Genomic DNA, 109267 nt, shown 5'->3' with positions numbered 1-109267 from the left:
AATCTTGTGCCGCTGATGCGAAAGGACACAGGCAACTTATGTAGCGGGTTTATGTTTATTGAAGGGAGATCCTTCTTGGAGGCTTGTTTTGCTGGGGTTGTGTTTGTTCCAGCAGTCACAAAGCATAAGCTGTCCAGCCCTGAACGTGCTGCGCATCCACACATGCCGATCACAAAAACTGGCAGGTCAGCTTGAGCCCCACCAGGCCAGCCCACAGCCTCGTCCTGCTCCTCACCATCTTCCCCTGGTTCCTCTATGGTTGTGGGAAGCGTGTGTGTTTGATCGAGGAACATCTCCCGTTCCATTCCCACGCCTTGCCCCAGAAAAGCAGTGGAAATGGCAACCCACCATTAGCAAACGAGTTCATGTGGCCTGTGGTCTGCGTGTGGTTGGGTTTGAGGAGGCCCCTGGGAATGAAGATGCATGATCTGTTGTGGTGAGTTGCCTTCAGTTACCATTTCTGTTGGAAGCTCTTTGGAAATGCATGTATGTGGTGGCCTGACCTTTCCAGTTGACTTAACCTACTGCACATGTGTGTACCTCGCTAGCCCTGACAGTGGCTAGGTGATCGCGTCCTTAAAGACAACACTGAGTTTAACGTGTGTCCTGCCCTGCTAGGGCTGGGCAGCCTCACCCCATGACAACCAACCCTAAAACCACAATATCTCCCAAAGAGACCTTGCTGCTGGCCAGAACACTGGGCAAAGACTGCAGGTAATTACTATACATCACGTTCACTCTAGGTAGAATAAATAACAATGCTCTATACAGTGCACGAGGTTTTCTGCTAAAGAGCCGTGTGTGTGAACTTGGCATTGTCTTTCATAATATGCACTGTTGTTTCAGTTTATATCAACTGAAATGATAGAAATGGTTTCAACACTGCTGTAGTGTGCTCGTTTTGGAAGCTGAAAGTACCAGCGTTGTACACCCTTTTCAACCAGGATGTAAACAATAGTTTTTTCTTATGTGGCTCCAACAGGGTAAGGCACATAAGAGCAGGGACACTGGAAATACATTTTTATTTGCCTCCCAACCCTGCAAGAAGGGGTTATGGAGCAGATAGACCACTTGGAAGTTCCCAGATTCAAGAAGCGGGGTCAGGCACGGTGATGGCTCAGGAAAGAGCACCATCTAGTGAAAACTGGCTTCTTACACAGGCTCATTCCCCTAGAAGCCTCCGACTAAACAATGACTAACCCAGCCCAGCCCAACCTGCCTCCACGGAGCTGAAGCAACCCTGAGCGAGGTAGCGTGGTAACAGTTTTCCATAACATGCACACACCGGGATCTTTAGCTCTGCCCTCTTGGTTGTCCATCACCTCTGCTTGTGAACTCCAACCTGACAAGTCAACTTCTGTCTTCTGCTCCCTGGAGCTGACATAGCCTGGTCTTGCTCTAGGAGCTCCCCAGTCACACCGTGGGGTTCATAAGGCCCCAAAAAGAGGGCTCAACCTGCCTGTGTATGTGTATGTGACCATGCATATGGGCTAATACGTGCCACTCTTAGTTTGGAAATAGCTCTGGGGAGTCTTCAGCACAAGTTCAGATCTGAGACCAGGTCTCCCTTGCATGTGGGGGCAAGGACCAGAAAGCATCTGCCACAAAAAGGCTGTATCAACCCCTTCAGCTGCCCAGCCCCTGCCCCCAGCAACACTTAATATATCGGTTTACATTTCCCTTCCCCAAGATGTACTGTATGCTCTATTTTTGTCTCTAAATTGTTATCCACCCCCAAATTCTTTGTCTGAGAATATGCCATCTGCACCCACATATCGCTACAAACCAAAACAGAGAGGCAGTAGATAAAGGGAAATTTGTGCAGCAGCTTTGTGGATGCCTCCTGACAAATCATTTGCCTTCAAATCATCTCTGGCAGTGGTTCTTCTGCGTTTCACCATTTGCCATAGGTCCAGGTCTGCTTTTCAAACACTATAAAAACACAATAAAATATATCAGTGTTATAACCAGAACAATCAGGTGTTCATTCATGGCCTCTTTCAGCTTTTAATTTGTCACAAGCTTTGCTGCAGAGCTCCTGACTTCTTACTAGTGAACTGGATTTAAGTGGGAGTTGCATTAGTGAGTGAGACTGGAATCTGGGTCTGCACAGCGTAATCTGAACATTGTGTGTAGTGGTATGAATTAGCAATATGAGCACATTGTTCCCACTTATGGAAATTAGCTGTCCTTGCAACTGAATAGAAAACACAGTGCGATCTAATGATGGAAGCACCAACTGCTAAAGATTTGTTTTCATCATGTTTAAGCAGCTACAGAATAGAGACACTGAGCATTAATGTGGCTGACAACAGTGTGTGGTGTTTTCTTTGTGTTCCTGCTTGTTTGAAGCCAGTGCCTGGTAGCTGAGGTAGCATCAGCTACATCTGAAGAGATTTTAATACCATTTTCCTTCTCTAAACTCTATCAATGTCATTTCTCAGTCCTGTGAGAGGTACAGTCTTTGCTGAAAAATCATGGACTGTGGCTGAGAGCAGCCTTCAGGAGAAGCTTCCCCATTCCCTTGGGCAATGTATCTCAGCTACAGTGTAAAAGTTCTTAGTGTGTCACAGTCACCAGATTAGAGTGTGGCCTTAGGACAGGAGATAGCCTGGAATGAGTGAACTGCAATAAAACCCACCCAAACCAAAACACGAACCATTATGGCCTGCAATATTAAATTAAAGAAAGTTCTGTGGGTTCCTCTTCCGATTCTCCATAGAAAGTCTGTGGAGCTTTGGTGGGAGCAGAAAGGGTGCAGCCTTGCACCTAGCTGTCACCCACCGCATATCTCACTGCTCATCACTGCTCTTCCTGATTATTTCTCAATGCTGGGAAGCAATGCTTATCAGTTGCTCATGCAGATGTCATTTTTGTTGGCTGTTCAATCGGTGGGGCACATCTAGCAGGTCCACCTCTGCAGTCAGTGGGGCCCCTCTGTGTGCTGATAAGCTGTGCTAACACCAAGCTCTCAGAACTTGCCCTTATCATTGGAAGCACTGATATAAATACTGCCTTTTTCTTCTGCTAAAAAAAAAAGCCAGTTATTAATGTTTAAAGGACCTGAAAACAGACAAGGGAACATCTCTGCTATAGCCCCAGCAGAACCCCATCCACATGCATCTGTGACAGGCACAAATAATGTCATTTTACATCATATTTGCTTTAAATATTTTCAAAACCAAAGAAATCATCTGGTGAGCTACACACTGTACTTGCACCTCCCTTTGTTAGGTCTGTATCTCCAACTTCCAAGCAGTGAGCCCAGAAACAAGAAGTAAAAGCCACCGAAGAACAAGAAGAGCTCCACAGTCGGTTTTGCTGTCCCGCAGGGGTAAGGCATGTACAGGTGTGTTACAAAGAAGGTGACATTTCATCCCTTTCACCCTCCTCCTGCCGAGGCTAAAAAATACTAGTACCTATAACAGTAAATAACTCACACAGACTCTTAGTGCCTTCCCCAGAGCTCTGGAGGTCTGGCAGTGTTTCCTTGTCCCAGCAGAGAGACTTGAGCCATGTCTGTGGCTTGCAATGTAGGATAGGTGCTAGGTAGAGCAGAAACGGTGGGATGAAAGATGAAAGGAGGCTTGCAGGCTGCAAACACTGTTATCATTAAGCCTCCTGGGATGGTTTTCTCTTGCAATTCAGCTTTATACTTCATGTTTTGTCAAAGGACACTGTTAACAGGCGTCTGCTCTGGCCATCCTGTTCTTTTCAACATATCTTTTAATTTAATCCTATTCTATTTCTAACCCAACAGCAAGGGTTGTTGTCCAGTTACGTGCAAAGCGAGGGATAGGCAAATCAATGCCAAAAGGCTTCATTGAAGTATCAGAAAACATTCATCAAATCAACTTACAAAACTGAATTATGTGGGACCCCAGGAGTAAAAAATGACAAACACAGAGAGTTAAATTGATAGCAGACCAGGATAAAAGCTTTTAGTCAATGCATGCTATAAAATTAATCAAATGCAGTATACTCCCTAAAAATTAGAGCAGTTTCCTCATCCCCTGCACTCTACTCAATTTCATATCTGAATAACATACAAAGTAGATTAAAATTAATCAATGCAACAGATCCCACAGCAAAGAAACTAATCAAGAAAGCAGCACATGCATTTGCAACCATTTATTTATTGCCATCACCACGTGTGGCCAGGATGTGAACACATATGACATCCCTGGCTTCTCTTAAACCGATGCCAGAGCTGATGGGTGCATTTGGGTTAATTGTGTGAGGCAGTAAGAGAAACTGTCAGCTTTTAGGTCACTTGGAAATATTTACTTGAATTTTGCAAATATTGTGAAGGGTGAAACAGGACAAAATTGTGTATATATTTATATATAGTGTGGATGTGCAACAGTAGCTTTTTCTCTGTGCAGGACATGATGGCTCCATCTCTGAGTTCAACTATTCAGCTTTTCTCTGTAGGTGTATATGGACTGGATGAGACCTTTCAAGCTATGGAATGTCAGAGAGGAGAGTTCTCCAGGTGTTGGGAACCAATAGCCCATAGGTGATGGCAAATCTTTCCAGCTTATCCAAACATGTAAAGACCATCTCCCATTCATATATTTGCATTAAAAACCTGCCCAAACTTTTCCTATTGATGTTTATGAACCTGCCAAATGAAGAAACAAAAGAGATGCTTCCTCACGGAGGCAAATGGGGGATGTTTCACAGAGACAAGTGCAGCCTGGGAACTCACATCTCAGACTTCAGGCATATTCATAAATCCTACAGGGTGAACATGAGCTGCTTGAAAAACTGCACTGAATTTCCACCATCAGCCACCCACCAGCTGTATTGCCAACACATGTGTGTTACAACATGTACCTGCAGCAGACTGTGGTAGCTGATTTCTTATTCTGAGAGCAAAGAGGACTCCCTTTATTGAGATTTCAGTGCTAGAAAACCATCAAGTTCCTCTTTCTGTGTCATGAAGCCCTGTTTTCTCGTACACAAGTTCTCCACCCCTTGCCAGTTAGCCCAGCTCTGCAAGATGACATATACCCACCAGATGGTCCTAGTACTTCTGCACCAGAATTGCTGATGTGCGCTGGGGTCAGCAAAAATGCACCATGCTTTTCCACGGCTTAACAGGCCTCCCAAACACAGAAAAGTACAAAAGGCCCTTGAACATCCCTGTTCGGCAGCATGAACAGTTGGCCTGTTAACAAGCGCAGATCTCTTGTGGCAGTGAGTTAAAATAACTTCAGTTCTCAAGAGGGGAAAAGAAAGCTGCTTCACCATGCACTGTAAATTAATGCCATGTCAGTCATAGGAAATCAAAGATTTGTTGTCACAAGTGCTAATGCCAGGAGGGATAGCAGGGTTTTGGGCATTCAGTGGGTGCTGTGCATGCATGCAGCCGTGAAATGTGGTTTAGCATGGTGAGCATAATGTTGTGACGCGAGGAACCATTGGACATCAACTTGTATTATCACACTTCTTCCCTCTGCCCTTCCTCTGAAGAGTTAATTCTGAATATATATGGACAGCACATGGCTTTGGTAGGGCAGTTCTTCCCACCGCCAAAGGAGGTTCTCAAGGAGAAACCAGGATGATGGATGCTCTGCTCTCCACATTTCCCATACCAGGAAAGCCACCATAACAGCATTGTTTTTCCATTCCCCTCTCTGCCTTCGGTTGCAATAGCTCTGGCTGCTAGGAGCAGCCTGGGCTTGGCTGGCTGTTTGCAGCAGCAAGCGTGTTAGACATGCTGTGAGGTGGACACATCATAGGGTTACCATTCTGGCTTGTCAGGGTGTCCCCTTCACTCCTGTAACACTAGACCGCTTCCCAATCATTTCTTAGTAGCTTCGGCTAAGAAGCCGATTACATTGGCTGCGGTAAGAATGGGATACGGCATCCGTGGCATCCCAGGCTTTGCAAGTTGTGTTTTGCAACACAGACTGACACGCTTTTGTGTGGAAGGGATCTATTTCACATTAAGCAGCCATCGGATGATATTTTTGATCACCACCTGTAAGCAAATCCAAGCAGAGCTCATTCCAAGGTCAGCTGGGTATTTTCTGCAGACTTATCTCCAGCCTTGCAGGCTGCAGAGCAGGCCACCATACTGGCCATTTGAACCTCCAACAGATCAAACACAGACAGAACTGATCCACATTGGCAAGAAAGAGATTAGGATCAAACAGCCTCCTCCCTCCCAGCAGCTCTGTATTGACAGGTGTCGAGGATGTCATTACAGTCAGCAGACAACTTAAACTAACGAGGTCTTTTTCCTCACACCTTCTTCTTAATTTTTGCCAACACAGAGCCATTAAACCATCCTTACACGTATTTTGAGCTTGCTCCTAGTGAAGCTGGTTCAGTGTATTATTGAATACCTGCTCCAGGTAGTGAAGTGTGCAGGCGCTGTGCTATCTTGGGTAACCTGCCAGCCTGGAGCATTTGTGACCTCTTAAATAGCTGTGTCATCTGAGAACTTCGCCAAAAGCTCTATTTCCCTTTTTATTAACTTCTCCCTCTGTCCACTGCCTGCCTCAGTTAGCCAGGAGCAGAAAGTAACTTATGTGCTTACAGTAACAGATCAAGAAGTTGAGAGGCACTTTATCAAGCAAGATCGCTTGACAGAAGACAAAATGCCTCACATAATACATGACTCAAATATAAAAAAAACCCTCGATGATACACAGATTGGCATAGGATTTGGTGGTGTTCCTCTTCCATAACTATGCCCTTCAAAATCCTTTGCTTTGATTTTGTTCTTTCACTTTTGCAATACATTCCCAAATGTTAGCATCTGTTTTCTCATGTTTGTTACAAGCCAAGAGCATTGGTGTATGTATAAATACAGCTCCAAATCACATCTGAGGGTTTAGTGTTACATGGGGAGAGAATCAAATTAACATCCCTGAAACTGTCCCCCATTTATTCCACCAAGATAGGAACAAAGATGCCCATAGAAAACTTTGTCCTGCAAAGCACTGGGGATCTTGGGGTGGTGTTAAAATCACTGTTTCTCATTGAAGATAGTGAAGTTACACTTTTTATAAATTGAGAAGAGTTTGTTGATTGCCTCATGAAGAAGCCTTGAAAGCTTGTATGTACATAGACAAACAGGTCTCTATATGTACAATTACTCTGATTTACACACTAATCCAAATATCAATAAAGCTATTTGTAACTCCTTTACATCTGTGTAATTATTAAAACCACAGACACTCCTGCCACACTAAGTATCTGATTCTGAAAGTGAAACCAGGAGGCTCATCTCTCTGTACCAATGTGTGGCCACATAAGGTCACTCCTGTGATCACATTCGGTTCCTTTTTCAAGCATCTTTAAAACGAAAAGAGGAACTGAGTTATTCTTTCAGCTGTTGTGGCAACCAGGAGAATAAAGCAGGCATCGCAGCTTGTGCTGAAATCTCTGGGCAAAGGAAATAGTTTTGAGTCCAGAATTTACAGCTGTGCACGGGGACATCTCGCTGTGCATATGTAAGGCTATTTTGAAATAATCTGTACTTTAAAAACAATTTTATAGCTAAGAATTCATGGGCAGAATTTGCCTGCTCATTTACTGTGGGCCTGTGCACCATCTGATCATTACTTCTGCAAATAACTGTTTAGATATTGAGCTGTTTATTTTCACACAGAATTTAATTGTGCAAGATGTGACTGTTAATGAAGGAAGAGCAAAATCCCTTCTAAATACCTGGACCTCTGCTGATACCTACCATCTCTGCATGGCAGCAAATCTTCCCATCTCTCTTTATTTTTAGATGAATCAGGGCAGTCCCCTCTTCTCAGCTACAACTGTAGCATGCTGCTTTCAACACCCATCTCTTCTACCACAAGCAGCAAGAACATGGAAAGTCAATGTCCTACAAGCCTCTGAGAGGTATTCCTATGAACAGCAAACACCTAACTAACCCACCCTGATATAATTTGTCAGAAGACTAAAAGAGAGGACAAGGACAGCTCCAGAAACTTAACACATTATGGAGGGTATAGGTGTTTGTGCAATACTGCTTTGCTGCCCATTGGAACAAAGCACTGTGATGATTATTGTAAACGTAAGAATGAAGACATAGACTAATCACCTTCCCTCATCTATAAAGGGTGTTGGTTGTTTTCAACGTTCTAGTGTTTGTATGGCTTGTGTAATTCAGCAGACTGTGCTGAAAGACTGAATGAAGAAGGGAGATGGTTGTGTTTGGCAGTAAGATGTGCCTGATGTGTCTTGTTGCTATGGCTTTGTAGGATCACAGAAGTTAACATATATTAGATCATGTATCAGGCTTCCCCACACCCTCTCACTACTTCTGCTAGTCCAGTTAGTTCCCTAAAGTCCCTTTTTAGTGTTTTCTCAGTTGAACTTTAAGTATTTCAAGCGATGATACAGCCACCCTTTATTTTCCCCTCAGAGATTTCTATGATCTAACACCTTGCAGAGCTGTGTCTGACTTTCCTGCCTGAAACCCTTTTCTTTGAAAGCCAGGTAGCCATTTGCATGTGATCCACACTCACTAGATGGAGAACAGCACTTCATTTTCTTTGCATCCTTTATTTGGCTCTTGCTTGCCTCAGAGCCCCCAGGGCCGGTCACGGTAAAGCCATTACCTCTGTGCACGTGCAGACCACATGCCTTTCTGTGGCAATTTCCACAGTAACTCAGCATCAGCTGCTTAACTCAGTGGTTGAAACAAGAACAATGAATTAAAAAATAGGGTAGCAGGAAGCATTATTAGTCCCCAGGGAATTTGCTGCCTCCTAAAGCATTATTTCTTGAAGCTTTTGGAGCAGTTCTTCCTGCTTTGGCTTTCTCCTGATCCTGCTGTCATAAGGAGCCCAATGTCTTTTGCACTTTTTCCATCAGTTACTCCTGTCCAGCCAGCCACTGTCTCTCCTTGCTGCTTGCTCTAGACAGACTCTTTAAACCAGGCTTACACCCTACACTTGTGTGCTGTGCTTTTAGCAGTGCTCTTCACAGGGTCCCCAGGGTAAAAACTGTTACAGAAGATAGACACCCTGTGTGAGTCTGCAGGGGCAGCAAGACTATCACCTCTGGTGCTCTGATGCAATAGGAGCAACAGACAGGCTCAGTTCAGTTTTATGGGTCAGAAGTACCGTTCTTCAATTCTGTAAGTTATTCCATAGCCAGAACTGATGGTGCAGCATCGGTTGATTAACATTAGTTCTTTACTCAATGCGCCCATGCCACTCCCTGGTTTGAATTGAAAAAGGAGTGACTGCAAATGTACAATATCCCCAAGGAATATAAATGTTGATAGTCCCCTGTGGGCCTAATTTTCTATGGAAGGGGACTGAGAGTTTGGACTTCTTGTTTGCAGCATAACATGCTGTGGATAAGTGAGCTACCGATCTCCAGAAATGAGATGCTTATGCAAAATAACTGAGATGATAATACCTGTGCTGCTGCACATGTCCTTTCTATTTAGGGGTGAAAAGGAAAGTGGTAACTGCAGATGATTAGCTTCTGTGCTTGGCACCACCTTGGCAGCAGGTTGTGAAGTCACGCTTTCAGTTGTTGAACTGGGAATGAGATTATGCAAGGACATAAATGGGAAATGAAGTGACCCACCTACATATCAATGATAGAAATCAGTTAACACTTACTTTCAAACATGTTGGAATAGCTAATCAAAGAAGCCAGAATTCCTGAACAGATGGGTAAACTGAGGCAGAAATGAACCTTCTCTTCATTTGGCTTCTAAGTGTTCTACAAAGTTGGTTTCAAAACTGAGAGTACTCCAGGCTGGACTGAATCTACATCCAGCAGCTTCTTTGTTAGGCAACACGCTAATTCAGTGTCTGGATCCCAGAAGGCCCTTTGGGAAGGCGTCTCCCCCACACATACACACCCTCTGACGACTGCATTTCCACTTGGAGCATGGAAGGAGGTGTAACATCAGCTGGAAGAAGCTGAATGTACTCAGCCACATTTCGTTATGACCAAGACAGGCTGGGGCACAACATCTCCATCCGAGTACGCTGTGAAAGCACTCTGTTCCTCCTGGTAGTGGAAGTAATGAGATGATAAAACACAGGCACAAGGAGCAAGTTTGCCTTCATAAATCTAAAAGGCAGACATTGAAAGAATGCCAGATTTCTGAAAAAATAACACCCTCTTTCATCATCTAATGAAAAAGACCCCTCTGTCTCTTGACAAAAAAGACCATTTTAAGCTATTCTAAAATATATTGAAAGCTATTTAAAGAAATTAAGTTGCTTTAAAAAGAACTGTTGACTTTACTGATGGTGCCCTACTTGTTTTTTCCACATTGGTGCCTTTTTCAAGTGTAGCAACTGGCATTTACAGTCACCTCTCTGTTTATTTTGCTGAAGTAAAGGCACAGCTCAGCTTCATATTCACAGATTCAAGCCATTTTGAACATCAGAGGCACCTCACATATTGCTCCATCACTGGGTACATACAAGCAGACTGGAGTTGTGAAACTGCAGCAGGGCAGCAATATTTTTATGAATTTCAATATTCAGTCCTCTTTATATATCTTTTTTATATCATCTTAGTAAATGCAAAGAAGGTTAAAAGCTCTGACAGGGATCAGCCCAATGCAACATCATCCCAGGTGGAAGCCATGGACTGCAAAGAGGGCAAAAGCAGAGTATTTGGGGCAGGAGAGCAGACCATACCCATGTGAAAGGTGGCCATGTATTTTAGGTTACCATGTCTGACATACTCCAGATTTCCTTTTGCTTGCTTGCTTTATATTACACAGTTTTAAACCTATCTGGGTTGGGGTGCAGTAGCCCCCTGGGAGCCTGCATTTACTAGCACTGGTTACTGACGGATCGTCTGGTGATGATGGTGAGTTCGGAGGCAAGGAAGGGAGGGACGCAGTCACTTACATCACCCCTTTGCAGTGAGCAGAAAGCGTGGCTCTGACCCAACACTTTGCAACACGCCTGAGGATCCTGGAGCCAAGACATGACACCACTGAGAAGAGAGGAAAACACACACCGGAGCGAGGAGCATGCTTGGAAGCAAAGACCATGCCAGGGACCTCAGCCCTGGAGTTGTTTTTAAAGCATACAGCAGTGGCCTCTGCTGGCTCTGATCAGGACATCAGTTTTGTTTCTTTTTGCTGCTCTGATGTGGCTGCCTGCAGCAATCACCAGGCTGTGCAGGGAGCAGGTTCCCATTTCCCAAAGGAAAAGCAAGAGCTGGAAAGGAAGAAGTGCGTTTGCAGGATATCGGCACCACTAAACTAACACGGCTATTTTGGCACATCCAAAACGTGACTGGGGAGGGATTTGACAAAATTTGGCCCATGTTGCTGAATGGTTACCTGAAGTGAACTTGGGATGTGTTGCCTTTTGGGGCTGAGCAGCCAGGACCTTTGCTCTGCAGCTTTCCTCGTGCTTGTGCACAACCTAAGCCCTACTCCAAGCCTTGCCACTCAGCGTGGGATCAGGCCCTACGCCACAAGTGTGGTGCCAGCCGAGTCCAGCTTCCTCCCAGCTTTCTGCCCATCCTTCCACCAGCACATCTGAGGGATGGGGCTTTCAGGAGCTGCCTTTTCCTCCGAAGGACCTCCCAGCCCCACACCATGTTTCTGCCCATGCTGCCTGCATTCACAGAGCAGTGGGATGTGTAGGCACCTACTTTCATGTGCACATCTTTAGTTGCAAGTCCCATTTCTAGAATCACTACTCTGAATCACAGGTCCTTTGGCCACTGACTTTCATATGGCTTTAAAAGCTGCTATTACTGACCTTCCTGGCCTCATTCTGCCGTCCCCATGGGGAGCATCCCACAGTGCTCTGTGTCTTGAGGCGAGGCATGGGCAGGTGAGTGCCATGTCCAGCATCACCCAATATGGAGGGGAACAGCAACCAGAGCCCCCAGCTCCTTATCAGTGCCTTGCCTGCTCCTCCCACTACCCGCCATCTCTGCTGTGACCCTCTCAAGAGCACACACCAGGCACCTTCCAACAGCACTAACTCCTTTAAGACCACGTTACTGCTGTATTTGTGTATTTATGACCAGCCCAGAGCAGCTGATAAACCCTAAACACTAGAGCTATAGGCAGACAGGCAGTCACATGTCAAAGGCTGCCTGCATCTGCTTCCCAGCTGCTCACTCCCGCAGCCATCGGAGAGGATATTGGGTAACGTGGCTAAAGGCTTGTGGGAGAGCTGTAGCAAGCTTCTCCCCATATTAAGCAGTCCTTAATTCGGCCCTGGCTGGGAGGAAGTGACAAGGACAATGCCGAGATCAGACACTCAGAATTTTTGTGCTCAGTGTGAATATTTTACATGCTTGTCAAGCTGCGCACTAAGCGATGAAGGGCTGTAGCCAGCTGTAATTTAACACAGTGGGATCAATCCAATATGAAGAGCAACAGACTGTATCTTTCCTCCATATGGACATCTAAACAAATGTTTTATTGATTGAAACATTTCTCATCGTTTATGGGAACAATTTATCACCATGGGCTTTTAAAGCATCTCATTTTGTACTTTAAAGCTGTAGATGGGTTCAAGGATCATACAAGCTTTTTCAACTTAAAATGATTTAAAAATTGCAGCAGAACAGGGGATGGCCCCATTCTGAGGACATGTGCATAATTATTGCTCTTAATTACTTGCTTTGCACTGAAGTTGCTTTTAGCACTCAATAGGACAAAAAATTGAAGCAGCTCCAGATACAAGTAAGTTGCAGTTGAAACAGGAAAGCTGGAGCAGATAATGTGTATGGGTCTGAGGGCTGCGAGCACTTGGGACATCTGTCCATCCCTCTGTCTGCTTTGTGGGACTCCAACACAAGGCTTCCTACAGCAAGCATGGCAAATGTTGCTGGTTTACATGCACATCCCGCATCTTCTAGAGCACTGATGTATCAATGCCATCCACGCGCTCTAACCTCAGGACAGAGGTAGGTTATCTACTGGGCTTAATTCTCTTTCTAGGGAGTCTCAGTCTTCACATTTTGAATTTCACTGCTCTTAACACAAAAAAGTGCTTTACCTTAGCTACTGAGCCTGAATGTTCTCCCTTTGCTGATATATCTGCCAGGACAAAGCAATGAAAACCCAGCTTATTTACATTCCTGTTTTCCTTCTGCAGCATCTTCTCAGCTGAGTCTATATTTTACCTCTTTAAGGGTCTCCTTCAGCTGCTGACAGGTTCTACTTCCCAAAATGTTCAAAACTCAAAACTCTTTCTCCAAATCATATTGGCTTAGAAATTGCCAGGTTTGAAGTGGTTTATTTTCTTCATAGGTTTGAACCTGTCCCACTCACAAGCTTTTCTTCTTAACAGTAAGGGATAGAAACCTCTATCAAAATCAGAAGGTGAGTTGCCCACTTAATCCCATGGCTCCAGAAGCTGGGGCTTTAAGCAAGGAAAGCAAACGCTGTGAGGCTTGTGATAACCTTGCAGGAGCTGGCAGCAGCGCTGGTGCTCAGCTGTGGGTGTTGCTGTGAATTCTGGCTGCCATTCGGCTTCACGTCTCGGCAGGGGATGGAAAATCCGGCAAGATTCTTTCAAGTGTTTTCTCTGCCTTTGTCTGTTGTTGCAGGAACAAAAGTGTAAATCACAAGTCCTTGGCACCGGGTGGGATTTTGCGCTCCGCTGGGTCCTGGTGCTAAATTACATTCCCTCAGATCATTTGCTCCCTTGTTCATCAGCCAGCAAGAAACATGAGGCTCTGAAGGGTGTCTACATGTAGGAGTGTGTGTCTGTGTGTGACTGCCTGTTTGTCTTTGGTCCCACACCCAACGTGGTCATGGCCAAAACGTGTTAGAGAAGTGTTTAAAACTTCCAACTATTGTAACTTGGATCACTTTACCTCCACTACAATAATAACAACACCGGGGGGTGTAGCAGTGGCCTGTTGGTCCAACCAAGAGTTAAAACGTGATGCTGTGCAGTGATGATAATTGGAAATAGGCAAGTCTGACCAGACCCAAGGCCCTCTGTGCTTTGTACCTGTGCCACTGCATCTGGCCATGGCATAGATGTCCAAAGAGTGACTGAGGTGTCTCTGGTCCAGTCTTAAAAGGTGACAAAATCTTTAAACATGACGCTCTGAAGGGCCTTTTTGCTACCACATCTTGCTGCCCATAGGCATGATGAGGTCTCCTTATCCATCCCTGGCAGCATCCCTGTGACATTTCAGTGGGCGAGCATTCCCCCTGGTAGGGGCAGGCAGCTCAGGAGATGCAGCTCAGCTCTGTCTGTGCAGTGTCCAGGCTACTGCTCTGACCCAGCCCCACTTTAATCCTGTTATTCACTTGAGCCCATTTTGCCACAGTTGTGTTTAAGCTGCACTTTGGTACCTGTTAACATCTGATCACTGGCCAGGAAAGATGAAATCTGAAAAGATGCTCTGAGTGCAAGTAGCTAACACCAAACTGGAGGTGGCAGAGGTCCCTGCACCTGAACTAGCGCCGTGCAAGGATGTGAAATAGCCACACTTCTCAGTTAAATGTCACTAAAGACCTGAAGGCTGAAGAAGGAGCCAAGCATATCATCCCACCTCACACTAGACACAGCAGCAGAAGCAATAGCGATGCTGGCCTAGAGAGAGCAGCCCCAGCTGCGGACACTGGCTGGGATGAGCTGGATAATGTTGTGATTATCCAGCCTTTGTTATTATTTTGCTGTTTCTTCAGCACTGAGCTCACAGCCCAGCTGTGCCAGGCACTGCACGCACTGAGAAGAGGCGTTGCCTGTTCAAAGCACAAGCAGTCACAGCAGAGAGCAGAGCAGTATTCCCATGGGCAGGAGAGGGATACCTGGGTGGGCAGTGAGCAGACCCCTGCATCCAGATCCCCTCTTCCCCAGGAAGAGGCAATTTGCAAGCAGGAAAGAATTGCTGAGTGCCATCTGAATATAGAGCTAGGGATGAATCCCATGTGTTCAGCATCTCTGGTTGCCTCTGTACCCCTTCAGACACCAGCAGTAGCAGGTTTTGGAGTTCAGGTAGCACAGGCACAGCCTGATGGGAGCTCATTCCAAAGTGACATCATTTACCAACAATTCCTAAGAAATAGGTCCCAACTAGCAGCAAGGAGTTGTGCCTCCAGGCAAACAGATGCTGGTTCAAGGCTGTTATCAGGTAAAGCATGTGGGTGAAAAACCTTCCCCGCAGCTTGTCTGTTGCCATGAGAAAAAGCAAACAAAGCAGGGACAAGGCTGAACTCCAGACAAATGAGGCTGATGAGTGGCTGGCCCCATATCCATGCTAGAGACGGTGATGAGATACTTCCTTCTGATGAAGGCTAGGGCTATGCAGCATTGAAGTGTCTCAGCTTTGGACAGGAAGCTACTCCAGCGAGGGCAAGCATCTCCAGATCCAGGGATCCAGCAGTTCTGGGAAGATAACTGGTGCTGAGATGCTTACAGAGTTGAATTTACATTTACTTCACTTTTCTATAACTCTATAGACACACAGCAGCAGCAGGGCTCCTGGGCACTGCAGTGATGGGAAGCATCAGCCATCTGTTGTTGTGTTCTCTGTTCCACCCTGTGGCATGGTTTCCACCTCTCCTATCATTCATGCACTGAATTGCTGCTGAATCATGCTGAAGACTGCAGGTCACCACAGAGGCGTGCAAGTCTCCAAGCAAGCAGATTGATCCAGTAAGCACAAGCTCCAGCTCTGTGCTTGTGTCTTGGCTGAGAGGTTGTTAAAAGGCACCAGAAACCTATTTGTGGCCTGATCTGTTGGTCCAACCAAATTCATGTTTTCACGAGGGCATTTTGGAGTCAGAAAACCTGTTTTTTTTTAACTTAAACAAAAAAGACAGCAATGAAAACTTGTTCAACATTTACTCAGGGTTGACTTTTCCAGCTCTTTACCTTCAGGCAGCCAAGACATGGAGAAAAAAAGCCCAGAAAGATGTTTTACATGTGGATACAACATACTGCAAGGATTGCCAGCAGACTACAGGGCAGTGATTTCAAGCAGCGGGAGAGGAGACACCCCTCCTCTTCCTCCCCTCTTCCCTTTGCCTAAGGAAGTGCTGTGCCTACAGAGGAACATCACAGCTGATTGTTTTCAGCTCTGGGAAACCGTGTGCGTTGGAAGTAAAACTTCTTGACAGCAAGTACACATCTGGGCAGATGCACACATATGGTGGAGGGAGATGATTAAGGGAGTGGGGATAAAGGGGGTGGGACTGGCGCATGATCTGCTTCCCAGCCTGTTAGAGAGATTGGCAGAGATGAGGCTGCAAGCGAGTGCTGGAGAGGCCGGGAATTGAATCGGCAGTGCTCTGGCAATCCCACTGAGCTCATTTTCCTCGTTGAGTCTCCAAAGCCTAGGAAAATCCATCTGCTTACATGGCTGGCAGGGGTTCAGCTACTTAGACCAGGGGACTCAGAGAAACCTGGGCTGATGAGGGCTGATGGGGTCTGTTTGTCAGAGAAGAAGAGCATTAAGGGCAGTTTTGGCTGCAGTGACCATGAAATGATGGAGCTTTTGATCCTTAGGATGGCAAGGAGGGTGCACAGCAAGCTGACTGCTCTGGATTTCAGGAGAGCAGACTCCGGCCTCTTCATGGATCTGCTTGGTGGAATACCATGGGATAAAGGCTTAGAGGGAAGAGAGCAATGCATCCAAAGAAAGAGGAAACTGGGCAAAAACATACAGAGAAACTGTCCTAGAAGTTAGGGATCAGGTTAGGAAAGCTGAAGCTTTGATGGAATTGAACATAAAGGAAGGACTGGATGGGCTTAGCTGCATGAGAAGATTGGAAACTGTTTCACCAGGAGATGGGGAATCCACAGAGTGGGCATCATAATCCCACCATCAGGGGGGTTGACAGGGACCCTGGTGCCTCTGGATGACATGTATTCACATCACATGTGCCAGGTCATGTCATGGGGAGCTTTAAGCTGACTATACTGGGTCTGTGCTATGTTGTAGCTTCAGGGAGAGTGTGCTCCATGGTCCATACACAGGAGGAAGGAGAGGAAAGATGTGAGCTGTGATCATGTCTGGGAAAGATGGAATCAAACAAAAGCTTATCAAAAGAAGCTCAAAGCATTTGATTCCTTGGGAAATCTTGTGTCTTACCTACTGACAGGGCTGAGTCCTTGTTCAATCGGTACTCAGGTATCTATCAGCTACTATGTCCAAGCTCTGTTTTCCATTAAGCACGAATACTCGGTTGTTCTACAGTGGTGCTGCACTGTTTAAAGAAGCCATCTACATGATGTGGAGCATCTGCCAGCTACCTTGTCTCCCTGAGTGCTCTCCCAGTGACACTCAACCGTGGACTGCACTCAGAGCTTGAGCCAGGAGCAGCAAGCCAATGGATGCTCCAGAAGCTTAGAGCAGGACTGGGACCTATCTCTAATGTCATTTCAGATTATGTGATATGAAAAACAAGGTCTGGAAACCACATCAGAGCTAGTTTCTCATGGGGTATCCGAGTCCTGCTTCCAGCTGGACAAAAGGACAAAAGCATCTCTATCACCATTGAGCAAGCCTGCGTACCCATCCCTACCTAGAAGATCAAGCCCTGTGTGTCTCGGCAGTGGTGTTTGTGGTCGCATGCTGACCTGTCACACTGTGTAATGAGAGCTTCTGGCATTGTGCTTTTACATGTAGCCAGAGAGGATATAACCATGAGGCATGTAACTCCCAAACTGCGTGTTTTCTTCATTAGCTTCAATGAAGAGCCATCACACACTTGGCAAAAAGCCACAGCCTAAAGCTTGTGGGTTTCCTTTTCGTCTTGCCTTGGGGGCTGGGTGAAAGGAGGAGTCTATCTAATTCCTGCTAATGAAATGCCTGTTATGCCTGTTGCAAAGCCCAGATGCATATGCAACTGGCATCCAGATGGATCCCAAGGATGGGGAGAACACATTTTGGGGAATGGTCAACTAATTGTGGGGCTTTGGAGAGCAGTGAATGGAGTGTTGCATCTGAATGGCTGGATGGCTCCTCATTACGTTTGTTTATATGTAATCTTAATATTATATAACATGAATATTGTATCAAAACCAGAGTGAAAGTAGGAAATCAAATCTCCTCCCTTTTCTTGAAAGTAGCTCATATGCTGGCTCAGGATTGCAGCCGAACGCTTGTATTCCCAATGCACCACATAGTCTGATACTAACAGAAGCATTGCATTCAAAAGATGAGCAAACCTGGGGCAGGGGCTGAATTCTCAGCACAGCCCCACTTGGTCTTCCCTTGCTCCCAGCAAGTGAGCCCCAGGGGACCGTGACTCCTGGGTGCTAGGACAGAGCTATTGAAATAACTATAAAAGATAACAGCTAGCGCCTATCTGCTGCCTTGGTAATGTAATGCTTTTGTCTGCTTTTTATACTGAGTGATCTGTAGATTTTGTGAATTTTTTTATTTATATAAGATGAATTCCCTGAGGCCTGTGTGGTGTCCCACATGCCCCCATCCATCCACCCATCCATCCATCCATCCATCCATCCATCCATCCATCCATCCATCCATCCATCCATCCATCCATCCATCCACCCACCCACCCACCCACCCATCCATCCATCCATCCATCCATCCATCCATCCATCCATCCATCCATCCATCCATCCATCCACCCATCCATCCATCCATCCATCCCCAGCTGACTTGCTGCCACCTGCTGAAGGCAGGTCCCCACTGCAGCAGACCCGGCCGTGCTTGCGGTTTCATCTCTGCTTTCTCTGCAGAGATGCCCAGGATGCCGATGAAGCCTGGTGCACGTTAAACGCAATAAAGTCCCTTCTGATGCAGCTTACAGCAGCCTTGTGTATAGGATGTGAGGCAAAGACATGAGTAAACAGCTAAGGTGTTTTTTGTTCGAAATCCCAAAGTCTCCTTTTTTCCTCTACTTTTCACTGAAGAAAGGAAAGGCCCCTCTGCTTCCCTTAAGGAAATTCCACAGAAAAGGCATTTCCACACAATTAAGAAAAAAACCCACAAACCCAAACCCTACCTTCCTCCATCTCTTTGCATCTCGAATAACAGGCTTGCTTTTAATTCCACTGTAATGTAATATAGCACATTTTCTTACACCCTTAGATGCCCACATCTAACAATGCTCCTGAAAACTACTCAGATGAAATGAATGCTGTACACCAGGCTTAGATGATTTGCTATAGTTACAGAGTAATCATGGAAATATGGAAAGGCTTTGCAAGTGTAGCATTTATGGGCAATTTAAATTGAAAAACAACCATAGCTCTGATACTTGGAAAGCCACTGACAATGCTGATATCTATTCTGTACAGGGGAGCAGGATGGACCTGGCTATAACCATTAGCTGCATTACAACGCATACAGAGGAAAAACAGGTTTAAGATCAATACTTATTCAATGTAACATGTAGAATAAATCTGTTTATCTGTATATATATACACAAAAGAGAAGAAATGCTAATGATGTAGGATTCACATTCTTAATGTACTTAGTTGTATCACTCATAGGAAACCTGGATAAAAGACATGAGATAGAAGTGTCTGTGCTAGGAATTACACAGTCTCCGCTCTTTCTCTGGGATTTCTATGTCCTACTGTTACATGAATAATCATGAATTTGCAGGGGATATATGCTTGGTTTAGGCTCTTAGATTTTCTCCTTAATTTCTCACAAAATTAATACCTATGTAGGCATATAGAGTGAGAGTCAGCAAGCAATAACATTAAAGAAATCATTTGGTGAAGAAAGCCACAGAGTTCCGTTAGGGTAGTTTCTTGTATATATTGTACACTATACATAAATGCACAGCTTCTTGAAAATTGGGCTGCCACACACAAAACCAATGGCTTTTCTATCTTCCAGCTTCCACTCAGAGAAATCCCACAAATAATGCTTATTCAATTCCAAGACCGCCTGACTCAGCCCTCTCTGAACAACAGTCAGGCATGTACATAACAAAGGATGTTAAATATTAATGCTGAGGGTTCTGTAGCTGATTGTGCTATTAATGCATAGGGAACCATTCATCCTTTCCACATAAATAAACTCCACCTAACGCATTAGAGCCCTGCAAAGTCAGAGTTAACCTGACAGTGTATTCCTTCATTTTGAAAGATGGAAATAGGGGAAGAAAGAGATGCCATTTAATGGTTCACTGTATGTGTACTTGGGATTTGAAACCTGAACTAACAGAACCATTAGAAAAAAGAGGAAAAAAAAGGAAGAAAATGAAAGGTAATGTTTAAGGTGATCCTGGAAGATGTGACTGTCAGGTGGGGCACTGCCTTCAGCAGCAACAGCGCTACACTTGAGTGGCTCCAACACTGTCAGTACAAGTCCTACCGTGCTCGGTAGCTTGGCCTTTGCACCAAGACCTGCCAATGTATCCTTGTTTTTCTGCTCAGGCCTGCCTCACAGAATGGTTTCTGCTGGATTAGAGAAATTTAAGCACCCTTATCCCTTTACATGCAATGATTTAAAGGCAGTGATGCTGCTGATGGCCATCATTGACATTGTATCTCCCTGGCCTGTCACAGCCCACATCAGTGGCACCTTTTAAGTTAGGTGGCTCTCTAGAGAACCAAAGCTTCTATGTTACAAATAGTTCTCAGCTAAGTGCTTACTCTTATGCTCATTCTCTATTTTTCTGGCTTAGTACAGCCTCCCCAGCTCATATTTTCCATCTCAGGTAAACTGATACTGCCTCAGTGGCTGCGCTTCTGCCCCGACATCTCAGTGTCAGTGGGGTTGTGTGGGTTTTAGATTCTTCAGGGGCCCTTTTGGTTTGGAGGGCACAAATGTGCATCACATTTTGAAGCCGGTACTGTCGTGAACTGCCTCTCTGAGGAGGCAACAGGGCTGACATTCAGGCGTGCAGGCTGTGCTGGGATTCCCTGGTCCTCCATAAGCTGCCGACTCTGCAGCAGTTTGAGTTGCTATGATAATCAGGAGCTGGTTTCAAGCAGAAAGTGGCAGGCTCATTTAAGGGAAAAACTAAGGAAAGTATTATTATGCTTTGTGAAAACAGAACCTTAGTCCAATAAGCTCAGAATTCTAGGGGAAAATATAAAATACACTGTGATTTTTCCCCATTTCTCCTAGTTTCTAGCAATTAGTCTCTCCTTTTAATATTTCTGTGCAGCATGTTAGTAATGTGGGTGGCAAGTCTCACGCTGCAGGCATTACAGCACCCAGTGAGGGTCTTTTTCTGCTTCTGACGAGCACTGAACATGCCCCATCCAATAGTTTTATTGTGTGATGTATATATCCACATTGACTGGGGGCATGGAAAGCTTTCACAGACCCAAACCCTGACTTCAGCATGATTTCACACTGCAGTGCATTCAGTGTAAAACCCCTTTCTGCCCACGGTTAACCTGTTCATTCCCCCAAAGCAGGCAGCAGCTCTGTCCTTTTCTGGCAGGAGGCAATGCAGCTCAGCTCTCACCCCTTGCTGGTTGCTGTGTTTGTGGGTCTTGGCAGTGTAATCCCTTTGCAGCGAGCCCTGCGGTGCGGAATGGCTGACAGCTATGTTCTTGATATCCAGATTTCTTCCATGTGTGTTCTGCCTATGTCTGCCAGCAAGCAGGCAGCAATACCCATAATGAGACTTAACACTTGCATAGCTTTTTACATTGTATTCCTTATCCCTATTACTAATGCAAATTATGAGGTATAATAGCAGCAGATGCAATCTAACACTGCCTGGGACTCTCCCTTTTGTTAAGGCTGGATTCTGGCTTTTGTAAGCCAAGTTTCATTAGCAGAAGTGGTGGAGGGAGGGGAAGGAAAGCCTGTTTCTGGATGACACGCTATCACCAGTGGAGAGCAGCAGCCACCAGCTTGCTGCCACTACATAGCTCAGAGAGGTGGCGATGTCCAGCTCCTGCTGCAAGCCCTGTCAGCGCAAGGATTTACAATATCATCCCTCAGACTTCCTTAACCCCTGCTAGGCATTAAAGCTGGCTTCTCCTGGATCCTCTTTGGATAAGGACATCTCCAGGGCCAGGGTGCAGGGGTATGCGCTGTCACAACTCAGCACTATTCTTGGGATCCTTGTCTCTTTGTTGGGGCTCCTTATGCAGACCATGTGGAGAGGGACATGTGAGTGTGCAGGTAAGTGTATTCACACACACATGCCTGTGTGTGGAAGGGACCCTGAAAACCAAGCCCCAAAGCCCTGCCCTGAATGCGTGCTGGGCTCTCAACACCCTGTGATGCTGAGTGCCTCTTGCAGCAAGCGCCTTGGTGTGTAAGTGATGGCACTGGCAGAGCCATGAAATATGCATTGTTTGTGTGGTTTTGGAGCCCACAAGCCATGGGAGAGGCTGCTCCTTCGCCCCTGTGTAACCATGTTGATATGTATACCTGCATGATCAACATTTACTGACACCTATTTCCCTGCAATAGAAGAGCCTATATCATTTTATCCATCTTCATGTCGGGTCCTTACACATTAGAGCTCAGCTTTGTTTTCCATTTACTTCTTGCAGCTCTGGATTGCTGTGGATTTCATCAGTGTGCTCTTCTAAACACAAATATGTTAGGCCTCCCTATCCTGCTGTCTTCAGTGTTGAGCAGCCTGTGAGGCTCAGGTTCCCCACCAGCACCATATGGCGCTATGGAAAATGGTTCTCTGTCTGAGATACCTGGATACAGCCAGTAGTGATTAAGAGAGATTCACTGTTGTGCCTGGGGTGCAGAGGTAATTAGAAACGTTGATAATCACAATGCAGTGGTAAAGAACGTCTCCCAGATTTATTGCCTCCCTCCCGCTGATCCTGCAATGAGATTTATACAAATTTACCCAAGCTAGAGCTATCCTGCGTAGGAAATAGTAAGCAAAGTGGATACAAGGACTGATCTGGGAATAGAGAAAAGCCTTGCAGGAACATTGGGGTGCTTGTGTGACCAGTCCACCCCATCTTCCTGCACTTGCAGAGGAGCAGAGTAGCCTTCTCCTAAGGGAAGCTGTGATGGAGCTTGGAAAGTATCTCCAGCCCTGTCCCAAAGCCCTCTCCAGGGAAATGCAGTTAGGAATGGTGCTGTGCTTCCTGAGCATGATTCATGTAAGGTTCAGTGGGTCTGATGCACACAAACAGAACTACTGTGATTTGAAGAAGCTGAAGTATTAATGACATGGAGAACACAGAGGAATGGTGATAGACAAGCAAAGTAGCACTCTGTGCACTGTGACAGGCTGGCTTGCTTTTTAGTTTTGCCAAGGCTTTGACACTTGGCCTTTAGCATACAGGAGTACTGATACTAATTTGACTTGGGAAATACTCCCACATGAAAGCAATCAGTGCACTGTACCAACACAAAATGCAGTTTAACTAATGTGTTGTGGGAGGGAGAATAAAGCTGAACTTCAGATTTAAGTTCCAATTTTTAAATGAGTGGGTGTGAAAACATATAAATTAATTGCTCACTGCATTCTCCATATAGAAGCAGTACCAGCAAGGAGTCAGATAAATAGAGAGTTTTCAGGCCCAATTTGTAACGCTGTCATCAATTACAAACACCTGAGCTAGAGAGTGAAAGCAGGTGAGCTGAGGGGAAGCAGACTATAAAATGGAGGTCAGAAGAACGAGACAGAGTTTAGGCCTGGAGGAGCCCTGGAAACAGCTGAAGAAGTGGTGTCTCGCACTGTCTTTCAGGTGGGTAAAGTGAGGCATAGAATGAGAAAATAAGTTTCTAGGTGTTTTCTGCTGATAGAGACAGTATGGCTGGATGGGCTTTCGGTTTCACTTTTTTGCTTTATGTTTCTGGTAAGTGCAAAGGATTCATGCTGTGTTATAAATCCACCCCATTCACTTTTCAAGGAGCCTGTGGTTCTCTGTGTATCTTTGGTTTAAAGTTACTAGAAGCAGCCATGGAGACCTTCCAATGGAAATCTATCACTTCCATGATTGGGTTAATTTGGGTATTGCTGCAGTGAGAGATGTTGCAGGGTGTGGATGTTTCTTGCCATGTACTCTGACAATGCTTCCTTAGTAGTTAGGAGCTGTGTGTTTTTTCCTCATTAAGACATTTCTTGTGTTACCTTTATATTGTGTCTAATAACACAAACTCATTGTGGATGGATTTGTGTAGCAGACCAAGTTTCATGCTGTTCTGTCCAATGTGTTCTTTTGAAAGAATGAAATTGAATGGACAGTAGGGTTTTTCCTCCTGCTGCTCTTCTGCCAGTGACTTCCGAATCATAAACAAAGGGAATTTTAACTGGCATAGGCTTATCCTGCAGCACCTTTCCCACCCTCGCTCTCTAGCCATCCTGGGGAAGTTATCTTGAGTGTAATACATGAAGGGAGAGGGATGAATTGATACACGGATTGACTCCACAACTCGTTAAAGTGGTAAAGTAGTATGCTTCATTCAGCTGAGGTGCATGGGGGATAGCTCCTCCAAAGGCATGCGCACCCCAGCGTCGTTTTCCCTCTACGCTTATTCTCTAAAGTGTTACATATGCAATAGGTTACACAACACGCCTATACATATTCATATCCTTTTCCTGCTTCATATTATAATGAGCTAAAGCTTCCTTCACGCCTGCGCAGTGCCTCCTGGTGGTCGTGGGCAAGGGTCTCGAGATGAAGTAAACGAGTCTTCCTCAGCCTTGGACTTTTCACCTCCGTCTTGCACATATGCTCACTAGTCTCCTGGCTTCGGCTCAAACCGCAGTTCCAGTCTCAGCTGGGTCTTAACCAGATGTATGGTGTTGCAAGTGGAAACTTTGACCACTAGTTCCCCTTATCTGATGTTCTTTCCTTTCTTATGCAAATTTACATTAAACACCAGCTGCACTTTTAGACAAATATTGTTAACTAAAGAGATTAAAGATAATCAGAAGAATAACATAGGTTTAGCATTCGATTAATTCAGGCTCCCTATCAGAATGATGCCAGCATACCACCCAGTCGTGCTGGGATTCCTTTCTACTTGCAGATAGAAACATTCCTGTATGACAGCAATTAAAGAAAGGAATCCCCCATCTAACAAAGAGAGCCGCAGCATTCAGGTGCTGGGTTGGATTTTATTAGTGTGATGAAATAGGAAAAGGAGAAGCTCGTGCTTTCTTTGCTGTGCAGCTGCTTGTTCTCTCCCCTTCTCTTTGGGTGCCTCCGCATGCTCCCTCCCTCTCGCTTTGCCGTTGGGGTGGGGAAACGGGGATGCAGGTAGGACAGGCAGCCCTAGGCTTCCTCCCTGCCCCAGGCTTCCTGGGCTGGGATCCCCTGGGCTGCACCATTGGCATGCGGCTCCCGGCAGGACTACATCACCGCTAGAGGAGATGCCAGCGCAGACCCGCGCTGCGCCGCATGCAGCCCGCAGCGCCGCCGGCAGCTCGGGGTCCCCAAAGGTAAGAGCGAGTCGTTCCTTCTGCTTCACTGGAGAGTGGGGAGAAGCTGCTGCTGGAGCAGCCTGTGGGGTCTCGGTGCTGAGAGATGGACAGCCGGGAGGCAGCTCTAGGGTCAGGAAAAAGCTCTATTAAACTAAAAGATGCTGCTGAAAATGAGGATGCTCAAGGGCTCGGAGTCGGTGTCTGAGTTGGGATAGATCGATGGGAGCTGTCAGGGACTCTGTTAGCTTAATGGGATTGGAGGGGTCAGAGCAGTCGTGAGCAAAGCTGCAATTTAAACCTGCCTGCTGCTCTGCCCAGCTGCCCTTGTCCTCTGTGGAGTGCGGAGGAGCTGCTGTGCTTCAGTTTCAACTCGGGCTGAAGCAAGCTTTAAAGTACTCCGGGTGTGTGTCCAGGTTGCAGTGGGCTGGGGGGGGGAGAAGGTTTTCGCATGGGGGATGTTGTGTCCACATGGGAGCTGTGTGTGATGGTGTGGTGGTGGCACCCAGGGGCATGGGGGTGTGCTGGTGCCACACACCCACTGGCCCCAGCATCCCGTTTTAATTGTCCTCCATTATCTTCCCCAGTCTCCAGGGGAGCGTAAATGCAGCTAAAGCTAAAAAGTACAGTTAGTCACCTCTGTTAGGAAGGAATAAATGAAGCTACAGAGAGAAAGGGGTGATTTGGGGAGCTTGTGGGGCTCACTTTCTGAAGGGCAGCTGTTATGGGACATGGATTCTCTGGCAAGAAGTTCCTGTGCGTGTGTGCCTATAGAACATCCTGTAACACATCCAGACGCACATCTCTGCAGGGACTGTTTTTCTTTTAGAGGACAAGTGTTGTTCCAGGGAAATTTTCGTTACGTGTGTCAAACTGCAGTAATAGCAATATGATCAATAACATCAAGATCCCATTAAAAATAATGGGCAGGAACTGGCTCCACAAGGATGTTACTTGTCTGGGATGACCTCTTCTCAGGAGGGAAAAAAAAGGGAGCAGCAATGTGGTCATTATAATGTGTAGGTGAGGAGCATCACAGGGCTCTGCGCTCAGGGGAGCCCTTGCTGTGTTTAGTCTGGTCACTTGTAAGCATGTTCTGGAGCTTAAAGGGGTGCTCTGCCATGGGGAGTCATGTCAGCGATTTCAGGTAGGATGAAAGTAAGTCATGTGTCTGACATGGCATAAAAAATGCTGTTTCATCACTCCTCTAGAGCCCCAGTATTGGGGGAAGAGAAAGGAAAAGGGTTAATTCTTTGGCTTATCCAGATACTGTATATTCCATAACGCTGTACTGAGCCAGATGACTGTGGGCACCAGCTTCTGAAAGCACAAAGTGAATGTGAAAGGTCCAATAAGGAGAATAAAGGCACATGATCTAGTGTTGGTATGGGGGGGTGTGTGCTTAGTTTCAAAACAGGAATTGATCCAACCTGCACCTGCAGGGAGAACTCGGGATGCTGAAGATGCATCCCTTTCTTGCCTGTGAGAACCTCTAGGCTGGGAGCATTGCATTTGAAGCAGGAGAGGTGGAAAAAGCAGGGAAATCCCCTGTGATCCACGTTGATGCTGTTGTGCCCAGCAGTGTGCTGTATGGGTGCAATGTGGTGAGACAGGTCTGCACCTGATGCAGCACAAGCCTGGTTCCCTTCCTTGCTTGTGCTGAGTGCCAGCCCCCAGGTCCTCCCTTCTCTGCCCAGGGTGGTCTTTTCCTGGCCTGGCCACAGAGTCCCAGGCTTGCTAATGGTTCTGCTGGGGAAGCCAAAACTGACCTTGAAAATCCTCTTCCTGCATCGTCAAGTCAGCAAATTGATTTTCCAGATCATGAGCTGAACCTCTGGAATTGTTCTCTTCTGAAAAGATTATGGAATTACTCCTGTGCTAATGAGTGCTTTAATGTTAATGTGACTGAAAGTCCCAGGAGGACTTTAACAGCCAAGAAAAAAAGGCACTGTAGGAAAGGGGAGCTTGTGGTGCCTGTGTCAGGCCTTTATCATTTGGGGTAGAGGGGAGGAGGAAGATGCCTGAAGTTGGCAAAAGAGGAGGGTGAAGGGTGATGCGTGGTCTGCTGGGAAGCTGATAAATCCATCAGGCATACCTTCCACATCTCCCATCTTCACCCCTCTTTCTGAGAGGGAAAGCAGGGAAGGTAACATGTTACCTATTGCTTTTCCTTTTCACGAGCTCTCTGGCAAATACCCATTCCCTCTGGCAGCAGGGATAACCCAGCTCTTGGTGACCTGCTGGGACAGCCCCAAGGGCAGACAGAGTCAGGTCACCATCCCCAGCTCTCAGGCAGGCTGTTGCAGCCTGCAGTGGGATTATCTGAGTTCAGCACTTACCCTTCTACCCTCCCAATGCTTTGCTGTCAGGCTCTGTAGTTCAGGGCCATGATACTGGTTTCCAAATACACAATAGGACTTTCAATGCCGTGACCCCACCAAGAGTGTGGCATTTATTAGGGAGAAAATGTGCTTTTGGGGAAGAGTCTGCCATGATCCTGCTGGCTTTTAGAGCTACAGTCTCTCCTCTGCTTTACTAATCCCAGTCTTACTGTGTTGTAACCCCATGGGTTAAAACCAGGTTGTCCCAAATTTGAGCCAGAGCAGAGTTAACCCCCTAGAGATGGGAGGGTGAAGTAGCACAGGCAAAACGTCTCCATGCCACACAAGCTGCAATGCAAGGGGAAGGCTGGCCTATATTTAGGTAAGGGCTCTGCACAGAATGGGTAATCCTCTTTCCCTGAATTATCCAGCCTGGGGATTAGACTGCTTTAAACTCCCCCAGGGCTCAATGGAAGTGGGGGTGATGGATAGAGGGAGGGAGGGAGTGCAGGCAGGCTGCTGGTGACTCATGTGGCTGCTGTAGCCAAGAGGTCACCATGGGCCCAGACGCAGAGTGACACACGAGTGACGTGCAAGGCGAAAGGGAACATTAGGGCATCCCGATTAGGAAAGAACATGGAGCTTTGTAAATGTGGAGATGAGGGAGTGTGGCAGCAGGTAGGAGGAGGGACAAGAGACCTCAAGCAGCAGATCTCCAAAGTGTAATATCCTTGCTAGACTTCAAGCTGTTTCACCAGAAAAAGGGATGCTTTTTGCACTGCAGCTGATCTAGCTGAGAAGATGTTCCAAACCCACCTGCTTGGGCTGGCTCTGCAAATACAATTATGGGGGTGCAAGTAGGATTAATCAAGTTGGAGTGCAAATGGATCACTGTCAGTATTCCATTAAAATGTTGAAGGGCGGCCAGTGACACAGCTCAGGGACAGTGGGGGAGAATGGGATGCGAGGAGGCAGGCAGGATGGATACTGCCCAATCCTGAATGTTTGACTCGCAGTTATGGAGCAAGTGCCCTGTGCATAGAAGAGACAGATTTCTGTCCCTTATGTAGAGCACAGTGGCTAGAATAAAGGAGTTCCTGTGACTAATCTCACCTTGGGGACTTCTGTGTGCTACAGACAGGATATTCTTGTCTCCCTTGCATGTGGGTTTTGGGTCTTTTGATAGGAAGAATGATGAAAGGCTGTGGCTGACACCCAGCTGCAAAGGGGCTTTTCCTTCCAGTCCTGAAGGTAGCAGAAAAGGTGTGTTTGTGTGATCCATTTGTGAAGCGGGAGCAGAGTCCTTGTCTGGGAGCCTGGGATAGCTGACACTGCTGACTTTGTGTCTGGGTTTGTGGTGGGACCACTCATTTATTTCTCCCTTATTCTCCAGAAGCTAGGAACTGTCTCAAAGATGTTCTGATTGAAGATTGATGCTGAGTGAAGGAAGATGCGATTTATCTGCTTTCACTCAATTTACCAGCCTTTAACTGTGAAATCAGTGCAGGGGTTTGATTTCCCCAACTCCCTTCATATTGCTGCCTGGGCATTTTGTCTCCTTGTTCTGGAGTTACATTCTCCTGTGGACCCTTATAATACAGCTGCCATCCTCAGGTTCACCCTGGCCACCCTTGTCAGAACTGCTGAAAAATCAGGTTTATTCATTGGGAGGTGAAGTGCACAAAGGCACTTTATTTTTCCTCCTCTTAAATCAGTTTATCCTGTCTACTCCTTATCCTACATAAACTAAATCGGGGTTTCTGTCCTGTTGTATTTTACCCTGCACAGAACTAGGACAAATTGAAAGCCTTGTCCTGCTGTTCAGCATTCCCTCTTTTACTTACATCTAGAGGATGTCATTTAAATAACTTCAGGGAAGTCTGCATTGAAGAGGGAATAAATGACTGGTGTCCCAACTCACTGCTAGGACAGGAAATGACTTGTCTGGCAATACAGCTCCTGCCTCGCCCTGCCACACAGAGTCAGTGCAAACCCTGGCTTGTTTCTGCGTGTGAGGTTAGAGCTAGAAATCACTGGAGGATGCCTGCATGGAGAAAGGGAATCAAAGAAGGGGAAACCCAGGGAAAGTCTTCGCCTTTAATATGTGCCAGTGTCTTTCCTCCCTGTGTCAAACATCCCCAATTTCCTGTTTAACTTAAAGTCAACACATCTGTCATGTAGCATCTCTCGATGCCTGGTTCCCCCAAGCCACCCCCTTCCCATCTGCTCTCCCTCTTGCCTCCAGCCTCCCTCCGCTCCTATTGCCTTGCGGCTGCGGGGGGGTGTCTGTGCGTGCGCCTGTGTTTGCTGCTGCCTGATGGACTTTTCCATTGCTTCCGCTTCAGTACGTGGATGCAGTCGCAGCGGGATGATTGGCTTGGCTTGGCTTGCAGAGCATTTACTTCTAATCTCCGGCTTGTGACATCCTAGCGGAAAGGGGAGACCCTTTCAGGAGCAGCTCCACGGGGTGGAAGGAGGGGAAATGGCTTGTGCATGGCTGTGGTGAAATATTTCCTAGTTCTGGTAAGTGATACTTTTCTCTTTGGTCCCTTTCTGGACAAGCAGTGTGGATGCGAAAGTAATAAGGCTTAATGGGGTAAAAAGCAAAGGGAGGGGAGCTGAAAGGAGACAGAAAGCCAATGAAACACATTTGGTTTATACTGAAGCTTTTCTAGAGGTCAGTGCTCATTAAAGCAATTTAATTACTATTAGCAAGAGGCTGGGAGCTGAGCAGATCAGACAATGTGTGTGCCTCAGCACTCGGAGCAGCTTTCACTCGCATGTGTTTTCATCACCCACTCTTCTTATTTCCTATGTGATTTCCAGCTTGGTTTGAGGTACGTTTGGAGCTCATGGCCGATCACCATGGGGTAGTCCTAGGTGAGCTGCTGCCTGAATACTTCTTTTCCTGCCCTGTGCTCTTTCCTGCAGGAGGTTTGGAAGGTCATGCATGAATTCTTGCCCTTAAGCTGATGCATGAAGCCCCTCAACTTTTCTAGCTGATAAACTGCCTCCATTGTGAAGTCCCAGTTTTCCTCTGGAATCAGTTTGCTGTGTTCTGAGAGTAGCTGATACATACAGAGGTGCAGGCAAATATGCTGGGTAGGAAGAGGGTCTAGCTGGGCTAACACACTGCTGGGACTGTGAGCTATCTGATGTCCTGGTTATTGCTTTACTCTCAATCAGGTTTGTGAGTTGGTTTATTTTGCATGACAAAATGGGTGTCCTGCTTCTAAGTTGAGTGACGGTAGAGCTCTTACAGTAGCGATGAATTTAGGGACCTTGTTTAAAGAGGATCAGGGAATAATAAACCTAAGAGCAGCCTCTGCAATCTGGCTGTATTGAATCTGCAAAGGTCTGTACATAACATGCCTCTTGACAGAAAAACAAAGGCAAAATACAGTGGTGAAGCTTTGGTAATTTTGGTGACAGGTACAAAGCTGTGACCCTCTTGACAGACCTGTGTTCTACCCAAAAACTGGTGCAAAATTTGATTTGGGGATCAAGACAAATTCTTTCTGTATTTATTTATAAGAGTTAAAAATTACCCCTGGAGAGCACTGCAGAGATTGTTTGTTTATAAAAATATTCCTTTCATGATGTATTCATCCAGAAACCTCCACTTGCTGAAACCTCACACATTTTCTACTCTTTGATGTTAGAATCTGTGACACTTAGGAGTGGGGCACTGTGATTATTGTGCTTATTCTAGAGCAGCCTTGAAGTTTTAAGCACCAATTACATCCAAAGAGAAAGATCTTCCTCTCCTAAGCAGCAAGTTTGGATTTGGTTCATATGTGTTTCAGGATGATGAGCTTTTGCGCCAAAGCTGTGCCTGGCGAACAGTGGGTGAAAGCACAGGGAAGTGGAAGGGGTTTTGCGTGACTCTAAATCCCAGTGCTGTGCAAGAAGCAGAATGCAGGAATTGCCAGACCGGTTGTCTTTGAGGGGTTGATGATTATATCTGCAAGGAAACCATAGATGGGGCAGCTTTTGCTTCTTCTAACAGGAAAGTCATGGTTTGTTTTGAAAGGTTAAAATACTTTATTCCATATTTCTTAGGGAAAACACTTCTAAGCACCAGTAATTTGTTTGTTCTGTTGAATTATCTTCCAAAACATGCAGAAATGTCATTGTCAGCATCTTTCCTATTAGTTTTGTGTTTATGTGCACTTGACTTTTCTCCCACATGGAGTCTGAGATGTGGGGTAGTGGTGACTGTGCTTTCCTGGTCCCTGCTGCAGTGCTGCCTGGAAGGGTTAATTTCCCCTGTTTAATTAATGGGTCTGTAATATTTATAAAGAGAAAATCCTCATACCCATCTGTGGTAATTCTGCTGTGTCTGCCAAGATGAAATTCTCGGGCCAAATGAATATTGCAATATGCTAGATGTACAGATTTTTATAGCATCCTGAAGATATTTCCTGGGAGATGCTGGCTTGATGTTGTGCAAGAGAAAGATTGATCCGAAAGTCTTTGTCTCTGGATGGAAACAGAATTGAACGTGCTACAGAATTAATGTTATGACTTCTAATTGAGTTTTAGTCTCTTTTCATGGATGTTTGGGTTAAAAAGGGTGGATTTCCCATGTGAATAATCACTTAGTAAGGACAGGGAGTCGTGTGAGATATTAAGTGAAGAATAGTCCAGATTGTTCCTGTGAAGACACTTGGCATCAGTGTATCCTCATCCCTTCAAGACCTTCAAGGTAATCAAGGAGATGGAAGATGAAGCTTTCCCTTGCCAGGGAAACTTCCACATGATTTAATCCAGTCACCTCATGCTTGGCTCTCCAGATCTTTACCGCATCTGCTAGATTACCACCAGCTATTTGCGTTTTAAATGAGGGCTTCCTCCCGCACAACCCATCTGCTCAGCCTGTTTGTTTTTCCCTTGCAGTCACGACTTTGAACACATTTATGTTGGTAGAAACACAGCGGGTTTTGGGGGAGAAGGACGAGGGGAACAAAGAGGCCTCACAGATTCCTTTGGCTGGGTTGAATGTGAAAGAGGAGTTGGGTTAAAAGAGGGGAAGAACTTCTTACAAAGGAGAATTAAGCCAGGGCAAGGGAACCACGCAGTTCAGGCCACTTTGAGGACAAATCTTCTCTTTTACTTTATGATTAATATTTATGATTAGATGTCATAGACCCTCCGACATCTAAGGTGAGGCGGCTCACCTGGGCGTGTTCCTCACTTAATGCCAGAGAGGAAGGAGAAAATAATATATAATCATAGAATAATTAGGGTTGGAAAGGACCAGATGCTCATCCTGATGGATGAAAGCTCTTTTGGATTTACAAGTTGTCCTGGGGGGGTAGATCCTGAGTTTAGTCAGGGTTGTAAAGCCAGTAAAAGAAGCGAAATTCCTCTGGGTTTTCACCAGAGTAAGAGATACATGGACTATTACAAGGGATATGGCACCTCATAATGCAATAAACACAAAAAGTGGTCATTCTGCTCTCTGTACATGGGCCCCAGGGTGCTTTTTGCCCTGAGACACATGAAGGAAGAGAAGAGGGGGGCGATTTGTACTCATGGCTGCTTGAGGCCACAGGAGGTGTGGAACCTCTTGCAACTGGGGCTGGTTCTCAAATACTTTCAGCCCGCTTTAAGGGAGGAAATCTGACCCAAGTTCCTCTTACCTATTCCTGCTGAAGCTCCGAGTGGGCACTATTGGGATTGGCCACTTCTTGGGGGGATGCATTTGTCCTGCTACATCCCCATGCCACATGCACTTGCAACCCAAATTCAAGCATGTTTTAGCAGGGCTGTCTTACTGCAGGGACCTAGTGTGCGTTAATTATGAGTGAGGTGTTAAATGATTTATACATGCACCTGGACTGAGAAAATCCCAGTGGTTTCTTCTCCTAATATGTAGCTGCTGTTGGCAATTAGTCAGGTTTTCCTGGCATTCAGGCATTTTTGTTTCTGATACAGACCCGAAGTTGCTGGGCTTCATGGAGGCTGAGCCTTCCTGGTAAGCCAAGGCTACCTGTGACCAGTGTGAAAGGAGTGTGGACCCATTTCCATGCATGACAAATCCTGCCATCACTGCTGCCATTCATTAGCGCTCTAGGGATGGTGGTGATGCTCTGACATTGGGCGCCCTTGGGAACATGGGGAATGCCTTTTGCATCCTCAGACCCAGAGGATGAGAATTCAGAGCACAGTAATTTTAATTAATCTTGTATTTATTATTTAGCACTAATTGAATATGCTTTTGGTGCTGCTTTTTTTCCCCTTCTTTAGATAAGGGTGTTTCTGGTTGGCAATTAGTACTTAATTTATAATGCTAGCAAGATAGGATCCTTTATTCTTAGGAGCTCACACGCTGCAAGTCATGAGAGATACTGCCTTTGTTGTAGCTGTGCTTGGTGTAGTCCCCATGGGTGCAGGGCAGCACAGGCATCTCCAGCCCTGGGTGTCCAGCAGCAGAGGAGAGAGAAGCCAGAGCTTTAATGGGTGCATGGGCTGGAGAGGGTACAGGACTCTGGTACAAAATGCTCATGGACCATTTCAGACCAGAAGGCATTTGGTATTTTGACCCTTACTGAAGCCAGGCATGACCCCTGACTAAAGCAGGTCACTTTGGGGTTCCTTCTTAAAGCTCTATTTTAAAGCAACTCTCCTTTAGCGTAGTGGCTAAAAGCAGAGACTGCACTGAATGCAGCAGAGCCAACCCACTAAGGGATGATGTCCTTTAACCCCTCTAATCCCCCTGATATACACAGGACAGGCACTGAGGGAATGAGGAAAGATTAGGAAAAGCCTGAATTTGCCCCCACACATGCTGCAAGTTCTGCAAAGCCTTGCCTGGAGCCAAGATTTACACCCTGCCTGCTTTAAAGCCAGGAAGAAGTGGGAGAGAGCTCGAGTCCTGCTGACTTACAATTGCAGGGCACTGAGCACAGCAATTTCCCAGCCATCAATAGGAAAGTAAGATTTACACCTGGGAGGCAGCTGAGGAGCTGGAATTGAGGAGTGAAAAATAGGGTGTTTCAAAGGCAAGCTTTTGAGAGCTGCCTGGTCTGAATCAGGGCTCCTGTTTGGATTTATACCTCCTTTGGAAAGGAGGTGATGCTCGGGATGGAGGGAGATGAGGATGGAAATGCTCAACCCCCTTGTCTGCTCTGTGCCAGGCAGCTGCTGGTCCCTGCTCTTTCAGGCCATGCAGCTGATTAAATATTGAAAGGGTTTGGTTGCTGTTGCTTGAAAGCTTCTGTCTGGATGAAAATGAAGTTATGTGAGGGCAAGTTTGTGCTGGTGCTATTAGACTGTTTAAATACAGCTGACTATGAACAGTCCAAAAATAGCTGGGTAGGTTTAAACATCAAGGCACCATCAGGATGTAGGTTTGGGTTACTCCTTTTCAGAGCCAAGGTGTGAGAGAGCTCAAAGAGGAGGGTATTGCAGATGGGGGTCAGAATAAGTTATCAGAGGGACCCTGTGGCATTCAAAGGCTGTTGTGGGTGCTCCAGGGCTGGCTGAGATGGAATCTAATGCCTGAGGCTTGCATGTTCACACAGCAGCCTTGCTCCAGGCTCACCTCCCACACACCCTGGGTGAGCTGGTGATGGATGGAGATGTGGAGAGGGCGAAGGGATTTGTGGTGCATTATAGGATTAGGCAGGGGTAGGAGGAGAGTTGGGATTATGAGGAGGGGCCCAAAGTGGATGGGAGGGTATGATGAAAATGCTGATGTTTTTGCGATGCTGCTTATAAAGAGCAGGAGAGCTCTATGGAGAATCAGGCACTGGAGACCTAAATTAACTAAGCAGTGGTAAAAGGAAACCAAGGGCAAAGGAAGGAGGTCCTTTGACTCGTGGCACAGCCAGATGTCAAGCACGCACAAGAAGAGTTCCTTTCTGGCAGAAGGAGAAAACCTGACCATTTTTCTGCTTTCCAGCCAGGCCCACTGTTGCACACTCATTTATGAGATGATGGGGAGTCAGGAGCCTCCTCAGCTTTATGGCTTGGTACCTTCCCAGGAGAGCAGCACCGAGTACTAGAAATTTCCATAGCTTTTGCATGACATGGGTAATGTAGTCGCCAAAATCACTACTAACACCCATTTGTGGTTTCATGGGATCATTCAAAATTGATTCTTTCATGCATCCAGCCCCAGTGAGGATGCAGTGATTTCTGTCTCTGTGGGCTGTGTACTGCAGGGAATGTCACAAGAGTCAGAGCAGCAGGGCTTGGCTAAAGGCATTTAGTCAGTGAGCAGCACCCAGCAGGCAGGCAGGGCATCTAGCCTGGGGGACAATAACAGGCTGGGTAAATAGGTGCTGGTGCCAATGGATCACACAGAGGAAGAAGGGAAAGTGTTTCCATAAATGCATTGGGCTGCATTTGTTTTGATGTGTAATTATCACTGAAAATTGCTTTCCAGTTTTAATCTGTAAATTCACTCAAAACTGCTCTAATTCAGTGGTAGCATCCTATGGTAGAGGAGCCCTGTAGAAACTCCTGGGAGTAAATGTGCAAACAAAGCTTTGCTTACTCACAACTTAAGTGAACTGGGCAGTATTTGCTAAACCCAACAAGGAATTTAGCAGCTGATGTTTTTCAATGGACAGAAAAAAAGGCTCGTATTTATCTTTCTTGTTCTGACCGAGGGGCTGTGTCTGCAGCAGACTTTGCTGTTCCCATCTTTGTTATTTAGAGCTAATTGAAACTTGATTTCAAAAATTACATTTATCAGTTCAGCTTATAGCAGCCATTAATCAGCTCCTAAGTGGTTCTTTTAATGGTGTTATGTGACAGTTGCTAATTGTACTTGATTAGAGGAGCATAATCACAGCAGAGCTGATGGATGGGCTCTCAGCTGAGCAATTCTGGATGAATTTACAGCCCTGAGGTTCTGATCTGTGACATATTTGGAATCAGATTAAAAATCCAGACTGGAGGTGTTAGACTGGGATGTGTGTTCATGGTGAAAGTAATTTGATAGAGTTTTGGCACCTTTTATTTGTTTTTTTTCAGAGCTTCTACTGTAGCTGTTCAGTTTCAATTATTTTCTTATGAATTTGTTACTTAAAAAGTTGCCTTTGCACTGGGAGATATTCCATCTGGAAGGTTTCCAAAACAAAATATTCCCTTTGACATTTAAAAATCAAATTCTACAGCAGATTTTTATTCCTACTAGATTTAGATAAACCATTTGAATAAAAACCATCCAGAATTCCCATCTCCAGTGTGCTGTGAAATGCAGGACCTGATAGTCATAATTTAATTAACCATTGTTGCTGGGTTTTTTTTCTTCCCCTCATACATGCTATGAAATAATGATTTTTGGCAGGTTTAAAGTGTCTGAGACCATGTGGCTCAGCAGAATAGCGTAACATGTAAGGAAGAAATATAGCCCAGTACATCTGTGCTACACAGGTTTTTCCTCGAATGGGAAATAACGTGGGGTCTGCCAGTGCCAAGGAGTTGTGATTAAAGCTGCCCAGGTAAACCATTCAGCTCAGGATAGATGTTTCCCAGGGATATTTATTTCCTCTGCATTTTCCTTGTGGACAGGACTCGCTGAATAAGAGGTTTTTTTCTTCCCCTTTTGATGCTTTGTGAAGGTTACTTTGGTTGTGGGATGCCCTGCTGTGCACAGCCCACTGCTCTTGCCAAAAGATGGTCTTTAACTCCCACAGAGGCTTTGGCACCTGAACTGTTAAAGGTAATCTTTGTCTTTCAGTTAGTAAGTCTAGCTGCTGCTCAGCTTCTTCCTTGCTTTCCAGTTTTCTTTCAGTTTAAGGTGCATAGGAAGGACTCGGTGCAGAAGGATGAGAGGCTATCGCAGAGGGATGGCTGCTGGACCAAGTGATGCAGGGCTTGGGGCCATCCACCTGCTGACATCCACACCCCTGCTAGGCAGCCAGCGGGTGCTTCAGTGACCTTTTCACAGTAGCAAACCCCAGCAGCTCCTTACAGCGGGCAGGGTGGTGGCAGCTGGCAGGTCCCTGCCCTGTGGGGGTACAGGGGATAATGGAGTTGCTTCCCTGATTAACTCTGGCAGCGGCTGCTGTGTTAATTAGTGGTTGAATATGGGATGCCAGCAAAAGGCATTATTAATTCATCCACCAATGCAGCTTGGAGCTGCATAGGTTTGGGGTGGATTTCATTCCTGCTGTTAGTGAAAATAGGTATCCAGCTCTTTCAAAAAGAGTGTCTGAGCAGGACATGCTATGGCTGTTTCCACTGTGAGGGTCTATCATGGGATGCTATGTATCTGTGATTTCAGTGCAGAGTCTTCCTATGTGACTTTGTTTCCCATCTGTGTGGCCCTGTTTGCCCCTGTCAGGATGGTCATTCAGGTTTCCTCTTCCCACTAGGAAGAGGAATCCTACTTCCTCCGAGTGAGGGAGACCTGGTCAGGCAAAAGGGGCTCCTGAGAAGTGTCTAGAAGTAATTTACTGTGGTTGCAGAAGCAGACGCTTGCTATGACCATCCATGTGTGTTAGAGCACAATAAGGCAGTGATCTCTCAGGACCCAGCTCGCGTGCAAAGGACAGATGGGATCCACAAAGCCTTTAGTAACTATACAAGGAGCAACCATTCAGGTTTGCACGTACTTGGAACATCCCAGTGAGCATGTCTTCCCTTGTAGCTGGAAAAGAGCCATTAGCAAATGTTCATTACAATAGTAACCATTTAGCCATTGGCTTGTCTCCATGGTAAGATCTGTGCATCAACAACTGTTTCCTGCCAGTTCCAGGTAGACAGATGTTTTTGTTGGGGGTGTTATGGAGACTGTAAATGATTTGGATCAGGATATTGTCTGTGCTGCATCTGCTTTCATCAGATGCTCTTTCCAAAGGACCTTGGAGATAATATCTCCTGAGTGGGTGATGGGGGGGGAAGGTGGAATGGCAAGGGAGAAAGGGTGAAAATGGATTTGCTTGTTCAGGTACTGAGCAAGGAGGAGGGTTTGACTTTTCTCAGTGACTGCTGAGTCAAGTTTGCGTAGCGAAGTTTACTGAACAAGCCCATTCTGCATCCTTATGCAAAACTTTGCTTGAAGGCAGCCAATTACAGCGCAGGTACATACTCTGCTCTAGGAGCCTGCCTAGCTCCTATCTATATTTCATGAGTTTCAACGCTCCCTGAGGCTTCCTGCTCTGTGCCTGCAGTGAAGGGCTCCTCAGCTGCGAACATGATGGTGACTCAAGAAAAACAGATGAAGTTCCCTGGATTTACCTCCCCTGGCAGCCTTGGCCTTATCCCCTTTATGCTGGGTGACATTTGGATGCTCTTTCAGGGCCTAACAGCAGTCAGGCACATGCAGTAGCCACCAGCTGATGCTCAATCTACCTGCCATTGTGTTGACATAGAAAACAAGCTGCTTCTTGCACCCTGTGCAGGTTGGTAGCCAATAACAGTACTAACCCCCTCCTGCCATGCTCTGGTGTCTTTCCCATCTTTAATTCATGGAAGGGTTAAGGCAAGGTCTCTTGCATCTTCTGGCTCAGTCATACAATCAGTGCTGGGCTCACTTACAGGATATTTCCCAGCAGGATGCCTTTGATTTTCAACGTCCCCAGTGATGAGATTTCTGTCTTTCCCCTTAAAGTCCTATCCTTCAGCTCCAGAAATATTGCTGTCGGGAAGCTTTGTCTCAACTGCAGCAGCAGCTTGAATTCCTGGCTTTCACATCTGCTGCGAATGTCCCAGCACCTGGCCAAGCTCATTTCTCATTGCATGTGACTGGGAATGAATCGGCAGCAGTGCAGTGCTCCAGCTCGCTCCCCTGGTGTATTCCCCATGCAAATGTGGCCAGCTCTGTCTGAAAAATAGACAGGGTGGAGTTTCACAACTTGTTGACTGCTTAGAAACCCTTCTTATTCCCAATTGAAATGTCTTTCCAGTCAGTGCTCGTTCTTGCATTCACGTTAGATCCTCATCCATGGCTCTCAGCATAGCTGGGTCCAGCTGGACAGTCCATTTGCACTGTCAATGAAGCCAGCTGGTTAAAAATCAAAGAGAAGCTCCCATCTCTCTTGGGAGAACACGCTCCTTCCCTCTGGTCAGAGACTGTTCATCCAAATGTTCTTAGGAGAAAAAAGGTATTTTATGGACAAGTTGGAAACATTTTCTTCTCAAACTTTTTTTTGTCCATTTCCACTGAAAATGACTAAACCCGCTGCAGAATTCTGAAACTTCCAGGAAAACCTGCCGAATTTTGAGGAAAAGTATTGACTGATAGGAAGAAAAAGCTTTTTAACACCTCCATTTTTCATAGAAAACTGCTTTATCTGCCTGAGTGAAACAGGCAAGCAAAGAGCAGAAAGCACTTCAGATCTTTAATATTCAGGGTTATTCCACTTGTTTCTCATAGATTCCCCATTTTCTGGGCTCTTAGTCGGAATCATAAGGAAGAAACAATGTCTGTTCCTATCAGCAGAGCTGTATTTTTGGAAGAGATACAGAGAATAGAGGTAAGGTTGTATTTCTTCAAGTAATGTGTGGGCTTCCAGTTGTGCTCCCCCTTCTTTTCTTACTTTGAATTTAGGGTTGAAATGCTGTGGGTTTTGAAGAGTGTTTGGACCCAACTGTGCCTATGTAACTTCTTTATGTGGCTTTTATTGTGGAAAGAACAAATGACTCATCAGAGTTAAATCTTCAGTTGTCGATAGCACAGCTTTGTATTCTTCCAGCTGGGATCAAGCCAGAGGAATAATCATGTTTATTTATGCAATGTGCATTGCTCAAATCTGCAGTTAGCATTGCTCTGGGGTCCAAACCCAGGTGATTTTATGACAGCTAATAACTGCTGTAATTAGGAATGTAATTAAGTATCTTCTGATCTTACCTCTCTTTGAGCTGATGAGCTCAGGGGGCTGACTTGGGTTCTCCATCTCCACACAGTCTCATATAGCAAGTAAAGCACAGATTTCTGGCATCCAGATACCAAATACTGCTCATGAGCATCCCAGAGCCCGGGGATGAATAGACCAGCAGCACCAATAGTGGCTACAAAGTTCCTATGAAGTATACTGAATGTGTTAAATCGCACAGAATGACTGAGTTAGAACAGGGCCAGGAAGGGCAGGAAAGCTTTGCCACCTTTCAGCAGAGGAAGTCAGCAGTGCCCCGACCATCTGTAGCAGCACAGCAGATTTGTCAAGTTAGTGTTAAAATGACTCTAAGAAGGATCTAATCCATGGCTTGGGGCAGGTGCTGAGGGTGCTGTACAGAAGGATCAGCAGTTTTGCCTTCACTTGGCAGCCAGGGTTACTCTACCAGAAGGAATCAGCTCTGTCCATGAGCCAAGGGAGCTCTCTGTGTGATGTCAGGCTGCAGGGGAACCCCTTGCTGCAGAGACCATGGGCAGTGCTCTGCTCCTGTGAAAAGATGAGAGAATAAGACAAGCTGGGCAAAATTCCCTGCTTGTGCTGGGGGGCTTTTCCACCTTAGACTAGGTGTCAGGGTAAGTGTGGACCCTGAATGTGCTGGGCAGAAGGGGCTGTTGATGTGTAAGAACAGAACTGAGGCACCTGGGGATTATAGTGGGCAAATATCGAGCATGAATTTGGTTCATAAAGCCCTGCTGTGTTTTGCAGTCACTGTAATGAGTAGAACACTTGTGCTGGCCACTGATGTCTGACCATGGGTTTGCTCCCCCAGGTTTGTTACAGAAGCAGACTGGGGACTCCCATAGAGAAATGATTCTCTGTTTCTAACCACTGAGGAGACTAATTTCTAAGAGATCAGGTGGAGCTATTTCCCAGAAAAATCCTACAGTAGAATTGCAGTAGAATGTCAAGGTTCACTGCTTGCCAACAGGAAATATGTTCTCAACTCTGCTACCCTAGATTTAGGCACTGTGCAGCTGCTGTTGAGCAGAGACCTTCAGAGCCTGGATCTCCACCAGCCTTGGAAGGCCAATCTAGATGAGGATAGCTGGGCAGGTGACACATAAGCAGGTAAAGCTGTTACCTGCCCTTTGTAGGGGGTGGACACTGCTTTTAGACACCAACTTTTGAGATACATGGATTTATTAAAAACCCCCTAGAAGCCACAATGGACCAAATGTCTCACCTAGACGATGCTGTATCTGGCCTGAGTTTGTCTGGAGGGTGTGTTGTGCCTGTTTATAGCTCTCTAGTTCTAGGGAAAATATATTGTATGTGGATGCTGTGTGGTGGGGAACAGACTTACACAGCAGCGTGTGGCAGTGGAAAGCAGTGAGCTGTAAGCATCCATGTGTCATGTCATGCTGGGGCAGCTGTGGCATGTGGCCTGTGAGTGCCTCCACTAAGGGCTATGGGCCAGTGCTGGGGGAAGGTCTGGGCACCAGCACTGCAAACAGTGGAGGTCTTGGCAGGACCTAGCCCTGGTCATGGTTTATTAATATCTATGGAAGCCTCTGTTATCCAAGGCATGTCTGACCCTCTGCTTCTCCATGAGGAACTAAGAAATGTGTTGTATTTGGAAATAAAAGCTCTTTCCACAGACCAGTTCTAAAACCCATCTCATCCCAATCACAGCAGCAAACCCATTTACTGTTGAATAGAGGCAAGCAGTGCCTGGCCCCCTTTCCAACACTGAGCTTAAAACACAACAATCTCATTAATGCCTTTTGCTCACAGCTCTGTGCCTATCACTGTGGGTCTTATACACACAAGAACAGTAGAGAGTCAGAGCTGTCCTTGTTCCATACTCATTACCTGGGCTCCTCCTATCTGTGCCTTGCAGGTGAAAGCTAATGAGTGAATTTAGTTTCAGGCAAAGCACCAACTTTACAGCCCTGAAAACCAGCCTCCCCTGCAGCACAAGCATGCCAGCTTTCCCAAGAACAGCTTTTGGGCTGCTGTTGTCCAGCTGAGATACAACATTGTCTGCCTCCCTTCCCATGCATCTCACAGCATATTTGAGAGGTAGGAAGGACTCAGTTCCATTCCCAAAATGGGCAATAGAGGCAGAGACAACGATCACAGAGCCTTACAAAAATTCTGTTGTGGAGAAAGAGTATTATATTTAAAACATCCAAAATTGATCTGTTAGTCATGGGGCCGTATTTCTCATCCCACCCTACTTCCTTCCAGGGGTCTCATGCCAGCAAGAGAACTGGCCAGCTCTTGCCCCTTCTGCTTTGCTTGCAGGGATGGGATCTATTACTGCACACTTGGCACTGTTGGCTACTGTGCTCTGCTTATTCCTGCGTAACCAGAATGATTCTGCAACCTAGCAGATTTTGCATTCATCACTAAAGTGCCATCAGAACAGTCTTTTTCCTTAGCCAGTCTGGGTTAGATGAAAAGCTTGATATCCACCCACTGTCTGCAGGCCGTTCCCTGGCTCCCTGTCAAGTAAGTCTGATGTTACACTTTGATAAATAACTTTTGATCATCATCTCCTTCTTGCCACTTTCTTCACCTGGGATATTCTATCCTCTTTCCCACCAAGAGGCACTGGCATGGTATGCCTTGAACTATTTGTTATCCCCTTGAAATCTGCCAGCTAATCCCCTCAGGCTCCTCATCTGGAGGACACCTGCTCTCACACTCCACTTCTTGCCTGCCTTCTCCCGTATATCATCCAGGTTTCCTGCTTCTAGCAAAAGCCTTGAACTTATTTTATCTTAGGTTTATTCAGGATGTGATAGACTGTATTTCTCTCTTCCCCCTCGGGAACAGAAGCCATTTGCTATGACAGCATTGTCTTCTGGTGTCATTTCTCTGTGAATAGTACTAATGAAGCTGGTCAAGGGAAAGTCATTTCAAGCCTTCCTGTTACTGCTACCCAGAGAGCCCGCTAGCCTGGGATCCCTTCTCTGAGAGTGGGCACCAGCAAGTACATCAAATAAACAGTTACAGAATAGCCTACAGCAGAGTGAATTTCTTCTGATGCTTGCCTGATGTCTTGAAGAACAACTTATTTCTCTGGTAGGAGAAAAAGTGGTAGAAACTCTAATGAAACTCATGTTCTCCTCTCCCTTGCATCCACCCAGCTCCCACTTTCAGTGCTGCCAAGGCCTTGCCCTTTATTCCCTAGAAGCCTCACAGGTTAGCGTGTAGGTAGGGATTTCCTTGTCCAGGATTCCCATCTCTTGCCTTCAAATTTCTTGAATATGCTGTTGTTTCTTATTATGAGACCAGAAGTAAGTGCATCTCATTTACATTTTTAGGACAAAGAGACTGATTTTTATTCCTTCCTTATTATAAGAAACAATTCTCGTGTACCAAAGCATCCTTTGAAACAGAGCCCAGACTAGGGATATGGAGGGCAGATACTGCTTGGAGACCCCTTACCAAGCCTGTCTTGTCGTGCCTTCCCTTCTACCCAGTATGGGGCTTGTGTCTGTGCACTTGCTTAGCCACCCATGCTGTCTGCCAGCGGGTATCTTCACCCAGCCCTGAGAAGGCATCTTGCAGAAGTGTTGCCAACTGACTTGGGGTTGAAGGGAGGAATGAAAATAGAGCTTTGTGCAGCGGTGCAGGACGTGATCCCTAAAGCTAGGTGGGGATGAATAGTATCAACAGTAGGAGTAAGTGTGAACAACACATCTCGGGCTGCACTGGGCTACAGACGCTGCCAAATTCAGGAGTTCCTCTATGAGTACTGGGGAAAGCAGGAGCTCGAGGAAAGCTTGCACCCTCTGATCCCACTCATTTGCTCATCAGAAGCCCGGTGCAGGGATACTGCTGTGGGGGCAGTTGGCAATAGGTGTTCTCAAAGCCCACATCATGGCAGGCAATCCTTAGAATGCTTTCCAAGAGTAGCTCTCCATGCTCTTTAAAGCCCATTGTGCCTGGCTCTGCAGCACACAGTGTGGCCAGCTCTCTTAAATATCAAGTCTACAAAATGATGGGCACACAGCTACAGCCTTGAGTCCTGTCTGTTGATGGCGTGCACCAGGGCACATTGTGACAGCAGCGGTGCAATACTCCATGCCCCTAATTCCCATCAGGGAGGAAGATATTAAGTTCCACATGGCTTATGTCTTGCTAAAAGCCATATTCCTCCATTAAACTCACTTTCAGGAAGACAGCAGCTGGAATTTCTGCTGTACAGCCCTCAGCAGGCTTGAGCTGAGTAAAAGAGGCTGGGCTTTGGGAGGGGATACAGGGATTCCCTTCTTTTCAATATCTGCAGAATGGAGCATGCTTACACCAGGTTCAATAAGGACTGGTCCCCAGGTCACAAGATACCTGCCCTCCCTCTGTGAATGCCAGGGCAGCTCCTTTGCATGGGCATGCCAGGGTTTCCATTGCCTTTCCATTTTTATGGAGTCTGATGACTATTGGTGTCTTTAGTATGTCATCATAAGGTAGAGCAGAAATAAGGGGAATGGAAGGACAACTATGAACCTATATCATTGATTCTGCTTAGAAACAGCACATTGGAGATCATTCACAGGAGACTGTGTTCTTGCAAGCATAATTTAAAGATCACTGTGGCTTTGGCGAGGACAATCTGAAGTCCGTAAAGCTGAACTGTTGAGCTCTGTCAGGGGTTACAAGATGCACTTTTCAGTTATGGCTGTATTTTCCCTACACTGTCTGTGACAGGTAAGGAAAGTAAGTTATTACAGCTATTTTGCAGACAAGGAACCAAACAGCAAAGTAACTGTCTTCTCTAAGGTTAATTGAGCCATTTCTGCCATAACGAAAACTGTATGGATTCTTGATGCTGCCCGAGACATTAAACCATCTTTCCTGTAACCAAACCTGAGCCTGACAAATGGCTGCATAGGCATGTATTTTTCAAGCTCTTTCCTTACCCTTTTTCATATTTTTCAGACAAATTACAGGTGAAACATAAAGAAGTAGCCTGAGTTCAACTCTCCTGGCATAAATTACACTGACAGCAATTTGACTTTCACTCCCACCCGTGCTGCAGTGCCCCTACCCACAAGCATGAGTCACACATAGCAATAAATAACAGCCAAATCCTCCTGCCTCGACAGGTGATTTTGAGGGTTTTCTTCCTGCGTACACTTGAGCTATGGTGCTATATCCTGGTGATGTATTGTAGCTATTAATTTGGGGAAATAAACCTTTTTCATCATTAGTGCCCAGCCTGAGCATGAGAATTTATTAGGCTGCTTGGGAGGCAAATGTGGAGCCTTCTCACTGCTACAAACTCATATGCCTAATTGCTCTTTTTAATTCTCTCTTACTGGCTCAAGGCAACATTAGTTTTCAAGACTGGGTACTCCAGCTACTGTTATGCCTTCTCCCTTCTTTTCTGACCTTAACCTTACCATCCTTGCCTTGTCCTATCCCCTTTGCTGTATCTTACGCTTTGCTGTTGCTTTCTCACTCTGGCATCTGCAGTATTTCCTCCTTATTTCAGTGGTTTCATCCTTTTCTTTTCCTCTCCTTACCGAAGAGGCAAAAACATCGTTTCAGAAGACTGAGAGACAGTAGATGACCATTGGCACAGCTGAGAACCGCACAGCTTAAGGCTTTCAACATACTGCCCAAACCCAAGGCTCTGTGTAAATGAGCTGCTCTTGCAAAGAACTATACTAAAGGCTTCTGCAGGAACAAGAAAAGAATATGGGATGTTTAGGAAAAACTACTGCCAAGCAATCCACCTTTTCATAATGTTAAGGGGCCCACTCCATGTGCTCAAATTAGCCATGCTCCTCTTCTGCTGCATGGTGCAAAAGAAACTGCCGTGGGCTCTTTTGAATTGAAAGTCTCCATATGGGTATAAAACACAAGTATAAATGTAGCATTGCTATATGTGAGGTCTTATGGTACTGTTAAGTCAGTGCCAACATATTCCAGGTCCCACAGTAATTTTAGCTTGTGCATCTATTCAACAAAAATACATGTATTTTTGGTGATTTTTCTGCAAGATGCCTGCTTCAAAAATAGGTTCGTCAAAGATCTGGGAATCTGACATATTCAAGATGCAGTCTCCCAGCTAAGACAGGTTTTGCAAATTGCTGTCTTAGAGAGGAAAGCATCACTTTGTGGTTTTGTTTTATCAGTGGTGTATGTGATGCACACGGTGAATTTGATAATAATGGAATCTGTTGAATTACCATGGATGCTACAAAGTTCAGGGTTTCTGTAGTATTTCATATGCAACCAAAGGGCCAAACTAATCAAAGCGCTCTGAGAATGGATGGAGCAAAAGCAACTGCTCCAGTGTTTTCCCTGCTACATAACCTTGAAAGGAGCGTCAGAGTGACCATCTCATTAAAGCTGTTGCTGCTTGCACTTGCATTTCTCCACAGACAAGGTGCATAACAAACGGTGCATTTGCAGTTTTGAAAGCTCTTGTGACCACAAAGCAATTGTATTGCAGGGCTTATGCAGAAAAAAGCAAGAGGCTGTATTTAGTTTGAGAACCACCTCTGTTGAGCAGCCATGAAAGGAAACCTAAGCATCAAACCTATTAAAGAGCATCCGGAAGCATAAGGCTGGCTGTGACAGGCTGTAACACAGGGGATTTCTTGGAATGAGATTGTATTCTGGCACGGTTAGTGCCTTGGTGTATGCTTCCCTGGAGCTAGCAAGCAACTGTCTCTAGAGATGGATGCTTGAACGTCCTGAGCTGGGAAAGAGCTCTTCCCAATAGCAGGAACAGTTCCCTGCAGGGAGATTTCTCAGCCTTTGGAAATGTCTCTGCTAAAGCTCTTTCTTAACATGCTCTGATACCATGGTGGAAAACGTGAGGCAACCTTGAAGGGCTGCTATGAGGTGCATGAAATGATTTGTCCTTCCCTCTCCAGTTTGTGGGGAGTTTCGCTGGTGCCCCAGCAATGGGAAGGTAATCATGGACAGTAACTGGGGATGCTTTTCAGTACCCGAGACACTGCAGCCATTTCCCATTGGAGACAGGAAATAAGATGATGCATCCTGGCCACAGCAGTGGGGTAACTCTGGGCAAAGAGTGATTTTGTGGCAGAACACATTGAGGGCACTTTGCATGGAGCCAAAGGAGAGGGGAAGCTTCAGCAAGGAGGGAAGGAGTGCTGGGGGGTCCGGAGGCAGGATGAGCAGAAGCAGCAGACCTTGCTCTATCAGAGGCTGGGGAAAGAATGAGGTATTTAATAAAGACATTTGCAGGAAAAAGATCCCTTCTGTAAGAAAGCAGCACTCAGAAATCACTCTGGGCTGGGTCTGCTTTCATGACACTGTCACTGGAGCAAATTTATTCATCAGAGCCATATATTAATTAGTTAATTAAGTGGCTCATTATTTAATAACACAGGTTGCAAGTGTGATGAAATTAAAGTCCCCTTTATAGCTAGAGGCACGTTTTGCCAATAAGCTAAGCAGTTCACAGCTAATCAGGCATGTTTGCTGTCTGGCACAGGCAGAAGCTGCTGAGTTGCAGACAGTTTATTTCCAAGGTTATTGCTTACACTCATCTCTGGGAGCTTGTCAGGGCCTCCAAGCCCAGTAAGGTTAGACCTAATAAGCTGTCCAAGGGCAAATGCATAGAAATGCTCATTAAAAGGCACCAGGGCATCTTTGTTTATGTATACATTAAATTACCTCTTGGTTTATGCTGCCAGGTGTAATGCTGATGGAGGGATTGGTTTATTAATAAGCAGTTAAGCCTCTTACTCTTGTACTCTGTGGTACTTAAAAAGACAAGGATGTAACCGAGGCATGTGCTGGATATTTGGCACTGATATGGCTTCTCCAGGTAATTTTGGGGAAGTTTCTTGGGGATATGCCAGAGTATTCCCTGGTATCCAGGTCAGGGTTTGTGCCTCAGCTCCACATCAGCAAAAGATTTATGGGGCAGCAATGCTCACTATTATCTTGGTTATCATATCAAAGGTAGCTGGGAGTGAAGGAGAATCAGATCTTAGCTTGCTGGTCTGCAGGTAAGCTGGGAGTATGGGACACAATGCACAGCATTTCCTGTTTCAGTGCTCAGGTGAAGGTTTAGTCTCTCTCTGTGTTAGGTCATGATGTGCAAAACAAGCATAAGGACTTTTCCCAGCCTTTCCCGGGAGGGGTGAGCACTGTAGCCTTCTTAGGTACTGTGACAGTGGGAGAGGAGAAGAGGGAATTGAGAGATCTAGGAAAGATTAGAGACCATGAGTATTTTCTCAGCTAAAAGACTGTTAATCTCCGAGGGTCAAATTCCAGTTCAGGCATACGCGTTTCTAAATTCTCTTTGGGTAAGTTATCATTTCCACAGGACTCTGGCACTTGAAACCAGACAATCCTCTCTCACACCCTCCATGGTTTTGTTCTTTTCCCCTTCACCACCTCCCTTCTGACTAAGCTCTCAGCTGTGATTTCTCCATGCTTTTGCTCCTTGAAGCAAGTCTGTTCATTATTTATTAGCTACCATACTCTTACACCATCTGTCTCAACTCATTATCCATATTCAGCTTGTCAAATTGACCTTTTAGGGCCTTTCTCTGGAATTCTAATGTGTAATCTGTCCCTCCTTATATAGCTTTGTGCTGCTAAGCCATTGCCTTCCAACTCCTACTGTTAAATGTTCCTGTCTATCTCACGAACACCCAACTTACTTGTCTGTGTCCTTATCTTCAGAAAAGCTGTTTATCCTGCTTGACTGATGCTTGTTCCTTTTTTCATCTGCTACACATTCACTGTGCCAGCTTGCTGCAGCACATACTGTCTTAGATATGACCTTTAAAGCATCTGCACCAAGAGAATATCAGGCTTTAAGATATAATCTCCCTTTAACAATCTGGAGGACTTTCTGTCCCTTTGTTCATAACAAAGCGTAGCGGATTACAAGTTAAGTTCAGCCCACAGCCTCTTTGCTGGGGATGTCACCACCACATAAGGCAATGGCATTTTAGTGCCCAGTGTGCTGGAAACCAGAAACATCCCCCAGTGCACTCAGGATGGATTAGTATGAAAAAGTATAATGGCTTTAGAGCAGTACAGACAGATTCTTACTTATCATAAATCAGGATAGTTCAATCAAACAACTGAACTGTGTGTTCATACCGCATCTGGCTCTGCCCCCCGATTCATGAGGTACTGTAGATGCCTCATCTTCAACCATTATAGCTCCTCTTCACAGAAAAATGTGTTGCTGTAGCAAAGTAATGCAGGACTCTAGGACCAAATTACACAGTAGGTATTTTATTGTGGTGGAACAAAACACACACACACTATGCACCTACACAGAAACACATAAAACCCACCACAGATCAATAGGGATTATCCAGAAGCCGTCAGACAGCTTAAATTCAATTGACTCTGTAGCAGAGAATTTGGAACTGAAACGCTTTTGTTGTTAAATTATTAATCTGATCTGCTGGCAACACACTAAATTGCTTCAGCTCTGTTTTCCTCACTTGTCTCAATATACCAGGGCTGCATCAGCACCTATCTTCTTTCAGCTGACAGCATGGGAAAAATGAACAAATGAGTCTCGTCCCAGAGCCCCCAGCAGCATCTTAGAGCAAATCAATGAGCTTTACACCAAAAATGGGACTTTTACCTTACATGTCCTACCTGTGCTGCAGAGGAGCAGTCATTAGGTGCCATCTGAACTGCTGAAAGTCAGCTCTTTGAAGCAAATGATTTTAAGCCAATAACTTTCAAATATCTTGCTTTTCTTTTCACTCACAGCTACTAATATGGAATCTGTGGCGCACATAGCTTGCTTAATAAGCTCCATGGAGAGTTTTTGAACCTGTGTTACACATCTATTTAACAATAAAAAATAGTCTCAGGAGAAACTTGTTGTTATCCTTAGTTCTCACTTAACACAGCGCTTTCCTCTGAAGCCATGACAAAAGACACCTCTTTATCCAGAGTTCAAAGCAAATTCTTTTTAAGGTTAACCTTGCTTACAGACTTTGATTTTTAAATCTCTTGTTGTCCAGACCCAGTCAGCTTCCTGTAAGTATCTGCAGCCATAGTTGATTGTCATAGCCATTAACACATAACTTTATGCCTGTAACCCATATATTGACATGCCTGCACGTGTAAGCACTGTGTCTTTGTTTTGGCAAAGTGGCTCCATTTTGCCTCTAGCTACCATGTCACTGAAAAAGGGAATCAGAAAAGTCACTCATCCACCTTGGTTTTCCTGAGCAAGAGCAGAAAAGGGACTTAAAATACATCCAGAGCTGACATTTCCAACCTGGGACTGTGATTTAGTCCTCCCTCAAGAATGCTTGCCTGTGGTTTCTTTTGGATGTTAACTGCAAAGACAAATTCTACTGCCAGTCTTGTGAGCCTGGAGAGGGAATGGGAGGAACCAGAAGGCATTTTTATTTGGGGCTGCATGTAGTGCTCCATACTAGGCTCTAATCATATATAAACTTGCTTCCCAAGGGCTGACCTGTATTTGCAAAATAGAGACCGTATCTCCAGCTGCTTAAATCACACTGATTCAGTGGCCAGTGTTCAGATCTGAGAACACCCTCCTGGAAATTCCCCAGGGGCTCATTTCTCATCACCACCATCTGATGAAGATATCTTACGGAAAGGCAAAGTAAGGAAAGTGACTGCTGAAGACCTGCAAAAAACATGACCTATTTTGGTACAACCGCCACCTTAAACAGCAGTCATTACTTTTATTTCCTCACAGCTATCTCCTTCCTAAAGTGTTTTGGAGTTCCATGCTCTGGGACTTTTTTCCCTGTTTATTATTTTGTCAGTGACATAGAGTTGCAAAAGGTGAAGCAAGAATTAGGGCTGAGCTCTAGTAGGGATGGCCTGAGTTGGGGTGATAATCCTTAGATATGGTGAGAACTGCTGTTACTCATAAGCAGTGAGTGTCTTTCCCCCCACAGTTTGTGGATCAATAATATATCATGGCTTTCATCCTTCCCTGCCCATTTCCCCCTTTATTCTGAGCATGATTTGGACCATTAATCCCTGTCCTTGCTCCTTGACTTTCAATTTCACTCGGTTTCTACCTCTCTGCATTGGAAGCCTCCTCATTTCCTTTTTCTGACTTCCCTCACATATATATTCTCTCCCTATGTGGCAGCTTTTCACTCTGCAGGATCCTTGCCAAGAACCCAACCTTGCCGTCTGCCCAGGAAAGTGATGCTACTGCTCAGCTCCCTTCTGGATGTTGTGTGGCTGCAGCAGCAATGTTAATGTTAGCAAAAAAAAAGGGGGGTTATCAGAGCCCTGTGGAAGAAAAGCCCCTTTTCTGCCCCACAGCACAGGTACTTTCAGCCATATGTGTATAACTGGCAGGGTTACTTTCCCTATATTCCTTCTCTGTGTTGCACCTGAGATAATGTTGTATCCGTGACAGTAAAATGGAGAGCTTCCGATGCAACTTTTCTTAGTAAGAAAATGCCAGTTTTTAAAACACTGTGTTTTTCTTAGGGGAAAAAAAAATCAGTTTCAACAGCTGTTTCCAATAAAAAGTGGATTAAGCAGCAGCCACACTGGCATTTCTTAAAGCAAATGTTTGGGTTTTGGTTTGAAACAACTCCCCATGAACCCGCTTTTTTTTTGTGCCAATGAAAAGGGCAACCTTTTCTAGTATAAGATGAAATATTTTTAATGGATGGTGATCTGAAAGTGTTGTTTTTGTGAATTATAGGCTTGCAGGCTAATATTTTAGAATTTTTTTTTATTATTATTTATACTGGTTGGAAAGAGGAAAAGTTTCAGCATTCTCCTAAGGGAAAGCAGCACTTTTGTTGCTTAATAAAAGGCCAGAATTCAGTGAAAACCTGACAAAAACTCTGGGCAAAACATTTACTTTTCCTGGGCCTCAGCTGTGAAGGAGGGAGCACAGGGACCTGTTTTCTCCAGTTTCTGGTTTATTTAGGCTTTCGGGGGTACACGTTGCCATCTATTCAGCTGTAAAGGGTTTGAGTAACTGATCTGCAATTCACACCAGAGGAAGGCTGTGCTGTTCCCATTGTGCAGCCTGGAGGGACACAGAAATGCCGAGAAGCCAAGGGACAGACCCAAGGATGCTCAGCCTGCAGCACAGAGCAGTGTCCCAGACACGGCAACACTTCACCTCCATATAGCAACATGACCATCAGACATTGCTACAGTACTCAGTCTGTCTAATAATGTTTGTGTGATTGCTGGCTGGCTGCCTGAAATCCAGGATACTGCTCCCCTGGGAGCTGTGAGTTGTTAAGCATCTCAAAAATCTGGCCCTTCGTGTGTGCAAATGGATCCCCTAATTGCATCCTCATTAGGAGGCTGAGATTGGAATTTCACAAAACCTTATCTGCACCATTTCCTTTCTCTGTTCGCGAGGAAAATTTTCTCTTAGGAATTTTTTTTACAGTCAGCTTTGTGACTGCAGAGTGTCCTTATGGTCACTGTAAGATGTGAGCATCTTCTCATCGGTGCCAGCAGAAAGCAGCTCTGGGGGTGAGGGTGTTTTGCTAGAGCAGTCGTCCTTCAGGCAGAATACTAAACTGCTCTGCCATCTGTTTTACAGGGGTTATTCTGGTGAATGCTAAGGATCCCTGAAAGCATTTTTATAGTAGCCCTGTACTGCTTCTTATCCTTAGCAGTCACATAACCTCTCCCTTCAGCTGCTGACTTGTGATTTTTCCCTTTCCAAGTATGCAAAGAGAGGGATCCATATGTCAGCTCCAAGCCTTGGCAGTCTCCCCACTGCATACATATGTGCACCCACACCTCCCTTCAGGCTCTGGCCTGGCTCCCACAAGACAACAACCTTACTCTCTTTACCTTCCCAGAAACTCCATCATGTTCAACATATTTCATAACACATCACGTCTTCATAACTGCCCTGCTCACTGATTTGCCACAAGTTCTGTTCTCTGCTAGAGCTCAGCTCTCTAACAAGATCCAGACTCTCTTCATTTGATGCCAGCTACAAGAAACTCACCCTTCCCAGCTTTTCTTCTAAGCTCTGTTGCCCCTCAGCCCACAGTTTATTACCTGGGCATGCCAGGCACCTCCGTTATGTACTCCTTCAGGGGCAAACATGGGTGTTAAGCTGTTCTTAAAAGTCCCTTTTCCTACAGGAGATGCCATTTCTATCATGAGTATATCCAAGACTGTAGGTTACTACTTTAAACTGCAGAGCTCAAATGAATTCCTGGCTAAGTATGCAACATCTGAGCTGACTAAAGGGCTTAGGAGTGCGAGAAAACTGCAAGGTGAATAATGTGTATTAAGGAGTTGCTGTTAAAGTGTGCAAGATACAGGAGTAACTGAAGGAATTACAAGTGAGGAAAGGAACTGTATTCCCAGTACTTCAGGTCTTTGTGTCTGAAGCTCAGTTTAACAGGTTACTTTGGGGAGACCCATAATGAAGCTTTCCTGCCTCTCCCCTCCCTCCCCTGCAGACTTTGTCCTACAGAGCCTTAACATTTGTTGTGTGTTTAAACTTTGCTTGCATGTTTCAGAAAGATAACTTGGTTTAAAAGGGTCCAAGGTTGTAATAGAATCATAGAAAAAGACCGCTAAGATCATCAAGTCCAACCATTAACCTGGCACATCTAAGCCCATCACTAAACCATGTCACTAAGGGCCTCGTCTACACATCTTTTCAATGCTGCCAGCGATGATGACTCCACCACTTTCCTGGACAGCCTATTCCAGTGCATGACAACACTTTTGGTGAAGAAATCTTTCATAATCATAGAATCATAAAACAGTTTGGGTTGGAAAGGACCTTAAGATCATCAAATACCAACCCCGCTGCCATGGGCAGGGACACCTCACACTAGACCATGTCTGTGTCCAAGCCGGCCTTGAACACTGCCAGGGATGGAGCATTTACCATCTAAATCTCCCCTGGCACAACTTGAGGCCATTTCCTCTTGTCCTTTCGCTTGTTACTTGGGAGAAGAGACTGACACCCACCTCGCTACAACAGACTTGATGTGATGAGTATATTTGTCTCAAGCTCTCATGCATCACTGTGAAAGGTAATTATAGCAACTCAAGCCTGCAATGTATATGAGAAGTCATGATTTCATATCTAAATGCTAAATGGGGCTGCTAATATGAGTGAGTGCAGCTCAGCTTGAGTAAAAAGTCCTTAAAGGATCAAGCCTAGAGTGAATCAGCCTGTGGGTACGTGGCAATGAAAGGAAACAAGCAGTGTGAAGTATCAAAGTAAAGCATTCAACAGTCTTAAATTATAGCCTGTCTCTGGGCGCTGCCTGCCTCTTTTCCCAGGGTGATCCCAGGAAATATCCATCCTACAGAGTGGATGGGAGACCAGTGAATACTATTAGCCACAACCTTTCTTCTGAATTATATGTTCTTCCCAACACAGGTGGCTGTCATTGGTCTATGAGAATTGTCAGCTCATGCCTTTATTTCCTATGATGCCTAAGGTGTAAGTGATCTCATATGGTAAATAACAATTTTTGTGTACCAGGGAAAGAGTGTGGATGCTTCAGTGGGTCTTTCCTAAGTTTGTGATCTTCTTTGGTCCTGTTGTTGTGAGAGGTAAGGATTTCAGCTTCCAGCCTTGGCACCTGTTTAATAGGGAATGAAAAGATTCCCAGCACTTGGCCTTCAAGAACATACTTTCTCCTTTAGAAAAAGTAGGGGTAGGGCCTGTGGAGACCCAGAATCTGATCAGTTCTGTTACTGATCATTGGTTTTCTTATTACTTCATTTCCTAACATGAGTTTTCAATCCACTTGTGTAGCGACCAGAAAGGGACAAACATGGTGAAGTCACTGTGCTTCCTGCTCCGATGTTTGAGGTCGCTTTGACACATAACCTGCCAACACATGATGTTTAAAAACTTCCAGAGCAAGACCTAATGTTCCTTAGCACATATTGTTCTTTTTTTTCTGTTTGGAAAAGAAAGGTTTTTCCTCTTATTTTTCAAGAGAAAATGTATCTCTTTGGAACTACGTTTTTATTGCCTTGGAGAACGCGATGTTCATTCGTGACACAAATCTTTGTGTAAACAAGAAAGTTACTTCAAGACTGGGAGGTTCTGAGAGTCAAAAGTTCTGCTGGATTTTTGAACCGTTAGTGGTGACCCTCCAGCATTGCAACTAAAGATGTAGAATCTTCTTACATGCTTCTCATGGCTGTCAGATGTATTAACTCCCTTGCACATTAGCACCTCCATTGCAGATGCGGAACTCTCTTTACTGCTGCCTGCACCAGGGTCTCCTGGTCTTTCTAACCTGATCAGAATACCTTTGGGATTTCTTTCTTTCTTTATTTATTTGTTGCTTTATTGACTGCTCTTTTTCAGCCCTGGAAGAATGCCCTGCTGCCTTTTTAACTTCATGCAAAATGTATTGTGTGATTCAGCATGAAGCAAGGGAAGAGGAAATACATTGAATGCAATGACAAATGGCAGAGAGGTCAGAGAAAAGGAAGATACTCTGGCAGGGTCTGCAGAGGATGTCTTGTAATTATGTGTCATAAATATATAGGTCCTAAACAGAAATGCAGAGGAAGGTTTTATGAAGTTTCTTGGAACAGCGTAGGCAAGGCATGGCCATGACTCCATACAGACAAGTCTGCTCTTTGCTCATCCTGAATGTTTGGGTTGCCAAAAATTCACAGCATTTGCAGAAGGAGTGATGTCCTCCTGAGAGTGTTTCTACTGAATTTCTCCTCCAAAGTCATTTTAGCTGCATGTTACCCATACTGTCTGCCAAACAAGATCATGAAGTGCAGAGGTAGCGCTGTTATTTACGGTGTGTGCATTTGCGTACTCTTCTATAGGTCAACTGACTGTGTAGGTAACAGTGCCCACATATATACAGACATGTGCCCAACCATGTCATTTCATAGCTCATTCATGCTTTATTTAGGCAAGTAACTCAAAGCTTAAAGGGAGGTCCACATTTTGTGCATGCCTACGCTGTGCACGCTGTAGCGTGACTCTACTCAGTTTCCCACATGAGTCTCTTTGCAAACTCCTTGTCTACAGCTGTGTGTAGCAGCAAATGCAGGAGAACACTGGAGAGCCAGCTGGCTGAAAACTGCCTGAAAAATAATGGAAATCAGGTGTCAAAAATGAGAATGTGCTTAGATGTGACTTGGCTTCCCTTGGTTTTCCCTGCAGAGAGCAGTGATTCTATATTAGCTTTGTTTTTTGCTCTCTGTGAAAATCATCCTCCGTTGATGGGTAGATATGGGAAGAACAGAGCTTGGTGTGACTTTCAGTGACTTTATCTTGGCAGACACTTCATGCAAGTTGTGCATCTGTCATACAGACAGAGAGACACTAGGGAAAAAATGAAGCCATTAAATAAGATTAAGTTTGGGATCTGGATGAAAAAAGAAAACCAAACTCATCTTTTGTGTCATTATGATATTAGGCAGTTGTACGTCCCCGGATAGATGGATAGAAACCTATTTATCAGTCTGAGAGGTCTGTTCCAGCAGCCCAGCCCCATACTGTTCTGCTCTCTGTAGCAACCAGGACCACATGTGGGAGGCAGGATTTCTGGGAAGGAAGAAATTGGGATGACACATTACTTTACATTCTGCTTTAGGTTTCCACTTAAATTGGTCATTTTTAATGCTCTTTTTCATTCTAAGGCTTTGGGTTTTGATGATGCAAAAACATTCCTCAAACACTTTGTTGCCATTTTTTTGAAATAGAAAAGCGTGTACTCAAAACGTTGGGTGTTAAACTCAACACGTGTGCTTGCAAAGGTTATTGCTGCCTCACTGCTATTGTTTCCTCTTTCTCAGGACATGACCTTCACCACCACAATGAATCAGGAAAAACCTGTCAAATCCTCCTAGCTCCCGGGCTGTGCAATTTGCTGTTCCTTGCTGCTCACCAGACAGCAGCTCTTCCCACCCAAAGCGCAGAAGAAGCCAGCAAGTTACAAATGACAGCTGAAAAGTGAAGGATTATCAAAAGCTGTGTGAGACTCTGTCAAAGAGAAACTTTATATAGTAATTCTCCTTCTGAGTCTGGGAAACTGTGTATCCCGTCAGTTCCAAAGAACAGAGAGAAGATATGTTCAAGTAAGCAATACCAGAAATTGCTCAAAATAATACATATATTAGAGTATCTACACACAGTGATCTACAGCAATTAGAAATTTCCATTCAGAATGGATGATGGATATAGAAACACAAACCTCTATCAAGGGGGCAGAGATGCAAACCAAGTCTCAGATGACTACAGGTACCAGGATGGTAACTACGAAGGGTATGCACCCAATGACGGCTACTACCGTGGTGGGGATGAGCCTGCTCATGAAGAAGATGCCCAGAGTGATGTTACGGAAGGCCATGATGAAGATGATGAGGTCTATGAGGGAGAGTACCAAGGGATTCCACACCCAGATGACATTAAAGAGAAGCAGAAGAAGCGAGCTCCTGCCATGGCTGATGAATACAGAGACCGCGCTGACCTTATGGCAGAGAGGATGGAGGACGAGGAGCAACTCGCCCACCAGTATGAGAACATCATTGAGGAGTGTGGCCATGGACGCTTCCAGTGGACTCTTTTCTTTGTTTTAGGGTTGGCACTGATGGCAGATGGGGTGGAGGTGTTTGTGGTTGGATTTGTTCTTCCCAGTGCTGAAAAGGATATGTGCTTATCCAGTTCCAACAAAGGGATGCTAGGTAAGTGCCACATGCAAACAGCTCTTCTATGCAGTTAACAGTAGCTAGAATATCTTGTAGTGAACAGCTGATTTCAGGATCTTCTGGTGTCTCTTGTATTGCATTTCATACATAGTCATGGCTGGGTGGATCTGACTCAAGGGGGATTTGCATGTTCCTGAGAAGGCAGCTACTCAAAAGCAGCCGAATTTCACCACATCAAAGCCCACCTTATGAATGTGCTGTGACCCCAATACTGAACAAGGCAGCTCACAGTGAGCAGGTCCACAAAGCAAAACTCACAGGGGTGGTCAGGGACAAACCAGTGAAAGGTTAAAGATGGCTTTTCCTACTTGAGGATTTTGTGACTCAGATTTCAATGCATTTAGAAACAACACTCTAATGAGAAGTCCACACAGCAGTACCATCCAGGCATGACAGTTATAAAAGACATGAGTCTGTTCACTCTAGATCAAACATTGTGGCTCTTGATGCTCTCCTGCTCTCCAAAGTTTTCCACTTTGCCCAGGTTTCCCTCCTCTTTATCCCAAAGTCCCAAATGACTGATCTGTGCAGTCTGTTCCTTCTGCACACTAACTGCTCAGTCAGAGCAGTTTGCTAGTGAGTACTGGATCAGAAGTAGTGGAGGTTTGTCTTAGGTCTGTGGAAGGCAATTAATGTGCTGAATCTACTGGCAACACCCTTTTTACATCACCATTAACATCTCCCTATGGTGAAAATACAAAGGCTTTGTTATTGGGAGTGAAACTGAATGGAAAGGTTTGGATGAACAAGTTTTTCCCTTGAACACTGTAAGCCAAAGACAGCAAAGCCTCCCAAATCTCCAAGAATCAGGAAAGGATCCAGCATGGCCCATAGTGAGAGCCAGCTGTGCAATAGTACAGCACATCTGGAAGGAAAATAAAGTAGCTCTCAGAAAAACCTCTTTAGGAAAGGGAGAGTGTGTCTTGATGGACATGTACTGGGGTTGTGGGGAGATCATCAGGGCCTGTATTTCATACGGTCTGGCCTAGAAGCCCTGTCTAAAATGAGGTAAATGCAGATTTTGGATTAGACTCTACCCCTTGATTCAATTGTATTTGCATTGTTTTCATACGACAAAGGCAATGGATAATTATCCATATATAAAGCTCTCACCTTGGGGTACTGAGGTCCTACATACTTTTCTGTTTCTCCTTTTTTCTTTGCACTGGAGGATCAGGATGTTGTTTTCTATAGTTAGCGAGGTTTGGACTGAATTCTGTGCCTTAAAGGTTTTACTGGTTTTGGTTCAGAAACCGCTTTAAAAACCTAGCTCAAAATATCTCAGGTCAGATATCTAAAAGCAAACTGTTGTCAGTTGAGTCCTGGTTTCAAAGGGACTTCCTAATTCACTGGCTCCCTGTGGGACACTGGGCTGGGTGCCTCGGTGGTGAGACCTTCTCTGGAAAGCAGGTCATTTATTTTGGTGCCTGTATGAAAGCTGAGATCTTCTGAAACCCTGACCCCATAAATATCTGTCTCTGTAGAGCTCAAGCTCTCACAGGCACCAGAGTCAGAAAACTTTGAATGTCACAAGAAAATCTCTCTTTGAAGTATTTCTGGCCCAGCCACAGGTAAAAATGAACAAGAAATCTCCCCAGTGAGCTCGTTCTGCTTTTCCCAGCTTAATATTTCCCAGGTGGAAAGTTCAGGGTGTTCTGATAAGCTCTGTAGGAGAAAGGAGACATTTGGGTTCATATCCAGTCCTAGCTCCAGTCTCCCGCACACTGACCAAGCTAATGTGGAACGGCTAAGTAGGGGAAGAACAGTCTTTTCACTGCCTTTCCTGCCCACTTTTAAAGACAGCTTTTGAGAACCTGGTTTTGCAGGACATTTTCTTCTGTCCTTAGGTTGTTCTTAGGGGGATCTGCTGCCAAAGCTTGTATTTGCACTCTTTTGTGGATTAAGTATGAGGAAAAAGAAGAATTTTCTTAAAAACAATAATCATCTTAGTTTGAGGCAGAGTGGAAAGTGGGTATTTATGGGAGTACTCAGTTGTTATTGACTGGCATTGTACATGAGGCAGGTCTCTGATTCAGACCATTTTATTTGTTAAACATGCTTTCTTGTCTGCTGGATACTTCTCTGCTGTAGGTTTCCTCTTGGATCTGAGGTTTGTGAGATGTGAAAATGAATTAAGCATGGCTTAGAAAGCCTTAGATTGCAGAGTGATGCAGGGGTGTGAGTAAAGAATCCCCAAGGGCATGAAAAAGTGAGGGTGTAAGGAGGATGGAGTGGGTATGGGGCTGCTGGAGGATGTAACAGGGAAGAGTGCAAGCCACTGGGTCTGAGAAGGACAAGGAGAGCTTTCCGCCAAACTAAGGGCAGCAGCAGGGAGTGGAGGGTGTTGGAGGTTTGGCAAGCAGCAGGGCAGTGCAGGGACACAAGGTCTGGTTACAGACCTGCCTCCAGCACAGCCTGGTGTGCCGAGAACTGCCCCTGCAAGAGGGTTTCATTCTTTTTCTGAGCAGCTGTGGGCGCACAGCATGATAAGGATGGTTGGATATCAGCCTCTGAAGGGAAAGGCTGGGAAAGTGCTACTGATGGAGACAAGAACATAATCTTCCTCAAAACCTTTCCTAGATTAGCTTCAGCACCCATCCACATGCAACTAGAAAAAAGGTATCTCCTAACATAGCTCTGAGCCTCCAACACATGCTCATTTCCCTCTGTTTCCATTTCCTCAACACTCTGCATGTTGTGCTATTGCAAATTTATCTTGGCAATGCTCAGGGTTCAGTGACTGGTTGACTTGGTGGCAGTCAGAGCTCTTCACCTCAATTTCTGCCTAATGTCCAGTAATGATCTTGCAAAAGTGTGTCTGCACATAATGAACGGAGGGACTGATCAGAGAAGGCACAGATTTCCCTCAAATCATCATGAGTTTTTAAGGAAACAGGGTTGTTATCCACACGTGATTACTGCCCCTTTATTTACCCCTATGTACCAATAAATATGTACAGACAAACTGATCTTTATTCCCAAGTGACTGCTCACCTCAACACATATTTTGATAAGGAAACATACTGAGGTTATCCCAGGTGGAGTTAAGATTGTTTCCAGGCAGCTGCTGAGATTTAAACACACAAGAAGGTCTCAGCCATAATAGGAGAGACCAGGAGGGGAAAAAAATGGGAAGTAAGTCAGATAAGTAATCAAACCCTTGCAGGAACAGAAAGGAACAAATAAGAGAGCTAAAGTAGATACCCCCTAAAGACCAATCTAGTAAAATTCAGCTTCTACTAAGAGGATGCTTTGCATTAAATACTCTGTATAGCGCCTATTTTCCCTCCTTCAGAAAGCAAGAATGGAAAAATATCAAGCAAATTATGACCAAATTATGCAAAAATTACAAATAAACAGATGCCCACAGTGTTTCATGAAATGTGTGAAATGGATATGACACATCTTAGAAAACGTTTACATGTTGTTCTGAAAATAAACATCTCACCATCAGATGCAAATTAACAGCTATTTCAGCCCTAAATATCTCTAGTGGGACAAAACACGTAATTGGAGTTATTCTGTTACATGAAATGCTATTCTGAAGACGATTACAGGGGTAGTACAAAAAAAGAGATAAAAATAAACAATAACTGTATAGATTTTAACACTTTATTTTTCATTAATTTTTACCACTAGTTGTTAAGAATAAGTTTTGTAACTTGTAACAACGTTATTTTTTCCATATTCATTGGCCAAATCTGCTTTGTTGAGCTTTCACCAACAGTAGTCATGCTACTAATAATAAATGTCTGAAATTTACTGGAAGAGGATATTCCTTTTCAGTATAATACATCCTGCCAGAAGCAGAGGGGTTTTTATCAGCTAAGGGTAATCGTATGAAAAGTCATATGATTTGTAATTATTTACTTGCTGAAAGGCACACAGTATCATGATTTGGAGAAATAGCATATAAATGTATATCTTCAAGTGCTTTTAATCACCTCTCAGAGGACTAACCATTCTATGACTAAATATCATGTTTACAAGCGTAAAGCATTAAGTCCACAGCAAGTATACAAGATGGTGCCACAGTGATGTTTTAAACTTCTTCACATCCTGCATATAAAGAACTCAAGGCACAGATAGAGTCAGCCTTTCCCAGATCCCCAGTTGCGTTATCATCGTTTCACAGTTCAATAAACTGAGGCAAGAACATTTTTAAGGGCTTTGCTCATAACTGCAAAACAGCCACACCAATGCCGGGAATAAAATGGAGTTTTCAGGCACACAGCTCCCTTTTCCTTTTTATGATTTCATAATAATATTTTAAGGAGAATATCATCTTACAGACTCTTAACCTCACAATGTTAGATAAAAGTATAGGAAAAAGATCCTATTAGTAATTACGTAGTTAGGTAGCAATTCAAGCTTGGCTGTGTGAGTCAGGTTAAATAGGATGTGTAACTATATCCCTGCTTTTAGTCGTGTGAAGAGGAAGTTTTATTATCAGCTGAGATAAATTCCAGCCTCAGCTTCTCATTGACCTGAATTCACCTGATATTACAGTAAATCCTAATCCCTTTGCAAAGCTTCATGGATTTTCTCCATTTCTTGATTTTTTTCTTCCCTGGATAAGCACAGACAAGCCCAGCCGTGGCTCCCTTGCTCTGCCATGGCTTGTATTGCACCTTCATAGACACAGATACCCACCACAGCAACCAGCTAAACCCTGATGAGACCTGCCCGTGTCTGCATCCCAGACATTGGGCATGAATTCCTGGTGCAAATTTGCTCTTGGGCAGAAACACTCCCAAGGAGCATCATCACCTTGAATAGCAGGGACATGTTAGGGAAAAAAAGGTGGTTTTGTAATTTGGGATCACCTTGTGCAGGTCTGGTATGGGGATGGCTGCATCTCCATTTATATACACTGCAGGAATTTCATCTGAGGGGAGCCACCACGAACAGGTTTTCATTTAACAGCAAAGGGTTTGTTTGGCTTCCTCTGTTGAAAACTTTGCTTTAGCAGAGGGGTTGGGTGGGGGGAACCAGATGGTCCCATGAATATTGTAGTGATGGACAAGTCCCGTGGGGGGACTGTGAAGCCGGCTGAGTGTAAACAGCCACCCACAGCCTGCTGGCAACGCCGGCTGAAGCGTTGGGCGCGCGTTGCCTCGCCAATGCTGCGTCAAAGCGCGCATGGATTCATGCATCCACCTTTGGCTTCCGTGTGCAGAATCCCCTTGATCTCAGCAGCCGGATTCACCCGGTATCCACCCCCAGAGCTCTGAAAATGGAAAGCTGCCTTTCGCATGGGTGATGCGTTTCTCTGTGGCAGAGTCATCAGCTGTAGATGAAGTCTTTCTGCTTGCACTTAATCAAGAAGGCAAGCGCAACGAGACAGCCTTTTCATTCTATTTCCATTTACAAGGTCATGGGGAAAGCACTGATAAGCCTACAAGGAAAAGCAGATTAGGAATTTCACGAAGAAAGGGTGAAAAATGCTACTCAGCTCTCAGGTCATTCTCTGCTGATACTGTGCCCTGTTCTGGGACACTCCAGCCATTGCTAGAGCACAAGGCAGTCAGGTGTATCACTGGTTTATTCCTCTCCTTATATTACTTATGGACAATCAGATCCTGTTCCTTGCCTCATCCCTCTCCCAAATTGCCCAGACCTGACCCTCTAAATTTTGTTTGTGTCCATAAATTGCACCCATGTATAACAGATTCTACACCAGTAAGAGTGTTTGGGGTTTTGTTCTTATTACAGTTCAAATTGCAAGATATATAAGGTCCTAATCCTTCTCTGTTGTCCAAATGCTTTCCCTCTTTAAAAGCCTTCTGTTTTTTACCATAGGGCTGTACTGATAGTAGCCTGGGCTTTGAAAGCAGGTAGGGGCTTCCACATTCCTGTGGTTACTGGCTCCATGCAGACCTGTTAGTAAAGGCGAGAAAACCTTGCTCCTGGACCCATGCAGCCTCCTCACCTTCCTGACAGCCCCAGGGACTGCAGGATTAATTTGTCCCATTGAGCTGGGTTCTTTTCTGCCCAGATTTTCCATTTATTCTACAAGTCTTTGTCCTGACATGGAAAGGATTATTTTCAGTTGTGCCTTATTTTTAAGAACTTTAATCCCATTAACTGTCCATGAAAGAAATTCATGCTTGTGGTGGAGATTTAGGTAGATCTTGAATATTTTGTTTTCTTTCCTTATAAGTATGCATTTAATCATACTGAAATAGTAAAATGCTAGTGTATTTTACTGTTGTGTAGCACACATATAGCTGTATACTGTATCTGCCCTTCCTTATTCCTAGAACTTCAGCTTTTAAGTCCACAATTCCAGTCTAACATGGAGCACACAACTTTCATTAAGGCTAATAAATTTCTCAGGGTGAAAATCCTGTATGTGTTACCTCTTTTCTAATGGGAAGAAGCCCAATCCCATATTTTCCTTATAACTTCAGCATTGTATGAGTCATAACCTGAAATTTATTCTTAGAATTTCTGCTCTTTGGTTTTCTACTGATTTCATGGAAGGCTATTGCAGGCTTTCCCACGGGTATACGTTATACTCCATTACCTGTGGAATACCCTGCAAATAATGGCTTATTCAGAGTTGTCTTTAGCATTTCACCTAGCATTGTATGTGTTAATTTGAAAGCTGAGCCCTCATAGCACAGCCTAGATCTGCATGGTTTGAAGCTAAGTTTCTGGTACAGACTCTTGTGGTATTCTATAGAATATTTGGTGGACAAAAGTAACACAGCAAAAGAATACCATTTAGTGACCACTTTTCTTGGTCTAATTCTCCTTAAAATAGAGTTTCTCTGATATGATCTGGACCTCTTTCAGAGGTAACAACCATCACTGTTCTCTCCAGAAGACTGTGTCTCCTGCATAGAGGCTGAGTAACTATTCCATTCTTCCCTGAGTCCCTGCCACTTTATTGTTAATCCAGGACACATCAATCTGCAAAGCCTGACATTGTTCTGCACCTTGGATCCCAAGATCCACCAGATGACAGTGTTTTATGACAGCTGTCCCAACAGTTTTAATGATACTGGCCAGGACATGCAGGCTTCCCAGAAGAGACCTCTTCATTACAATAAAGCATCCTGCTGATTTTGTTTCAACCCTGAAGAACATATTTTTATTGCCAGGATCTTTCCCCTCATAAACTGGCCAAGCAGACAGCCTCTGGTCATCCCTGAGGTTTCTCTTACTACGGATCTTCATTGGTTTAAATTTCTAGGTGACAATGCATCCATCCATTGATTTATCACGTACAACAGCCAATTAAAGCCACATCCTCTGAGTTCATAACATTAACATCTCTGCTGTGATTTATGTTGCTCACTGCTTCATAGAATCATAGAATGGTTAGGGTTGGAAAGGACCTTAAGAGCATCTAATTCCGCCCCCCCTGCCATGGGCAGGGACACCTCACACTGAACCATGTCACCCAGGCTCTGTCCAAGCTGGCCTTGAACACTGCCAGAGATGGAGCATTTACCACTTTGTGGATGCTGTCTTACAGAGATGTAATCTCTCTTCCATCACAAGTCTCGGCTCCTCAGTGAGAATCTACAAGGGTTTGCTCACAAAAGCAGCTCCACTTCACTTCTTGATGCCCTGTTTCAAGCACTGCCACATCCCATGTGGGTTGGGCTGTGCTGTGAGCCACTGTGCTGGCAGTGCTCACTGTCAGATGGGTGGCTGTGATGCACCAGTGAGTACAGGGTGCATCATCACTTCTGTCTGCTGGCTGCAATCAGAGCTGCTCTATTAAATGTAGCTCAGGAGCCAGAGTAAAAGCATTAAGCCTCACAGCACTGCATTAAAAGTCATCCTTCAAAACCATTTTGGACTGATGCAGTTTTTTATCTCTATTGCTTATAATTTGCACTTCAGCAACAAACTGGAGGCCAAAGCTGATAGAGAAAGTGATCCCACATTCTCAGTATGTATCTTCATTCTACTGAATGTATCTACTCTGATTGCTGCAGATCAGCATGTGAAACCTTTACACACCTTCATATCACCTCACCAGGACAGTTCGGGTCAGGAGGGAAGGGCAGAGGATGTGGGTATTGATTGCACAGAGCACCATGCTTATGGTGGAGGTACAATTGCACTGGCAAAATTCTGTGCTGTGGTTCTGGTACAAAAGCTGTTAAGAGGTGAGAACATTTATTTTGCCTTTGACACACAAAATCCTGCTTGTCCGTTTCATATTGTGTGGATAGGAAAAAAGTAGCATTGTTCATAGAGAGGTGACCTCACCACCCTGCTATGGAACAGGAGGGGTTTCAGAAGTCCAAACTTTTCCACTTCTGATTGGTGTGAGACAAGCATCCTTCAAATGCTCAGTGGATCTCTGCTGTATGCTTTTAATTTAGTAATGCATTTCCAGTCAAAAGAATGACAGGACTGGCTGCCAAATAACCTTTTGCATTAATCTTTAGCTAGCTTTGCTGCATGCCACAGAAGAATCTTCAGCCATCAGAATGGTTGCCTTGTTTAAACATCAATGAATTGCAAAAAAATTCATTGTCACCTTCTTTTCCAAGAGATGTACTTGGCAGAACAGGCTGTGGGGAAGATGTTAGCTCTCAAGAGAAGTCAACACTTGGTTCAAGGTGAGGAACAAGCTTCCAAAGGGTTGTTCTTCAACCATGCCTGGAAAATGTTGCTTTTAGCTGCACTTCTTCAGTCAGTGAATAGGAATGTTTCCTATTAAGGCACTGTATTTACTTGCTTAGCATCCGTTGCCTTTACTAGGGGTCAGGGAAACAGGGACCACTGCTGCTTTTCTTGAGTTATGGTATTTCCTTCAGCCTCTGCTCAGCTGGGTCTTGAACCTGACATGCCCCCAGTCTCCAAACATCTCCAAGACTAATTTTTTTCCTTCAAGAATTCCCTGCACTGCAAATTCTGCTTTCCAGCAAGCATTATTCCTCCATCCTGACATAGTTCAGCTTCTCTGGATCATATCCAACCATGATCAGGTCCCATCAGGATATACACAGCAGGCATGTGTAGCATATAGACATAGACTATCATCCTGCCTGAGGTGTCCAAGATGATACAAGAGGTTGGGAGCAGCCTCTTGCACCTCTCTGCTCCTCAGGAAACTACCTCCTTCTGAAGGCAGTGATGGTGACTCTGTGGACCACTAGCTTGCAGGAGACAGCTCTGAGAGATACACAGCTTAGTAGCCAAGGAGCTGCTGATGCATTAACAATGTTCTTGGGTATGCTGCCCCAAACTTTCCTTGTCAGCAGCTGTCAGAGCCATTGGAGCATGCAATAAAGTCCCCCAATCACTAAGGGTTTTGGTCCTGCCATGCTAAGGCAGAGGCAGCCGCAGCCATACACAGCAAGCAGACAAAGCATGAAGGGCTTTGTCTTTTGCACTGGGACTTCAGCAGCATTAATCCACCCCTTGACAGTCTGACTCCTTGTGGTCTTGCCTCATCTGGGCTTTTCAGAGGAGCCTTGGAGACATATGATCCTGCCTGATCCCTTCCATCCTTACATCTTTCCTGGCCCAAAGGAATGAGCAAAGATTTGTTCACAGATGAGGCTAAAACAAAACTCTGAAGCCCAGAGGCCAATACAGCCTTCAAAGACCTGGTCCATAGGGAGCCAGATGCTGCACTCATCAATTCCCAGATGTTGTTCCTTAACAGCAGTATAAATCATTTCATTCTAGTTGATCAGTATTTCCAACCCTCTGGCACCAATTGCTATCACATTTTAAATGCTTAATATCTGATCCTGTTGTGCTTGCCAGCAAAAGGACCATAACCTGTGACTCTTCCTAGGACTATTGCTCACTGAAGTCTCTACATCTGGAAAGCAGATAAAATAAATGAGGAAAAAAAAGTACTCCTGGACCTTTGAGCTTTTATTAATTGGTGCTAGTTACACTGGTGCCCGCATAAAGGAAAAGGCACAATGACAGGTAACCCTTCTGGTGGCACTGTCAGTAGAAGAGCCAAGGACAGCTGCTGTGTTTTCTAGGCCAGAATCATAAGCACATAGTGAGGTGGGTACAGGGAACCTATACTTTTCTGTTCAGCCTGGCACTAAATGTAGTCTCTGAAATGGTCTTTGAGGACCCCATAGTAGAAGATCTAATGAAGTCAAGTTAAAAAGAATTCATTTTCTTAACAATGTCAGAGCAATAACTACAGAGCAAACTGTCAAGACAAGTAATAGACTCTCCCTTCCTGAAATTCTCAGCTCAAGACTGCACTCTCTTCCTTAAGTTGTCTTTTAGTTAGATGCCAGATCTTGGCTCAGTAACAAAAGAAGTAGTTGTACTACATAGGTGAGTCTCAGTAACAGACTGATCCTTTCAGATAAAGCCAGGAAAAACAGAGTGGAAGAGATGATAGACTGCAAAGGAATCGTGTAGGATAGGTAATGTGCAAAGAGAGTTAGCTATGCTTTAGCACTCTGCTCTCACAGCATTCTGAGCATAAACATCAGCCAGAGAGAGCCCCACACATCTTCAGTCCCATTGTGCTCAGGGGGGTTAGTGGGGTTAAGATACCAGACTTCCGTTGTACTGTTGGTGGCACATAGCTGGGACACGTGCATCCTAAGCTGCTTATGTGTGGCCATTGCTTACGTGCGGGGGATATGTGAGCAGCAAGGTTGGGAAAGAAAGATTTGGGTCTAGTCAAATAGGGTATGTCTGTATTGCATGAAGCAGTGAAGTAGGAAGTGACACAAGCTCTTGGACACAAGGTGGGAAAGCTAGGTTCCACCAATGGATAGAGTTTCTGGCACATGAAATAGCTAATTTGAGGGGATAGGAGTATCTCCATGTTATTGCATAGTATGGCACCTCAACATTGGGTACTATACACGCACTTTAAAATCTGCATGCCATTTCCACCTGGTTACCAAACTCACTGTCTCTCTTTCTCACTTCTAGGTTTGATAGTCTACTTAGGAATGATGGTGGGGGCTGTCATGCTGGGCGGCCTTGCTGACAAACTGGGAAGAAAGCAATGCCTCATCATATCACTTGCAATCAACGCTGCCTTCGCATTCCTCTCCTCCTTCGTCCAGGGATATGGATTCTTCCTCTTCTGCCGCCTTATCTCGGGCCTCGGGTGGGTGATTGGTGAATCCATCCCAAGTCCTAGGGGAGTCTCATCATGGGTCAGCAGTTTGGATGTATGGGGTGGGAGAAGGAAGGCTGATTGGGTGATGCATCTCTGGTACCAAGCCACGATGGCACTGCTGTTTAACACGTGTGGTTGCATTACCTCACTCTTGACCCTTAAAGCATTAGTGGTAGGAAAATTTAGTCATTGGCATTCTTCTGGTACTGTCCAAATTGCGCAGTTGGCGAATGAGACTGATAAATGCCCACCTCAGTTTACAGTTCTCACTGCCAGGGCCTCCAGTGAGGCCCTCAGCAGTTCCCATTGCCTGCATTTTGCCTTCCTAAAATGAGTGATCACAAAATAACACCACAGAAGATGTCTAAGTGAAGAACACTGCCTTTATATAAACTGTACAGGAAATTCATCTTTCATAAGAAGGACCTTGTTTATCTTTGATGTCTAAGGCCAGTCTAGCCAAAGAGATAATGCTAATTTTTCCTGCAAGTCCCACCTATGTGCAGCACATCTGTGAGTGTGACCTTCCCTCTTTACATGTGCAGTCCTACCTACAAAGACATTGAAGATGACTCTTATTCTTCCCATGTGCTGTTTTTTCTCCTCAGTATTGGGGGTACCCTCCCTATCGTGTTTGCCTATTTCTCTGAATTCCTATCTCGTGAGAAGAGGGGGGAACACCTGAGCTGGCTTTGCATGTTCTGGATGATTGGTGGCATTTTTGCCTCAGCAATGGCTTGGAGCATCATCCCACATTACGGTAATTGGTTTGTGCTTTTGATTTTTGACGACACCGCATTCCTGCATCGCTAAACTACCCCAAAACCCCGCACAGGTAGCATTATTCAGTCCTTACACATCCCAGCATAAACAACACTGAAAATAACAGATACTTGAAGTGCACACAAAAAATCTGATAAATAGACTGCAGATTGATTGACTGATAGTAAGGCTGTAAATAGGACTGATGAGGGCTGCTTTGCATCAAAAGCTTCAAATACACCTCTGGAATTATACTGCCAGAGCCTGAGCTCTTAATCTAAATGTCAGTGTACCCAGGGAAAACTGGACTGAGATCTTATTGCAAAAAAGCATCCAATTATCAAGAATAAGTAACTTTAACCAGGAAATTACTGGGTGCTATAAATGATTGCAGTGAGGACAGTACATATTCTTCTCCTTAGCCAAGTGTCAACACTCTCAGGGCTGTATATTTGGCAACACATCTTGCCAGCATATGACGGGCTGGAGTCACATCTGACTTCCCCTAAATGGGTTTGGGAGCGGAATGGGTTCTCTGCCCAGAGCTGGAAGTAGATGGATGTACTCTGGAACACATTGGTGCTCTGGGGAGCAAAAATTTGCATGTTGTGGTTTTCCTTGTAACTCACGTATACCCCAGGAAACATCAGAAGCAAATATCTGCTGGAAAAGATTAATTCCCTTGGTATTCAGTGACACCAGCTGTTGGCAAAATCCTGTTTGAGGAAAGTAGGACAGGCCACAAAGACCATGAAGAAAAAACACTAACATACACCTATCAAAACATTTTTACCATGTTTAAAGTGCACTCAGCATAAAGAAATATTCATGCTTTTGATTGATTTGACAGAGACGGTTGGAACAAACAGGCAAACTTCCTGCAGAGTGGTGTCAGGTTGAAAGAGTTCTGTTATCTGCAACTACACTTGCTTTAAAAAGCCCTCACGTATTTCCATTACATTTCTTTTTCAGATGAGTTTTTGGTGCTATATTTTTATAGCTTCTCTTTTTGATTTCCCATGTTCCACCTACTATTTTGGAACTTGGTGAAATGAGTAGAACACCATGAGACTGATTCAGATGAGACCTCTGCAAAAAACATCCCTCGATGGTTTCCTCAGTGCGTGGATAAAAATGTTTATAGAAAAGAATAGAATTAAACATTCCTTCTAAGATTTGAGCCTAGGAAAGATAAAAGGAGCAATGTAAGAATGATGCTGCACTTTCTAGTCCTTAGAAGGGGAACAGCTGACCTGGTTAGGTATCAGGAAAAGAGCAGGAGAGGGGAAATCTCAAATGCAGGATTAAGATCTTGAGTCTTCTAAGTTTGAATCCCAGCTCAGGGCCTGTAGGTCTGGAAAAAAACAAACTTGATTTCCTAGCTTGCTTCCATGAAATGTGAAAACCATGTGTGATGTAGGAGATGGAAAGGAGCTGTCTCTAATGTGCCTCTCAGATCAGAGAAGCTTTAACCTTTATAAACTTTTTATAACATCATCGAGAAGCAATAAATTACGGCCCTGATTCCTCTACCCTTTCCCACCTTTACTTCCTTATATCTTCATGGAGCTATTCATATCACTAGCTGATTTCTAAGCTCAAAGATAAAAGTTTGTTCAAAGGCAGAGCCTAAGCAAGTATGTCCCATTTTCTGTAATGAGCATGAACTCAGTTGCTGTTACCTACTGAGCATGCTATTGAAACTCTAAGAGCCATCATTACTAAGAATAGCAAACTTCCAGCCTGTCCCCATGTCATACAGTGCTCTAAAGTTCAGAGCTGCTTTCGCAGAGAAAAACTCAGAATGCCTTTGTGAGTATTGTTACTTTCTGGCTTTTTCTGTTTCCAGGCTGGGGGTTCAGTATGGGAACCAAGTACCACTTCCACAGCTGGAGAGTCTTTGTGCTTGTCTGCTCTCTGCCCTGTGTCGCCTCCCTGGTGGCACTCAAATTCATGCCTGAAAGCCCACGGTTTTTGCTGGAGGTAAGATGATTCATCTGAACGTGGCAGTCTGATATCAGCACAGGATAGCTGGTCCCTAATGCGTCACCCTCTGTCTGTCTTTGTTCCATCAAACATGCATAGCACAAGCTCAGACGCAAAAGGGTCTATGCTAGCTCCACAGATTGCTTAAGCCCCAAAGATAACAGACTACAGGGTCAGTCACGATGGTTAGTGGTTTACTGCCATGTGTGGTAAAAAAGAAGGCGTAAGGGCTGGGAATTTTGTAAGTCAAAGGCATTTTGAAAACATCTCACAGAGTTTGGGCATGTAACTAATGAATCCTGGTGGAAAAGCAAAGGGCGGAGTACATTTTACTGAGTAAAACATAAATCTCAGAAATCTTTCGCAACTATTATTTATCCCCATTTCACAGATGTGAAATGTGGCAAGACCTAGTGCAAGTTAACCCTGCAAGTCTTTAGCAGAGGTTTGGTTAGAGCCCTAAATCTCCTCATCCATCCCCTTTTATCTAGTTTGAAGGCTCTGTCCCTGACTCCTTTTCTGCCTCAGCCAGTTTTAGGGTAACTCATTTCCTCAGCACAGAGAGGCTGCACTCTGTGAATACAAGCTGCTGTCAGCTCTTTGCCTTAATGCAGGCAGTGCTGTATGTGTGCTTCTCCACTATACTGGACCTCTAGAATTGGTTCTATGCTTTAATAAATTACTGATCTGGAAACCCCAACATCTGTTTTCCTTTCTTTGGTGCTTTCAGATAGGTAAACATGATGAAGCCTGGATGATCCTCAAGCAAGTTCATGACACCAACATGAGGGCCAAGGGCGAGCCAGAGAGGGTGTTTACGGTGAGTTTAACACAGCCATCAGATGTAATAGCTGGACTTATCTTCTTCAGCGCAACACAGTGCCAGTTTATTCCTCCTTAAGGTTCTTTTAATGTAACCTCCCCTAGTAATCAGAAAAAGGACTTTGAGACACATTTTATGTACTTAAAGTTAGATGTCAATCTGGCTTTATTTCAAGGATTAGTCAATCCTGTGAATTGCAGTGAATACTCTTCATTCCTGGTGTTACTCTACAGCATATAGACCAGTGAATTTCCAATTACACACACAGGTAATTAGTTTGCTTTAAGAGACTAAAACCAAATAAAAGAGATATTAACCATGTGGGAGATCTGAGTCACTCCTTTCTCCATTCTGGCTTCTAATCAAACTCTGATTAAACTTCACTTACCTTCTAATGAGCTTCCCAAACTCCACCTGCCTCATATCCAGTCTTTAACCTCTCCAAGGGAAAGTGGGATGAGTGGCTATTACTCATTAGTCTGCTGCTTGTTGTGAAAAAGGTCACATCAGTGGCCTTTGTTAATAGTAAAATCAGGTAAGAGGTCTATGCTGGGGTTAGGTGCAAATTACTGTTATTCAGTTGTAAGCTCCCAGTGAGCCAGCCAGGGAATAGCTTTTGAGTTATGCTTTTAGAGATGAGAGGATGTGTGCTCTTAAAGGATGGAGAAAAGGGGATATGGTTATATGTAAAACACCTTTTTAAGCAAGGAGAGCAGAGTTCCATGCTTAAAATGGTTGTCTTGAAACAGGGTTCCTCAGGAGTGATCCTTCAAGAAATTAAAGTTTAATATCTGTGCATGACAACTGTGTGCAGGTTCAGGTGGGTACTTAATGAGCATGGGTCGTTTTTAGGCTACCAGCCATTTGACTAATGTGAGCCTTGATAGCAAAGAGAAAACTTCTCTTTAAATCCCTACTTGGCTTTGTTGTAATGCTGAGCTGGGCTGGCCAGTCCTGCTGCGTGGTGGGAGGAAAAGAGGACTGAAATTCAAATGTGTGTGTATGTGTGTGCATGTATACATATCTATATCGCAATGTATGGCACTATGAGAGCCTGAGCTGAGTAGGAGAATGAAGAAGCAGCTGTACAACACCCATTAGTGCTCATTACTCCATCCAGCAGTGTCATGACTGCTACAGCATGAGCTGATCTCAGTATCACACCTCGAGGTGTGGCGTACCGGCTGACTCAAGATGTACTGACATCCTCTGGCATGGGCAGGCAATCCGTGCGGCTGGTGTAGCACAAACTGTCAGATTCCATGTTTTTCTGATAGGCCAGGAGTTGTCAGTTTGTGGTGAGTCAGCTGGTGCCGGGACAGTTCCCAGATCTGACATTTAAACGGTGCCAGCAGTAGGAAGAGCTGAGCCAAGGCGCTCATTCATACATGGAGATTTATTCACCTCCTTCTCGTATTTACCAACAGATCTGGTTTCCCTGAATATGTCCTTCATTTAAGGCTACTGAGCAAATATTTTCTGGGTCCTATTTTTAAAGGTTCTTGATCAGTCCAGTTCAGGGGCTCAGTGTTGAGAGTTCAGGCTGGTTTAGTGAAATGAACTGATTGCGTGGTGCGGGCTCACTTGATGACAGGATGCATTTTCAGATGCCGAGATTCCCATCTACACGTTCATTTGTCATAGCAGTTCTGCCAGTGGTGCTTAAAAGGTGCTGAATGAGAAACATTCCTGCCAGTTGTCTTTAAAAAGATCCCGAGGGCACAGCTAGATGCAAATACAAGCGGCTGATCTTGGAGATAACTTTTACTGTAATTGCCTTATCCTAATTTCTAGTGCGAATCTAAGGCATAGAGAAATAATAAGGTAGCACACAGACACATTAGCCAATGAACTGAGGTGGATGTGATGCACTGAAAATATCTCATGGAAGGAGAGAAAGAAAGGGTGGAGGAATGGATGAAAGAAGGGAAGGAGGACTGGCTTATTTCTGTACTAAAATCTCTTGCTGTAATTGACTCGGTTAGCTCGTTTGTTAGTGATAACATTCAAGGAAAAGATAGTATTGGATATCAGGGGAAATCATTGCCCAAGGGACAGTGGAATTTAAATCCACTGAAGATCAGTTGTAGAAACTTTGGTCCAATTTTTCTTTTCCTCTCCCCCAGGTTTCCTATATCAAAACTCCAAAGCAAGTGGATGAATTTATTGAAATCCAGAGCTCAACAGGGACCTGGTACCAGCGGTGGATGGTCAGAATCTCAACTACTTTTAAACAGGTAAAGAGAATTAAAAACATCCCACAAGGGCTTTTGAGCTTCTTGAGGCTCCAATGCCTCATTGCTTCAGGTCATTGTGTCTTGAAACCCTGATTCTCACTCAAGAATATCTCCTGGTGTTTGCAAAGGGTTGTAATCTGATTGCACTTCCAATGCAGACTGGTGAATCTGCAAACTGCCACGCTACCAGCCAGGGCCCAAAACGCCTCTGTGAGCATCACAGTAGTCCTGCTGTGCAGAGCTTCCAGGACAAGTGCCAGGCATTGACTCTTCTGAGCAGATAAATATTGATTTCCTCTCCCCCAAGCCGAAACGAATTTACCACCCACAGTGGATTCAGAAGAGTGTTTGCACCTTGTTCCTGCTGAGGCTGAGTTTCTAACAAGGTTATATTGTCTCTTCAGCTAATTTAACCTGTCACACATGCTACGCTGCTTACCTACGCCCATGCAGAACTTGATGGAAAATCTTGCTAGATACAGCATAGGAAGATGAGCTTAAAGTAAAGCAGAGTCTTTCTTATTTAATAGCAATAGAGGTGCTGTACTATTGCTATATTTATGTAGCAAGTTAAGAGCATTAGTTGCATCCCCTCATATTCTTGGCAGTATTTTCTGCAACAGGTCAAGATGAGCAGGTTTTGGTCCACCCCCTGCTCTGCTTGGCTCCATCCTGGTCTAAGTTAATCTTATCCCTCTTAAAGGGCCAGCTGCATTTGGGTTTTTGCTCTTCAGTGAGCTCTGGAGCTTGATTTGAAAGCTCCCCTGAGACCATGCATGTATTTGAAAAGACAATGTCAGAGGGTTTGAGAAAAGGCTTGAATCCACATTTACTGACACAACCTGAGAGAGGCACTGCATTACCCAGCTCAGCCCGAGTCGTGCTCATCAGAGAGGGTTCAGATCAAGCACCATGGCACATAGCTGAATAAATGATCTTTTTATAAGCCATTTATCTTGGTAAATATAATTCTGAACAAACACTGAACATGAGCCACACATCTGAGCCCTTTGTGAGCCCTTTTTACTGGCGTTAGATTTATGATGCACTCAGAGTCTGCTAGGGTGTCCTTGCAGCTCATTCTTTCTTGTGGCTTTGTAGGTCTGGGACAACGTGCTATATTGTTTAACAGCCCAGTACAGGATGAACACACTGATGCTGGCTGTGGTTTGGTTTACAATGGCCTTAAGGTAAGGTACTTATTTAACTCAACATGCTTTTGAGATAAGCTGAGTGTTTAGAGCAGGGAGACACTTTGCTTGGTCCTGTGTCAGAGCTAAGCAAGAGTTTGTATCAGAAATGCTTTTGCATTAGGTGTTTAACAAGTTTACATGGTATGAAGTAGGTCATTGTATCTTGTATCCCTAATGTATGTCTCCCATCCTACTACAGTTACTATGGCCTTATTGTCTGGTTCCCTGATATGATCCGGTATCTCCAAGAAGAGGCATATGAATCCCGAATGAAGGTCTTTGATGAGGAAGAAGTTTCACACTTCACCTTTAATTTCACTCTGGAAAACCAGATCCATAGAAATGGGGAATACAGAAATGATAAGTAAGTGAACAGAACTTGGTTTGATGCATGTGAACTGAAATTCAGTTCTAGAAATCTTTTAGATAGATAGATAGAGATTATTTTTTTCCACCACCTTGTAAATCTGTTGTTCTTTTGGACAAAGAATCAAATCCCAAAGGCAGTTTTCCACAGACCAAATATCCTTTTTATCCTGGTTTTCACACGCTCTGCCTCAGACACTCCATCTCCAGATCCAAAGGGGTGCCTGGGAGGAGTCCTGCTCCCAGCAGCCCCGCCTTGGGAGCAGGGCGGTGGGTGCCCCGGTTGTGCTGGGTACGCTGAGGTGACTTCTCTTTCCTTAGCACACACTGACATCTACTGGTTTTGGGCAGCAGAGCTCATCACTTGCAACGAAACTGCTCTCTGCTGCATTGCCAAAACGAAAAGCTATTTTCTCTTGAAGTCCTTGATATGACTTATCCTGCTCTCCATCCTACAGCCCATTAGTGCGTGCTATGCCATGGCCAGTTGTACTGGTGTGCTTCTCCCACACCGGCCAGCATCTCCCCACAGAACGAGTGTGTCACCTTCTCTTAGTGCTCTAAAGTCAGTGAAGTTGCTCTGACAGAACAAGTGTTTTTCTCCCTTTCTTCTATTTGGTCTGGGCCTATTGGTGTTTTCTTCTGCATCCAGCCTAGACCAAATCACTATAGTGATTCCACACTACCACTACAGTGGTTCCATACCACTATAAATCCTAGTGATTCGTAGCAGGCTATTATTACTCTTCTAAATACCAATAAAATGGGTGGGAAAATACCCCTATGTAAATTCAGTGGAGATGCCATTGCCCCAGGCTAGACTGGGTGTTGCTCCAGCTGCCTTGCACTATGTGGGGAGGTCCCACGGCATGTTCAGTGTTACACAAAACATGCATTGTTTTAGTCTTCACAGATGAAAGCATACCTCATCATCCAACCAGGTTGTTCCTCTCCTCTCAGAAAGTATTTGTCTCAATTTGCTTGGTATATATCTGATAGACATTGGTGGGGCACCCCAGCATGTGTCCTCATGTCCTTCCAGAGACCTTCCCTGCAGCAGGAGCTGTGTTTGATTGTGCAAACCTAGCCCTCTATGGGTATACTCCCCTGCTTATCAAGCAGCCAAACAAAGTCTAGTAAGAAGTGGATGGTGGTCAAATTCAGGGATTGGGGACCCTTATCTTATGCCCAGAGGAGGTGTTTAGTTTAACTAACTTCATTGAGAATTAAAGGTGTTCAGCATCTTGCAGGATGAAGACAAAACTGTGTCCATCACTGTTCTCCTGCTTTGGTCCTCTTCAATTCAAAATCTCAAAAGCTGATGAAGTTACATTCCAGTAATACCCAGAGCACATCTGAGTATGATTTATAGCTGTGTTTTTGCTCCAGCCTTTGGCTGTGAGATAAAACTCCATTGAACACTAGGCCATTGCTACATGACTCTTTTAAAGATGGGTATTAAGAAATCAAACTGCAGGAAAAGGGGCTTCTAACAGCCTTTGAGAGTAAATACATCACTGGCTATTACTGAGCAAATGCAGAACAGCTTAAGTTTTCCTGTAACCTCTAAGACCTTCTACATGGAGCAAAAGACTTGAACAGTCTTCTTGTGGTATCTTGTGCATTAATAATATCTGTTAGTGGCTTCAGTTAAGAAACCCTGCAGTGCTCATTTACTGGTGTAAACAGCCATCATGCTACGCTGCGTTGTAAGTGCCCAATTCAATTAGGATTCTGGGTATATGTTAGAAGGTGACAGGTATATGTTATTTGCTGACAGTTGTGGCCTCTTTACAGCAATAACAGTTGTTCTTAATAGCTCTTTACATCTTCCACACATGCCTGTACATTAACTAATACATCTTCTCAGTGTCCCTGCAGAGTTTCACAGGTAAATCAATATTGTGTCATCCTTCAGACAGGCAGGTCAGACATGTCAAGCTTCCCATCAGAGGAGAAATCAATCACCTGACACAGCTGATTAGTTTTAGTGTAATCTGTTTTCATTACGCGAGCAGCGATAGTGCTCAAACAGAGATGGTTACAAGCAGAACTCAGATAATCTTCCCACTCTCGAGAAACATTTTTTGCTTAAAAATCACTTCAAGCTTAAACAACTGTCAGAAGCCTTTCACTGAAGAGCTTAATGGGCTCCTGACAATGCCTGGGTTTATTTATCCTGGAGGAAGGGGCAGAATAAAGAAGGCAGCAAGGTCAGCTCACAAAGAGAATGCCATGCACTGAGTGAAATATGTCTTCTTCAGATGAATGTGTACTGAATGTGGGAGGATTTCTGTCCACTCAGCCCTAGAAGCACATTAAAGGTCCATCTCTCTTTAAAAAAAAAACAAACAAACCCTTTTCAAACCCTTTTCTCTTACTAAGATACAAAATATGTAGGTATGGAGCTGCAAGGACATTTACACATCCAAGCAACACCTCTCCTGTAAATGACCCTAGAAACTGCCATTATGCTCTGTCTTTTCAAACAGCCCTCACATGCTGTACAGTGTAGAAAATGTCTTAAAGCACAGAGTGAAGTTCTGTTTCCTGCTCACAGATTTATTGGCATGAAGTTCAAGGAAGTGAGATTTGAGCATTCATTGTTTGAGGACTGCTACTTTGAAGATGTGACATCCAGCGAGACCTTCTTTGAAAACTGCACCATCATCTCTACTATCTTTTATAATACTGGTAATGAGATTCCTGCTATGGTCTCCTCTCCATTCCTAGTAATCAAGCACTGTTTTATCAGACTCTAGGGAAAAGGATGATAGGGATCTGTGTGTTTGTGTGTGTGCTGGGTAATGAGAGTGATGATGGAAAAAAGAGGGTGATGTATTTGGAAGGAGTTTTCAGGTTGCTCTATTGGTGTTTTTAACCACGTGGCTTCTGGCATCATTGGCTGCCACACCAGAAATGTGAAAGACTGGGCTCAGACTTCGGTAGGTTAAAGTAATGGCAAAATGCTGAGCACTTTGGCAGCTCAATTGAACAAATACAGCTTAAAATACAACTTTAGCCAACCTGTGTTTTATGATCATTAGCAGTGTAGCATTTATTAATCTATCCTGAGATCAGTCAAGCAGGATTAAGACTTTGCCTCTTTCCCTCACAGATCTCTATGAACACAAATTCATCAACTGCAGGCTCATAAACAGCACGTTTATGCATGAGAAGGAAGGCTGCCATCTGGACTTCGAGGAGGACAATGATTTCTTGATCTACCTGGTCAGCTTCCTGGGCAGCCTGTCTGTGCTGCCAGGCAACATCATCTCTGCGTTACTCATGGACAAAATAGGGAGGATAAAGATGATCGGTGAGTGGGCATGGTGGGTGCATGGAGCAGGTCATGACTCTGCAAAGAGCCAAGGTTATTGTGAAGGTCTCGCTACATCTGCGCACACTGATGCAAGCAGAGATGTCTCAGGTGGGGATGACTTGTTCCCATATCAAATACAGCAGAAGGGTCAAAAGGCTTGAGGGTGAGGCAAGGGATATACTCTGTCAGTGAGCAAGCTACTTGCTCCCCATCTCCTCACCCTGCTTTTCTGTGTATCTGTGACATCCTCCTTTTTTATGTTCGCTTTTATGTCAAAGCCTGTATGTTTATCCAGTGCGCAGCGCAATGGGGTCAGAACTGAAGCAGGACCCCTTGGTGTTGTTGAGTTGATGCTGACATTCGTAGCACTCTGTATTAATAAGCCCTTTGCTTGTAGCAATGAATATTCACAAAGATTATTTGATGTCGCTGCTTGACAGCCCAGCAGTTCCCTCTTTTGGTTTTCTGATTTTCAAATGATTTTACAAACAGCTTCAGAGAGCATGTGTTAGGTTAAGTGACCGTGCCACACTCAATCCCTTTAGCATTATGGGAAGAAGTTACCACCTTATCAACTTTATGGTTACTTTGGGAACTTCTGGTGTTGTTTCCCTCAGGACTCAGACCTTGCTCTCCAGGTACTATGGAAATCATGCCTCGAGGGACAGCCAAGTGAGTTTAATAAAGTCAGTGATGTAGCTCAGGGGTAAGGGATGAATCGCTTTCTTGAGCTCACCTCTCTTCTGAGAACAGGGGGAAGTTTAGTTAGCTTAGCCTCACCATCAGTCAGGCTAAGGTAAGCAAGGTGACCCCACCAGTGTGTCAGGAAGGCACCCTGAGCAGTCATGTAGTGAATTTGGAAAAGACCCTAACAAACCAGAGGGTCTATGGGAAATAAAGCAAGCTGAATGGGAATCAGATTGCTCACCCTGTGAACATGTCAGCATTTCAGTGCTTTGATCTGGAACTGAGCCGACAGCTGGAATCCTAAATGATTATTTCTCCTGCAGAATGAAATGTACAGGGCAAAAATTAGTAAGGACACACTGAAACGTTTCACTGTGGAATTTTCAATTGAAACAGCTTTTTGGCATCCCACCCATATCACTCTGTTGAGCGTATTATTTCTGGTCAGCTAAACATGAAAACTGAGTTTTCTTTTGCATTATGTGCCTTGCTGGGACTTCGGTTTTATTACGTTGCATTAAATCCTCTCCTGTGCCAAAGAGCAGATCTCCTGGTGCCCACATGGTGGCCCTCATGCAGCACTGCACACTGGGGGATGTAGTCTGGCCAGGTACCATGGAGGAGAAGTGGGTGTGGAGTCCTGCACCGCAGCTTTTCCTAGGCAGAGCACCACAGCAGGCAAGATGCAACATCATGTTCAAAAGGAAGCATTTCAGTTCCAGTTCAGCACCCAAATAATTCTGGATGGTGCCAAATGGATTCCAAAAAACCCAAACAAACAAATTGTTTGGTTTCCTGGGAGCAAATGGAGACATTTCTGCAACAACAGAAATTTCCAGTAAAAGATATTTCAACTCAGCAAGAATTGCATCTTTCAGGTGGAAATTCCCAACAGGGTAGAAGGCAGGGAGGCAGCTATCCATCTTTCTGAATCTCAAATGTGCCTAACTGAGCATGAACGCTCTCACTTTCTCCCTCAGTGGTATTCATAAAATTATGGCTCCTGTGCAAATGTGCCATGAAATCTAATGATGTTCTGATAATTAAAAGAGACCTCAAGTATTTAATACAATCGACTGTAAATTATCCTAATTGGCACTAGAAATGTATCAAGTGATTTCAGTAAGATATGAAATGCACAAGCTCTTCACTCAAAACTCATGCTGAAAAACCTTCACAGTGATTCTTCCTCCCCATTGACTTGCCTGTGCTCTTCTTGGGTCCATCTGGAAGCTTGAGATGCTGGAAACCTGCCTGGAAAAAGCCTGTCTTCAGAGTCTCCATAGAGAAGACTATCAGCAAAATCAGATGGTCATTGAGAACATTTTCAGGCGGGTTTCCAGCATCAGAGAACGATAGGCAGCATCAAGGTATTTTTTGATTCTTGAAGATTTAGTTCATTCTGGGATGAAACACCGTCACTTGAAAGCCATCTTTATCAACAAATACGTTTGCTCATCTGTGGACAGGGGAAACCAGTGCCAACATTCTTCTCTTGGTTGCCCCCCTAGGTGGCTCGATGTTGATCTCAGCAGTGTGCTGCTTCTTCCTCTTCTTCGGCAACAGCGAGTCAGCAATGATCGGCTGGCAGTGCCTCTTCTGCGGAGCCAGCATCGCTGCCTGGAATGCCCTGGATGTGATCACTGTGGAGCTCTACCCCACTGACAAAAGGTGCTCAGAATATTGCTCCTTTTAGTCTCCATCCTCTGACTTTGTCCTTTTAGTGCACACAGAATCATTAGGGTTAGAAAGGACCTCTAGATATGACCTGGTCCAACACCCCTACCAAGTCAAGTCACCTAGAGCAGGTTACACAGGAACACATAGAGGTGGGTTTTGAGTGTCTCCAGAGAGGGGCACTCCATGAAAAAGCCACGCTAGACACATGTAGATGGGGAAGGATCTTCACCAGTCCTTAAGGGCTCTACTGGATCTGCACAGACATTCATGAGCATAATTCTGTATGCATGGTGGCTTGTACACAGGGAGTCCTGTGGGTGTATGGAAATTATAGGCAGATAAAATACAGAGTCTGTCATTTCCATGGATGTTTGTGGAGGTTTGGCCTTTCAAATGTATCCTCCAGCCTCTTGTCATAGCGCATCGCCGTGACAGCCTTCCCCTCCTCAACCTGGAGACAGCCTTGTGCAAAGATTGGCTTGAGAGATGGGGCAGCACAGGAAACTTTGGGAGATTGTGCTGCAGATCATATCTTTCCTCACAACATCATTATAAGCTTTTTTTTTGCCTTTTCCAGGCTGCTGGGAGAAGCCTGAAGGGAAGGAGAAAGACTGTGCTTTGAAGGCACAAGCTTTTGGGTGAAGCAGGATTTGGAGGAGAGCTGTTATTGGCTCCCTGGTGACAACCCACCCCTGCCAGCACTTGGAAGGGTTTTGACAAATTCTAGAGTAGGTTGTGTCCTGCTGTATTTGGGGAGGCCAAAGGCTGACATAATGGGGCACTGCAGGACTGGGGAGAAGCTAAGATGGAAAAGAGAAACGAATACACACAGACATTCCGCTTAATCACACAGACATGAGAAACAGTGATATCTATTTATCCCTTTATTTATTCTGCCTGGCTTTTCTTGCTAGAAGCATAGCCTGGGGAACACAAGAGCGTTCACAAAATCACCCATCCAGATCTTCTGTAGTTACACCTGCTTTTCTTTTCCACAGGGCAACAGCCTTTGGCATCCTCAATGGGCTTTGCAAGTTTGGTGCCATCCTGGGGAACTCAATCTTTGCCTCCTTTGTAGGGATAACTAAGGTGGTTCCCATCCTTCTGGCTTCCTCTGCTCTGGTTGGAGGTGGCCTGCTCGCTTTGCGCCTGCCAGAGACTCGAGAACAGGTCCTGATGTGATCAAGTGAGGCCAAAGAGGTTGGGGGGGGGCAGGTGCAGAAGAACTGAAAAGAGCCATATTTGGGAAAATCAAAATGTCCATTTCTACACTGTTCTGTCGATACCTCAAAGAAGACAATGGAAGCAAAGAAGAGCCCAAAGGGATAAAAACACTCCCCCTAAAACACCATTTAACAGTCACGACTGGTGCATGCAGCTACCACACACCCCTTGCAGAGCTTGGGTTTAACCTAGCATACGCTGGGAGCCTGCCCTTTCCTCTCCACCCCAGTGTAACAACACAAGAAGAGAACATCAGTTTCATGCATGTGTGAGCGTGTCTGATGGGAGAACAGATCCTGACCCCCCCCATGCCTTTGCTGAGCTGTGAGATGCCGCCTTGCCTGGTGCTCCTTGGCAACTCTTATCAGCTATGCTCAGACACAAAGGGCGTCCGGAGTTGAGGCAAGCGGCAGATCTACTGTAGGTGAGCTCCAGCAATAGGGACTGGAGCAACAAATGTGGCTGGTGACCCGAACTGTCTTGATTTGGGGGTTACCAACTAAGCCACCTGCAAGAGTGAGAGAATCCTGATTTCTGGAGGATGTGAGGGTGGATGCTCAGCTCTCTCAGAAGACTCAGAGTTTCAAAGCCCTTTATTGTCTTTACTCGGGCATAGAGAATCACTATGGTCTGGGAGAGGAATATATACATAATTTTATATATATATATATATATTTACACATACTTGCAAATGTACACACATATTGAAGTCATCAGCTATTGAAATTTGCAATTTTTAATCTCAGCACGGTTAAGAAGATCTTAAAAGAGACACTAAAAAGAATCCTAATAATTCAAGATTGTCTGCAGTCATAACCAACTTAGTGACACTTCATTCTTTATATCCAGACACCAAATATTTAAATGTATTGATGGCTGGGAATATATATTTCTATGATGATTCAGAGGGGTTTTTTCCTGCTGTTTTCACAGAGGATGAATTGATAAGATGTTGGAGCATTCCACAAACCAAATGTGTACATATTATCCAGTGCAAACAGGGGACTTTTTGTTAAATACCTAAAGTATGGTAGCTGTGAATTTACCAGCATTTTAGCCATATTATTTAAAGAATATGATGTTTGATTTTCTTATATACTTGGGTCTCATTGAAGCACTGTAAGCACAGTTACTTAAAGCCATTTAACTTGTTACACAGGGAATGCACGCAGCAAGCTTTCACTGTACAGAACATTAAATTCTCCATTAAGTGGCCCATTTAAATTTGATATCCTGTAAAGACCATTTCTGAAATTCATATGCTCTTTTTATCATACAGCTTAAGTCCTGTTGCATCTAAAAGCAGCGTGAGTTGCGTAGTTTGGGCTATATTTTCTTGGGAGGCAAGAACGAAATGCATACTGTTAAACACACCAGTGCTCACAATTGATGAGATAATGCTAATTAAACCCTTTTAACAAGCCCAACAATAGACCACAATTGATCACAAACTGTCATATAATGCAGGAAATTTGTCTCACCAGGATATTTAGTGACATAAAAATTTCTTTGTACTTTTGCTATTGATCTTCCCATTTATCTTTCTTTGGATCCATTATTTTCTTCCTTTTTTCCACTTTTCTGTAAGAAAAACAAGCAAGGCTAGGCTGAAATCCAGCAGGTCTGAAGTGTAACACCTCTGCTGCACAGAGAGCCAAGTACATTAGCAGCACAGGACCAGTCCCATGCAACAGCGGGAGTCAGCATTGGTGCTGCTGCGGGGGACAGCCGAAGGACGCAGAGCGTGGTTAGATCACAAGAAGCAAATCCTTTGCCGATGAGGCAAAACCCTCTAATGAGCATCACTTTTATCCTTGTGTCAGTCAGGGATAAACACTTACAGAGCAACTAGGCTACAATGGGCTATTTGGGATGTTTGAGATTTATTCTGAAGCTTATGAAATTGATAGAATCACAAGCTGCCATAATAACCAAGCTCATTATGCCTCATTTCTTCATTTTATGGGTATCTTAGGGCCTCTTTTGATTTGTCTTCAACACAGCAAGGTTCCTTCTCTAAGGTAGGAGTGAATGTAATTATGTCCTTTGGCAGCAGTTTACAGCTTCTGTTGAGAATCACAGCCCAGAACATGGTTTTGGTGGTTTTGTTTCTCTAAGAATGTCTGGTCCCTTTGCATGGTGAGAAGCAGCTAGATACATATTTCAACACAAAAGATCACCATGGTCTTTAAGTTTCATCCATTTTGCTGGGCTGTGCATACCAATTACCACATTCCAATGTTTCGTTTTCTGGGCTGTTCTGTTGCACTGCTCTGTGGAGCCAAAACCTTTCTCTATTTATTTTATGAAGCACTCTTATGTACATATCACCCAGTGCTCTGACAGCAAACCTGACCCTTTGTGTTCTCCACTGACATTGTACAGTGACAGTAATGACGTCATTTATTTTGCAAAACTTCTCTGTTAATTTTCAGAGAAGGAAGAAATTGCGGTCTTGAGGAGACAGAAATGGCAAGGTAATCATAGAATCATAGAATAATTAGGGTTGGAAAGGACCTTAAGATCATCTAGTTCCAACCCCCCTGCCATGGGCAGGGACTCCTCACACTAAACCATGTCACCCAAGGCTCCGTCCTACCTGCCCTTGAACATCACCGTAATGGTAGGAAATATCCAGTCTTAGAAACCTTTCTTCTTTACAGAACGCCTTTCTCACAGGCTGCTAAACCTCCCCTTTGAGAGATTAGCTGGGACAGGGTGAAGAGCAATAGGACCTTGTTGTCAATGTCACACAAGCTACCCATATGGCTGCAGAAACCCTTTGCACCCCTAAAATCCATGGGTCAGTCACTTGAGGGCTAGAGGACAATGCAGGTGTGTTGTGACAAGGTGCCTGTCCCTGACGAGAGAGTTTGTGACCTAATAGGAAAGGGCAGACATACACAATGGCCTAGGAAAGGACAACGATGAACAGAGAAGGAAGAAAGGGAAAGCTAAAGAGAAACAATATCACCTAGCCTTAGACATCTATAGTTAGATGTCAGGATCTGAACTCGTCTCCCTGTGTTCCCACTATTCTCAGCTGAAACACATAGGCAATATATGTGACCATGCTCAGGCACATTGCTGAGAAGATGGCTTGCCCTGGATAGCTCTGCTTTTCTCCTTCTGTAACAGAGAAATCCAGGGCAACAGCTCCAGCTCAGGCATCAACCTTTTTGATACCTGGACTAACATCTCCCATCCAACTTCAGCGTGAACAAGGCTTAGTCAATACTCCTCATGTGTTTGTTTATTGTCCTTGTCACGGTGTAAATCAGTGTAGGCTTCACACTGCTGCTCTCCAAAGCAAAATGATCGATGGGTGAAGTCCCCTCAGACTGTGCTCTGGTTTGCCTCTCAGTTTCAAGCCATGAAATACCTGCCAGGCTGAGCCTGAGCCATTGAGCCCTGGAGCATCATGCAGGGGGAGATATCGCTCAGGCTCCTCCTCTGATGGCTCAGCTTTATTTCTACTGCAAAATCAGCATTGTACCTTCAGTGCACGGGACCAGCATGCCTCCTCCATTGGTTCCTCCTGCCTGTCTTTGCCACAGTGAACAGTCTTCTTGTCTTGGATGCACTGGACCATCCACAGAGAGAACTGCTGACCACAGGTCCACTGATGATCTCTGCAGAGCACTACTTCCTTGGATTCATGAACTTTGCTGCAACAGGGACACAGAGAACCAAGACAGGGGACTTGCCTTAAATCCCAAAGACCTCTTCCAGAGGAAGCTGGACCTCTTCATGCATGCATGGCACACCAGTACAGCCATGCAGCCAGGAACTTTGTGGCGTGGGAAAGGTGGGTCTAGGGAACCCAAACTGGCCTGCTGTGATTTAATGTCTTTAGGGGTACAGCAGTGTAACAGGATCACAGGAGGAATTCATTACTGAGTTTCTGAGCATGCAGAAACAGGCATTTAGAGGAACACAAAGCACTGTTGATACTACTGTAAGACACCAGTGGTATTACAATAAGAGTTCTGCCTCCTTATCTTTCCTGTTGATTTAACTGGTTGTTGTATACCTATCCCTTTAATTCAGTTGTGCAGGACAGCTCCTTTCCCCTGCCTTTGGCTCTGCTATGTCCTACTGGTGGTGGCTGCAGCTTGTGCTGGGTGGGGTGATCCCCTCCTTGCCCATATGATCCTTATCCCCTTGGAATGTTCTGTGACTTATACCCAGTGCTATATGGATCTTTTGGGCTAAGAAAAGGGTCACTCTTGGAAAACCTAGATCCAGATGTTCAGCATACTGGGGAGTGGTCAGGCAGCCTGATGTCCTTCGGTGATACCGGAGAGGTGCGCTAAGGGATATTCCCTGAGCCTGGAAGTGGTCCAGCCCCAAGGCTGGGTTCACACAGGGGCACAGAGTGAGGCTGCATGGAGCTGAGCTTTCTGCAGATGTGCAGGTCTTCTCCGCATCCTGCTTTGAGACCTCCAACAACAGAGTATACTCTGATACTGTTATAAGGAGGCCCTAGGTCCATTTATGTTCCCTGATAATGCCCTTTGACTTTCCAAAGGACATATGAAACCTGAGAGTATATTTTTAGGTTTATGTAGATTTGAGCCCCATCTGTTGTATTCCCATCAAGTTTCTCCCTCGGTTTCTTATCCTCGTATTAGCAAACGCCGCTTTTAAGAAGAGTCAAACCTGGGAACTGTGAAGGAAACAAACTGAAAGAAATTTCTTTGCTCTGTGTGGTGTTAGTGCTCTATAAATGTACACACACTGCAAGTTCCACTGTAAATAACACCCAGTGTTGTGCATTTAATGAAATGTTTCATTTAGATGTTCTGTCGACTGTGTGTGAAATAGACAATTCCGGTCCCTTGGTTCCTTTTCATCAATTGAAACCTTTCTTCTTCTATGAGTTTTTTTTTTATTTGATCTGTGTCTGGTTGTCACTGGAAATTGCAGCTGTTCCAATGGACTTTGGTTTTGTTCTCTCTGTCACATTAAAAAGCTGGAAATAAACGAATGACTCTTGTAGTGTTTGTGTTTAATGCACACTTCGGTTCCTTTTACAAGGGCTGCTGCGAGTGACTTCCCCAGCCTGACAACATGGGGACTTCTGATGTTGGCTACTTGTACATCCTTGCTCTCTCAGCTAATCCCACCTTGATTAAGTCTCACTTCTGTCACAGTTCTTTCACGCTGTGTACTTCCTAACACACTACATGGGAAAACCTTTATCCTGAAAAGGTTTTTGGTGGAGGAAGCATGAAATATTTTGAAGTGCCATGCAAAACCAGATTATGTCCTAAAAAAAGTGCTGCTTCTCCTAGCTTGGCACATCATTTGACTACGATGTGTACTCTTATGGATGTATTTCTAAGGATGTGTGCTATTTATTTGCAGCTGTTTGTATAAACGTAATCATCCACCCCATGCCTTCAGAGCAGGATGACAGAGACCTGTATAATGTTAACAGCCTGGAAGAATCGCTCATGGCATAAGCAATGGAGGCTGCTTGGCAGATGTTGGGGACTGTGCATGTATTTCAACCTCATGCAGCGATGTCTCTTCCCCCAGAGCAACCAAAGGTCAGTAGGGGTTTGATTCCAAGTCAGCTGTGGCTAGTTTTTAAGACATTCAGGTGCTGAAAGGTTGTCAGGTCAATCAGCATTTAGTCCTCTCTTCATGTAACAATGCTAAAGTTAGTATTCAAGTGAGAGGTAAAGAGCCAGGAGATACTGGAAATACAATAAAGGAACCATGAAGGTACCTCCATCATCAAGAGGCTACATGAGGTGTTTTTCTGCATCTGAGGTTCAACCAAGTCCCATTTGAGCTGGGGTCCTGCTGAGTGAACCGAAGCCAGCAGCAGTCTGGGGGAGCTGGTAAGGATTGGTCTCAGGTGGGAAGTGGCAAAGACAGGTCTCAGATGGGAGCTGCCAGCTCTGATTTCTGCAATGCTCATGCCTGACTGTTGAGTACAGAACTATAGAGTCGATGGTCTGTAAGCCTCTTCCGTGTGTTCTGCCTTCATGTAGGAGTCGGTGTATTAGCAAACACTGTCAAAAAGCTGTTTTCTATGAAGTGGGCTTTTAACTAAGATCAGAGATTTGCACTAAAAGCCTAGGAGGTGCTTTCAAGTGGTCCTTAGCCCAGGCTAGTTGACATTCTGCGTAAGGCTGAAATCTCAGGAAAATCCCTTATTTGAATGTTCAGACAAGCTTGCTGATAAAAACTGTGCATAAAAAAGCCCGACTAATTTTAAAGTAGGGCACAGGGAATTTAAGAGTAGGATTATGTGATACGGCTGCCTGAGATAGCATAGGATGGACTGGATGATAAGAAAACCCTTTGAAAGCTGTGTTCCTATTTTTCCATATTGATGATTGTACCTTGACCATCTCATATTTCTCACTATGTGGAGTTTCCAGCGCAGATTCCCATAGTTACTGATAAATGACCCAGATTCCCTGGACATACAGGTTCACCCAAGCTGTCACAGAAGGTTATAGGGTGGAGGAAGAAGGCTGGAAATGACAGCATTCCATACAGACACTAAATCCAGCAATAGGTCTGAGTGATGCTTCCAAATTCTTAAGTAACTTGATATTGGGAGTAGGATTTCAGTTAGATTATGGTAAGTAGCTCCTACACCTTAAACCCTGGTTTTGAGACTCTTAAAGTAGAGCTCAAACTTAGCAATTTGAGCTCATGCTTGTTGAAAAGTCAAGGGAAGAACAGCAACTTGTCCAGACACTTATTGCTGGGAAGTGGAGCCCTGTTTTTCCAGCTTGTGGCAGAAATTGCTGGGCACTGAGTTCCCTGCCAATTCGCAACCATTGATGTGACTTTGTGACTGCTATGGGGTAAGGCTGTGTTTCTCAGACCAGCTTCTTGTAATCAGAACTAAATTATTACACCTGACTTTACTGATCCTGCCCCAGCTGTTTCGGGCCCGAAATTAGTCCTAATAAGGCCAGGAGATGGCAGCAGTTACACACAGCATAAACTGCGGGTTCCTGGTTATAGCATTGACTGCTGGAGGCTGCGCTCAGGAGCAGGACTCGCTGCCGGGACCCCTTCATGCGCAGACGGGATACGGCAGCAGTGCTATCAGGTACAGTCACAGGGATCTGACCCCCAGGAACCTCATGGAATAGGGCAGTGATTAGAAAGTTTAGAGAAGAGCGAGCCCTGGTTAGTACTAAAGCTTTTGAAATGGGAGATGTGCAAACCTGAACAAAGCAAATGTAATTATGGGGTGAAAATGCGAGAGTTCAGTAGACTTGTGCAATTCTTTTCAAGCTTTCTTAGCCTGCTGCTCTTATGTGTTTTCCAAGGGAGATGTAAATTCCTTGTAAAAATATGGTGAGACTCCAGTTAGAGGAGAAAAGCTCTGGGCTGGCCAGTGCCTTACCCATAGGAACCCATCAGCACAAGCAGTGACCCCTGAGGCAGCCTGTTGAGGTGCTGCAGTGAATGGGTTTCAGAGACAAGATCTCCAGCCCAGCTAATTATGGCAAGATATCACCAGCATTTCTTCCTAGGTTCAAGCCTCAAGCACAGGCAGAACCTTCTGCAGTCAAAATCTGAGCTCTTAAAATGAGAAGTTTCTTCCTAGGGTGGTTTTATTAACCCTTCCCACATCCCTGTGTTAGAAATATAAGACAAGGGACAACACATATATTCTTAAGTGCTATTGCTTATCACCTCAAAACAACCTGATCCTCAATGCCTTCCCTAACTGGGTGGCAGGTGATTCAGAGCAGAGTACTGAACCTGCTGAGTATTAACCCAGTAACACCAACAAACATTGCAGTTTTCCTTCTTGCAGTGTGGAGAGAGCACAGAGCTCAGCTTGAGACCTGAGATGTAGATAAGCTGGGGCTTTACCCCAGCCTTATGAGCTTGCTCCCATCACAGCTGGATGCAGCTGCTGGCCACCGTGGGGTTTATGCTGACAGCTTCTCTCTGAGAACTAAGAGTTTAGGATTCCATGGAAAGCTTTTGCTTCACCATAGAAAATAAACAAAGGAGCCATTCGGTAAATGCAAACAGATCTAATTGTGTGGAGACCAAAGGTGGATCTCAAGTGCCTTCATTCCTCTCTTTGCAACCCTGGCAAAGTAAAGAGACTTACTCCAGGGATTGCAGCCTGTCTCCATGGTGGAATGCCACAGGCAGGACAGCAGCGGGAGCCGGCTCCACACCAGCTGTGGGATATCAAAAGTTGGTCATATTTCTCCAGAGGGAGCCCTTTCTTCATCTTGAAATCTTCTGCTCCAGCTTGGGATGCAAAGGTTGTGCTCAGCCTCTCGAATACATCTTTGAATGACAAATTCAGCACTTCATTCTTTCTTATTCAGGATAAGAGCTCTGAAAACTTCCCAGCAGCCTGTTCCTTCCCTCAGACCCCTAAATAACAAACTGCTCCTCAGGAACCAGCCATGAACTGAGCACATAGGCCTATAAATATTTCAGAACAACTTCTTTACAGCCTTGTTTAACCCTATCCAAAGAAGCCACAAAGAGTCTGCAGTCCTGGCTTGGTCCAGCTGTAGGATCCTGCTAATCACTTTGTCCTCTTTCACATCCCACCTGGATAAGGACAGGATTTGTCAGGTTTGTGTTGGTCTCTGGGCCAGATGTGAGTAGTGACTCTTGCTCTGAGTGCTGACCTCTGCATCAGGGGCCCAAGCGACCTTCTCTGGCAGATTTTCAGAGGTTTTGGGATACCAGTTACCATTGAATGTCCTGAAGCTCTGTTGCTTTGCTGGCTTTTATCTCTGGTGTTGCAGCATGTCCCTCCTCCAGGTCAGTCAAAACAGCTTTTTCTTTGAAGTGGTGCAAATTTAGCTCCAGGTAACCAGTTCGCTTTTCTCCTTAGGTCAAGGTTCTTTATAAAACTTAAGTGGGAGAAATGCTGGTTAAAGAGAAAAAAAGAAGTTGCTCTGGGTCAATGTCACACTCACAACAAAGAAGTTCAAGGCTGAAGTGTATCCTTAAATCACAACCATGACTACTGCACCTTTCTGATGTCCGCTGGGGATGAAATACTGCCCTAGATAGGCTTTAGAGGTAGGATTTTACAAAGAAGAAGAAATCCAAACGGGAGAATGATGCAAGGAAATGTTAAAATGCAGCTTTTCATGGCCACTCCACTTCAGCTCTGGGAGAAATTCTTATCTGGAAATTGACATCCCAGTCTGTTCCTTGGCAGTGCACAGGTAGCCTGAACAGCCTGGTGGTTCTTGTCTCAGGATGCTCAGTCAACACCAGTGAGAAGATAAACCTCTCATACCACCTGAGAGCGACGAGACCAAATCTTATATCCACTGTTGCAGGAGTAAATGGTGTCACAGACAAGTTGACTTCCCCACCTCAAACCCTGTGCTCATAGGGGAGAATGTGTGGCCAGTTGTTGGAAGTCTTATTCACTTAGGGATGGTGTTTTGAAGAAATTCATTGACAAGAGGAGCAGCTTTGAGATTGGCTCTACTGAGGGGAAACTTGGCAACCTCCAGTTTGCTATCATTCCTTTTTCAGGACTGGCTTAAGACTTTGGAGCAGGCTTAAGTAGGGATTTTAACATGATATTGTCTGGATTTTATCAGAAATATAGAACATTCTATTCTCCAGGGTTGTCTTTCTGGTTGCATTTGCCAGCAAAGAATGCTGAGCCCTTGCAAAGAAACAGAACAACCTCAGATAAGAACCACAAGTAATATAGACAGAAAGCCTGTATGCATGAGATAGTTGCCTCTGATGAAGTGGGCATGTGATCTTACACAGGGTAGCTATTCACTGGAAAGCTGACAGTTCTTCCTCTTCAGAAGAAAGACTTTGCAAGTTAGATGTCTGTGGTGATTCACAGCACGGCAAAATGACTTTCTGTCTCCTTTTGTTTTCCTCTGGTTTATGTCTTCATCTTCAGGTATGGCTTCCCCAAGTATCCACCTTCATTTGATAAGGCTGGAATCTGGTGACATGATGCAAACGCAATGTTGATATTTAGGCAAGATTATGTAAATCCAATATATTCAGTCACTGTAGTCCTGGGAATTCTCTTATCAGCAACATAATTGAGAATGCATTCCTCTGGTGTGAGAGTGGCAGGGAAGGAATTAGGGCTGAGCTAATCACCAGGCATCTCTCGGCCAGGATTTCCTGATACATGACAAGGAATCGGCACAGGTGAGAAGTTTGTACAACAGAGATTTCCACTCAAGGGCCAAGCAAAAGGCACACCAGTCATTCTTGTATAACCGCACAAAGCATTAAAGCCAACATGGAGTAAAGCCTGGATCTTTCTCTTGCTCCATAGGGATCCCAGTTTAGTTTGGTGTCTGCCCTAGATCTGATTCAGGGAGAAAGCATTACAGTTTCCTGTTCTGAGCTGCTCTGTGATTGTAGCCTTAAGCTATTAGTTCTTGTGTTCCCTTTCACTCTGTAACAAGAACCTGTTGCCAGACTTTACATTTACGGGTAAAGTCCTTGGATGGTGGCCTGATTAATGTGGTTTCAAAATGACACATGGGTGATGATGCTGTCAGTACCTACATTATGTTCTTGCATCTTTCTTACTACTTATCTTCGCAATAACGGCTCACAAGTGACTCCTTTGTTTTCCTTTGGACATAGTTGAGCTTTATTTATTGTCATTGGTGTTATTACTATTATCAAGGTAACCTGGCTGATGGACTTACAGGCATTTGGTAATTACTTCTGCAAATAGCAAAGAAAAATGTACCTTCCAGACTGAGGCATAAGCAAAAGAAGGGCAAGGTGATGATGAGTTTTAAAGAAGTGTCCTTTCAAGTCAAAGATTCATTCCAGATTGAGATCATCATACAGTAAATAATGTACCTGAGTATTTGACAATAGGAAACAAAGGCACCCTGTTGCAAATACACTAACATAGCAACTCACATTATTATCTGAGAATAATTATTTTGTCCAAGGAAAGTATAGACCTTCAAAGGAAATAACATCTTAAGTCACAGCAGATTTTAATTTAAATTCAAAGTGTAGGAATGCACATAATGCCCCATCGCTGTTATCTGGCTGGATTGGTGTCATTACAGTGCTTTAAAGACAGCCCCAATAATTGAACTAAATACCTGCAGCCTAACACTTTGCAATTTCATTTTCTCCTTGTCAGACTGTGTAATTGATATTTGTACTGGAGGTAACAAAACAGAAAATGTGAAGGTGTTGATAACTGCCATTACTGTCTCTTAAACTGCCTGAGAGATGGTGAGGACTGGATGACAGTGAGGAACTGGTACCTTTATAATAGGATATAAAACCATTAATGTGGCCTAAGCCTGTGGTCAGTGCCTGCCTGGATTAGGATTGTTATGGATCTGATACTGATCTTGTGTGATAACTTCTGCTAGCAGGAAACCCAGTCCTGTAATGAACCAAAAGCATTGACCTCAAGCTCCCAACTTGCTGCAGAATGAGACTGGGGGTCTAAGTTTCTTGAGCTCACCTCTGTGTCTGCAGTTTGCAGCAGAAACCTTGTTAACACCACTTCAGAAACATAGAATCCCAGACTGGTTTGGGCTGGAAGGGACCTTATAGTTCATCCAGTTCCAACCCCCCTGCCATGGGCAGGGACACCTTCCACTAGACTGGGTTGCTCAAAGCAGCTGGAGTTAATTCAGTTGATCACATTAGAAGATCTGTTTTGACTACACTGATACTGGTATTCCTCTTTTACAACACTGGTGCTATCTATGCTCGTGTCTGGAGAGAGTAGAACGGATGCCTTAGCAGGTCCTTTCTAAGGAATCAGCTATAATATGGGCCGTTCTCCCACTCCAGAGCTAATGTCAACCCAAAAGCTAGTACCTATCTGCAGACTGCTGCTTTTCCAGGTGCTGCAGCAAGCTTTTCCTTAGCCATCATAGCTCTGAAGCTATGTAAATGCCTGAAGACTTAATCTTCTCCATTGCTTTCTGATCCTTTTAAAGTTTTGCTTTCAATGGGGCTGATGGGTTGTGGAGATGCAAATGGCCTGCAGAGGTAACCCAAAACCTGAGGACTTTGAGAACCAGGACTTTTGTGTTTCGATTATTTGTCAGGAAAACAAAACAAAAGCAAACATCACCCCACTCCCTTCAAATGTGAATCGTTTGTTGAGAACCTCTTCTGGGGTGATAGATAATTGCTATCTGTTCTGCCTCCAAAGCAGCTCAAATCAACCAGGTGACATTTGTCTCAAACGGAGGCAGTTATTAATAGGCTGCATACTTATATGGCTTCTTTACAATGCAAATAGCTTCTTACTGAGCTGCCTTTATCCCAGCTTTTGGGCCATTTTATCCATATATTCCTGACATCTCACTCCTCAGTGTTGTCTGGGTACCCATAGAGGAAAGAGGAGTGAAAGCCCAGTTGACTCCACAGCTTGAGGCAACACCAGGAGCTCTGGGAATGTCCGCAAGGGTATAGGACACTGCTGCAGCAAGGATTTGAAGGCCCTGGTGCCTCCTTCTTTGATAAACCAGTTACCAAAATAAGACCCAGAATATGGCCAATATACTTGTTATCCAGTGCTCAGAGAACAAAATGCTTGTACCCATCCACTTGGCAACACTGATTCAATAGAGAAGTTTAATTTATTTGGATTTTGGAGAGGCTTTGGCAGTATAGAGTGGGGATCACCTTCTCTTCAGCATTAGATGAAATGTATATTCCTAGCACTTCAGAGCTAATTTTTCAGGCATTTCCTGGCTTTAAGCCTCTCAGTTTGAAAAAATAATCAGTAAAACCTTAAGAAAGGCTGAGGGAAGGTTCCAGGGATGGGGACATGGGGACAGCTGTGAGCGCTTGCTGATGTTCCATGTTGATTGCTGTTTTCATCCTCAGTGTCAGGAAACCAAATGGATAGGAGAAAGCAAATACAGTGCAGACTCCAAACAAAATATGTAAATGCAAATCAATGTAGAACAGTAGCAATGACCCAGAGGCAAGCATTTGCAGGAGAATGGAGGCTTTCAGGCTCCAGGATGAGACTTAAAAATCCAAATCCTGAGCTCTTCCTGTCAATAAAGGTTTAATGAAAGGGACAGGCACACTGTATGACATGGGAAGGTATCAGAGAAGTAAGTACTGAAATCCTGGCTGTGTTTTTGAGTGCAGCACAGTATACTGAGTTGCTCTAAGAATGGAGCTTTTGTTTCTTTGAAAATATGCCCCCACACTGAAAAATGCCCCTGTATTTATGCACTGATGTAATTAGACTTACTGCAATATGTATATTATATAAACAGATGCTGGTAGCTCTTGCGGTCAGATGTAATTTAGAAACGCAGATTACTATTATTACTAATAACTATGATCATGACCAGCTGGGGTTTATAACCCAGGACATGCTACTTCTGGCAGTCTATTACTAATGTATGTGTCCTGATCATTATCTGATAAAAAAGCCAAGCGAAGTGCTATGCTGCATGTAGGAAATCATCTCCTCTGCACTGCTAAGTGGACTAAATGCATAGGTACCATTAGTCCTCCATTATGTACTCTTCCAAGTACAATTAAGCACAGAAAGGGGCTTAAACTAGGGCCTGTTGTTTTTCCCAAGTGCGTGATGTAGGTGGAGTTGGTTTATTATGCCCATTTCAGTTCTTGGTTTTTGAAAGAAAAATGCTAAATGGTCTCATTAAAACCTCATCGAGGAAATTTATTCATCCTACTGAAATACTTTTGGGCTCTTCCAAAACCAGTAATCAGAGTCTGAAGACAGTCATCTGCCTTGCTAATGGACAACAGTTACATGTGTAATTGATTAATTAAGGAACGAAAATCACTGCTGAGACCAAGGGAGGAATCCACAGCTTCAGCAGGCATTGAAGTAAAATAGCAGCTCCTCCTAGGCAAAGCAGCTGAGTTTGTTTCAGGTATTTTTGCTCTCTTCATATTGCTTCACCTTTTCCATAAAGGTTCTTATTTAGTATCCCAGTGTTTGCTGTGTGTAAGAAATAGGGAAAACAAGAAACATTCCTCCTTTTCCAGCTGGCAGAAGGGTATAGTTTGATGGAGCTTTAGTATGAGTGTATTTATCTCCATGTGGTCGTTCATTGGCTTTATGTGCGTGAGCAATAGTGTACATGTAAAGAGGCAACAGAGAACTCAAACAAATGAGCTCTTTGGCAAGCTCTGGGTGAGCATGGTGATGTCTTATTCCTTGCAATCTGTGTGTCATGATTTATCTCCTATGGAGGTTGTTCCTCCTGCCTCACTGCTTGTTTGGAGCTTCACTGGTGCCTCGTAGCAAAGGTGTCTCACAGGGCCCTGGCTGATGAGATTTCACACATGGAAAGAGCCAAACATAAATATTTCAGCAGATAATTTGAATGGGGAAGCGGTGCAAATTAAAGCCATCTCTGGCAAGCCCATGGTGAGTGTACTGCTAGGCGGATGAATTGTGCTCTGTGGGAGCTCTTTCAAGGCACAAGACTTCTTCAAGAACAGAAATAAGTGGGACACTGAGGGATGCTGCCTGTAGATGGCTCAGCAAGTGCTGCCTCCACATAACATCTGACTTGAGAGTCTCCTTTTGCTTTGAACAGACTTTCTGATCTTTTCAGTGATATGGGTATTAGTGGCTGCATCTAAGACAAAAGACAATATTGGTTTAAGTGTTTCCCATCACCAAACGTATCGATTTTCTATGGCTCTTGTACACCTCCCATTCCAGGTTTGTTAGCTTAGCCTGGCACAAAGCTCCAGGAAGATCCAAAGATCAGGCAGAGATTATAGTAGGTTAGAAAGAGCCCGGGAGTGTTGAAAATTGATGAAGAACCCTAAGCCTATGTATTAATAAACATCCTGAGACCTCTAATAGCTGAGCCATTGGCAGTTCAGCCAGGCAGCCCAACCAAAGCCAGTTTTTAATAGTTAAAGACCAAGCTGTTCAACTTGCTCTCTTCATCTGCCCATTAGACACCTCTCATTAGGCATTACCACCCCATTTGTGCACTGGTCAATGAACTTTTGGAGAACAGATGGTTCTTACAAATACCACAGGCAAATTCAGACCAGAAACAGGCAGGTTTCGTTATTATGTTCTTGAGCATATGTAGACCGCAGGTACAGGTTTGGACTCCTCAGTCCCCATACTTTGGACCTGTCATAGCCAGCATACTACATATTCTTTAGAGGTTGTTTCTGCTGTTGTTGGTGTGCTAGTGATGAGTTACCTCAGTTGGTCATGACATGTCAAGAGACTAAATGAGGTAACAGATGGTTTCCACCCAAGTTATCTTATTAGATGATGATTTTCAAGTGCTGGAAATTGTCCGTAAGCAGCTACAAAAGAGCATCCCCAGGTTACCCTCAGATTTTGTTGAATGTAAGTTTAGCTTTTGGGCAGATAAACCCCAGATGACTTCCTTACATTTCATTTTATGGCAGGAATGAGCAATTTCTGTCCTGAAATTCTTAAAACCAGCATTTTTGTGCTTTTGTGATTATTCTGAAAGCAAATTGAACCTTCTTCTCTCAGCTTTACTCAGATTTTGCTTGTGAGTGGCAAAGATCTGAAGTCATGTACATTTCCCTAACTGCACCTTAAGGTACTTGCCCCTAACTGCTATGAACAACTGTAATAAGCAACTTTTTGGAGGTCATTTAGAACAGCATTACTATCCTGTGTCATATCAAGATTTGACAAAGCACTATTCATCTGGGCTGAATTTTAAGCATGATATTAACTGAGTGATATTACCAACTCTGCTTGGTATCAGTGGGGCTAACAATGAGTTTTAAATGCTACACTGAATAAGGATGGATTCAAGCAGGTGCTTATTGTTAAGCATGCACAAAAGCACCTGTCTGATTCAGGACCCAAGAGAGATAAATGGAGAAAGTTACAGAGCAGCTGGTATCTCTGCCTTCCTATCAGTGTGATTTCCATTCAGTGAGCAGGTGAAAAGGGAAAGGAATCAAAAGATAAAAAACTAGATTAAATTAAAGGAAGACGAATAGGTGTTGGTTAGGTCATGGGCATGTTCAGAGTGACACACTCTGTCTGACAGGCCCCCTTGTATGGATATGTCCTTTCTTTGTGAGGAGCAGATCTATCTTATGGTTATGAATGATGGTCTAATAGAAGGATCATCAGGATAATTATTCATAGTCCATAAACTAGCAGAGGAGAAGCTCCTGGTCTTCTGATTTATGTCAGCTTTGAGACCAAGCCAGAAAACTTGTTATTATGGAGCAACTTTGTATGCATGTGCACGCACGTGTGTGTCTGCGTATGCAAAACCTGTCACTGTCAGACACAATAATGGCATTTTATTGGAAAAAAATTAAACTTCCCTTGCCCTTCTGGGCTTGGATTCATCTTGGAGAGGCAAAAATGAGGAACCTGCCACCTCAGCTTCGCTGACTTATGATTGAAGCTGATTTTATTGTACATTTTGTTTTCTTATGCATTCAGATGATAGCATGGTTGAGAAGGGAGAGCACAAGAGTGACAGTCGGAATTCCTGTGTTTTCTTAAGGATAATGTAGTTTTCTGTTGTTTGATCTCTCAAACAATTTGACTTCCATCCTGGATTTCTGTTTTGCCTATAAAATGAGAACAGTAATACTTCTCTATCTACCTAAGAGGCCCCATAGTATCATAACACGGTTTGGGTTGGAAGGGGTTGCCATGGGGGTTTCACTAGACCATGCTGCTCAAAGCCCTATCCAGGCTGGCCTTGGTACCCTTCAAATGATGTGGCATCCATAACTTTTCTGAGCAGTCTGTTCCCATGTTGCCCATATCTGCAGTTTTGTGGGTTTCCTGTCACCCCAGGATTGTGGAGCTGGGGGCTGCATTGAACTGTCATTTGCCCTTTCTCTGGATGGGAATTTGTTACACACACACACACAAACACCGCTCGGTTCATGCTCTCATCTATTGGGAATATTTAGTCTTCTCATGATACCAAACCCAATTCAAGGAAATCAATTCATTCAGACTTGTGAAGACGAGGATACTGCAGGGGGGAAATAAATTAGTAGCGGATGTTTAGTCTAATGGATGATGAAAAACTAAAGGGTTTTAAATATTAATTTATTACCACTGAGACTAGCAATGGGATTTAGAGGCAGGAAGAACTGAAGCTCCCGAGTTAGATTGTTTTCTTGCTGACGCCTCCATTCTTCCAGTTGAAGGCCCAAGGTCTGTATCTGTTGGTTAAAGTGGACAGTGTGTGTAAGGCACAGCAGATAGCCTGTAGGGTGTCTACTTAAAACCATCAACCTGTAAAGACCCTCATTCTGCTACTATCTGAAGACAGAATAAAGGTGGTATATAACTGTTTAGGACTGAAGGCTAAATCAAGAGAAAACAGAATGGCAGATAAGCAAACAATGAAGTGACAACAGTGAACATGACAGGCAGGGACATCTGCAGAGCAGCCTCTGCAGTCCTGATCTGCAGAGGGTAATCATGGCAATCTTTTAGTTCATCATTGTGCAATTATGATCTGCTACAACAGATGTAGTCTATGGTTTCCTTGGAGCTGTTCCAGCCTTCAGAGACCAGCCTGGCAACATCTCACAAGCGTTTGATAGAGCATGGGGCACTTTGATAACACAGACATAGCTGCTGTAGCTTCTCCTGGTAAACTGCACCTTTAGGAGCATGTCTCCTTTCGGGTTCTCTGCAGAGGTAAACGCAGTCATTCTGGCAATACTCTGGCCCCTGTAAAAGGTTTTAGAAGTGCAGTTAAGCACTGAGTCATTTTACAGCCTTGACCATCCCAGCTACATTGACAAAGATTAACAATGCTTTTCTGGCCTTTATTTAGCTCCTAAAAGAGCAGACAGTAGTCTCCTTTGTGGCCCTAGGGATGTTCAGTGGGTCAAGGTGAGACATTCACCCCAGCTATACACAGGGATTCGGCTAAAGAAGCAGGGACACAGATTACTGGAATTTGATGACTCCCATAATCTTTTGATTCTTTATCTACTGCTTAAGAAATGGTGCAGTTACAAAGTGTTTGTTGATGGTAACTATCAAAAGCACAGTATATGAAATACTCAGACTTGTAATTACTTACTGCGGTAAAATGCAATTAAGTGCCCAATTCCCTTCTAAGCACCTCCTGCCTTCATTCTGCCTTCCTCCCCATCCTGCAAAGCACAGCAAATTAACAGCAGGAAGGGTTAGATCATAATAATGTTCCAGTGAAAACCCTAAAGCAGTGGCCTACATTAATGTAGCTACCTGAACTCAAGCATGGGCTGCTGGCTGCTCCAAATACAGTTTCCTTATTCTTACTTGACATGTGCAAAATTAAGTGCTAGACAACCTGCTTAGCTTCAACTTTGTCTCCTATTCCCTTTCATTGCGCCCCTCCCAGAGTCATTATGTATAGGGGTGCATTATTTTGCAAGTAGGAGCCAGAGAAAAAGCTTTTTGAGTGTTTTCAAATTTAACTGAGTTTTGCTTGTTGTATAGAGGGGTTTGGGCTAGGAACTATCAATGGGCACACACCTTTTGTGTGTTCCCTTCTCCTGTGAAACGTGCAAGAGTCATTGCTGAGAGGCACATGGGCAGAGCTGGTCCAGCTGAGTCCTCTGCGCTCACTGCTGCTCCTTTGAGGTGTGTGGCTTGGTTCCTATGCCGAAAACCAGTCATCAGTGATGGCTCAGAAGGAAAATGCTCACATGTTAGGAAATGTATTATTAAACTTCACTTGTCAGCTTGAAGTCTGATGCTGATGTTACTACTTTAAATTAACTCCTTCACGCTAGTGCTTTAATTGTTCAACAGTCAACTGATCTGAAACAGCACTCAGACCATCAGGGACCACCAAGATCAGTCCAACATTGCTGCTTTGCCCCACTGGGGATTTGGGTCCAGCCTCTGGGTTTCTATATCCATGCAGAACTAGTAGCGTGTTGTGGGCATCTGATGTGTGAAGTGTGGTGCGTTCAGCTGAGCCCCTGAAGAGGTATGTTCTGACAAACATAATATTTGGTGTCTGCTGAGACAGAGACTCAGTAGAACAGACTGGCCACTTAGGCAGTACATTGTGTTCAATGTACTGTATATAGGAGTCCTTTTTTCAGCATATATCCTATTAAATTAACTGGAAATGAGTGTTCATCAGTCTCTGAGGGAAACAGCCTGAAGCCTTTTCTTTCCTCTTCACATCAGACATTCATCAGGCCTTTGTGACTACATTGGCTTGCAGAAAAGGTCAGAAAACAGCTCTGCAAATACAAGTCGGATTTCCAAGGGCCAAACCCTTTAGTCCTTACGTGGGAATTTTTCAGTACAATAATGGTTAAATTCCACAGGTCAATCCTGTTCTTTTTATTCAGCCAATGCTGTTGGGGTTGTGGAGAGACTTCAAATTCCCAGTTGCTTCTCTCCAAAAGCAGGATGAATTTGGAAGCAGGGTAAAGTTATCCAATTTGTGCATGCTCAAAACCTTCAGGTCTCTCTTCTTATTCCAGGCACCCTCTTCAAGAAAATTCATACTGATGATTGTCAGATATTCTTCCAGGTTTTGGCAAAGAGCTAAGGATTTACTTTAGAGAAAACTGCTGGCCTCAGAAATGCTTGTGAATACTTCTTGTTATTTCTGGTGGAGAATGAATATTTCTTCTGCTTTGGTGACAAGGTTAAAGACACATTTAGAGCCATTTGTTGTGACCCCATTTGCTTAGGGACATGGAGATAAAGCCCAGGTTTGTTTTTGTTCAAGTGTCTCATTGTAGTGCCTCTTGTTATACTATAATATTCATACTACTATATGTTATAAAAGTCTACTGAATTTGAGACAGGTGAATCTCACTTCTTTGTGATTGAATTAGGTGGCAGAGTCCTGCAGAAAGCACAAGTTCCGTTTTCCTTCTCCTATTTGTATTTGTGAAATAGATTAAAAGTAAACTCCTGGACCCAGGCTCTGGAGAGAAATGTAATGCCTCACTTGCAATCTGCATGTCCCATGTTTGGTGAGGAAAAACCATCGCACAGGCTCCCTGGTTGATGACACCTCCTGCAGTTATGTCACCATAAAGGGGCCTTTTTTGTGCCTTGTGAAGCTTTTCCAAGTGATAAATGGTGCTTTCCTGTCTCTCCATATCCATCAAAACCTCTTAATGAATTTCATTGCACTCTGAAAGTGCACTATTGCCATAGGAGTGAATTAACATTGAGGGAAAAGTCAGTTTTCCACTAATTCACATCATGTTTTTCATTTGTCACATTATCTCCTCAGCTTTAAAATCCTTAATGCTCTGGGTATAAGCTACTGATAAATGACACAAACTTTCGCCATTCATCTGTGCACTTGTATAAAGCATGAAGAGTGCAGGGCAAAATCAGTCCATCTATAGATCTTCTCTATAATACCCTTGAGTCTCTGCAGTGACCTGCAGGAACAGATGTACTTTGTGGGATGTCAAGGGTGAGTTAACAAGTCTGAGAGAGTTCAAGTGAAAACTTGTCAGGAAGCTGAAGGAAGAACACCACTGTCAACTCCTCCTTTTGAAGTGAGGACAATGCAGCCCAGTTTCCTTTAGCAATTGCAATCCTGATGATACAGTGCAAGGAAGGTTGGCTCTTGAGGTGAGCGTTTGCACTGAAAACCTGCAGAGCTTTCAGGGCAGCCTTGAAATGCTTTCAGAGCAAATCCTCTGGCAAATGCATATTTGGATTAGTGTTTGTGATGGCTTTTTATTCTTATTAACTTCTTGCATGCAGAAATCTGTGTAAATGTTTGCCAAAATCAAATCTAAGGGAATGAAAGCACCGAAACAAAGGCTTCTTCCTCCGAGGGAATGGAGCAGTGTTTCCAAGACTCCAGCCAGGAGCAGTGTGTAAAAGCATATGTTGCAGTCCAGGTTGTTGCTTGTCTCCTCTACAGTTAAGACTCAAACAACACCCAGATTTTGGGCCATTGTATTGGCAAGCTATACTGGGTTTGTGGGAAAAGAAAACTGAAAGGCAGTGGTACTTGTTCCCCTTACTGGATGCCTCATCATTAAACAGCCCTGTCTTGCTCAACTGCTCTAAATCATCCTTCTGCCATACTGACTAATGGGGACTGTGGCCATTTTTTCTTATTTCCAACTAGATCCAAACTCAAGTCTCCATGGCTGAATAAATGAATGGATTTATTTTATTGCAGCACTTGGCCCTCAGTAAATGTCAGAGGTAAATTGGGATTGGATTGGGGTTTCTTTTTTTATGTTCTTGGGTAGGAATATTCTGGGCATGTGCTGTACACGTGCTTCCTGAGGAAATTAATTATTGTGTTGTTATTATTATTACCATTTAACACTTGTATGGTGCTTTACATCTTCAAAGCACTTTGCAAACGTTTAGCTAATTAATTAAAGTGCATTTCATGCAAATCCGCTTCCATCTGGATTTACAATCAGCCCTCCTTCATGGGGAAATTATGTCACACATAAACTAAACTAGAAAGCTTGCTGGAGCTGGGAGCAGTAGCTTGTGTGAGCAGTGGGAGGTGGAAAGTAATGATGCCTCTACAGCTGCCTCCCTCGGCTGGGGTCCTGGTGGCTGCGGCATAGCTCGCTGCTCTGGACAGCCCCTAACACCAAGAGGCTCACAGCGAGATGCATGCTCAGCACAAGATTTAGGGGCAGCCCAGTGGCTTTATTTCAGAGGTGAGTTCTGGAAGCGTTGACGAACATCTGCTTTTAACAATGTTCCTCTGTCCTGTTTTTATCATGGGATTAACAGCAGTTGCTTCAGTTTTACCCCAAGTCAGAGTGATGGCAATGACATCCTCTAAACGTCTCTGTCCTGGAGACAAAGATAACATTCAAAGATAACGTTCATCTCAAAGACTTTTTTACTCCCGTTGGAGTTCAATGAGGCTTGAAAGACACCGAGTGCGAGTGAGTAAATGGGAACATTGCTTTTGACAATGTGGCATTGGGGAACCTGTGGTACTTTGGTCAGCCTTCTCCAGCACCACATGACGGGTTTGGCTCTGCCTGCCAGCCTGTCTCCCACATCAAGCTGTTACAGAGAGAAATGTGCTCAGGCATTGGGATGAGGGGAGGAAAGAGCCCTCCCCGAACTCACCTGTGCTGGCTCACAAATTATCAGTCCTGGTTACCACCAAAAGAGGCTTTGCCTCTGCAGCATTTACTAAACAATCAGCATAATCCCCTACCAGATACAATTCAGTGGATGCAAATAAGGTCTTAAAACTGAAGAGCTCCTGCTGACTCAAATAAATCGGGCCAAAGCCACCACTTAGCAGCCTAAGCTAAGGACATCTAGGTTTGACTGGCATCCTGCTTCAGTGCCAGCTGCTGCAAACCAAGCATGTGTAATATATATGTGTATATTATATATCATTTTTCTGGAGAAAATAGTAAAACGGAATAAATGTCAAATGTCAAAATGCCAGAAAAAAAAATCATTCTGAACACAAGATCTTCCATTTAAACAGGAAGAGTAATTAAGCAGCAGAATAATTTAGTGTCACAGGTGTCTTATTCTCCATGCTCTTGAAAACAAGACTGGATGCTCTATCAGAAGTTTTGCATTAGCTGAACAGCAGCTTGTACCCTCAGTTCAACCTAATTTGATGAAGATTGATGGTGTCTGACATAAGAAGTTAGGTAAGAACATTAATCTTTTGTCCTTGAGCTCTGTGATTGGTGTAACATAGAACACCTTTCACACAGAAACTGGTGTAAAAGAAGTTCAGCATTGGTGGGAGGATTGCCCAGCTGACAGCAGGACAGAGCATCGTTCCAGCCCCTGGGGCTTTGCTTTGCCAGGCTTGTGGTGCAGCAAGCAGCTCCAGCTCCTTTGTGCAGGAGTTAAACTTACTGGAATGAGCTTTTCTAGGGAAGCAGCAACATTGGGAAGGGATGCTCTGGAGCTGTCAAGGGAGGGGAGAAAAGGAATATAGTTTGTACCAGTGACCTGGTAAAGATAATGCACAGGAAAAGACTTCATCAAAGAGGAAAAAACTCCAACATTTTTGTCTTCTTTTTGTCAGAAAGATTTATTTTCTTTTTTAATACCGAGATGTTGATTTTCTTACAAAGACATTTTCATTGCTTTTTCCTATTTTCTATTAAGCTAAAATTCTGACAGTCAATGGTCAATAGTTTCCAGCTGAAAATTAAAATATTCTCTTTCAGGACTGCAATTATATTTTTAGGAACAAGCCTGAACTTTGAAGGGAAACATAGATACGTCCTTAACATTTTTCCCTCCAGAAAAAATGAATGTTCTCTTGAGAAATAGGTTTTAATGAAAAACTTAGATTGCTGTAAGGATCTGTACAGTCACGGTAACATAAGAAGCATGGTAAATTGTTTCTGTAATAATTTAAAGCTATCCTGTTTCTCTCCTTGCATCACTGCTATTGGGTTATGTGGCCATAACCTTATGTGGCTGATAGTAATGTAACTATTGCCTCAAGTCCATGAAAATCCTTATCTGTCATTCAGGCAAAACCTGAAATCATTTTTGACCCCTGGTGTAGTCAAGATAGCTGTGCTTTCCCTTACAACCTGTTAAACATGTTTAAGATTAAAAGGAGTGGACTAGAGCAAACAGGATCGCAAAACAGCCAGAAGCTCATGGCTGTGTTTGCTTTTTGAGTTCTAACACCGATACTGCAACGTTAAATTCTAACGCACCTTTTCCTCAAAGGGAAGAGGGATCAGGTGAAAGTTAGCTATGAACAGACATTCGCTGCTGTCCTGGGTTCAGCAGTAGCAGTCATGTTTTTTCCTTTGTGTTAACTGGTGCACTGCTGTGTTTTGACTTCTAGTTTGAGAGCAGCGTTGGTGAAGCCGATGTTTTCGGTTGTTGCTAAGTGATGTTTACCCTGACCAAGGACTCTGTGAGGCTCATGCTCTGCCAGGGAGGAGGGGAAGCTGTGAGGAGGCAGAGACGGGGCGCCTGACCCGGGCTAGCCGGGGAGGTATTCCATACCACAGCACGTCATGCCCGGGGTGGGGGGTAACTGGGAGTTACTCGGAAGGACAGGAGCTTCCGGGTGGAACTCGTCTTCTTGGCCGGTGGTATCGTATTCTTTTCCCTTGTTATTTTCCCTTATCATTGTTTTAGCTGATAGTAGCGGTGGTGATTTGTTGCTGGACTGTTCTTGTCTCAACCCGTAGGAGTTGCACTCTCTCGATCCTCCTCCCCGTTCCTCCGGGAGCGGGGAAGGGGAGAGCCCCGGTGCAGGGGGGGGGGGAGACGGACACGGACCTTGATTGTTGTCAGCTCGGCACCACTCACTGGGAGTGAGTGAACAAGTTACCTGACTGGGTTTAAACCACGACAGCTGCATCATGGCAGCATTCTAGAGGAAGCCTCCCCCTCCCTCTAATGATGCCCTTTGGCTCTTTAGTTTTTATCTAGGTTGGTTTTCCACTTTGATAATTTCTAAATTGTTGCTTATTATTGTAATATCGGTTCTTTGCAGAATGCTTCAAGCAAGATGTTTTAAAGTACAAGGCATAAATGCTGTTGGAACTATTACTGATGATCTCTACCATGCCCTCAAGAACTTTTCCAAGCTGGGTACTGAGGTACTACCAAAGCTGTGGCAAAAGGCAGAGTTCAGGATTCCCCTTGTCTGAATGTTTTTGGGTGCAGAAAAGCCTATGACCAGAGTTTTATGTCGTCAGAAGACACAGCAGAACTCCTCACACTGAGACCTGAGTTGGCTCCAAGAGCCACACAGCCCCATGGCTTTGGCTCCTGGGGAACCACAGCAGTTCCAAGGTGACAGCCCTGAAGTTAAAGGTGCTCTACAGAGCTCTCCAGTTTGGCTGGGCTTTCTGCACAGCACATGGGTTGGGAGAGCTGTTTATCTTCTATCTATTCCCTCTTCAGCACTACTGACATCTAAGCATCTACTCCTGGTAGGTGAACATCTCAGTGGCATCGGCTCACCGTGCACTGACTGTTATCCTCAAGGTTACTTATATGTGCAAATAGTGGCCCAGACTGAGTTTCCTTGTTTGTTAAGAGAACAGCTGACAGGATTAGTCATGAAAGAAATGGCTCGACAACATAGTTCATACTTGGCTGCTGGGGTTCCAAAACCTGGCTCCCAGTGGGTTACTTTCCTAAGCACAGGAGGGGAAGCTATGCATGGGTGGCTGGTTGGAAAACACTGCATTAGCTAGAGAAATCAAAGGGGAAAATAGTGAAGAAATTATTTTCTTTTTCCTCTGTGCCTTCCTGCTTTCTTGCCTTCCTGACACTCGATTTCTGTAGCTGAGCTTTGGTTTTCAGCTCTGTGGCACCTCTCTGAACGAAAGATTGAATACAGTGTGATAGAATAGCTGCAGAGAGATTGACCCATCAAGTTCAGATCTTGCTTTACCTTCATCTGCTTCTGTATTTTGAGATAGCTTGATAGTCAAAATGCCTGGTGAATTTTCAGGTTGTCAAAGTGCAATCCAGGAGGTTTCTTCCTCCTTCTGCTTCCTTTTCCTACCTCTCAAGTCAGAGTCCAGCTAAGGTATTTCTTGAAGTTGCAGCAGATTCTGAGGGGCAGATCTAGGCAGAGCATCAACATGATCTTCCACTTTGTTTCCATCCCCTTGCTTCACCGGCTTTTTGCTTTGTTCTTGAATGCTGGATTGAACAGGGCATGTATCTTCTTCACATTTGACCCCCTCTCTTAAACTGATGGGGGAGGCAGTAAATGAAGATTTCTGTGGCCCACACTCTGCTTTAATGTAATGAATGGATGTCACATGGGAAGAGTCTACAGTGACTGATGCCATGCCTGGCTGGGATCATCTTTACAGATGTACCTATCAAGGTATCCTTTGAGCAAAGGACTTTGTAAATCAATCATCACCATCTTGATAGTGCTTGTCTATCCTGACCTCAGGGCAGGAT

At 44.5% G+C, this 109267-nt stretch overlaps 1 protein-coding gene across 1 annotated transcript; it reads left to right on the top strand.

The window, feature by feature from the left end:
* Nucleotides 1-29853: 29853 nt before the first annotated feature.
* On the top strand, nt 29854-85893 carry SV2B (synaptic vesicle glycoprotein 2B). The gene is made up of 13 exons (XM_061446739.1): nt 29854-30090; nt 57132-58019; nt 68940-69120; nt 69741-69892; nt 71744-71877; nt 72611-72700; nt 74830-74940; nt 76042-76130; nt 76333-76497; nt 79060-79193; nt 79618-79818; nt 82020-82179; nt 83187-85893. The coding sequence occupies exons 2-13, from the start codon at nt 57503-57505 to the stop codon at nt 83368-83370; spliced, it is 2118 nt and encodes a 705-aa protein (XP_061302723.1). The 5' UTR covers nt 29854-30090; nt 57132-57502; the 3' UTR covers nt 83371-85893.
* The last annotated feature ends 23374 nt before the right edge of the window (nt 85894-109267 follow it).

This window comes from Pezoporus flaviventris, unplaced genomic scaffold (genome assembly GCF_033815535.1).
Source record: "Pezoporus flaviventris isolate CSIRO_AGI_PZ_B2104156 unplaced genomic scaffold, CSIRO_AGI_Pfla_v1 ptg000006l, whole genome shotgun sequence".
NCBI classification, from domain to species: Eukaryota; Metazoa; Chordata; class Aves; order Psittaciformes; family Psittacidae; genus Pezoporus; species Pezoporus flaviventris.
The sequence above is the reverse complement of the archived record's forward strand: the minus strand, read 5'-3'. Positions and strand labels throughout refer to the sequence as shown.

Excerpts from the sequence above, each read along its gene's own strand:
- SV2B (XM_061446739.1), top strand. The coding sequence starts at position 57,503 with ATGGATGATGGATATAGAAACACAAACCTCTATCAAGGGGGCAGAGAT. Across the intron at positions 69,121-69,740 it reads CGCCTTATCTCGGGCCTCGG|TATTGGGGGTACCCTCCCTA; the intron begins GTGGGTGATTGG and ends TTTTCTCCTCAG. Across the intron at positions 69,893-71,743 it reads GAGCATCATCCCACATTACG|GCTGGGGGTTCAGTATGGGA; the intron begins GTAATTGGTTTG and ends TTCTGTTTCCAG.